Genomic DNA, 124,598 nt, shown 5'->3' with positions numbered 1-124,598 from the left:
GGGTAAAGGAAAAAAAAAAAGTCAGATAGTGAACTCTGCTGGATTCATAAGGACATATCTGAGGGTACCACAGACTCAGGGGGTCCAATTAATTATAGATTGTATATTTATTAGAGAAAGTCACTGCATTCCCTTCTATGTGTGTAAACTGTAAACAGTGACCATTCAGGCGTGTATTCCACAAAGCACCATTAGAAACATAGTGGGATAAGTTTAAAAACTGTTATATCCTGATGACTTGAATATGGTGCAGTCATGCATACTCATGGAAATAAATACAATTTCAGAGGACATTTCCTATTATTTTTGATGTTACTCCGCTAACTTTCTTAGGTGTCTTGTGGAATTCTGCCCATGTGATATTCTCTGTAAGATAATGCTTTAGACAACAAAAAAAGAGAAAAAAACGAGAAAATAATGCATGTGCAAAACTGCTGCAGGGTATTTCCACAATAGTAGACTATAGTGTACATAAATAAGAAGTGATATACATGTAAATGATTGTGCTACCTAAAGAATAACAAAGTAACAAAAGGTCATTTGTGGCTTAACACAAAAGTTCTAAATACAACTGCAACCCATGGTCCACCTATGTAAAATAAGTGATACTGAAAAACATTACTAAATTTAACTCTCATGTTTTTCTTTATCACTCCAATGATTCTACAATATACTCCTTTATACATTTAACTCCTGTCCATCTATCCATTATGTCATGTTCTTCGCTGACCAGCTCGTCACTGTACATCTCACACAGTTGAACCCTGAGCGATCTTTACTGCTCCTCCAGCCAGGATGGCTTGTCTGATCCAGGGGGCTTTAACTTTACATTGAACTGTATTAGAGTTTGTTCCAGCTGCTGCTGGTTGCCAGCAAAGTAAGCTGAGATAGCATTGTGGAAGAGAAGCAGCTGCTTGTGCATCACCTTCACCTTAAAAAAAAGAAGAGAAGGAAAAAATCTGCCATTACAAACACAGTTTTCAGTGTTTACAGGAAAGCACAGCCCATGGCCATCTGTTAAGATGACATTTACTGGCTGCTCAGATTACTGCCTGGGGAATCAACCTAAAAAACACCCGCACATTCCTCTAAAATGTGTCAAGCAGGCCCTTTAAGATATTTCAGGCGTGACAAGTCTTACACAGTGCAACTAATGTTGATGTTTTATCTCATTCATTTTTCATTTATTTGGCAAATAGTGCCAAAATAAAACAGAATTATGTTTTGTGTTACAGTGTAGGCACTGGGTCTGTGTTGAGAATTGAAGAATTCTCTCTCCTATTATCAACAGTATGAACATGCATAGGTTGTTTGCATAAACAGTCTGCTTGCTTACTTAACAGTGTAAACTAGGCAACAAATCAATGTGGCGAAGCAATGATGGATTGTAAAACATCCATCTTGTTGTTACAATTTGTTTGGATTTTTTCCACCGTCAGCCACTCAAAAACTATTTTTGAGTGATTGTTTTGTCACAAAGTTGTGTTACATTAGTAAACATGAGTCTATCTGTAAATGTGAGGTTTGAAATGTGTAAATTACCAACCTTGTTTTCCTCCAGGAATTTGAGCTTGATGGTCACATCACTGCGAAGTCTTTCATATTTGTCTCTGTGGATCTGGTAATCTCCCTGAGCCATCTCAATGCGAACCATTGTAGCTGCATCCCTAGGGCCCAAACTCAGCTCCTCCAGATCAGAGCGGTAGGCATCAAACTCAAGTCTGCCACACAGAAAATAGTACAGGCTGTCACTGACTCTCATCTTCCACCTGATCACATGGCTGGAATTCATATTTTTATCACTCAACTACAGAACAGTATGTTGGGGTTGGGGTTTGTTACCTTGCATTTTCATACTGCTTGATGGTCATCAAAGTATCCTCCATTGTTTTGTTGACCAGGGTGTTGATACTGGAGACAAAGAAGTTGATGGCACCCAGCAGAGCTTCGCCATTCTTACACAGCAGTTTCTGTGTTTCTGCATTATAACCAAATTCATCCTGCAGAGAAAAACAAATGTCTTACACACTACAGCTATTTTCATGTCAAATCGCTCTGGAATCTTCAACAGGATTGTACCTGTAACTCTGGGGACTTCTGGCTGAGGTCGGTGAAGGTGTCTCCCAAAGCCTGTTGCGTCTGCACCATGCTTTGAAAATGATTGATGAGTGCAGTGGCCAATCTTAGAATGTTTTCATACTTGTTCTTGGTGTCTCTTAACACGTCAATCTGAGCCTCCAGTTCCAGGTCTACTGTTCGTGAGCCCCGGCCAAACCGCTCTGAAAACATCTGTTTGGTGCACTGAATAGTGGAAACGGATAGAGGTTAGGTTTACTGAAAGTGCACGTGTAGTCATTTTTCTGTCAAAATACAAAGAACAACATGGCCATACATGGTACCACAGGATACCTGAAAATGCCTCGTAACTGTTCTTCATTAAATAATAATAATAACAATAATAATAATAATAATAATAATAATAATAACAACAACAACAATAATAAAAAATAAAAAAAATAACTGACATAGGGCCTACTACAAAAAAGTTTATAGTGGTAAAGTATAAAGAACAGAGCTAATATTTTCTCAGATTCTGGAAACTTTCTACAAGTATCTAATTCAAAGTTGCAACACACAGCACAAAATACCTTGTATGTGTTTATTCCCCATTTCTTGACACTGTCCAATTTCTCTACCGCCACACCACGAGTAACTTCTTCAGTTGAATTACTGGCATTATGGTTTGATGACCCTAAAAAAGAAAAAAGAAAAAAATGCACTCTGTGTTACTCTACCTAAGTTTACAAGACAACATAAATTTACAGAAAATGTATGGGTCATGACAATGAGTGAGGACAGTGTGGACATGACAATGAGCCTAGTGATACCTGGATGCTGGTCTGTGTGTTGGGAAAGGCGACTGGCAGCAGATTGGCTTTTAGGCAAGCTAACACCCCTGGATTTCATGCGTATGTCTGAAATAAGCATGGTGATGATAAACAGAGAGGATGAGAAGGAGGCATGGCAGTGCAAGATGTGTCAGAGGAGCTTGGCAGTGAGATATGCAGCTGGACAGCGAGTATGTAAACTGAAAGGGAAATGTTAGGCTCCATGGAGGCAGATACATAATAACCAGGAGTTAAAAAGAGCTTGAAATTAATCACCATGCAAGTTGCCCATGCAGAGTAAAAGAATGTATTAAAAAAAAACAATGAAAATGGGCTTTAAATGCAAGTATCAAGGAAAGACAAAACAATCATCCAAAATGCATTTTCCAGTACAAAAGATAACACCCTTCATAGACATCAACACATTTCAAGTGACAGTCCTGTATCAGGTTAGTGCATCCCTAATTTTGACAGCCGCCAAAATATTTCACGCTGCCGAAAGCTGTGAGTCAAAGAGATACAGTACAAGCAAGGTTACACACAATCCCCCTTGGTCAAGCAATATCAAAACCTTTTATAGAGGGCCACAACAGACCAACACAAAAAGGTCAACTTAGACAACAAAAAGGGGTTGTTAGAATACACAGCCACCTGGTCCTGGTGCAGGGGCTCTTCTCCTGTCCAGATAATGAGGGTTGAAGCGAATCGCAGGCCCTATGGGATATGGATGTTTGCAATATGAACCAGGAGCCTAGAGGTCAGAAGCACTCTGGTGACATAATTTAAAGCACAAGGAGGAAAAGCTCTCTGTAGGGGGTTTTAAAGCGGCATTAAGTACAGTATTGACCTCTCTCAGTGAGTGAAGGATTGCAACAACACTGTCAGATTCTTGGCACAGCTCATCAGAGTCAACTGACAATAGACAGACAAAACACAGAGTGAAACGGACAGTGAAGTGTCTGAAGCCAGACATGTCTGCCTCTGGCAAAATAATTGCAGGGATATGTACTAATCCAAAACCCTATTTTACTAGCACTATTAGCATCATTTTAAGCAACAGTACAGCAACTCATACTTCTTTGCTTCCTTTGATATATTTGCAGGACAAAATGTACCTCTAAGAATAAACAACAAAGCAACCTGGGTAGACGAGATCGTGAGCAGTACTGTACCTTTGATAGAACTGGTTGGAATGATGCCCCCTGCAGGCCCTCCATATCCTCCAGAGACGATGCTGGTTTCATTCAAATTGGGTCCAGACACCATCACCTGCTGCAAATCCTGATGAATATACAACAAAATATCACAAATGTTGTTTCAACAGAAGAGAAATAATCACATTGCTCCATCTACATTGACACAGAGTACACGTTATAATGCTATGAATGTTTTCATCAACTATTATACAGTAATGATGATGCTGCATAGGTATCCAGATGGCCAGTGTTTACAAGTATTTTTGTCCAAATATAAAGGAACCAAGCAATTTTACACAATGTCTGACTTAACATGGTGATCTAAGTCAATCGACAACAAGAAATTGTTTGTGCTGTTTTATTATTTTACATGGTAGCTCTCAATATTTATTCCTTCATTCCTGTTCCTCCTCACAGACAGAGATATTACTCAGGTAAGCCGACAGTATTCAAATAGGACATGTAAAAGCAAATATGACAAGAACACTGTATCACAACTAACACTGTCTCCTCCCCTAATGCTAAGACATCAGCACTATTTGCAGTATTAATGGTGATAGTAGTCCATTTCTACTGTATAGCTACAGGCCTGTGCATGGTAACAGGCCTGTGTGGATAACAGTTGGCCCAACCAACACTCCCTGACTGTGCACTCATATGGAAAATGACAGAGAAACACAAAATCAGCTTGAACAGAGAGGACACCGTCAGTGAGGTGGGAGACTGACCTGCTCCAGGCTGTCATCCTCCGTCAGTGCCCCTGTGTCTCCATTGCTGTTAATGGGGATCTCCATGGTAGCAGCCTTGCTCATGATACTGTCTGCCATAGTGAAATCTCTGCAAGACAGTACCAAACACTGACACTTAAAAATGGGATCATATAGGTGCAGTTATAAGAGATGATGATGATGATGAACAAAAAACGTCGCTCTAATCCATGCCGACGCAACACAACACAAACAGCCTGCTTACATTGATGCTATCGTGGCTCGCTAATATGAACGGTGCTGATGTGGCTACTATACTTGACAGCTAGCTCCCTCACCACTGTAGCGACCCTGGTGTTGGAGCCGCGTCCAGCCGTCCGAGGGAGAAGCACGGGCTGGGGTTGCTCAGTCTGCAGACTCTTCTGGAGGTCAGATGATGGCAACGGGAAGGGAAAAAAAGCACCGCTGTCTTCAATTGTCACTGAATGCTACATCCATGATTATTTGTCCAGCAACGCTCACGTTATCAACCTGCTTCCATTTAATTCAGCCAGAAAATCCCTGCATCTAGCCAGCTAGCAGCTTTACTAGTATCATTTCGAAATAAGAGTTTGTGCGATTTTTATTCCGTCGTTAGTGGTATGGTTGGACTTTGAGAGCAAGGTACTTGGAGTAAAAATGATTGTATAGGGTTGTTAAGTGAGTGGGGTTTGAGAAATGAAGGGCAAGGAGTTTATACTGTGAATGCATGCTCTTATTTTGAAGGATGTTACTTTTAACGGAGGACCGTCGCCAGCCCTCCTCCCCCGCTCCATCTTCCACGTAGTGCAGTGCTGACGTTGCGTTATACCAAAGCTGCTGTACCGCCCTGCTCCTTAAGATGTCACTAACAGCCTATAATACATCCATGCTATAACAGCTCACTAACTCAGAAAACCAACCCTAGATGCCCCTCACTCAGCAACTCTTCTGGCTCCTCAAATATTGTGAGTATTAATCATTAGGAGGGAGGTTATTGCGTCCTGCCTGTTACATTGATTACAATATCTCTTGAAATCAAACCGTATAAATACAGTCGTTTGTTTTCTGATGTGAAAGGCCTCAAGTTAGACCTCACCCAAGTTAACTGACCACACTTCCAATTATTTGCCTCATTTGTTTCAATCAGGGATGCTAGGGAAGTGCACATGGCCTCCAAATGTAGAAGCCTTCTGTAATTACTCAAGCTCTGAGCAGAGAACCCTTCACACCCACCTCCAAGGGAAGGTAAAACATTAATTTTTTCTTGATGTGTGGATTTCCAAACATCTAAAATGTCATGTTGAGGAAATATTTCCCCTCCTTGCTTCATCTTCATGATCTTCTGTCACCATGAGTTAATTTGAATACTGCATCCCAAGATCAAAGACAACAAAATGGCAAATGATGATGAAGCTGGGTTATTAATGTTTCCCCCTAATCAGCAAATCAACATGTCAAAGGCTTTTTGACTGGCATGATATTTGTTTTGCGTTTGATCCATATGTCAAAGTTTACAGATTTTGAGCATTTGACTGATGCAGTTCAGTATGCAACCACGTGTTTAGATATGAGATACTAGCGTAGCCTACTGTAGAAGCACTGAAGTGTAGGCTACAACATTTTTTAACATGCTCTTTGGATTACTCAACAGTGTTAGTGACATAGACTTTCACTGAGAACACAACAGTCCAGATGGTAAATTTATTCTAACGTGGCAAAATGTGATTCTAAATGAGGCTGGTATGAGAACATGTCCAACCCCTTTACCTAGGAGGAAAAATAAACAAGGCTAAAGTTGACAGTCAGACCCAATACATTGGCTCAATGTGAGTTATCAGTCTGTATGTATTTACAGAGGGTATAGGAGCTGAAGTCTCAGAAATGGTAAAGTAATGAGACTGTTGCTGTTACCATCATCTCAAAGCTAAGTATTTCAGCTACCTTAGTTCCAGTTTGGTGAGTGAATAATTGAAAGGGTATGTTGTGACTTACCATTTGAAGAGAGTGACTGACTCAACATGCTTTACCTCCGGTACCTTTTGACCTCCACATTATTCATGGGCCACAAGCAGCCTGTTGTTGCTGAGGCTTGAATTCTAAAACCAGTTGTTTTATTTTGTTGTTTTTACATTGGAGGTTAAGGAAATTATATACAACAGTTAGTAACTAACATTGCACAAGATTGCAAGCTTTAATCCCGTAGCCTACTAAAAGTTTATTAAAGCAGAGTTTAATCACAAATTCTCTCACGTTTCGTCACAGATGTAGCTTCATAACAGTGTTATACTTCAAGCAGGGTAGTGGTAGTGGTGGTCGTGGTGGGGTTGTCAAGTTGTCAAGCTTTCTCTACTTCACCCTTGGAAAAAAAAATCTTGCGCAGGAGAATGTAAATTTAGTGTCGCTCATAAATTTAGAACAAGTCCAAATTAAATTTTAAAGGTCTCAGTGAGGGTCTCCTCTGAGACTAAACTGAATGTCACAAAGCTAGCATGTTTAGTATGAGGGGAGTGTGAGACCTACACAATGTACCCTTCCCCCTGTCAATTTAGAGAAAAGTTCATCTTGCTTTTTTAATGATCACTAAGCATGGTTCCAGATGTTGGGAGGCGAATTCATCCTCACACAATCCCCTGTGCTCTGCTACAGCAAACAAGAGCAGTAGAGTGAAACAGGGGAATCCAAAACATGGCAAGGCAGTGCTGTCTGCATTGGTACTCCGTGTGAATTACAAACAGGGCTCAGTTTTTTACATTGTAGGGCATATGGAAGCAATTTTTATAGTGTCTTTTATGTGTCATTTCAAACAGTCTGTCAACTTTTTCCCAGTTGGTGGTTCAATCAATGCCCTTTCAGAGAAACAGCAATTCATCATCATAATGGATCCTTGGATTCTGTGAATGTCAATGGTTGAATGTGTCTTAGAAGACTGATCAAAAACAATACCAATATGCTCTCCCTTTACTGTTTGTTGCTCTAAGAAACACTATAAAATCTGCTCTGAAAAGGTTTCAGTTACAAAGTATAGATATGGATTTGTGTGAGTAATGCATGATTGAGAGGGGTTACATCAAATTTCTAATGACAAGAAACATTATTTTGACAGACAGATGAGTTTTCAAATGAATCACTACTGACATAAAGACTCTTTGATCTGTTTTTTCTTCTGTCTCCTTACTTTTGAAGTCTTTCATTTAAGAATAAACAAAGAGCTGTCAAGAGTATTTCCATTATTTAAATTAAGTCCAAAGCAACTACTATCTTAACACATGAAAAGAAAAACAAAAACAAACTTCAGTGTATTCCTGAGCATGACATCTGAAACATTTTACCAGCGTTAGGCCTTTTTATGTGTAAGACAGATTCACTCTTCTATACAAGCTGCCTCTGTGTCAGTGAGCACAATGACCTCACATATGTGGCGTGAGAGCAGTGCCCCCCATAAAATACAGGCTTTGCTATTGCTCTGATGTTTTCAATTAAATTCACCTGCATAATCAGAGGGACAGCCATTCAGAGGCCGCAAATAAACTAAAGGGGCAATTTAAGAACCATAAATCCCACAAGGGCTTGTTGGCATTTTCACTGAAGTGTTAAAGTTGTTAATTTTGTTTTAATGAAGACTACCTTAGATTTGCGCACAGAGGCTGTGGTCAGGATATGCACGAGAGGGCATGTTTAGCTTATTTACTGTTTACTTACTTTGTCATGCAATGTTCTGCTTTGCAGGACTTCAATTTTGCAAACTCATTCATTTTAGTTTCCTGCTTTTTCTGCAACCATAAATTAGGAATGCTACAGTATATGAACTCTCTCTATCTCTTGCTTTTACACATGTGTTTGAATGTGTACATCTTAGCGAACTGTACACTGCTAATTACTGTACCCATTGAAACTGCAATGCCCATGAAAACTACTACCTTTCAGTTGGGGCCCCCTAGTTTTATCTATGTCAAATAATTATTACATCTGTGACGATTTTCCCGACACAGAGTAAACATTTGAACATTTCAGTTACATAACAGTTAAATAACCAGAACACCAATTTATCTGATTCTTTCTCTTCAGTTTAAATATGCTCAGGCGGCTGCATTCAGTGTGCTCCAGTTCACCAAGTAATCACGCTGCTTTACCAAGCGTAGTATAGATAATAGTAAGTATTGAGAGAAAATAATATTGCATAAAAGTAAAGTGTGGGTGTGTTAAAGTCATAAAACTACTGTGCAAAATAGGAAAAAATAGAGTGCTGGAAACAAAGGAGGATAATTTGTGGACATGCAGCCACATTTTATTGGCGTAAGGGTAGTTAGGAAACTTAATATTTTGACAGATGCCATTACCATAATTTGAATATGGTGTTTCTTGGAAATACTACAGTATCTTAAACCTAGATTACATGTCATTAATGCAAATTGAATGAACATCATGAGCAAACAATAAAACGTGACCAATGCCCCTGTGAGGCACCCAAACAATATTTCTTCAACTGCTGTATCCAGGTCAAGGTTCCAAGGGCAGCAGGATAGAAAAAGCAGTCCTACCCTTCAGGAAGTTCCCATTTCTTCCTGCTGGGAAGATCCCAAGGTGCTCACCGACCAGCTGGAAGAAGTATTCTTTCCAGCATTTCCTAGAACTTCCGTACGTCTGCTTCAAATTGGCCATGCCTGCTAGATCCTCAGTATGGAGGCCACCTCAGACAACTGCTTTATCTAAAAGCTTTGTGATGTAGCTTCCCTTCAACCAGCATGCCATGTCAAGTTCATCTGTACAGCCGTTTGCAGAGAAGCTCCATCATGCTCGCAGGGAAGAAACAACAACCTCTAATTTGACACTGTAAAAAGATTCCTTCATCTATCATCCAATTGCAAAGCACTGATGAAAATGTTCAGTGGCTGTTCTTTACATCATTCCGACATGTGGCAGAGAGCCAGTGGACTGGCCAGCTTGGAGCTTGTGTGTGGGTACTGTACTGTGTGTGTGCAGACAGATTTGTGGAGACCTCTTGATCTTTTATACCTTCACTAATGAGAACATCTCCAGACAGTTTCTGATGTGTAATTGAATAAGTCTTCAGCAAACAGAAAGATAAAGGCCATTTAGACCTCAGTTGGGTGTCACTGAATATATTACAGGCAGAAGAGTAAAAGCTTAATGATCATGTTTAGCGAGCTCATAAAAATGTTCCAAAACCATCACAGCTCTGTCCCTAAATGTAAAGGAACAAAATGGCTCATGCTGCTGCAGTTCTTCACTCAAGATACTTTAGGGAACTTTGTTACAAACTTTTTCTGAATTCACAAAACACATGTAGGCAGGATTAGCAGACCCCTGTGGAGCCACAGTTAGCTGAGAGGATAAAAATCAAACAACTCTGTAACCAAGAGGGAATCCAAATAGTTCTTTTGAATTGGCTGGTCTCTCATTTCCAGCACCTTGGTAGGGGCTTTCCAAAGATGCTGTAAACACATCAACCCATCCACTCCAACTGAAAATATGAGCACCACACTTCATGTTTACTAATTCAAGTGTAGTATTCTCAGAAGCTGTGTCACAGTACTTTCAAGGGATTTACAACTTCCAACAGTATCCAGAGCATCCAGCATTAAACAGCATTCAGCTGTCATCTGCCAGTGTGAAGCTTTTTAACCACACCAGGGACATGTGCATTCAGACCTTCCTCCCACCGTTTATAGCAGCTAAAACGTGAAATATAGCTAATTTATATTCGTCTTTCTTGACATGGCTACAATGTTCATGTTATAAACAGACATTTTATTGCATTTATTCCAAAAATGTGCACAGCAATTATTGCACAAAAAAGTAGAGGTTGCAGAAATAGCCCTGCACAGTAGTATATCTGACCTCTGTTATTCTTTCTTTTCTCTATCGCATGGGACATGATTCCTCTGGCATGCAGTAAGTGGAACAACACCTGTAGGTGTCCTGCCCTCTAAATCACAGCAACAGGCGAGGTGTGATAAAGCAGATGTGGAGCTGAGCGGCATGCGTTGATCGGGATCTGCTTTCACCCTCTATCACCATCAGCTCAGACCTTTCGGGTCCCTTCCACCTGGTACCCTTTCCAAAAGCCATGCACACCAAATATTAATGCTGCCACTCATTAAGGTGAAAGCTGCTTCACAGATGTGCCTTTGTTGGTTAATGGATCAACTACATGCCCTATCTGCACTGCACGCACTCCTCAAACCCAACTTTTGCCAAGCTCCTACACTTTTTATGAGCTACAGTATATCCTGACTGGTGTCTTGCAGTGTTCAAAGCGATATGTAAATCTGTTTGAAATGAGGGATCTGAGCTTTGTGAAGAACCTACTGTGGAAGAGACATTTCAAAAACGTCACTGGTACAATATGTGCAGTAAGCTAGTATTTAACACACTTGCTTTGTGCATTAAGGGACAATGAAAAGACAAATACTATAGTTTATGGTCTCTCTAATTATACTCCTCTTAGTCTGTGTATGTGAAAGTTCCCTACAGCTGTTCTTTGTAGTCCTACAATCAATTTTGAAATACATGTGTGCAGGAAGGCTTAATGAATATTAACTAATAATAACTATCAGTTTATTATACACACACACACACACCATGAGAAAAAATGACAATACAAGATTGCATGTATTATGGTTTCCCACACCATCCCATCTAAATTTGTTCTTCTTGGGTTTTCCTGGAGGTCATCCATTAATCACAAGATCATCTGTTTGATCCCATCTTACTCCTTATCCTTGAGCAATGTTTTCTACACCAAAGTACTCCGGCTCAGCAGGACGCCACCGACATGGCAGCTTTAACAACACTGGTGTAACGAGGTGTTGAGTTCATGAGATTGAGATGCTGCCATAGCATACTGTAAAATGTGTGTATAGACTTCATGGATTAAAAACAGTCCAATAAAAAATGACAAATTATGCCTCTAAAAATTACATGTGAATTACATTTGGGTAGAGAGAACGTTGTCAGGTTGTCTCATCGTGGTATCCTGCAGTGATGCATCATTCAACAGTTGGGCCAAATTTGTGGAAATGTTTTTCCAAACAGCTGTTTAATGTGACAGACGATGTGGGTTGGACAACTGTGGTCAATCTAAACACAAGATGTTTTTATGGTGTGTTTGGATGCTCTTTGGAAGCATTAAGCCATGTGGTTTATTCAATTTCAATTAAATATTTTTGACAAAGTAAATGGAATTGGTGTCAAAAAGAGGTTGCTAAGCTTCAAAAACGGTCAAAACCTTGGTAAAGGAAGAATGAGCCAATTAAGTTTTTTTTTTCTTTTTCCACAAGAGTCATGATTCACCTCCCTCTCCGTGAATACTAAAGTATACCCTTTGAAGTTATAAACCAGAGTTGCAAATCAGAGCACCGCTTTCTCATCAACACAATCCAAGAGAGGATCACTGAGCCTTTAACAACTTCAGGAAGTTAATCTCAAACTCTAGGCACGCCAAATCCCTGATCAGACCAAGTCCATACACTCATATCACACCAAGATTTATTTGCCTTTTCTCTTTATGTTATGTTTCAGTCTGGGCCTTCTTTCAATAGGGGTCACATGCGAGTTTTAAAAAATTCAATTCCACATAAATTACTGTATTTCAAACCAAAAGCCTAAAGTTGTCAAATAGAATTCCATATTACAGTCATAAATTATACATATTCAAATCCTACTAAACCTTTTGCAGTGGCTGGCTGTTAGTGAATTTTCATCTTAATCACCCTCCATATGAAATGTGGGTGGACTGATCAAGACCTAAAGAATAAAAGAAGACAGATAAAGAATAAAAGCACAGGCAGAAGGGTGTCCTTCAGCACTGTGATGGTGGTTTCCATGCAGCCACTGCCCTCCTGCAACAACAGAGAAGGAAAACTTTACTGTTACAAAAGATAGAGAGTCAGCAGAACCAGTTTATGATTATATAGAAAATAATAATACAAATAAATAATAAGTGGGCTATTAAAGATAACCCAGAAAAACCCAGCGATACATGACCAGTATCAATAGTGATTGATAGCTGTGTAGAGACTTGTCAAAGTGGATGTGAACCATCGACAACCTGTGCAGCAATTAGCACTATATACATATACACAATATACAGTTTGATGGACTTCTTATTTAGTTTTTCCAAAAATACAGCAATACCAATACTGTATGTACTGTTTGATATAAAAAGTCATCTATGAGTCAAATGAGGTTTGCAATGAGTCATAAAAGCTTTTTCAGGTATGTTGCCTTGTTATTTACCCAGACTAAGGGTTTAGAGTGCTGGTTGCTCCACACTTCTTTCATCCTTATGAAATATGAAGGTCACTGCTCTCTGTAACATTCATTGCAGCAGGACTTTTTTGTAGCTTTCCCCAGAGATTTTTTGCCTTGATACAGTCCTGTCTCTCAGCTCTGCAGGCAGTTTCTCTCACCTCATGTCTTGGTTTGTCAGCTCGACCTTACATAAGCATGAGTGTGCCTCTCCATATCATGCCCAATCAATTAAATTGCCCAGAGGTAGAGTCCAATCAAGGTGTAGCAACGTCTTTGACAAGAGAAGTGTCACTGCTTTCAATTGCAAATGTGATGCCTGATGCTCAGGCCAGGTTCCTTTGAATGTGTATGTGATTTACAGGTACCCATAACACTTTTACCAGCATAAGTCAAAACACACTTTTATAGTGTGTATCATCTCAGCAGCATAATTTGTCCTCATGGTAATAATACTAAAACATGCTGTTAAAGTTGTGGAACCATCATGATTTGATTATTTTTAGGTGCACACACTGCTTGGTTAGGTCTACACACAAAGACCTATGTCTATTATACATCTATTATGTCTTTAATGTTTGATAATATCCATGTGTACAGGCATTATGTGTGAGATTAAACTCCTCATGTGGGTTACTTTTCTGGCAACATTAAAGCCTGTTTTTATGTAGGGGACTCAAAGGAACAAGCAGGCAGTTTCTGAGCATATCAATGACATTCTTGTCTGAGTCTAAAGTTTCAAACTTAATAGTTTCCTATGAGCAGTAAAAAAAAGTTTTGCAATTATGAGTTATAACTTTTATGAGATGCTGAGTATGTTACTGCAAGCTCCAAGTAGACTCTGTGTAGTGAACAGCTTTGAGAGAATATCTCCAAAACGTCAATATTTTTGAAGTGAATTGCAGTAGTGTTAAAATACGTAATTGTCCATATGCTGTAGACACTATCTATTTAGATTGAGGATCAAAATGAAAGCAGATGGGTTTGTAGGCTAAAATACTTTCCACTTGAAGTAGGCCGCTCATGTTCAGAGCGTTCTCAATAGCTGGGCTTGTTCCAGGCAGCTGGCTAAAGAAGTGAAGTTCAAACTTCTTGGCTCCCACCGCTCTTACAATGCAGAGCAGAATCTCTGATTTACGACAGAGGTCCTCCTACTGGACTGGACGAACTCAGGACAGAGGAGAGTGACACCCAAGAATTCAGACATGACAGTGTATTTTTGTGGGTATTCAAGAATTCTTCCCATATTGTACACGTGCAATAGTACCAAAGCTCAAAAGGAGAGAAACATGGGTAAAAGCTGAGACAATTTGAAAACAGTATACTTCATTTCCTATTGTGATGATTATCTTGATGCAAATTATTATTTAAAGTTCAGTTTGATCAAACAAGTACAGCTGTAGTTGTTGGTAGCTACTTTTAAGACCTTTCACACCAACACAGATGTTTTCACTTATTGTGTCTGATTAGAACAGTTTGGGCAGAGCAGTTCTGTGAATTAAATAACTTACAGCTCATTGTATAAATTTTACTTATTCACCCTTGGTCAGCCAGCCTATATTCACATTAAGATAACAATAATTATAAAACTAAGATGAGAGTGAGGGGCTAATTAAGCACAGTCTCCAAACACCCATTCAAATGTCTGATATAACTAAATACACTCTCATCAGAACACTGAAAGAACCTTTAATAAGAACAACCATCCTCATACAGCTGTTTCAGTTCAGCACCTTTCTTCCTTAACACTTAGTCATTTGCACGCGCACAGACACACAAACACATATTTGTTAATGTTTATATCTGGCTCCATCTGATTTTTCACCTCAAAACAAAAGATCAGATCTGCATGTGTTTTTCCAGTAAATGCACAACACTCAAGTGTCATACATTTTCACCTTTAAAGTCAGCAGGCCACACACAAACTACTGAAGTGCACAAAGCATGTGGTAGGGCAGTGTGTAATGGAAAGTGGAGAGCCTCTTTCACGCCTGTCTATGACACCCACATGTAAACAGCCAGCAGAAAAAAGGTCACAGCTCATGACCCGATCACAGAGTGAGTGTGGGAGGGAAGTCCATGTTGGGTAAAGTTACACAACAATTGTTTGCATGAGGAAATAAACAATTATTTATTCTTAAGTTACTTTTTGGGGGCATTTTTCTTGTGATAAGGCAGTGGAGAGAGACACTTAGTGGGTGATCTATACCAGTTGAGCCACTGGTGCTCCCCTGGAAATAAAAGACATTTGGCCTGACTTGATTCTGATAAATATGAATAAATATGGCCTTCTCTGTTATGTGGCTAGAGCAAAACTTGTCTTCTGATAGGTCATCATTGTTGTCAATGCACTGATATGCAGATGATTTCATTTAAAATCATTAAAATAAATTGTGGAAACACTATATACTGTATCATTACCAGTCTCTCACCTTCAATGTCTGATTCATATTTTTTTAGTGATATTTCATTATTCAGCTACTTATTTTATAAGACGTGTGGCTTCCAAAGCCATTCTTTAGACCACTGACAAATAACCAGCAGCACAGTGGTCATAAAAACTTCCATGTTCCCATGTGGTGATTAAACTAACACTAAGCTTTTTCCACAGTTTTTCACAAATTGAAAAATCAGGCAAAATGTTGCAGGAGTCTCAGTCCATTTTCCATTTAAATTATCATGAAAGACAAATCTGTATTTTCCAGTGTCAAAAGCAATTCACCCAGCAGCCATACTGCCTCAATTTATTTTATAAGGACAGTGATTGATCACTTCACATGGCTTAGATAGATGTGTAGTTCAAGAGGGTCATAAAGTGAAAAATCCGACCTCAGAAAATGAGGGCAGTATTCGTAGTGGATCAGAAGGTTAAGGATTACAACATCAAGGCTGGGTGCCTTTTGTCACTTTACTTCTCAATTTGTGAAATGGCCTGTAGAAACCGATAATGTAATAAATCCCCGATAATGTAATAACCCCAATAATGTAATAAACAATTTCACTTGAGTGGATTGAAAATGTAATAAAACCTGATAATGTAATAACGTCCCAATAATGTAATAAAGTGCATTTCCCAATAATGTAATACACTCTTAACCAATAATGTAATAAAGTATTACATTAACAGGAGGTTATTACATTATCAGGTTAGCCTTCCATTTCAAGGGACCTGATAATATAATAATACTCCAATAATGTAATAATTTAACAGGAGATCACCCATTACTTGGTTTCAAGTGGTGTGTTAAAGGTTACATTTCTGTGTAAGCAACATAAGCTCCAGAGCGCCACCAACAGGTCAAAGTTGGACATGCATGAATGGTTAACTGTGACCCGTTTTTCACAAACGATGTATCCAGGGTTCTTATGGATCCTTAAAAAGTCTTAAAAGGCATTGAATTCATTAATCTAAAAACAAGGCCATAATTGGCAATTAAAATGTCTTAAATCAATAATTCAAAGGTCTTAAAAATGAATCTCAAAATAATTGACAACATTCCGACATAGAGAAGTTCATGGCGGCCGTCACCGCTAAATTTTTCACCGCCACCAGCTCCCAAGTCAGTGGGGGGTTTTTTTCCTGACTTTTTATGCATTTATTTTTAAAGGACAGCTGGAAAGAGACACAATCCAACCCAGGGTCGCTGTAGCGGGCGTGCTCTACCAAGTGAGATACACAGCGCTCATGGCTCAGCGTATTTTATCGGAGCTTCTTCGATCGATGCGTCTAAAAAATATGCTCGCTAGAGCCAGGTTTTGGTAGATTTGAAAGGGATGGAAACAGTTATGTTCAAATTAAGTGTGACGTAGCGTACTTTCACTCCAACTGCTCCCGTGTTTGCAGTTCACTCACAAAGCAACAACATCAGGGTTTCCACTACATGTAATTGATTGTGATGCCAGAGGTTGCAAGTAACGAAATACAATACTTCGTTACTGTACTTAAGTAGATTTTTCAGGTATCTGTACTTTACTTGAGTATTTATTTTTCTGACGACTTTTTACTTTTACTCCCTACATTTATACGCAAAAATATGTACTTTCTACTCCTTACATTGTAAAAACAGGCTTGTTACTTTTTTTTTTTGACACGACATAAAAGCATACCGGTAAAAGACATGACGAGGGCGGGGGGCGGTAGAGAGAGAACCAAGTTGTATACTGTAGCAGAGACATGGAGGCAGCTTGCATGGAGGAAGGAAGCGATGGTGGTCGGACTATCCGACAGGGGGGGGGTTGTATTTGTGTTTATTGTGAAGCCGGTCTTAAATTTAATTTCAAGTGGCATTAAAAAACATCTTAAAAAGTCTTAAATTTAACTTGACTTAAGCTGTAGGAACCCTGGTATCACTGGAGCCCTCAGGCCAAGCCGAGGTAAACGCATCCTCAATGTCTTTTTCCGCCATATTGGATTTCCACCATCTTTGATTTGATCAAAAACCTTTAAAAGGCCTCTCTTGTCACAAATTTTGTCTAATCTTCTTGAAACGTCGCCCAGATGATATTCAGACCATGACACACAAATGCATTCAGCATCTTCTTCAAATTCAAAGGCGCTTAGCCGTGACAGCCAATCAAACTTGACATGGTCGCCAAACAGGAAGTAGTAAGCCCATTTCTCAGCAACCCTTTAACATATCTCAACAAAACTTGATAGACTCATGACATCATCCTGGGGACACCCAAAACATCTGGTGACCTTTGACCTCTAGGGGGACACATATTTTGTCCAATCTTAATGAAACTTAGCATGTGATCTTCAGACCAAGCTGAACAAATGTGTCAAACAAATTCTTCTCAAATTTGGTCCATAGAGTCATGACATCATCCTGGGGATACCACAAAAAAGTGTGACCTTTGACCTTGGGGGGCGCTGTGTTTAAACTGCTTTCTCTTCACATGTGTGGATTTTAAACATATTTACTTTTTATACTTATTATACTTTAAATGTCTGCTTATACTGTCAGACCTCCACATACAGTTTCTAAACAAAAACAGCAGAATTTTGCTACCATTTTGAAAGTTGTTAAAATCACATTATCCATTTTCACATGTGAAACTTGTTTAAAGTTCTGACGTAGTTCTATCTTGTTGCCATGGCTAATCTGGCCTATTGTTGCTTGACCCCTTAATTGCTGCTTGCAGCTATATTACTATTATTGTCATAATAATGTAAAATTTCACTTGAGTGGATTGAAAATGTAATAAAACCTGATAATATAATAACTTGCCAATAATGTAATAAAGTGCATTTCCCAATAATGTATGCATGTCCAACTTTGACCTGTTGGTGGCGCTCTGGAGCTTGTGTAGCTTACACAGAAATATAACCTTGAACACACCACTTGAAACCAAGTAATGGGTGATCTCCTGTTAAATTATTACATTATTGGAGTATTATTACATTATCAGGTCCCTTGAAATGGAAGGCTAACCTGATAATGTAATAACCTCCTGTTAATGTAATACTTTATTACATTATTGGTTAAGAGTGTATTACATTATTGGGAAATGCACTTTATTACATTATTGGGAAGTTATTACATTATCAGGTTTTATTACATTTTCAATCCACTCAAGTGAAATTTCTTATTACATTATTGGGGTTATTACATTATCGGGGATTTATTACATTATCGGGTTCTACATGGCCATTTGACGGGCTCAAAATGGACAGTTAACGACCCTTAATCTTTAATGATTTCTGCCATTTATGTTTTGTAATTATGAGAATAATTTGAAACATGTAGCCAAAGGACACATGAAAACCCCAGGGGACAAAGGAGATCAAATGCAGGCCAAACTGATAGTCAGTTTGTTCATATGTTGACAGGAAGGATTCTGCACCAATATACACATACTGTAGACAATGGTATCGTGTTTTATAGTGGACCCTCATGTTATAAACAAGTTTAAGTTGAGTGAGTTGTTCATATGGTTTTCAAAGATTTTCCTTTGAAAGACTTTTGTAGTCCTAGTCCAGATCCTGCACTCCTGTGTGGCCTACTGCTCATCTTGTATAACAAAATTTATTGTTAATTGCAGTAATTTGCAGTCACCTGGCAAACCAAATGTAGTTTGGGTAAGAATGAAAATTTAGAAAGCTCTTGTTTCGCAGGAGCAGGGGGTAAAGAAACCACAGCCAAAGAATTGCATCTATTTCTCAGCTGAAAGTGTTCCAGGAATCATTGTGCAGTTTTAAGTGAAAGTTTGAATGTGGAAAGTTACATGGGTTGCAGTTTTGTGTGTGTACTGAATATAAATGATAATGACAATAAGGGAAATTCAAGAGCTTTAGCCAAGGAAGGCACACTAATCAGTAATTCCTCTGTGACTGTGCACCTTTGTGCTAACATCCCCATTCAGTGTTAGCAATCTCACCACTTCTCATTGAACTGCGAGGATAGTAAGCCTGGGGGTGGGGGGTTGGGGAACTTGGCAGCTAAGCACTGCCATATGTTCTCAATTCATTGTGTGTGCCATAATAATCCTCAAAGCAGTAGAGAGTGTGTGTATTTGATATAAACATCATTGGGGATCATCATAAATTATTGTTGCCCCTTTGGCTGCAACTTTATTATTGTACCACACCTTTCTCCCACTGCCAAGTGCAAAATACAAATGAGAGAAAGTGCTCACTGACTGATGAGGTTAAGTATGTCAGTCCATTGTTCGAACCTTAAAACTGGCAGCCATGCTTATGTCTACTGGGACCATGCTGGTTTCCCTCAGGCAGGAGAAAACACAAACACAACACAGCCATGTATTATTGTGCTCAATGCCACCGACATAGAGCCGAAACAAAATGATCAAGAGCCAGAGCCTATAAGGCAACAGGTCTATACAGTACAACCATCCACAAATCTGTTCATCAGTCTGCTGGTTTTAAATCCTAATTGCCAGGAAGTCACGTTCAGGCCTTCGTGTATTTTGATGTCAGGAGGTTAATTAGCATCAGGGATTGGATGGGCCGTGTTCTTAATCTAGTGGTCGACCTCAAAATGCTCAGTAACTAAGTATTTTCCGAAGTACTGTATGTAAGCTTATGCTTGTAAGTGTTACTAAGTAAGTCTATCGTCTGCCATAAGCCCATTCATATATGTTTTTATTTTCTATATTTTTCAGTTGTTGACCCTCAATCACATAGATGACTCTGCCGACAACAAAGATTTATCATTTATTAATTTGGGAGACCTCAGTACTACAGGAGTTAAAGGCTGATTATAAACCAGAGTGATTTAAAGAATTCAGACAGTTTGTACTCAGAGGTTCATTTTTACTATTGGAAGTCTGTGAAGGATGTAATTTATAGTTGCTGAGGATTTCAAATGTCTTTGAGTGTGTTCAGCTTTAACTATACCCAAATTCAAGTTGTTTTCACATTTTGCACTCCAACACATATGCCACTCACACATTTTTCAATATCCATAGCGCCCCACATGCGCGGGATGAGATTTCAATACTCTCTATAATTAGTAAGCTTGTTTGCAGGATTCACAGGATTTCTGTAAAGATTCTCAGGTATAGTTATTCAGAGAATGTTGAATCATGGGCAAAGGATTTGGTTGTAGCCTACACCTAAATGTGCTTCCCTCCTCAAGGAGCGTCTTCAGTTCTGACTGATATGGGGCAGTAGGTATTTAACCTTTGTTGGGTCACTAATGGCACTTGGTTGCTGGCTACACAGACAGTGCACCCAAATACAAAAACACAGTCCAGTCCAATACTGATACTGGTGAAACCTCCACACAGTAGGGTCAACCGTCATCCCGTCCCAGGAGTTTTTATAACATGTTTGGCCTCTGATGACTCCAAAAGTTCCAACGACAGTCATTTACAATGGGTCTCATGTGACCCCCAATAATTAATGGCTATTGTTCCACAGCCAGGAGCACTAACGGACTAAGGGACATTAGTGGCCTTCATAATGACCCCACAGAGGTTAAATACCTTGGTCTCCCCATCAGTCAGTTAGAACTGAAGACGCCTCATGATTGAGAGTTGAAATGTCTTCTACAACAAGTGCATTCAAGCAAATCCATTTGTCCTTGATTCAACCCCTCTTGTACGATTTTCAAGATTCCAGCTCACATCTCTTTTTGTTTTCAGTAAAACATGAAGCTATATACACAGTGTATTGACACATTAATTATACTATTTTTCTGTAAAATATGTCTAGTTTAATATATGATAGTTTAATAAGAGGAAAGATGAAAATAACTCATGCCTTCTTCTGGTCTTCTTACTTATGTCTGTCAGCGCATGTTTTCATAGTCCTAGATTTATGTCCCTGAGATGGATAGTGCTGGAAGGTAGAGATATCTGTAAAAGCAGGTGTTGAGTGCTGAGTTCCTCAGTTACAGCAGTTGGACTTTAATGTTGGTTTATCAGACTAAATCTGTCTAGAAAGTATGTTTACGTGCCACTATGAGGCCACTTTCCCCCTGGATACTTTATAATCGTTTTCCCTCAGCACCTGTATACTCTACAGGAGATGCAGATTGGCTGGTCATTATGTGGGGAAACTTTTGAGGTTCCAATATAATGTTTTTTCTCTGAAACTGCCTGTGGCTTTTCTTATAGCACAGGCACCACTGTTTTGTTGATTATCTAAGAGAAGGGAGCTAAGATCTGTTTTCATTGAGTCAATCAATCTAATTCTTCCAAGATTCTACCCAACATTGAGCCAGATTCCCATAGAGATAATGAACTAAAGAAAATAATCCCAGGTCTCACTATTAAGGTTAGATAAACATGGTAAATTCTCAAGTAAAAAATAGGACAATGAAACAAATTCTCTAAGTAAAGATTTTAAATCTTCTGATATGGTGATTACTTATTTAATTCATTATTGCATCAAACTTGTTTCACCCTGCGCTAGGCAGATATAAAGGAGGCAGTGGTAATAATAGTCTTCTCAAATCTTTAAAAAAAAAAAAAAAAAAAAAACTTGAGCTGCCTTTTTAAAAATGTCACAAAAACTGTCATTATGAACTTCAATCAGAGGTTTCAACTTTGATAATAACAACTATCCACCTTTGGTAACACTTTACAATGAGGGTCCCTTAATTAACATTAGTTAGTACATTATTAAGCATTAATATATAAACTAATGTGTTAATTACTGCTGAGTAATGGGTACATAATGATAACTAATTACATTATTCAACTTTTAAATTCATTAACTAACTTTGAGTAGTAAACATTAATTAACTGCTTACTAATAGGCTACATTAATTAATGTGTTTCCTAATCCTAAGTAATACATAATAATGATTGTTAATATATCTGTTAACAGTTAATTAATGCTTAATAATGTACTAACTAATGTTAATTAAAGGGACAACGAGGAGTTTTGGAAAAGCAAAGCGTTTTCACACTACATTTATGAGCCTCTGCGCGCACCGTAAAATTCTTTTACCGGCGCAAGACGGACTCATGTTTTCATTCATCAAGAATTAAAGTCAGAGGTTCAAAGAGGTTCAGTTACCATCGTAGTTCCGACCATAAACGGCAATATGGCGGCGGTATTCTCATGAGCGTCCACAAAACCGAAAGTAAGGAAACGCTGGTCGGCTCGCCCAGCATTTCCACCATTAATTAAAATAACAAAATAATGATAAAGAGAAAACGATATATTTATCGAAAATGGAGCCATTAACAAGTGTGGGTAGCGTAGATTCATCCACATTAACGTGAGACTTTTTTATAACCAAATAGAAACTCCTCGTTGTCTCTTTAAGGGACCCTTATTGTAAAGTGTTACCCCACCTTTTTTCAAAATTGTGCAAATGATTTATCATGGGTAGATTATCTAACTCTGTCTCTCATCCACATAAATTAATTTGACTTACTTGTACATTTTCTTAGGGATGATAACTTATCCAGATGGTATTCAGATAAGATGCCACATCTGCCAGACAAGGTTGCAGGAGGGGAAGCTCATCTTATTACCATACATACATGCTGTAAGCACTTAACTGACTGTAGACCTCAAATACATGTTATTTAATGTTTAGCCTGAAAGTGGTCCCTCAGGAAATATCAAGGAGCAAAATCAATACCAATATCAATAAGTTTATTCCTCCTGTAGAGCATTGCTCATGCATAACAAATGTCACATGTTCAGGACTTAAAGGTGCAATATGTAAGAATGTGGCCAAAAACGGTTACTGCAGTCAAATTCAAAACACAGCGATCTCATTGTTTCTCCCAGCCGTAGCGGCAGCTCAGTGGAAGCAGACCGGAGGCTGAAATGCCACTGACGCCGCCGTGACTGGGAGAGAGGGCTAGGTGGCGCAACATGTAAACACGTAAATTCAAAACATAAACATGATTTGCAGTCTGCAAAAAAAGATTTTTAATGCGAATACTCTGGCTGTACTATTGTTGTTGGTGAGTTCATCATGTTATATGAACATTATTCCTGAGTCTCTGTGACATATTAGGAGGATTTTACGCCCAGTTGTTTTAGATTTCTTACATACTGTACCTTTAAAGGTCACGGGTTACAGTCTTTTGAAAATTGATGATAGGGTCTAATGATGCGGGATGGCAGCAGAGTACTTTGATTTGGGATTGTTTACATACATTGTATACACATTAAATTTATTCTAGATGAGTGTATGCATCAGCAATGACCTTTTTGCAATTGAGACCTTTTCAAATGGGCTTGGATAGTCCAAACCAATAATTTACATTCACATAGAGATGTAAGCTTGTAAGCTTGTACTCTTCTGTTGTTGTACAGTATATTTGAAAAGGAAAAAAGGCTTTTGTTTTGACTGAATCAGATGAGGGCACAACGGTTTTCCCAAGTCTGTACATGAAAATTCCCATCACAGAATCAGTGATGGGAAACACTTCGTCATCAGAGCAGCAGCGTACTGCTGTGAGTCATTATACACTACAACCACAAAGCTCTCCATTTTCATTCATGCCATAATGCTTTGGCCCGTCAGACTGACGGACTGCAGCATCTTTTGCCCAAATTGGCATAATTACAGCTGTTGTCATTATAAACTCAGATTTGTTGTCAGCCTTAATAGCTCTACATAAAAGTCTTAAAAACAGTTACATCATCACTGTTTAATTTATTACAGTGTTTTTCATGACATTTTGTTGCCTTTTCTTAACAGAACAAAGGAAATCTTAACTTGGCATAAACAAACATCCTCATCAACAATCAAAAAGGATAACATATGTCAGTTGTAAAATTATGGTAGAATTATGTTAATTGTATTGCTGTCAAGTAAATCAGGGGATGGAATGTTTGTTTCACTGAATCATCTGAATTCACTGTGCAGCTGGTGATTTTGTTGCTATCCAACATTATAATTGTTTTGCAGTCATAACAGTTGCTTCGAAGAAATCAGTCTGAAATTTGTTAATTCAAAGCAATGCCTCCAATTAAATGCACAAAACTCAGAGTTGTTGTAACCCTACACTGTTAATACGTATATTTCTTCACACCCAAAGCAAAACAGAGAGGAATATATTCAGATTTCTCAAACAATAAACACCTCATACATAATTTATCGAATTCCTATCTCATCGCCTGTCTCCTCCACAAACCACTGTACACAATAACTGCTACAAATCACCAAGGCAGAATGAAATTAAGCCATGGCATGCATTGCAGTAAATGCTTCTGCAGCAGGCCTACCAAACAATGCATGATGAAAATGAATTAACAATGAAGGACGAATTTAAATGCAATAATTTAATCATGGAGAATTTCTGACAAAAGTTAGAAAGGGGCGAAACAAATCAAAACAAAGTAAAGCCTGAAACACAAGCAGATGGCCTAGTAATGGGAAGCAGGTTGGATTGGTTGCTAAGTGACAAGGGCTAAGATGAGGGTCCATAGTTTTGGCCGTGGTTTTGCAGGAAAAACACTTCTCCTCCCTAGTCTGAGCCACCCTCGTTCCCTACAGTGCTGTGGTTCTGACGCTGGCGGGGCAGGACAGGAGGCAGGCCTGGCCAAATGAGAAACAGACCCCCTTCACCCCGGTATTGCCTATTTCTCCCTGTGGCTTTTTTGTTTTCAAAGAAAAAAAGAACACTCTCCAAAAATAGATTTGGGGCTCGCGTGCCAATGGGTTTTGAAACCTTTTTTTCCACTCCCTCTAGTCACGCAAGTAGCCTGGCAAGACCTTGAAGAGAGAGCAGGGGGAAAAAAACAGAACTCGTAAGAGACAAGAGGATCGGAGAGGGGGAAAAAAGTCTCTCTAGAGTGTTTGGAGAAAGGATTGTGGTAAGCTGAGGATGGAGCATCCCTGGAGCCTGGCTCTCTGCTGAGGGAACAAGGAGCAGAGACTTCCGTGCAAGCTGCAGGTATGAGGGGTTTATGGGTAATCCAAGCATGAACAGAGAGACCTCTCTCTGGTCTGGCCTCATTTTAACTGGACGGTAGCCTGGGCTTCTCCAGAGAAGAGTCTGATCCTTACCAAAGGGCCTGCAGACGAAGCAGCTCACAGTCGTATGCAAGATTCTCATTCCTTATATCCATAAGCCACATCCTTCACCTCACTATTCACTGATCTCTGCAGTTGTTATTCATCTTTTTATCTGTCACATCATACTGTGTCATCAGGATGAGATCATTAGCTATAGGCCTAATATAAAAAAGAGAAACATTGTCAAGCTACCTTTGAGGTCTGCCTATTTTGGTACCTTCATTATATAAAGTGCATTTGAACATAGGACAGTGAGAAGGGCCCATGGCACATGCTCTACTGCAGAAGCCATGTTAAAACCATTATATCCTCCAGTTGTCATAGTCATTACGCCTTCAAGGCTACATAAGCCGCCTGCTGCATAAGTGCATGAAAGTTTTCTGGAACATCTTAGAAGTGGTTCATTTTTTTTTGGCTTCCTTTAATGACAGGTAGGCAGGCTGCACGGAACTCTCCATTCCCTGACAACATGTGACACTGGGGGTCCCCACCTGGAGTTTCTCCTCTAAATGAGCAGCTCAAAAGAAGGGTTTGAAATTCATTTCCACATTATCTGTTCTATGTTTCTTCATTTTACATCTTTCAAAGTCCCCACCACCACCACCAAACAACTCTAACACCACCTCCTCTCTCCAACTCTCTATATGCTTTACATAGACATTTGATGCTGTCCATTAGCTGACTGTTCCAAACCAACCAAACCACATTTGACTGCAGGTTTCTGAAAAGAGACCTTTAACATTATTGTGCAGACCAAAAGACTGCCATCTATCTGAACTAATGCACTCTTGCTAACTAATTAGTGATTTATAGGCCAGTCGATAGGGTAAATAATTTACTTTCTAAGAATAATTTTCACTGAATCCGTATCTACCATTTTGTATCATTTCGACCATTTTCACATATTCTTATAGTAATCAATTATGAAATCAGCATAGCTTGACTTATATCAAGTCAATTAAAAAAGATTAAATATTTAACTAGAGAAAGGCTGAGACAAAAGGTGTCCCAATTCTTCATTAAACATTAATGTAAATGTATGTAAGTGTGTAGTAGCATAGCACAACACATCATGGGATTGCAATGGACATCAATCAAACTAATGAAATTTAAAATGAGAAAGCAATTGATTTTTCCAACTTTCAAGACCTTTTTTTCCGAGGTGTTACTTGACTATTGATTGAGTCCTGACAGTTAGAAAGAATAAAAAAAACAACAACTAAACACTACTGTAATCTTCCACAGGCATTCATATGCCTCTTTTTGTGTCACAAACACATCTTTGAGACTTATATGAAGACAAAACAACATAAGGCTACAAGGGGTTTGTGTCACCATCAGAAAAAAATATAATGTAATTATGCAACTTGCACAGCCTTGTTTTTACACAATGTAACTGAAAAGAGCAGCCCGTGAATCTTGAAACAATGCAAAATCCTTCACAGACACACAGACTGTCAGTAGAGAACATGATGCTACCAGAGCATCTTGTTTTGTTGCTAGAAAAAAGAGAATATTATGTCTATTCAGAAGGGGCTATAGCAGTAACAAAGGGAAATCATTCGACAATGCATGAAATTAGTTGATTAGCATATTCTTTGATCAAAGTGTGAAACTGATCAATGTGACAAACATTTTTGTTCTCCCCAGGTTTAAAGATTTCAAAAGCTTGGTACTCGTTCTGTGGAGAGGCAGCAATAAGCATTAACAGCATGTGGACAAGTAGCTTAATGAACACACTGTAACTGAATACGGATGAGTGTGCTTTCAACATTTTGAGGGAAAATTGTGACACATTATTTTCTTTCATCATGGCTATTAGTCACAATATGCTTTTACAGTGTGATCAACCTCCTGTGTAGAGATTTGGAAAATGAATGGCAGTATTGATTTGGGCAAGAGATGTGAGCCTTTTACAGCTTTAAAAGTAAATGAATAACTTTGTCTCCTGACTTTCTAGAGGTGATCATGGAGAAGAGAGAAGGAAGGAAACTCCAAACCATCCTGCACAATAAGGACCATCCACTGAATGGTGTCTTTAGCGAACTGAAGAGCTCCTCTAGTGCCAGACAAGTGATGCCAAGGTGCTCTTCGGAAATATTTAGAAGGTCCTTTACACCTGATGCAGTGAGGTTTTTAATGAACATTGTTTTTGACTGCTTAGTGCTGTGGATTGTTTGTGTGATGTTGATGTGATGCTTTGCACTTATATATTGTACTGCCTGAGTCTGTATGTTTCCTTGCTGTATGTTGGCTGTCTTTGTATGAAGGTGACGTTTAATTTCCCCTCTAAGGGATTGATAAAGTACTCTTACTTAATTACCCTTTACTCTTACATTTGGATGTGGGCCGAGGTAGTTAAACATAGTCAGTGTTTTATCTGCAGTATAGACCCGGATCATTGCGTTGCCAGTTCGGTGAGGCCGCCAGAGGGTGAGCGATGTTCTGCTGTGGATGGGACCAGGTGCAAAGACATATTTTAGCCACTTACTGAATATTCCCTTTCCCCTATTTTGCCATCAAACAGTAGCCTAACTTCTTATGGCACTACATTTTCTGCTTCAGGTAATACTGTACACTGATGAGCAAGTACCTTACACAACCTAACATCAAATAACCTGAACTGGCCATTTTAACATCCATCTGGGTAAATACAGGAATTTACGTGAAAATTAAGCTAACCGATAAAGATCAAGGACCAGAAAAGCACAACAGCACTGACAGATCTAAAGGAGAAGCAGTAGTAGATTCAGTGTAGGGAAGAGGGTAGCCTGGTACAGAAGATTGCATGTTAACAGAGCAGCCTCGTGTGTATCCACTTTGTGTTGAAGAGAAAATGATAGATTTCATTTGGTTTACTCCAAGCCTTTAATTTAATCCTTGAGTAATGACTTTTGCCCTCTAACTCATATTATCTGAGTTCTGTTGTGTATATACTGGCCTCTGATCCAAGGTGCTCGGTTTGGGTCACAGCGTTCATCTCATAACCTGAGTCTGCTATGACACTCTGTGTGTATCATCAACGGCCTGTCCAATTCAACCGACTCCGCCCATATTTCCAGTCCAGGAAAAAAAAACACAAAAAAAAAACATCACATGAATTCACCTCAGTGTGTGTGTGTGTGTAATTGCTCAGAGTACCACAGGGTTTAGGTTTCAGCTCCATAACCAGTTGGAAGCAGGCCGTGGAGCGGACACAGTGCTAGTCCAGTTTCAGCTCTGTTTCATCAGGCAGCAGTAGTGTTGTCCAGCCTTGGGCAATATGAGAGTGATGCAATAAGTTCCCATGACAGGTGGGGGTGGATACAAAAAACAACACAATTTAGTAACATTATCGACATGCATTAATTCTAAAATGTGAACAAGTTCAAAATAATTCTGACAAGTACACTTTCTTGGTGGAAAAACTTGAACTTTCTTTTGTTGAAAAGTTCATTGTGGTAGGACAAGTACAAAATGAAAACATTATATTAATACTTGTAGACAGAGACGTCATAACTCTACTTTCTTCACCCTGCTGTTCTTACATGCTGAATGACCTGGGGAATAGAAATTGAGGACAATTAGCAGAACTGCAAGATAGACTGAGATTTCGGAGGTAGCATAACAAAGATAAGAGTGGGGACAATAACAGAGAAGTTATAAGAACTGAAGAATTGTTGTGAGAACGTCAGTTGCATATGCTCAAAGATAAAAATCTGAGATTTGACCTGGAGTTTGGTGTGGTCAGTTACATGATGAATGATTTCTGAGCTGCAAAACATAATGTGAATGGGATTTACTTTTTCCCTTTTTGGCAAAGTAGATGAATTGGCATCAGAACACAAAAGCAGAGTGGACAAGGCTGGCTCCATGTTAATGTGGAGATAATTTGAACAAACAAATATCATACAAAACTGAACTGAGAATTTCATGTGAAGCAACCAGTGGTTTCTTGGTTTCCAGTGTCTTTCCAGTGTTTTGCCCTTAATCTGTGCTGGAGGAGGTTCAGCAAGAGCCAGAGCAAAAACATACTTTTTTGTGGCTGCTTTCAATACAAATGAGGGCATCTGTAAAGTCATTAACTAAGGTAATGGTATTGTGACTGTGTTACATCACATATACCTATCAAGATCTAAATAACACTTAATGGCTATCATTAAATAAAATATTGTTCATTTGAGATGTTTTCTTAAGATTGGGACAGTACTGGGACTGAACTTTGACAATGTGTGCATGTACCCTGTGGCTCCTGAGGCAATAGGGAATTTTCAGTTTCAATGTTTATAAGGTATAATAAGGCTGGGGTTACTATGAGGAGTTGAGAGTGTAGTGGTTGATCCTTCTGACAGCATGTGATCAACAAAACATCAATGTTCAGACAAGCCAACTTTACAGAATGCCCTAGAAAATTGGCCTTACCTTTTATTTGGACTTTGGGATCTTTCACTCGTAGTCCAAAATCATACAGCCTTGACCCCATGCATTGATTAAATGTACATAATTTAATAACTGTTCATCATTGTCATTCCTCGCCATTATTGTGAGCTGAGAATGATGCAACATAGGCGACTGTGTGTGTTCACATAAGTACTTTAATCAGGCACTTTGCTCAAAACATTTCTCTGGACAAGTCTAGGATGATATGTGAGAACATTTGGAGGAACTTCTCTTCTTCATGGCACCATTATACAGACAGCTTGGACAAACATGAGATGTAAGGGGCAGGTAACACTGTTCAATACAAAACAACACAAGACAACAAGGTACCTTCACGTTATCAAATACAGTAGGTAGTGTTTATGTATATTTGGCCATGGTCAGAATAGCATCATCGTAAATAATTTACCAAATCTCTCAGCGATTGCGGTCTACCTATATAATAAATAGAAATAGTACTGTAAAATGTTAGTTTTGCTTAATATAATGTTAACAACAGTTTTAAAGAATAAAAATAAAAAACAAATAAAAAACTGGGGAAACAAAAGCAAACAAAATAATTTCATAATCATTGGAGGGAAGGATGAATCTGCCTTTAGGCAGAGCTCTAGGTAGTTATTAATGCAAATTAACACATTATTTCAATTTGTAAAGGCTACCAACAACACAGTTATAATCATGAATATATTTATTAATGGCGTAGGCATCTGTGTAATTGTTAATGTGAATTATGGCTGAACATGTACATGACATGAATTTCTTCTCATTAACTAGGAAACATTCTCTGGTGGTGTTTGAACATTCATAAATATACAATTTTTCATACTTCATCATACTGTATGTAACATTTGTTAATCCATATAGTATTCTTTATAGTGCTATTGAAAAGAGGGAACAAATGCGGTCCAAAATAACATTCATTACAGTTTAGTAATAAATCTATACAACAAAACAGTTCTGGACAGCAATTTAAAAATTCTGCTGCCAACCTCAGTGTGCAGATAACACTGATAAAGAGCTTAAGTAATGTTTCTTTAATGTTTTACTGAAGAACACTGTATGAGTGGACAGATGACCAAGACCTGCTTACATTATCTGTAATGATTAGGCTGCTGATAGAGCACACGGTTTTACATACATAGCTGCTCAATGTTCTGCCTCACATGGATTATTTTCACAATGCAAAATGAAAAGCAGTAAGGCTTGTAGTGAGGAATTAAAGCCAGGGCACCTGAAGGACAGGATCATTTTGTGTCAAGTTTCATTATGCTTTGCAGAAAATGAAGGGACGTGTATTGAGGACTAATACAACTTTTCAACAATTCACATTCATGATTACCTTTTGATGTGAGTTCAAACACTGGATCCATAGAAAATCTGATCACACAATACACTATTCTGACTGATGTTTCATTTGTTCAAGCAAGGACGTCTCTTCTTCTATGAATATTTACAATAATCTGTTACAAAAATTCCAATTCATAAAGCATTAATGAAGAGCTTCATTTAAAACCACAAGGTTAAGAATAACAAGCAATAAAACCAACGTACAGTACAAACAAGTATACAGTACAAGCTACAAATATACAAATATAGAAATATATTCTGAGGTTTTAGCAACCTTTTTTGACACCTTAATTCCATTTGTTGTCAGAAACCACATATACGTATAAAAATATAGACAATGCTTTTGTACAAAATATTGACATCATGTATGAATCCCTATTCAAATGTGCAAAATAACAATGATCAACAGAAGAATAAGGAGTTTCTTTCACACATACACACACTCACAAAAAAAAAAAGCATGGTCCATTTTGGCCTGTTAGTCATGTAGTTCAGTTTTTCCAGTAAGCACCACAACTTCAGCTATTTGGACTTCTTAGTGTAACCTTGTGTACTTGTTCTCTTAAAAAGGAGAACAGAAAAGAGACGAGCCATGACTCATTTCAGGTTGCAGCCCCTGTGGTCATACAGTAGAATAAGTCTGGGGCAGCAATGACTCAGTTTTAATCCACCTTCAAGATTTGTCTCAAGAATTTAAATCCTCAGCTCTGCCTCCTCGCTGTGTTCCAAATTGTGTTCAGTTGTGCTGATCATGGATGCAGAGGGGCCCTGTGAGACGTTGAACGGTGTAATTGCAGGGGAGCGTGCTGCCAGCGGGGAGAGAGAGGGGGAGAAACTTGGAGACATGGCAACTGAGGAGATGGATCCCTCGCCGCTGATTGGAGATCTTCGTAAAGAAGCCAAGTGGGGGAACGTCCTGCCTACAGCAGGCTTTGGAGGTACAGTTTTAGCCCCAGGGTGGGCCACAGAAGTTATGAGAGGCGGTGGGTCAATTCTTGACTCAGCCTTTGCTTTGTGATGAAATGACCTGCGTGGATTAGGAGGAGCTGTTTCATCTTTTAAACGTGCTATTTCAGTAAAAACATTGGCTAAGGGTTGGAACTGGGGGCACCAGTTTAGCAGGTAGTCCCAGTTATAGCTGCCCCTCAGCTCCTCATCACTGGCCACGATGGCTGTCAGCGAGCCATCCACAGCAGGCTTTCCATCCTCTGGGAAAGTATAGTCTTTAGGGTGGGAGATGCTGAGTCCCCGTCCCACACCCACATACCCACCCCCCTCATCCCTGTAGACTGGCACCTGGCCAGCTAATAAAGTACTATTCAGACTACCCAGTTTCTTCCCTTTGAACCAGTCTATGGAAGGTTCACAGGACACATCTGACAGCTGATCTGCATCCTGTTGGATGCCAGAGTCTGGACCTCGGGCAGAGATGCGCTCCTGCATTGAAGAGGAGATGCTTGACACACGTGGGTATTCATTAATCATTCTGATCTCATCGTCCTCTGCTGCCTCCGCCTCTGCAGAGCCACGCCCACTGGAGTGGGATGGATCCAGAGATCCTCCACGAGTGTATGGACCCCCACCGCTGCCACTTTGACTGGTTGTGTATCCAGGTAGGGTCTGATGGTAAATCATTTCACTTGCTGATATTTTAGTTTCCTCAAGCTTATGCAGCATAGTGCCCGATGTCTGAGTTCGTCCGTGCGATTTTTGCTCCTTCCTCTGACGTCTTAATTTAATGAAAAACAGTGCCACTGCAATGATTATCAATATGACTATTGTCCCAAGTGAAACTGCAATGACACTGACAAGCAGCATATTCATGTCTGTGGTGAGACCAAAAGAAGTGTGGGTCACATCTACGGTAACTTTAGCCACTGCTATGCGGGAGGTCTCCAGAGGGCTGTGAGCAGTCATGTCCAACGTCATGAGACGTAGCTCTCTTTTAGAGCGACCTACATGCCTGCTGTAACTGTCCATTTTTAAAGAAATAGCCCCTGTCGATTTATTGACCTCAAAATAAGGCGAACTGTCTGCTAGAGAGTACAGGACAATCCCATCCACACCTCCATCTTCATCTCTGGCTTGTACTTTGCCAATGACCTGACCTTTCTTAGCTCCCTCAGGCACTTCGAATGAGAACTCAGAGGATGTGAAAACAGGATCATATTCATCCTCCCCCGTAACATAAACCTCCACAGTTACAGTGGCAGAATAGTTACCAGTATCCATGGCAACAGCCACAAAATGGAAGGAGGCTACCTTCTCAAAGTCAAAGGTGGAGCGAGTCCGTATTTCACCTGATGTTTGGTTGATGAAGAACGCCTCTCTTCCCTCTTTAGAGTTGTCCAACATGTAGTACCTCAGCTGTCCAAAAACGCCCCTGTCGTGGTCAATTGCATGTAGCATGGTGACTAAGGCATTCTGGGGTTGGTTTTCCCTGATGCTCGCAGTTACTGTATTGAGAGGAAAGAAGGGCCGGTTATCGTTGATGTCCTTCACCTCGATGCTGACTGGGGCCAAAGCATAGTGTCCTTGACCATCAGTAGCTTGAACAACAATCATATGGTACGACTGTCTCTCACTGTCCAGAGGTCTCTGCAGCCTCAGGGCTCCGGTCCACTTGTCAACCTGGAAAAGGTTCGACTCGTCCCCTGAACTTATAGAGTACTGGACCTCTCCGTTAGGAGCAGAGTCTGGATCTGTGGCAGATAGGTGCAAGATCTCAGTCCCTGCTGCCGCACTTTCACTCAGTACCACGCTGTACTCTGCCCGGCTGAAAGCTGGAGGGTTGTCATTGGCATCTGAAACACTGATAAGGATAGGCACGCTGGAGCTACGTTGAGGGATTCCACGATCTGATACCACGACAGTCAGGTTATAACTTGGAACTGCTTCAAAGTCCAGCTCCTCCACCAGGATCAGGCTGCCAACTGTCTGGAAGCCCTGCCCCTCCAAGAAACGCACACTGCTCTCAATCTGGAAGGCATTACCTGAGTTGCCACTGGCAATGGCAAAATCAAAACCACAGTTGTCCCGAGACAGGTCTCCGTCTACAGCTTCTAGGATCAGAACAGTTGATCCAGGAAGCCCATCTTCAGACACAGTGGCTCTGTACTCTGACTGGTGGAAGATAGGGGCATTGTCGTTGACATCAGACACTTGCACTTGGACAGTGGCAATGGATGAAAGTGGTGGAGTACCCTGGTCCCGTGCCTCAATTACAACCAGGATGGAGGGATTTTCAAAATCAAACTCTGTTTTTTGTTTGATGAACAGAGTCCCTGTGAGGAAACAGAACATGGTCATTACAACAGCAACTTTTAATGATTTTGACCTTCTGTCTGGGGATCATCATATTCATCATCCAAACTGATCATTACACAGGGTAGTTATTGGATATCATGGATTATTCAAATAAATGATCAAATTCCGGTTACTCTTCGTAAATGTTGCAGCAAGTTTGAGCACATAATATTTAAGGAAACGTTATTCAAGGCAAAGGAATTACACTTGAGAACAGGAGACAGAATAGCCTGAGGGGAAAAAGAGTCCTCTTTTATAACACACTTATTTTTAGATGCTATCTAAAGAAAAACATCTGAGGCAAATAACATTAAATCTGGCTTTCAATGACTTTTAATGAACAAAATGATTAAATATTTTTGCAATGCCTGTTGAAAATATGTCCAAACCTCAAATTTACATCCAAGTGGAGCCTTAGGGGATAACATTTTTTATGAAGGGTAATTAAAGGGAGCTTTGGTTAGAAAATGGTTATAAGCCACTATAAATATGCACACAGCAATCTTACCATTGCCTGGGTCAATGTAGAAGATGCCCCGAGTTGATGACATCACTCTGTACGTGATCCTCCCATTTTCCCCAGAGTCACGGTCTGTGGCTGTCACCGTGATTACCGCACTGCCTGCTGGGAGGTGCTCTGACACAGTCACCTAATGAGCACAACACTGTGTAAATACATCTGTATCCTTTACAGATACTACAGCAATTTCACAAATATGACAGTGCTTAAAAATATGCAGTATGCAGGCAAGTGACGGTAGCTGTACCTGATAGAAATCTTGAGTAAAGGTTGGGACATTATCGTTGACATCATCCACCAGCACAGTAAGGTTAGCCTCACTTTGATGTTTTGAGTCGGATGAGCGGACGGTCAATGTGTACCATGTCCTTTCCTCATAGTCCAAAGGGCCGGTCAGAGACACTCCTCCTCCGTAACGATGAATCCCAAACATTCCTTGGCTGCTTGGATCCAGGTGTAGTGTGTAGGACAGGGCTGGCCCCGAGTCCACATCGTTCCCTGTTACCTGCGTGATGACTGTGCCAATCAGAGTATCTGTATTTGGGAGGGTGGGAGGGAGGGCCGGAGAGGAAGAGCAAATATTTAGGTTGTAGCTGAAATGAAGCACAGTTTTTTTTTCTCTTTATTAAGAAATATCCTGTTCTGGAAAGCCTATATCTAATAGACAGGAAATGAACAGAGGAACTTGGCAATAGCTTGTTCATAATAGGGTCAGACTTTTCTCACTGATCCCTGCTGTGTGAGCTGCCAGGAAGGGTGATGTGAGGCTTTATGATAGGATCACTGGACTAAGTTCCCCTGTGAAGCGAACTTACCCTCAGGCACATGGATCTCCCGAGGCAAAGGAATCATGGGACTGTTGTCGTTGAGGTCGATGATGATCACAGTGAGGGTGGCAGAGCCAGCCAGCCGCGGGGTTCCTCGGTCTGTTGCCGTAACGACAAGCCTGGTGCCAGAAAATGAATGTCACTGTCTGAACTTTAATGAACAAGGTTGCGTAGTGTTTCACCCCCCACCTAAACCAGCCACTTTTTGTTTCAGAGTGTGCAATACAAGACTGTTTTTAAAACAATGAATTAGGCTCACTGTTTCCATTTAACAATAATAAAAGAAAATGCAATCGGATCTTAGAAATCGATACAACTAAATGTGTTTGAAATCTAATTTTAAAACAGAATTTAACTTTAACTGGCTCTGAATATGATCATCATCTCATTAGTACTTCCTCCCAATTTTTTCTCTTCACTCACTGTAATTGAAACATTTTTCTGAGGAGTCCTTGTTAACAGCACTTCACTTAATGTCTTGCAGTAGAAAACATGAAACCATAGACTTGAAGTTAGTTTAAACTGATGTGGTGCTTTTCATGACTTACATTGAAAATATGCATAAACTAATAGCTGAAATAGGGTAAACAGTTTAAGTCAAATGTCATCACAATAAACATGAAATCGATCAATTTACTGTGTGTGGCAAACATGCAAGTATTAGAACGCTTTGTTTGTCACAGAGTTTATTTTCTACAATAATCCAGAAATCAATGTTAAAATCCATGTTGTTTTTAATGGAAGGATTCAATTTGATGTGAACCTCTGTGTTGAACTTAAAAATCAGTGCAACACTACACAGATCACAAGGTAAAAACATGGTTATGATCAACATGTCGATGGTCATTGTGTGATTTCGGGACAGGGTGGTCTAAAGCTTTAGATAATGTCTTGGAGTGGACAATGAATGGCTGAAACTGGGATCCATGGCTTAAAACAAAGGTGGACTGGGGTGTAAAGTGAGGGGGAAATGGTCCATTCCCCACTTTCTACCGAACTACCTCAAATTTGCACCACACCGACCTTATTTTGAAGTTGGCCTTCACTTTTATCTCGACTACACACTGTGAAGTAGTTCCACTGCTTTTTTTGTGATGGCGTCACACTGAAAAAATCTGTTTACATATACAGAGACATATAAACACCTGCCAAAGTCCTCAAAACTACCTCTCTGAAACGTGGACCACATTCTGCCACGAGGACAAACACACACACACAGGCAAGGGGAAAACAATACCAGCCATGCAACCATGGCTGAAACATTTAAACATACATAAGGCAGAGATAAGATGGGGGGAACCACATAACTGGATGAGCAGATAAAGAATAACAAGAGCAAAACTCACTTTGTTTGTGTCCAGATCTCTCTGTCCATTATGGCTGCAGTGGTGATACTGCCAGTTAGTGGGTCTATCTTAAACAAGCCACTCATGGATGATGACCTTATAGAGTAGGTCACCTGACCATTTTGACCCTGATCCAGGTCATCTGCTGCAACCTGTGGAAATGACCATTTTGGTGAGGAAGATATAGAAATATTTGCAACAGCTGTCACGGTGTAACATGAACTAGTGAGCAATATTGGACTTAGAAGTCAAGAGTTCATAAAAATGGGCTATACGAAACTGGCAACATGACAAAAATGATTCTACATATTCAGCCGGGACACTAAGAACACAGGCAAATGAACAGTCATTTCTCTACAGTGCTGAAACTATCCAGATTTCTGAAGCTTGAGTGCTTTTCTATTCTACAACTTCACACTTAAACAACAGCCAACCATAATAAATATGTGGGGGACAGGCTACTGCACCTGGATAATGGGAAAATCATAGCCTTGTGCCTCTCTAATGTACGCTACATAGTTCTGGAGTTGGAAGCGTGGCAAGTTGTCATTGACGTCCTGCAGAATTAAGTTGACAGCCATGTAGGAGCTGGAGGATGCCGTCTCAGCTTTCACCACAAGGCGGAGTTTGGGGGTCTCCTCAAAGTCTAATCCTTCAGATTTCTGGACCCATATTTCGCCTAATTCACAAAAACAACAATGAGTCACTGGAGATTTGAAAAACATCGTTTTGTAGTGTGTGCTGCTATCTGTGCACTCACCAGTGATGGTGTTAATTCCAAAAGACTGCATTCGGTTTCCACTGAAAATACTGTAGCTGATACCCGTTTGAGAGCCATCAGGGTACTGGGCCTGAGTCTGTGTCACTACTGTGCCTGGATTTGTAGAAAAGAGACTTGGTTGAAATGTTTTATTTTGACATTTTAGTATTACAGTCATTCTGAGGGAAATCTTATAACATACAAACCTTGTGCAGCATTTTCCTGCAGACTGACATCTCTGGCTGTGCGAGAGAAGCGAATCCCCCTGTAATTCTGTTCTCTAATATAAATGATGACCACCCCGAGAGAAGACTGAGCGGGGTTGCCTTGGTCCATGGCCTGAACTATTAAGGTCCGCTGGCTTTGGGTGAGAGTCTGCAGCTTCTCTGTGGCCTGGATGTCTCCTGTCAGCGAGTTAATGGTGAAGCCCCTCACAGGATTGGCAAAACGATAAAAAACAGAGCCATTAGCCCCAAAGTCCTTATCCTCTGCCCTCATAGTGGCCAGCACTCTACGGCTAGACACACTGCTGGCAGAGATGTTCACAATAAGTGGATCCAGAATGAAGAAGGGTGCATTGTCGTTCACATCCTGAATGTAGACGGTCACTTGAGCAGTGGAGTTACGCGGGTTTGCTGGGGAGGAGTCGGTGGCACACACCTCAAAGGTATAAGAGGCGGTTCTCTCTCTGTCGAGAGGAGCTGCTGTGATTATGCGGCCAGTGTTCTGATCTATGATGAACATGCTCTGGGAGCCGCGGCTCAGAAAGTACAGCACCTGGCTGTTGGGGCCCTGGTCCAGATCAATAGCCTTCACCTCCAAAACCAGGGAGCCAATGGGAACATCTTCTGACACATCTGCAGTGTAGCTGCTGCTCTGAAACTGGGGGCTGTGGTCATTGATGTCGAGAACAGTAACTTCCACAGTTGTGGTGCTGCTGAGGGGAGGATGGCCCTCGTCCTTAACTGTGACTGTTAGTGTGTAACCAGCCCTCTTCTCCCTATCCAGAGGCCTTGAAGTGGACAGCACACCTGATCGTCTATCCAAGCGAAAGTCCCCCGATGGATCTCCAGCTGCATGCAAAGCAATATGTAAATGAGTTAGCAGTTTCAACACAATGAGCTACAGAAATACAAACAGCAGTAGAGAATAGAGAGTTGAGCCGGTTGTCTTGATACTGAATGGTGCATCAAAACAAACTCTCACCTGTAATTCTGTAGTTCATTTCCCCACCGTCTCCTGTATCTGGGTCAGTGGCTCTGAGGGTGAACAGAGGCAAAGAATCTAGGTTCTCAGGCACTTCTATGCTATAGAAGAGACGTCCAAAGATAGGGACGTTGTCATTCTCATCAAGTACTTTGATCCTCACTGTTGCTTTGGCATAGTTGGGTAGAAGGCCACCGTCTTTTGCATAAACTGCCAAAACAGAAGACAAAACACTTAACAGTAGGAAGAATGATTTTGGATAATGAATGACATATACTGTAAGTAACCTGGATATTATAAAATAACCGTTCATACTGTAGTATGAATCTCGAGGAAAGTCAGGGGACAGTACCTGTCAAAGTGTAGTATTCCTCAAGCTCCCGGTCCAGGGTTTTAGTGGTTGTTATGACACCTGTCACTGGGTTAATGTAGAAACCCTTCTCTGAGATACCACCATACGTCACCTGCCCATTGGTTCCTGTAGTGAAACACATGATGACAGTTAAAAAAAATTGTTGAAATCAAACCACTAGTTCATTCATATAACCTGCAAACACTTCACATCGATCAGCATGTTCAAGTATTTGGGCTTCTCCTGCTAATAGCTTGTATACTTATTTGTTTGCTTGTCATTAGTTTTGCTGTCTAAGCATTTGGCAGTGACAGCCCTCCCTCAGGTGTCTGGATGCCAGATTGCGTGCTAGCAGAGAGCAGTCTGGCAACCTCACCTGTTTACTTCACTAATTGCTTTTGGAGAGAAAGTTTATAATCCTTCTGTTTTATGTGCTTCTGACTAAGACCAGGGGAATGCATCCTTTCTGTACCCCCTCCCCCTTTCTCCTGTGTAGTCTTCAATTAAAAACAACTGTTAATGTCTGTAACTTGAACACATAGTCAGCACATGAAGCACAGGGATAATTACGAGAATTTTGAAGCAGCACAGTGTGATATCAGTTAAGACATAATCCTCACATGTGCATAGAGCATGATTAAGGTAATTTTACAGCAGTGCGATCAAGTCTTTTTTACATGTTTAAGTATGGTGTATGATCAGTTTTTCTAGGATTATATTTAAACATGTAATTAGGACAACAAAACATCAAAAATGTTGTTGTTGAATAAACAATGGCAAAACACAAACTTTCCAAATCAACTACTGCATTCCAATCTTACTTTGAAATGAAAACTGCTCACATCAGTGCTCACTAGGAGAGTGTTGTTGATTATGTGAGCCAAAGCTACGATGACTAAGTGAGTGCACAATGCATGCCTCACCTTGATCCAGATCAGAGGCGGACACTGTCAACACACTGGTTCCTGGAGGCTGGTTCTCTGAAATTTGGGCTTCGTACTGGCTCTCCTCAAACCAGGGCACCTCATCATTAACATCAATCACATGGACACACAGCAGCTGGCTGGACGAGTGCTGGGGTATCCCATGATCCTCAGCGATTATTGTGAGGTTAAAGATGTCCTGCTCCTCACGGTCCAGAGGTTTGAAAATAGACAGAGAGCCTGCAGAGAGATGAATCAGAGGGGAAATGTGAGGAGAGGTTTCCTGTATGTGTGTGCGTGTGAGTGTGTGTATGTGGGTGTGCCTTATTACTGCCTGTTTCCCAGAGGCAGTTACACACGACAACTACAGTATGAAAGCATGCTATCAAAGGCAATAAAACACGCCACTTTCCACGATTGTGTGTAGTCAAGTGATTTAAAACGCTGGTGTGAAAAGTTGCCGTGTGAGGGCCAAATCAGGGCTAATCTCCTCCACACACACAGCTCTGCCTACCTGAATGCTACCACCACCACTGCTGTAACAGCCCAATGGTCTGGCCACAGTTTACGAGATTTTCCATTGGAGAATGCCGCAGCCATCGAGAACGAAGCAGTAAACACACGCTCTAGACACGCAACAGCCAGGCCTGCCGTGCTCTGAAGAAATTAGGGGCACCCTTGCCTTTTCATTATCCTGCCCTAAGAGGGTAGAGCTTGCATTGATTCAATTTCAATTTCATGCTCTAAAATGAGCTGCAACTGTTAAAGAAAGAGGGGGCAGGGGCTGTTTTGGTTTTAACTTTCTTGTGTGTTTTTTTGCTTTGTATCTTGCTCGAACTGAGATAACTTGCCCCTGAGCTTTTAATCTGGTAGGAGTTAGAGGATGGAATATTTTCACCAAATTTGACTTCTCTGTGATCCTGTCATCTCCCTGGTCACCGATAACACATGGATAGAAAAAAGAAATAACAGTGGAAACAGAGCAAAGTTTTTATTTTGGATGTTTTCAATTCCAACATCTTAAGCCTATGCAGGGTTTGTGGCGCCAACATGTTGGACTGCAGTATAAAGGGTTAGCTGAGGTTGCTCAGACAACAAACACATCTCTTTTGTCTTGAATGCAAAGGCCATTTATCAAAATTTGATGTGTTAATCCTTGAATGGTGTTGTCTTTTTCAGAGAGGCATTTCACCATATCACCAGTTCCAAAAGTGAAATTAATGGCCTCGCTTCTGACAATGAGCGATGAGGATATGTCTCACTCTCTGACTTTATAGACCCCTAATAATAGACTGATAGTTCTCTCTATTGTGGTAACTGTAATGCCAAAGTAATGAAAACAGAGTGTGTAGAGATGGTCCCAGGTCTCGGTCACTGACCCCAAAACAGGAGCAAACCAGGTGTTCAGAAGATTAACTCTGTCATGATTTTAACAAATAACCAGCGTGCATGAAAACACTTCAAGATGAGAGCACATACTGGGCCGAAGCAGAAGTGACATGCATGACAGACTCTGAATGTTTCCATCCCCAAGCTGCTCCAGGGGGCATCCTGGTTGGCGACTTGAAGGGAAGGGTGGAGCCAACGTCGACACGTGTCTCAAACACCACAACAAAGCCCACAGGACCAAATAGCCCAAGGTCAGTGTTGACTAAGTGACAGAGTCTCATGCAAGCACACAGACACATATGTGCATGCCTACACACACAGACACACGTGCGTACACATAAACACGCGTAACTGATCCCTCCTCTAATGGTTCCCAGAAGCCCAAGCAGGAGGCTCTTTGGTCTTTCATGGGAATAGATCCACAATAACAGATGATGGGGTGTGCGTGTGTGCATGTGTGTGCTCATGCATGCGTGTGTGTGTGTGTGTCCGTGTGTGTTTAATATTTGGCAGACTGCCTCGTCTGTCTGCCCTCCAACTGAGAGAAATAAGTCATGAAAGGTGAAGCAAGAGTTGTGCTGAACTTAGAAGTAAGCAGAGTCTTATAAGACCTTGTGTGTGTTTATGGAGGAGAACTTTTGGCAGTTGTGGTGTGGGGGTGGGGCTGCGTGGAAGCATGTGAACAGATGAAAACAAATGCAATGAAAAGCAAACTTTAGAGGTCCATGAAAAGACCAAGACAGAGATAAACGGATATGGAGATCTTTTTGTTCAATTGAATTCAATCTGCACATTCTTGATGACATAACCTCCTGTACTAGCACTGGGCCTTACTCACCAGTGTTCGGGTTGAGGTTGAATGTTCCTCCAGTGTTGCCTGACTGGATGCTGTAGGTCACTCTTCCATTCTCCGCTTGGTCTGCGTCTCTGGCCATGACATACAACGCCACAAAGCCCACCGGCTGGTCTTCCATCACACTGACAGCTGTTGGCGAGCTGAACACTGGTGGATTGTCGTTCTCATCAGTTACATACACCCTCGCCGTGACGGACCCCCAGCGCCTCTGGCTGGCGTCGAGGGCAGAGTCTGTTGTCTTTACAACCAGGATCAGGTTGGAGGTGACCTCATGGTCAAGCTCCTGGGCCAGGGACAGAACCCCAGTGGAAGGGTCAAGGTTTAGTAGGCCGGGGGTGTTCGGCCATTGATGGAGAATCGAGTACCTCAGCTCACTGTTGGGCCCGCTGCCATCCTTATCAACGGCCTGGAAAGTATAGATAGATGAGCCGGTCTCCATGCTCTCTGAGATGACAATGGTGATGGGGTCTTCGGGGAACTGAGGGGCGTGGTCATTGCTGTCCTCCACATCAATTCCCAGGTGGACCAGGGTGCTGCTGGGAGGGGCCTGAGAGAAGTCATCCACCTCAATCTGCAGGGAGTAACGGGCGTTTCGTTCATAGTCAAGCGGGCGAGCCAAATACACATCTCCAGTCAGACGGTCCACAACAAAGGTTCCATCTTGGTCCGTACCCCCAACCACTGTGTAGGTCACCTCCCCTTCCTCTGGGCTTTCTCTGTCATGGAGGCGAACTGAGCCGACAACAGACCCAGGCTTAGCCTCCTCCACAGAGTTGAAAGATATGGAGAGCGAATTGGTTTTTGAAGTAGGTCTGTTAATGCTGAGAACCTGCAGGGAAGAAAAACACTCGGTAAGTATTTTGAGGACAAAGCAACATGACAGTGCATCTAATGCTTCATTTACATGCCCAGTGGCAACTTAAGTTGACAACATTCAATACAAAGAATGAAAATATTTCATGGATTTGTGGGAAAGCAAAACCAGATTTTATCCACTTCACTTGCTTGTATAGTATGTGTTCACTGGGAATAAATGAAAGCAGTTACAAGAGGTTTTTATAGGCTTGAATAACATGACTGCTAACATTAATCACACTTAATCTGATACTTATGTCACTGCCAGGAAAAATAATAAATTATAAAAGTAACACAATCAGAGACAGATATGATGAGGGGGGTTGCATTTAGCACTGGAACATATTCCTGCACTATAGCTTTACACTTCTTTTGATGAGCAGTTCAAGTGTCTTCAAAAGACTACAACATTACAACTTCTCTTCCTTTGCATGAAAAGACACACTGTATATATATAAAAATGGATTGAGAAAATTTGAGTGGGGGAAGGGAGAAGAGGGAGATGAAGAGGATTTGCTGGTCAAATTTTCAGCAGCATGTGTCTTGTAAGCTGAAGTGGTGATCTACTCTAGCATGGCATCCTACAGAACAGTTCCCACAATATGTCGGAACTTCATAAATAAGCTGTGTTTGTTGTGAAATCTTATATGACACGCTGTAAATTGGTTCCATATTAGATGGAAAACAAGTATTCCAGAAATAAATTGCTATAGTCCCGTCCTATCATAGATGGATTTAGTAAATCAGTCTGAAAAGATGACTGAAGTAAATTACAGAAATGCGTCAGCGGGCAAGGAAAACACTTGCACTGTTTAATCTAATTAACTAATAATTATGACTGTCATTTTTTTGGGGGGGGAGAGGAGGAAAAGTGAACAGCCACTTACAAGAGCTGTTTATATGGTAACTCTATTTTCCTGGAGCCCATAAATCTACGTTCCTTCCAGGGTTCTTCCATTGTGTCCATTTTCTGTTCTATATTAAATATTAACTGAATTACCTTCAATGCTGTGTTTTACGTGAGTGCATAGCCCCGCCGCTCTATGCAAAAAAGGGCTACTGTATTAAAAAAGTGTTGAAGTCATTGAGAATGACCTTGATCAGAGCAGGCTACAGCTGGCCCTCATCACAAGCCAGCTGGGAGTATTTGATTCAGACCCACTTTTCCATTTCAGATAGAAATTTCCCTTTTGAAAATTCACAGGGGAAGAAAAGGGAGGGAATGGGAGGGAAGCTTGTCAGAAGTGAGGCTGATATGTCTGCAGCTAGTCTGAGGGGCCCAGAGACATGGATCCTCTCAACCCCGAGTCTACTCTTTGATATTAAATAGGTGAGTATTGAGGGTGTTTGTGCTGGCTGGGCTCCAGAGAAAGTCTGACCTGAATGGTGAGCGAGCAGGAGGTGCTCCGAGGGGGCAGTCCTCTGTCAGTGGCTGTCACCGTCAGAGTGTACTCAGCTCGTTCAGAGTGGCTGAGAGGAGACGATGATCGCAGTTCCCCGGTGTTTGGGTTTAAAGAGAAACGCTCAGCCCTGGGACCTGGGAGAGACACAGTGTCCAAACGTTCAGGGGAGATGATGTGTGTGGGAGGCCTGAATACACAAACTCAGCAAGTCAGTGGTAACATTTTTGTCAGCTTTAAATCAAAGCCATTTTTAGAACTCAGTTTCTAATCAGCTCAGACTCATGATGTGATGTTTACAGTATTTGCACGAATGGACAGACCAGTAAATGATCTCTTTTATTTACCCACAGTGCATTTCTAAACACAGTTAAAAAGCATTTAAAAACACACCAAAATAGCACGAGTACTAGACTGAAATAAACAAGAGGATCTAAAAATAAAATCACTTCAGCAATAAACAGAAGACTTGTCTTTACTTCCTGCAGCTACTGTACCTGACAAAGAGTAGACCAAGGTGCCATTCTCCCCTTCATCAGGGTCTTTGGCCTGCAACGTGCCCAGTAAAACTCCAGAGGACTGACCTTCTGTCACCTGTGGATTTAAAAAAAACAAACACAACTGATAAAGACATGAAGGACTTTTTATCTCTTGCTGGTCCATTTGTTTTACTGCTGTTGTGACATCACCTGTATTACGAGGTTTTTGCCAGGCTGGCTGTGGATAAAAGTTGGGTCATTGTCGTTGTCATCCAGGACAGTGACGAAGGCCGTGCCTGTGGCGCTACGAGGAGGCGAACCTCCGTCCTGTACCACCACCACCACCTGGTAACTAGACTGCTGCTCCCTGTCCAGAGTGGTCCTCGTACTGATCTCACCTGGAGAGAGGAGGAGATGAGAGGGTTTTTTTTTTTTTTCCCCAATATTTTATTCATTTTTAAACAAACACAGAACAGAGAACAAGTAAACAAGTAAAATCACATAGACTGAATGACATATAGAAAAAGAGGCAAAAATAAAACAACGTAAATAAATAAAATAAAATAAAATAAAATATACAGGTAGGAAAAGATGAGAGGGTTTTTATGCTGAGGCCATGTTTCCTGAGCACTTGAATAATGATGAGAGACTAAAGAACCAGCGGGCTTTGCTTTATGACACATAAGTAACCGACATTCATCTGTGTAGTCTGCAGATGTTCGTGTACATGTGTACATACACACAAACAGAGGAATTCTGGATGGTTGGCAGACACTGCAGAGACTCACAACGCAGCCAGAAACCGATCACAAACCAGAGTCTGAGTCTCCACCCACAGACTAACAGGCTCAGCAGGCCAATTAGAGCCCAGCAAGATGCTTAGTGCTGCTGTCACCATCATCTGACTAATTTATGACAGTGGGGAAGAGGCAGCAGTACTTTAGCCTCTCATCTTTTTCAGATGACGCAGTGAGTTGACTAAACAATGAATTTTTTCCCACATATAATTTCAATGTTGAATGGTACAGAATAAAAAATGTTTTGAACCAACTCCTGATAGCTTGTCTCTCAGATTGAAGAGGAATCTTCAAGCATACGTAAAAAGGAATAACATGCTCAGTTATTTCACTTTAGTTTTGGTTTGGTTTTTTCGCTCAGTCTGCAGAAAAATGTAATGGATGTACTGCAACTGCTCATTTTGATTTTTTGGATCGGGCATGCTCTACTGTTTTTTGAAGGCAGATATTTCACATCATCTAGAAAATACCCACATTTCAACAAACGGCATTAGTTCTACTGCCTTTCATTTCTCGGGCAGGCTCCTCTGTCGACGGCAGCTTTATTGCAACGTGATATTACAGTCAGCAAAAATAGTTGCCTGTTTTCTTGTTGTAATCAAATATCTCTCTGTTCAGTATCTTTACATATGCGGCTTTTACACAACTTTTCTCCAAATGAAAGAAACTTAAGCAATCCACAATACATGCATGCATACATGTTTAACTAACCTGTTTGGGAGTTTATCTGGAAGTGGCGGTCAGGGTGCAGGAATCGGAAGCTGAGGCGTCCGTTGGGGCCGCTGTCTCGGTCTGTGGCCGACACGTGACCAAAGCCCGTTCCTGCAGCCAGGTTTTCTCTCACAGCCATGAAGACCCTCTCCTGTGAGAGTCGAGGAGTGTTGTCGTTCTCATCAGTCACCGATATCCGCACCGTGGCACTGCCCGTCTTCTTTAACTGTCCATGACCCGCGCTGGCCAGCACTGTTAGAAGATACATGTCCTTAACTTCTCTGTCTAGAGCACTTTTCACAAACAGCCAGCCACTGTCTGAAGCAATGCCAAACCCTGCAGCATCTCCATCTGGACGCAGGTGATACGCCAAGGGGCTAAAGTGACCCGAGCCGGGGGTCTCCCTGCTCAGAGCTCTGACCTGCAGGAAGCGCGTGTTTATCGGTGTACCTTCCTTTAATTCCACGCGATAGGTAAGTGTATCAAAAACAGGTCCCTGGTCATTCTCTGCCTGGACATGAACCACAAGCATGAAGGTGGCGCTAAGTTGTGGTACCCCACTGTCCTTGGCAACCACCTGGAGGTCATAACGGGGGCTGGTTTCATAGTTGAGGCTTCCCACCAATCTGATCTCTCCACTGCTGCGCTCTATGCTGAAGCTCCTCTGGATTCCACTTGGAGCTGAAAGGTCAAAGCTCAGTTGTCCATTAGCTCCAGAGTCTCTGTCCTCAGCTTGGACCCGATACACTACTGTACCCATGTCTGTATGCTCTGGCAGCAACAGGGACTCTGAAGATGAGGGCAGAAAAACAGGCGGGTTATCGTTGATGTCTGTGATGGTGATATGGACACGGGTCTGACCGAAGGCTGGAGGGTTGCCACTGCGGGCCTGCACTTCCAAATCAAGAGATGTCAGGGCTTCGTGATCCAGGGGTAGACTGGTCCTGAGGGCTCCAGTTTCAGGATCGACTGTAAAGTATCCTGCAGGGTCTCCAGAGCTGATGGTATAGGAGATCTCTTTAGAAGTGCCTGAAACACAACAAAGACATACAGTATCAACAACAGCCCAGGATGGTGCACTATAGAACCACTGAAGTACACACTCCAACTATGTCATTTTTCAATTTTCACGACTGTAATAGCTCTGAAAATTCAGAGAGTTACAATATCAACAAAGGTCTGACATGGAATTCTTGACTGATGTTATTTCAGAGTTATATGTGTATAGTGGCTCAACACCTGTTTGTACAAGTGGTGCAGGGAGCAGAGAAGAAACTCTTTTCAGCACAATCCAGTGTGACTGATAAATGTATATTGAGCTGTTCAGTATGGGCAGTGAGTGAGTGAGTGAGTGAGAAGAAGTGTGTGTGTGTATGTCTGAGCGTGTTTGTGTGTATGTATGTGTGTGTGTGTGTGTGTGTGTGTGTGTGTGTGTGTGTGTGCCCCAACCTGTCTTGGTGCTGGCCTGGACAATGCCTACAACTGTTCCCCGCAGCGCGTCCTCTGCTACAGTGAAGTAGTACTGAGTCTGTTCAAACACAGGTGGAGCCACCAGCCCCGCCACCACGCTGATGTTGACTCTGGCATTGACGAGAGCAACCAGCCCACCACCATCCTGAGCAGAGATTACCATGGGAATGACGGAGTTGGCCTTTCCGTAGACGGACCGAGACAGGGAGATCACACCTACAAAAACATCCCGACAGGCTCTTTTTAGAATTGTGGACTAAATCAATAATTTATATCTTGTGTATGCAGGAACTGGAAAAGTGCTTGTGCCAACCTGTGTCTTTGTTGAGTGTAAAGAACGGCGAGGCTCCTCCAGGAACTGTTTTGTATGTGATCCTGCCATTCTCGCCTGAGTCTGGGTCATAGGCCATCACTCTGACAACTGATGTCCCAGGGGCGCTCTGCGTGCTCAAACTAACGGCATAGCTGACTGGGTAGAACGCAGGTCTGTTATCATTAATGTCAACCAGATCTACCTTCACATAGGCTACTGAGCTCAGTCCGCCCTGCAGAGGAAACAAAAAGCTCTTTTGTTATACCTTCACATACACTAAATCAGGAACAGAAAAAACACACACCTAAAAGCAGGATTTAGGCCACATTAACGGTGCTAGTAAAAACCAGCAGTAAACCCTGTTAAATTTTCGATGTATAGCATAGCCTCTAAAATATACTCCCAGCAGGTTCGTGCGGGGATACAGATTGATAGTTTCCCTCGGGAAAGAGCAATATGTCATGACCCGTAGAGGGCGAGAGGCCTGGCCTCAACCAAACAATCTGTTTCATAGGCTTTTCATTTGCAGAAAATACAGTGCAGGCTTTTCATTTGGACCAGGTGGCAAAAACCAGAGGCGGCAGTCCAACTTGTTAAAATATTACTGCCTGACAGTTGAGGCATTTCTCCATCTGATGGCTTTAACATGACCACAGTAATTTTGTTTCATTTTTAACCTTTTATTTTCGAAGTATTATCTGGCATGAAGTCAACATGATGCTATACTAACTTTGGAGTAAGCCCACCATGGAGAGCCATTCAAGCTTTTCTCTATTTTTTTTTTTTTTACTTGGCTGCTCCAATCAAAGTTTTTCTGCACAGTTGGCCATATCTTTGCTCTCCTGTCAGTATGAAAAGTAGGGCTGCTGTGTTTATAGGATTACTCTGTGGCTCAATAGATTCATATTAAGCATGATTTCAAAATGTGGTGGCTCACCCCATCCACTGCAGTAACAGTAAAGTCGAAGCTGGCTGGCCCTTGATCTCTGTCTAGTAAAGCACTAGTGCAGATCTGGCCGGTCTCCTTGCCAATGGTGAACTGAGAGGGAACAGCGCTGTTAATGCCAGAGCCAAGGGAGTAGGTAATGGAGCCAAAGGAGCCGCTGTCTGCATCCGACGCAGTTACCTAGAGAGAAGAAAACACGCTATTGGTCAAACATTCCAACATTGTGCACTAAAATTTAAATCTATCAAGTTGGAAGAGAAATATCTTACTGGAGAAACTCAGCAGTTTCCACAGTCATTAATATCACTCTTAAAGCCACAGCAGATCAAATCAAAATTCTGTTAGAAGGATGTAAGACTCAATGCAATACACAAACTGAAACAAGAGCACAGTACCAGGTGCCTTGTGAAGGCATCTTTGGACCTATTCTTTGTTGTTTATCTGAGGCAGAGCATGAGCCAAACAGGCCCTTTGGCAGAGAGGGGCTCTGAGGGAATGAAAGGGGTTGGCGGGAAGGAGGATGACTTCTACAGGCTACTGGGAGGGCTGCCAGCAGGGAAAACTGCCTGCTTCAGGAGTGGCGTCTGTCTGCAAAGGACAGTGACAGGGACAGCTAGGGAACAGTGGGATACCACACAGTATGCTTCAGTGCAACACATTATACCCTAATGTCATGTCCCGCTTGTGGTCTGGTTTTAATAACACCACACATCTACAGAGGGCTGGAAATGCTGGAGCTATAAAAGCAGCTCACAAGCCATCAGCCAGGGAGCTGACTCAATTACTACAGGATCTCCCAAGACAGCGCAAGGCAAACAGACCAATCAGATCGGGCCCCTAGGTACCAGCAGCATAATTGTTTGCAAGTGTTGGCTCGGGATTGCAGTTTGCAAGAGATTACAGTAGGATTAAACCTCACAAGTTGATTAGAATGCTCCTTCCTCCCATCTCTTATAAATGGATCTTTTTAGGGAAACGCTAATTGGAAGAAAATAGAGGCTCGCATCATGCTCTGGTGCTCCAGCACTCGGCGGCAGGGAGCCTCCTCGGTGTAAAATGGACTAGTCATCAGGAACACTGCCAAGAAAAATAAGGCAAGCCATGCTTATCATCTAAAAGCCGACTTTTTGAAGGCATTGCTTTGAGTGTGAGAATATGGAAATCATTCATTCAAGGTGCTGAAGGTTTGGCTGCGGCAACTCAGGCTCCAACTCCTTCCTGAGCAGATGGCAGACAAGGACTCTGCAGAGAGCATGCCCCACACTGGACTGTAACTCCTAACAGAGAGTGAGTGGTGTGTGGGAGTGAGGGAGTTGTAAAGCTGGCAGAGATGCAAGCCATAGAGAAGAATAATAAACCACATGAGGAAAGGGGAAACCAAGAGCAATACAAGAAAGCTACTCCATCTTTTAATACCAGGGGGGTGAAGGGGTAGTTTACTGTAATATTTTATCATTTTACAGGGGGACAAGTTATTTATAACAAGCCTGCTGGTTTATGTGCTTGTTTTCTCCACAGTTGTCAGCTGGCGGTACAGCTGAAGGTGCATTTTAGCATGAGTACCTCGGTTTGTAAAAAACAAAAACCAGATATGCTACAACAATATCTGTATGGAAATATTTCCTCTCTTGACTGACCCAATGGGGTTAGGGTAAGGCACTGAATGCACAGGCTATTTGAGGAGACTCCTTGTTGTTTTCCATTATAGCCACAACCATCCATAAAAACTTTTTTTTCACAAAGTAAAACCACACACAGAACATTAAAAAAAAAAAAATTGCATGTATAAAGCCAGCCATTTATATTTATGGTATGAAAACTTGAAAAAATGGAAGAAAAAAAATATGAAAATGAAAGTCACTCTTGGCTTTTGGTGTGTGTGTGTGGGGGGGTATGTCACGGTTGGGGAAAAACCCAGGACAGGAGCCAATAGCAGACACCATACACTGGGTAACAAAAAGAAACTAGATAGAAAAGTTAAAACACAAGGACAAGAGGGCATAGGATGAACACAAAGGACACCAAGACAGTGAAGAACAGAAATAGCAGCAAGACAAACAAAACGGCTGAGAGACCACAAAACAAAAGGTTAAAAAGTTCAAAGACCGAGGGGCAAAAAAGGCTTGGAGACCAGGCATGGAGACTTTGCAGAGGGCAGAGGGTTCTGGAGGCCGCCTGGAGGCTGGCTTGGCAAACGGGAATGGAGGCTCTGGAGGGTGGCCGGGCAGACTGGCACAGAGGCGATGGACATGGAAGCTGCAGCCCACCTGGAGAGGGACATGGAGGCTGGGACCCACCCGGAGAGGCTCGAGGCTGCAGCCCAGCTGGAGAAAGATGTGGAGGCTGCAGCCCAGTCAGAGATGGCCCTGAAGATGGCAGTGGGTTTTCCTGCTGAGTTTCGCCTGACTGAATCCTGGCAAGCTGGGAACCTACATTTCGGACCAAGTCCTTATACTCAGCAGGCAAGGTGCCTCCATAATCCCAGCATACGCTAGGCAGCAGGCTGCTTCCCTGTGGTCCCAGTCATACTCCTCCTGACACTATGTCACCAGGCACTTCATAGGAGAGCTCATACAATCTTGCCCAAAAAGTAGGTCTGCTGGCTCCATTTTCTGCCACATTTGGGGGAAAACACAGGAGGACCTGGGTCCAATTGCTGACACCAATGACCGGGAAAGGGTAAAAAAAATAGAAAACGTAAAAAACACAAGGGGTCCTAGCAGTCCAACAAAAAAAAAAAAAAGTATCAACAAAAATGTCAATGGGCCAAAGTCCCAGACAAACACCACAAAGGAACACAATGGCTTCAACACAAAGTACATCCAAAAATCTGAACAAAGCAAACACCACGGGAAAATCACAAGGATGCAGGAAGCGGGGGAGAACCACACAGGACAGAAGACAAGGAAGACAAGATGAACTGGTAACAGAAACAGTAAAACATCGGAGTACAAATACACAGACAACTGAAGACAACAGGAGTCTAACCCATTTTCATCTGAATATATAATGATACATAGCAAAAGTTATTATTGTGTTCATTACATCCAATCCATTTACATTGCACGGAGGGTTTCTTTTAAGTTAACAAAAATTTCAACTTGAGCAAAGTGGAGCAGTACAGCACTACTGCTGCCAAGATATTGAGCTTTTCTGTGAAGAACAAGTTCAGCAGAGACAGGAGACTGGAGTGATGTGTGCGAAATTAATTTACATAAGGAGGATCCACTTCTTTAATAATTACACTTCTCCCTGTGCTCCAAGTACTGTGTTAAGTAGTGGAGATATTTGCAGGAATATGTGGTTTAAAAAATCTGAGAACAATATGTTCCATGAGTTAAGTGTATGATTTTTGTGAAGGGAATAAACTGTAAGATAATAAACCACACAATCACATTTGCATAAATCCTGACCACTGTAAGTAGGTTGCCTGAAGCAATCAGTCTACTTTGGAATCTGCAGAGACTGCGATTCCACTTGCACTCTCATTTGTAGGTTAATAGCAGCATATCAGTGTCATCTTTTTGGAACAGAGAGGCTTGCCTGTCCAGGAGATTATAATGTGCCAGCCTCCCATATGAAATGACACACGAGCGGGACAATTAGCCAGACCACAAACCATGAACCCTGAGAGATGAGAATAACCTAACAAATTGTGGCCTCTGGCATCAACATTTCTGCCATAAATGTCTGATAGAAAAAGATTTGAATAAATCAATAACACAGCAAGGGTAAAGCTTAACAGATGAAACAAGATTCTCACAAAGTCTTGAATAAAGATTGAAGTCTGCTCAGGCTGTTGCGTAATGCAGTTCAGCCACAATGTCACAGCGAGGAGTCATCCATCTTTCATCCTGGTATTTTTACTACTTATAAACTTCTTTATTTCCATTTCAAATGTTCTTTGGAAAATCCTTACCCACATACAGTGTGTAGATAAATGTTACAACATTCTCTACATCAGCATAAATTGAATGAAAAAGGGAAGTATTTGTAACTAGAAAAGTAATGTAAGATGTGCCAGTCATAATTCTCCACCCTGCAGGAGGGAGAACACTACACTTCACCACTTTGTTGTAGTCATCTAGACATGGATACGAGGGGCCTCTCTTCCCACTGACGTTTTACTTTTTCCACGGCTACGTATACTGTAGGTATTACGCAAGATGATTTTTTTTATTGGATTAAAAGTTCAAAAGCAGGAGTAATCTTAGATCATCAGCAGCAGCCAGCAGTATTCTCCCTACACTCCGTGTTTTGAGTGAGGCATGATGGGAGCTGTCTTATCAGCGGGGGAAAGGCAACGTTTGGCCGAGCCCTTAGTAAAACAAGCTGGGGGAATCCAAAGATAACTCGGGCACTTTGTGGTTCTCCCATCAGATTCCAGGAGCCTTCCAGAGGAGACTTTCTGACTGACTGACTGTCCAATCAAGAGCACAGGATTCACAGCAGAGAACATGCCTTTGTATGTTTATGTATAATATGTTCAAATGGAATAATGATCCTGAGGCTTTTGGATGCTCCAGACTGTTCTGGGCCATCTAATGTCCTCACTGTGGTCTGAGCGAGAAAGCCAGGCCTGGAAAAGAACAAGCCCAAGATTTGGGTGGTTTCTATTTTTAGAGCTGAATTTTACAATCACAGTTCTTGGATGTGACTTACCACTGTAGCTTTCCACTTCTTGTTCATAAGATTTTGTGGATAAGGCACACACATGTGGACATGTCATGTATGTCAGCATGACCTTATTTGCCAAAGCTACTGCTCCTCTCTCCGTCTTTTGCAGCCATGCAAAAAACAACTCCACCATGGAAAGAACTAGTTCAAAAAGCACGGAGTAAATGAATGATGTAGAGCCGAAACCATTGAGGCCAACAAGGGGTGAAATGAAGGCGATGTAGTTTTTAATCACGCTCCCCGTATTTTAGAGTGCCCAGTCAAACAAATCTGTCTCACGTAGTCCTCGGTGAAACCAGCCAATCAGGACTGCACCTCTGCCAATCTAAATAGGCCACAAATGACGGAGTGCGCATGTAAATGTTTGCCAACAGGGAAATTATCACACACATCAATCAAACTCTGCGTGCACTCATCCTTCGAGTGTACCTTAGATGCGTAAGCAAAGACACAAATGTACAAACACTGGGGAAAAGGCATTGCTCATCACGGCCTCAGGACGCCTGCGGAGCAAAAGAGCGAGACTAAGTTAATTCTGCACTCCCTACAATTGAACCAAAATCTTCACCGGGAACTCCTTTCAAACAAACCAAGCACAGATGGCTATGGCAGCAGCGGCTACTGTGACTCTGGCCCAGATTTAACTTTGTGACATGAAGAAATGTTTAAAAAATAGCGGATGACATTTCTAAATCTTAAGCGCATATTTATGACTGAGCCTGCTTTTATCTCACTTGGAGAGTATTCGAACTTAAAGCACCATATGTGACACACTGGCCAGTTGGCTTGGCAGCTGAAATGGGTTTAGAGAAGTACTTGAGTTACAGAGATCAGTGCAGATGTTGAATGGGAACAAATTTCCATCCCTTGGGATCTGAATACAGAGAACCTTGTTTATTAAATTGTGAAGACTTATTAAAGGTGAGAAGGCAGAGTACTCCACCTACAAGAGATATTAGCTGCCATATTTATGATGAGTAGCTTACACTGCAATGATACAGTTTATGTAAATTGGTTTAGACATTTACAGACATATCAAGCTTCAGTCATGAGATGTTTTTTTGGCAAAAACTGAAAGTTTATAGATATTTATGCAACTGTAAATCATAAAATCAAACATAACTTTGATGACAGCCTCAGAAACCAATTAAGCCTCCAACAACACCATTCCACAGGAGCAATTAGAGGCAGCGTGTGATAGACAGTTGGGGTGACATGGAGATCATTAAAAGACAGTAAAGGGAAAGAGGAAAGCCTATGGCTCGAAGAAATCAACTGAGTGGGCGAGTTGCAGAAATCTGGACAGAGTATTGCTCTGAGCTTTCACAGCTGGTGTGAGGCCGTGCACACTCCTCTCCCTCTATTGTCCTGGCATCACTTCTGAGGAAAGCAGAGATGAGGAGAGCGAGGTGGAGACCTCCTAAAGGCCTCCTTCACTTCTCGCTGAAGTAGCAGATAGGCAGGTCAGAGACTTCGTGACATGTCTACTACCACAGTAAAGACCTAGACTGAGACCACACCGGCCCAGTGGAAGGAAGAAGCCCACACATTGTTGATGAATATATTAAAACTCCAAACAACTGCAGCACAGACAGTATTGTCTGGATTCTGACCAACCATATGTGAAAGATTTTGGTGGTTACTCAGGAGACAAAAAAGCTGAAATCTTCACTGCATAGTTTAAGTCATGTGTAAGGTCTACAAAACAGTGACATTAAATACAGCCAAACTGTGGCCTGTAATGTCTGGCTGCTTTGTATAAGTGTGATAAAAGTCATGAAATTTCAAAAGACATCCCACATAAAACAGCATGAAAAATGCTGAAGTCTCATCTCAGCTGCCTTGTTGTGTTTCTCAGTAAGTCTACATATTTATACAGACCTCGTCCTTATACTGTATAAGAAAGCTAAAGCAGATACAGTGGTCTCCCTGGGGCACTACTACCTGGCTGAAAGATAGTTTGTTATACTACACTGTGTTGTCAGGAAAACACCATTTGAACAAGGTCTTGAGATCTTTTTCAGTTTTTGAGAGTGGTGTGGTTTGTTATCCCTCTGGTAATCTCTGATAATTTTTGTACTTTTAAGTGTAAAGTTGCAAACCACAGGTCATTAAAAATGTACAGACATAGCTTTGCCCTTGAAAGGGAGAAATGGCTGCAGTTACAGCCGCCTTTTAGTTTAACTTTGAAAATGAAAGCAAGTTTAAAGTTTGAGCATAAGTTGAATAAAATCTTAATGGCAATGATTTTGATGGATTTTGATATTTCTTGTCTACAAATTGAAATAATAGCTTGGTGGTCATACTGCAGGGTCACTGGGTCAAGAACAATTGGGTAGATAATTCACACTGGGACACATAATATTCTGAGGGAATTTATTGGGAATCAAACACCAACAGCCTCTTAAATATGCAAAATGTTGACCTAAAGGAATCACAAGACAAAAAGGCCAAGGGGTCATGTGAACTCAAAGATTTAGGAGGGTGGCTGGGCTAATACTCCGACACTACCATGCTCTAACCCTACTGCTTTGGGGGGAAATCCATTTGGTTAGGAGCAAAAACTTTGTGTGTGGCCAGCCAAATAAATTCTATTCACAGGAAACACTCAAATACAGCAATTCGAGCATGACTCCTCTGAATGAAAATTTTACATCAGCTCTCAATTATCCTTTGCATAATTTCTGTTGTAAAAACCTCTGCAGCATTACACTGGCATTACCACAGCCACACATACTTTATGTTTACAGAACAAATGGTAATATAGAACTGCATTCATCATTAGCAATTCAAATTTACAAAACCTCCCTTAGTATCCCTGTATGACATCATATGGACAATTTATCCCAGATTTGTCAAGAACTTGTCCAGATGTCCATTAAAACACATCTGCAGTATTGGGGTATCCCTGTGAAACACAATATAAATGTCAAGGTCACTAACCATCTTAATCACACAGATTTCTCCAAAAATATACAGTTGTGTGCCAGCCGCCAAATCATATCATCAAGAACTGTCCTTCCACTATGGAAATGGGGTCCAACTGTCCTTGCACAACTAATGGTTTAACCAGAATACAACTGTCCAATAACACTAATAAAAATCTATTACACATGTGCTAGTGGGTAAACAAAATTACAGACAATATTTTATAGTGATGTTTCCACAATTACATGGTCTAGATATAATTCACTTGCTCAGTCTGTGCATTTTTTGGCTGCTTTTGAAAAAAAAAAATCACCATGTTGTCAAACATATACTGTACAGTACGACCCCAGCAAGTCCCACAATCTCAGCCTCTAGGAAAGACATGGCCATAAAATAAACTGCTTTCTGACACAGGGAGACAAAGAAGTATTGATTTCTAAATCAACAATGGTTCTGTAAACTGCAGCTTTTCATCTGTCTCTGGGTGTGTGTAGTGGACTGACATAAATGTGGAGGATAGGTTAAGGGCAGCAGGTTAGTACTGTATATGGTGTAAAGTTCAAATATCTGGCAGAAGAACAGAGGGGAGGTAATATAGCAGACAGGGGTATAATGACAATTGGTGCTGGAGTACAGACACAGGACAGGATAAGGTTTCTGTCTTTTCCCTCTCCTCTCACACACCACTCACTGTACAGTAACTACGACACTAATGCAAAAAAAAAAAAAAGAGTCAAAACATGGAGACAGAGTTTCTGTGTTTGAACGGGTAGAGGGCCAGTGTGTTGATTAATTAATGAGATACAACATGCAGTTTAAGATATTAAGCCAAATCAAAAAACTGACAACTGACCATTTGGAAGGCTTTTCCAACTTTGATTTATTTGCTCATTTGGGAAAATTCTAACTCTTCTTTTAAAGGGACGACGAGGAGTTTTGGAAAGCAAAGTGTTTCCTACTACCAAGAGCCTCCGCGCGCACTGTGAAATTCTTGGACCAGCGCAAGACGGACATCTTGCCAAGAATGTTTTCATTCATCAAGAATTAAAGTCAGAGGTTCAAAGAGGTTCAGATACCGTCGTAGTCCCAACCAAAAAACGGCGATTCGGCAGCGTTATTCTCATGACAAACCGGGCAGTGTCCGTGAAACCGAAAGTAAGGAAACGCTGGTCGGTTCACCCAGCATTTCCGCCACCACTAATAATAACAAAATAACGATAGAGACAAAACGATATATTTATCGAAAATGGACCCATTAACAAGTGGGGGTAACGTAGATTTATCCACGTTAATATGAGACTTTTTTATTGTCGCGGAATTTTTCGTTCTGCCGCTGGAGAAACTCCTCGTTGTCCCTTTAAGATGATAAGCAGAGTTTGTTTTATTCTGCTGATCAGAATTGGAGACTGTCTTTAAGGACTGTGGATACATCTCTCCGTTATGACCTAAAAACACTTTCAACAATCAATTAATGATACATCTCTGGAACAAATACACTGGAGTTGATTAATAACTCCAAGAATCCCATCCATGGTTAAAGTTTCCAGCACAAGATTGACAGGTGATTTAAACACAGTCTCTATCAAGTCAGAGCTTGGCATTCATTATCATACATTTTCACTAATGAACATCTAGTGAGCAAACACATGATGTAAATAAAGACAGAAGCAAACAACAGAAATAATGGCAGAATAAAATATCTCATCATTTTTAAGTAGAGGTCAGACTGTCACTTAATCTGTTGCCTCTCCAAAACATAACTTTTTTTTCATAGTCCCCAAATATGAATGTAGTATGCAGGGACACTTTGCACTTTGCAATTAAATAGTTGTGACAAACTTATTAGAAGCTAGGTGGTCTGCATTAAAAAAAAAAAAAAAAACTTTCATTAAACTTTCTTCTAAAAGCGGAGCATCTGTCTTTCATCTGGACCTTGCATCTGGAAATGATTAAGCATCAAACCATTTAAGGAAAAAAGGGTTCCAGAAAAGGCTAAATGAGCAGTGAGGAGAGATATTGTGTGAATAATAAAGTTAGAGTTAACAGACTTTCTCTGAAATGAAAGCCGTAAGATCAGACATGCAATGCTATTTTTTTTCAACTTTTAAATTATCTGTGTAGGTTAATGAAGGGCATCAAGCAGATACACACATGGAGCTGCTTTATAAAAATAATCTGAGTAGCACAGGAGTGTCTCTACAAGCAGATCCTACATCATCATAAAGGAATGTCAACACCTTGAAAATAACTTTTTAAAGGCCCTCTGGTGTGTGTACTAATCCAGGCAGTGTTTGATCCCTACAGGTAAACTGAAAGAGTTCTGAGGGGTCTTGGATATTGCCCTGCATACAGTATGAGACATGAAGCTGGTGGAGGGTAAAGCCATCACTGACAAAATCTTATTTTCACACATGATCAGGTATAATTCTCAAGGAAAGTCTTACTTTGGCTAGAAAAATAAACATGACAAACACTCTGCTGGGGGGTGGATGAGTACTAGTGTGTGTGGCATTAACCCCTGGCCACCTGGAATGACAGAGCCAGCTCAGTAACCCATCTGAGAGGGTCCTGCTCAAGACATTAGCTTGTTTGTTTTCCAAAGGTCAAATGGGAGAAACAAACCTGCCACTATTTTCTTATGCATGCTGACCATTGGTTATCCAATGGGAAGAAAAACAAATTTTCTAGTTGGAAAGGCAAAGAAAAGAAAAGAGAAAAAAAAAGAAAAAAGTAAAGAAAGGCATGGTGATCTTTTTTGAATGTCAATCTCATAACAAGAGGTTAGGTTTCAGGTAAACAAGTGAATCTGGGGAGTCTTCTTTTTACTCCACTTCAATACCTCTAATTGATGCAAAACTGCTCTGCAATTAGCTAATTTGCAGAGGTTGTGTATTTGTTGAGCAATCTAATACTAAGACTAAATATCTAGGTGAACTGGAACATAAACACCCCTGACATTTAGTTTCACGTGATAAAGTGCTGGTAAAATGCTCATTAAAATAATGCAAATTCCAAGAAGCATAGATGTAGCATTTTCAAATCTGACCTGACATTACACAATGACCAACCCTCATATTATTCAACTTCAGCACGCACTGCTGAGATAACCTCCAATAAACCCAAACCATCACAAAAAAAACCAGAGCAGCCTGCTAAAAGCCTCTCAAACTCTGCCCAAGGTCCAGTGTGGGCGGTGAACTGATGCTAGAAGCTTGCTGAGATGATTCACTCTCACAAGACATCTACAAGACGAGGTGACCTTGTATCAGATTCCCGTGGAGCTGGCCCTGTCAGGCTCTCTGCTTGGCTCTGTTTCAGCTAGTCATCCCTTCACAGCCATCCAATAGCTGTCCTGAGGTCTGGTCTGCTGAGGCAGGCCAGGCGGTGGATCTCAGGGTCTGGCTAGGTGGGAGGGGAGCTAATATGAAACATGCACAGCATGTGGGGGTGCAGGAGTACTGATGTGGGCTAGGCTAGTGCTACAGCTGCCTGCAGTGGGTGGGAGAATGCCCACTGAGCATGGCATGCACAAGCAGAGCACAGATGCGGTTGCAGAGCCAGATTGAACCCTGGTTCCCAGAGATCCATGAGCCCATTTGATGAGTTAGAGACTGTTCAAAAGTGAAGTTCGCCCTTTCTTCTCACTGTGTCTGCAGGACAGGCTGCTTCACTCCTGTGATCAAGTGGTGTATTTCTGATCACAACAGGCAGAAGAAACACTGTATTCATGAATACACGACCAGGAGTCCTGACCATTTATCCAAATTCTCTTATCCAAAGCCAAAGTGCTCTCTATTGAGACTTTCAAAACAGTACCATGCAACTATGATGTAAATTTTTCATTCAGAGTTCAACTCAAAGCAGCATAAAATCACTAATAATGGATGAAAAACTAGAGATCTCGTCGCCGTCTTGTCTGTGTTGGTGGTTTGTCTCATCACGAAGTAGATCGTTCTGCTCTGCTTTCATATTTTTCAATAATATTTAAATGTGTATAAGGAGCTCTCCTATACACACAGAATCAGATGTAGGCAATGCAACGCATATGGACACAGATACGCAGACATGAAGACACAAATATACAAGCAGTATTCACTTTGTGTGCATCTACAGCACTGTGCCTGAGGCCCTGCTGAGGTCAGCAGTCAGAGTAAGACTGGGATTGGTCGGGTTTCCTAGCGCAGCAGAGGGAGCCAGATCTGTGGTGTGACAGGGAGTCCTCCAAAGCTCTGCAGCTGTTACTGTACAGCACCAGTGCAGCTCTAATGACATACCATAACTTCATCCCTCAACCGCCTTCATCACTTAGAGAGTAATGGGAAATGGGAAAAGCATTGCACAAGAGGTATCATCCAGAAAACAGACATTTTTACTGTAGGTGGTTGAATTTTTTTTTTTTTGAGGAGGGATTTAGAAGTCACCCAGTGTGAAGGGCATGTTTATTGATGGCCATACTGTCACTGTAATTTCATTTCAGCTTTCTGGAAAACAGTAATTAAAACAGACTGTTTGGAAATCAGAGACAGAAGATTGTCTCACTGTGCGTAGCTGCTTATACCGAATGTTTAGACCTGTCCAGTCTCATCGGACGAACAAACAAATAAACTCTGAAAGGGAAGATGTTCTATATTTGCAGCAAAACAAGCATGAGGAATTTTTAACACACAATACAGTTTCCTAAATTTAATATTTGTATTTGTTTACAACATGTCATTGTTTGAAATTGAATATCAGATTCAACACACTGTATGCCTCACATTGTCTCAGTGACAGTATTACACTGGGGAACTGGTGTTGTTCAGGCTGATACTTGAAACAGTGTGACAGAGCCCCTTACCTCAGTGATCTGAATGCTTACATTTGCTCTGAATGCATTAAGCAGTGGCTCCATGATTCAGGTCATTACTCAGTTTTCCCACCCCAGGCAGCGGGCGCTCCATGTAATGACCGAGTTGACAGACTTCCCTGCTGTGATGCTGATTGGAGACAGTTTAAATTGACTATCATTCTGTAGCCATGTGGCACCAGCAGTAAAGTCATCAGTCTATATTCTTGTTAAAAGCATAATAAAGACACTAATGTTACTACATTGAAAGAGACAACATCCATTATGGCTGACTGTCCTAATGTATAAATAAAGTGATACTGTAATATGTGTTTAAGAGATATAAATATTGTTTCTGTTGCTTCTTGAGCAGGTGGTTTATTTACGTGCTTTTTACTTTGTATTGCACTTACAGTAAAGTTGAGCCCTGCCTCTTGCTGAAAGCAGAGGACAGAGAAGCAATGTGAACATGAACGATAATAAATAGAAAATATATGGATTTTGTTAGTGACAAGTCACATTTTATTATAATGTGACTATAAAATCAGAAGTAGCCCTTAACAACCTATTATCAGGCAAATGTTCCATTTTGCCGGGAAAATCAATTGATCTGCCTGGAAGTTGAGGGCTTCTGCTTTACAGGACATACAAGTTGCATCTTAGTTCTCTGACACATCAGATACTATCTCTGATCATACTGGTGCTTCATTTGTCCTGAAGGGTTGTCCACAGTAATGGACTCTGAATTTCATCATGCATGAAACCATTCAAGTATGCAATTGCTATTGTGAGCCTACTGTTCAATAATAACTAACCTCTGACTAAAACCTTGCAGCTTTATTGCGCTGCACTTGAAGCAATCAGTCCTGAGGGAAGAGAACTGAAGCACTCTCTAAGCGCTGCTCTCTGCAAGGCAAGGGAGAGAGGGGATGGTGGGGAGGGTAGGAGGGCCGGGGCATTGGGGTCACGAAGGCCTACTGGAACCGTACACATAAACACACTCTGTCACTGACTGATGAACATTGCAAACAAATGAAGACTGCTCGGGCCGGGTGCTGGCGTGCACGTGATTTCTCCAGCAAAGTCTGCTTTACTGCAAGCACAGTCCTGAAGGAAGTCATCTCCGGTTCAGACACATAAAGACAACACAATCTGGCAACGGAGACGGTCCGAAAAGCTGAGTGTCTGTTTAGATCTCTTTCTTTTGTTTCATCAAGTCACATAATAACAAGTCACCACAGATTCATCCCGAGCGGACAGAGAGTCATGTACAGATAAGATAGATGAGTGCACATGGACACACACACGATATGTACTATGACTTTCCAAACAGTTCCCTGCCAACAACAAACAACAGCTGTTCTTTGCATAAAACTCTGGCTCTGTCACATGGAAATGGATGGAGATACTCTCGCTCTGTCCTCCATACACCTTTTATCTTGTTTTCAAAACTTGTTGGAAAATGTGATAATGGGATTTTCCATATTTCCACATGCAGTTTTTCCACATGCGTGTAAAACTACGTCACCTCCTAAAATACAACAGTTTTTGTTATTGTAGAGCCTGTTTCCTATTTGACATGCTCAATATGGTTACTATGCAATTTTTGGATGTTTATCGTCTGAGATGTTTGCTCTGATTCACAATCACGTTTTTTTCTCCACACAAATTCTTTTGAGTCTCCAAACGCATACGCAGGTTTCATTTCCTTGCTAGCATATTTATTTAGTTCTCAGCAAAATATTTAGGTGATAGGGTAATTATATTTTATCTTGTATACATGTCCAGTCCCCTCCTTCATGTGATTCATTTCAAACAATCCCTTCTGAGTATACATAAGGTAGTCAGTGAGCACTTCGGTTGTTTCTCACAGCAAAAGGGACTTCCACAGTAAACATGTCCTCCACAAGATTACACTCACGCAAGCTCTTAAAAGGAACACACACAGGTCTGAAACATGTTTCATCTTTTTCATCTATTTGAAGGATTTTAATAAAAAAAACTGTTTGGGTTTCACAAACGCTGAGCTTTAGTCAGGACTTCCCCTTGATGCTCCCCAAGCTGCACTCATACACACCTCAAATTCACCACACATACTACCCAAGAACACTTATCCTCAAGCCTCAGTCAGTCTAGTGATTACATTTCCTGCTTTCTGCTAAGCAATGAGGGTTGTTATTATCAAGACTCTGTACATATGCTTCAGTATTAATTGCTTGTCCAGCTGTGAGGGAGAATGCGCTCTGCATGCAGAGTGTGGGCTTGTTGATGAGGTTATACATTATACACTTTTTGCACTTGCTAAAAAGCTCATTTGTATGTTTTGCTAGTTTTTAAAATGGCAGACAGAATGCACTGACAAACCAAACTCAGAGAAACACATTTGCCACTACTGGTATAAATATTTATTTGTCAAAAGCGTCTTTCCAGCATAAAAAAAACATTGAGTTTGTCAAATATAATCTTCTAACTGCCACAACATGTCAGGAAAGTTAGAAGTCAATGCAAGATACTGTTAAAATGAATAAAATGACAATTTTTGCCTCAGCTTCCTGCTGAATAAAACAAATAAATGTAATGAGATCACTAAATTTGAGTAAACGTGGACTGCTGCTTGAGCTTGATAGGAAGCTCCACTAAATGTATTCAGATTATGCACTCCATTTTTTATGGCTTGAATATATAAATAAAAAAATACATTTACATAATGGATATTCTACATTTTTCATATTTTAATAAATCTCTCCATAAACAACAGTTTTGTTTGGGGACATTAAGTCCCAAAGCAAACTGGTCTACAGTTAGGGACCAAATTGAGAACAACTTAAAGACCATGTGGGTGAAGTGGTTTGAATGTGAGAGAGTCCCATCAGCCACACAGATAAAGCTTGGTCCATGTGCAAGGCCTAGAGTAGTTGTAGGACTGTAGTAGATCTGTACCCATGGGGATCAGTTGGGTTCACAGGGGCAGGTAAAATTGCACAGCAGGTGAGGGGCCAGGGCCGTAGCAGGCAAAGCTGTGGCCTAAATCTGGCTGCCACAATTGTTCGATTTCACCTGTGAGACTGACATTTATCTTCCAAGGGTGGTACCAGAAAAGTAGTACCAAGTACCAGATTCCAGGTACTTGTATCTAATGGAAACGCAAAAAGGGTGAGTTGAGTCAAGCGGCATTACAAGTTTTGTTTTGCCTTTACTACATCCCAGTAGCCAACACACACACACACACTGGTAACGGATTTCATCTGGTTATCAGTGAAAATAAGGGAAGGGATTCCTTCCATAATAAGATATGCACCACCAAGCAACTGAAAATATCAATATATGCTATGAGAATTAGATTCCTTTGTTGGCAAGCTCTAAAACACACAAAGAATGTATTTTTTCTCTTTAAAGCAGTTATCTCTCTGCTTATCATAGGCCAATATCTTACTGTATGTAAGCTTAGTCTACTGTGAAATTAATTTCATATACCCTCAATCTAAGACCACTGGCTCTGTGCCACTTGAGAGGACAACAAATTAATAAAACATTATGATATTACACTACAAACCACCTATAGTGAATTTAGTTTTGGATTTTCCAAATGATGTCGAAAAGGTGGAAAACTTCAGAAAAATCGAATTCTTATACTCATTTTCCACTCTTGTGAGGTCCCCAATGTTAAATGTAACCCACCTATTAGTTTATGAGAGTTCATGCATCTATGAGTCTGTGATTTACACAGAAAGGGGTACGAGGCATACCTAATCTAATCCAATCAAGCAGAAAGTTCTGACTAACATGTGAGGTCCTTGGTCACAGGTCAGCCAAACGTCCAGCTGCCCTGTGTGACCTTCGGCCCTGGGACCATCTATTCCTTCTTTCATCTGGTAGCCAGCCACCCGCCACTTGTGTGTCAGGGAAGCAGATGAGCTTCTTCTGCCTCCATCAATAACAGCAGCATTGAGGCAGACAAGTGAATTATGGCACAGGAAAAAGGAAGGGTAATATATATCACAGATAAATTGGCACCTAACATCTCCCTGGAGTCTTTTGTGTTTTTCCATGATCCAAGTAAATGTTGTTCTGACTTTGTAATTAAAGACTGCCCCAGCGTTCTGAGGTATGATATTTAAGGCCATCTTAGACTGAGAAATGATCTTCAAATAAGCCACAAGCAGTAACCCACTCATTAAACAAGAAAGCCAAGCCAAAAGACAACATTTTGTCTAATGCTTTAATACGTTGCGCTACAATTCTGTAGCACTCACACTCTGTCATTTAGATGTTGGAGTCAATGCTTCATTGGCAGCGCTGAAACCCCATTTCCAGTCATCCTCTGTGTTTCATTTCATCTGAATTTGTGGTTAGTTTTTCTATGAGTGATGAACGTGATAAAACAAACCCAAGAAACTACACTGAGCTGAGGTGACCTGAGGAACACAGCAGAGAAACATCATCATTATAACTGAATGTATACACCATGCACATAAAATAGGTGAATGGGTCACCATGCATCATGTCCTTATCTGCAGACGCACTCGACAAGCTCAATGTGAACTTTCTGCTGTTAGTTTGGTTATGGTCGGACGTGATTCCAGTAAAACATATGTCACAGTGCTATGGTTAATCTCAAATCCTCTCGTGTGTGAGAACAGATAATCAGTTGCCAGCATAGATTTATCTTCATCAGTTTCCTGTGAATAACATACTCATCATCAGAAGTAAATTCGGCTGGAAGCCAAAAGATTTCTCTCTGCTGATGTTAGTGTCTCTTTTACTCCTCTGTTGTTTGATCTACATACCAGATACTTTTCTAGCTCCAGCTATGCTGAGTCCCCCAATTCTTCAGTCAGTTTTTTTTTTTAAAACTGGTACTTTTATATTGACTGAATGCATTACATTGTTTAAAGTGCAGGAAAATTGCTGCGGTTCTCACAGAGCTATTACGCTAAATGGGTTAACTGCTCAATTAAGCTTTTGATTGAAAAAACTCTCACACTTTGAAGGAAAGACATTTATTTCGGAAAAATCTAAGCTAATTAATATGTATAATATTGACACAAGGGTTCATTTTCAATTAATCTTACATCTAATGTAATTTATCAAAAATCTGTTTTGAAGATTTATTTTTGTTTGCTCAAGTATTAATCCCAATGGGTGTGGATGTGGGTGCCGAGTATTATTAACATATTTTTAAAAAAGCATACTGTTCCCTTGTTTCTCTTTGCTGGTGCTAACAGAAAAAAATTGCAGCATGTTTATTCTAGCTTTATAATAAATAAATGTATTTTTGATTGATTCAGAAAGCATATTTCGCACTTCACTTTTGGGAATCTTTTTTGAACCATTTGAAGAATAGTGTCACAAGGCCAACGCCGTGACACTTTTTGTTGTGTTTGTCTGTACTGTTTGTTTCTGTTCTGTTCCCTTTGCACTCTGTCACCTCTGCTGGATCTGCCTGCCTCCCACTCCACACCTGCCCTGCTGCTGCAATCAAGCCATCCGGTTTCCATCAGCTCATCACTCAGTCTCCATTTAGTTCCTGCGGCTACCTTCAGTCTCTGCCGGATTGTCACTCTGAGTCTGAACACACGGTTTATATAGAGCCTAACTCAACCTGCGAACCAGCACTACCTTTGTTTGCCAGTGAATTTGACGCCTAACCCGTTTTTCTTTTGTTCAGTCCCTGTCCTGCCTGCCTGCCCACCCGCCTGCCAGCCAAACCGTCTCCCAGAGTCCACCTGTAGCTGCCTTCCCCCCTGGACCCATTCACCCGGCCTTAATTCCCCTGGACTAGCTCCCCCTTTCCCCACACCTCCCTTTCCACACATAAACTCTTATTTTGACAATCAATTCCTCTTACTGAGTTCCTTGCACAGACACGACAAATAGCTTAATTACAAGACTGTTAGAACTAACTGGCAGTGAGCTGTGTGGCTGAAGAATTCATTATTCTACATTAGTTCTACATTGGTTCTTGTTTTGAAAGTGGTATTGTTCAGTTGACCAAATTATTTATAGTCATGCATATTAGTCTTTCAAACATGCCCATAATAGTTAAACAAATGAGCCCATTAAAGTAGCATTAGAGGACATTACACAGGAGTTGAATGGGTTAATGTATCATATCCTGCTGGGTGACCCTGAGCACTAACCCCCACGACTCTGTTGGTGCTTTGACTCCAGACCCCTGTGACAATGGCAGGGATAAATCAAACGTTGATTCCTGAGGAAGATTTATTGGAAGGAGTGGAATGTGTCACACGGTGTAAGGACTGGCTGACCTGAACAACAACGGTCAGAGGTCACTGTCTATCTTGCTATGCGACTGGGGAACAAGGATGTTATAGTGCGACCAATGTTTCTGTAGAGAGCACCCAAGTTAACTGTAAACCACATGAGGTAAATGTTTACTTCAATGGACAGAAATCATTTAAAGCAGTTATCTTGTTTACCAATCTGGCTGCACAGTGATTTCTTCATGTGGAGGGATAGCAAAGGGACTGACAGGCGGAACAGTCCAACTTTCTATGGATGTTGAAGTCTAGTTTGCTGCTATTTAATTAGACAGTTGTTAAAATTTTAAATGTCACTCCTTTTAGGCAACAGACGTACTTATGCAAATCAGACTTTGATTTGGGTAAATGGGGATTTGTGAGTAAAGGGTACATGACTTCACTGTAGCTTTAGTGATAAATTGTATTTTTACAGCTTGAACACGTTGAACAGTCATTCTCAGTCCTTTCTGTCTTCTTAACTGTAACACAGCGTTGAGCTATACCTTACAGGTATGTGCCTGTGCTGTTGCTTCTACACTAGCATATTAATCTTCATATGTTAGAGGTAAACATTTCTACCTGTTACATGAAAAATGAGGCTGCTTTGTACTTCTGAAGAGCCCATTCCTGATATAAAACTGTCAGTGTATTTCAAGCTTGATGTTATTGTAGAAACCGAGCCGTATCCTCATTTGCAGATAACGGCAGTCACGGTGATACTTCAGCACAGACATACGCGAGAGGTCGTGAAAGCAGCAGAGCAGATACTGGAGAGAGGAAAGGAAGGACACAGACCTTGACCAGATCAAAGAGAGGTGGAGGCTATTTAATGACAGGGGCTACTAAGCAATTCAAGTCCTGTAGTAGGGAGGATAAGCTGTCTAAAAGACACATGCATCAGTGCCTTACATTTCTGGTGCCTCTCCTAGTCCAAGTGAGCACAGTAAGGCTGCCCTGGGGCCACTGGTTTCATTGGGTATAGTGAATGAGCTGGTGTAAGTGGTAGAGCAGCTCTGAGCCAGTCCGACTGCGGAAGAAGGGCTGAAAGATTAATTAAGTAAACAACCAAATCAAAATAAACAGGACCCAGAGATTCTGATTGTGATGAAAAGTTAATAAGAACGGATTTCCATTTGCTTAAAGAAGACAAAAGAAGCGGGGCATTCAACTCTTTCACAAGATTTTAAAAAAGGGAGCATTATTTTTCACTTGGTATGTCTCTGTTTCAAGTAATAAATGATGCATCTCATATTGAAATTGAGCAGGGCAGACTGCTCTGGAGGAGCAGAGTTGGTTTAGGGAAAAAGATAAACGTGACCCAGTTGAGCATTAACAGTAGGAGAGAAATTGTGCTGGTGAAACAGACGGAGCACATGGCACACCCCTACAGTGCTGATTAACCCCTGCCTTATGACACAACTGTCATGAAAACATTACAGCTAATCCCGCTGATAGATCACATGATGAAGAGTATTGTCTGAGTTGGAAAAGCCTCTGTGTTGGTCCCATCCATTATAGTACTGTACCTCTTGGTTTTAGTTTTCAGTAGGAGATCATCAAATCTGGGATGTGGCACGGAAAACCTCTAGGATCTCTTGAACTGTGGTCCTCAAGACTCATATAAGCATCTTGCTCACATGGTAGGGTAGCAAAATTATGGTTTGAACTCTATTATGGTTTAAGAAACTGCTGATGTCTTCTCTTTATAGGAAGAACTGGGATTTGGAAAATAAAGCCACATTAAAGAGAACCAACAACACTCAAGATAATGCATAGCCATTATGTGACCACATGCTTATAGCATCTGAGCTTCATTTCTAAAAGCTGAAGCGGCTCTTTGTGTTGATACCCTCCATTCTACTAAGAACTAAGACTGCAAACTGATCTGAGATCTGCCATTGTAGTTCATTTTAAAACACAGAACATGAAATTTACATCTGCCAGTCATACCCATCTTAAAACGTAAAAGGATTCATTGTACAGCGAGGCCAGGAGCAGATTTAGTACCCTCTACAAAGAGAGGAAAAGTGTGAGGAAAAAGTGGGAAAAGTAAAGCCAAAGACTAAGAAAAAACACTCTAATCCTCCAACCCCCTGTTCCTAGTTTCCTCTGAGGCTAGGCCTTCCAGGGCTCATTCAGCAAGAACTATACAATGTTTTCCTTCCCTTTAACAGATTACATCAGCACACTAGAGTCTATTCCCTTCAACTACAAACAGTTGCTGCATCTCACAAAAGTGTCTTTAACGGTGGCTGCTGTGAGGGGCCCTGGCCTTGATAGATCAGCTTGATGGCAGAGACATATGGGAGAGGACAAGAAAATAACCTGACACTGTCTTGGCATAGGTCATTGCAAAGAGCTACTAAAAGGGGCATTATGCATGCATGCATGTATTGCAGATGCATTGGAAATTCTTAACTGTGAAACGCTGAATCCGCTAATCTAGCAGGACCGCACAAGGCTTGAAAACATTTCAATAAAGGCCTGTGGGGTAATGAGGGATTAGCTGTGGATTTCATAAAGAAACTCAAGGATATGTGGGCTGTTTTACTGTTAATAGCAGAAAAGAAAAATGTCACAAAGAAAACATATTGTAATCCAAAAAGCCAATGGGAAATTGGGACTATGGATTATTGGCAAGTCATGGGATCAAACTTTGGCTCACCAGTATAACTTAAGCTCATTTGATGGGTTAAAGATTCAGATGTCACATGATAGATTCTTTTGGGGGGGGGGGGCTCTATGTGGAGCAGTACGATAAGCAGATCAACCACTCCTCAAAGGGATTACGTCTAATTTCAGAGGGCAAATGCTCGGAGAGGAAAACTAGTAAAACTGAGAATACTGGGTGCATACTTCCATGACTGAATTATTTCAGGTTGTACATCATGAAAATCTGTTGCTTCTCTTCCTTGAAACATCACATGGAAAACTAAAGACATCACTATTTCGACACTAAAGGACTGAATTTAAACTCCTGTGGTGTTTCAGGAAACGTCTACCCAGCAGAGGTATGGATTTCCCTCTTTTACTGTAAAATCAAATTCACAGTTATGAAATATTCCCAAAATACTCCTCAATCTCTGATTTGTCTATCCACAGATTAAAAAAAACAACCTTCAAACCAGCAGCCTTTCATTTTTTCTAATGCTGGTTCTGAAGTGAGAAAGTGCAAATGATGACCTAAAAATATCAACGCCAAGCAAAAGCTTCAATCGCTGATCAATTATTAATGAGGAATGATATCAGCATCCGTTCGCACCATGTGCACATAATAATCCACCGTGCCAACAAGCTGTTTAACTGCCTGTGGATGATTACTACCTTTTCTTTTAGCCCCATTAAGCAGTTTTGTGGGGAAACAGTTGTTTCTTTGCCAAACGTTCACATTTGAGATCAAAGTGGCAGTTTTAGAGATATTTCACTTTTTGTTCTACACACTGTGTGGCCTTTGCTTAAAGGTTTCAAAATGACAGTACTGTTGGATAACACACTTCACACATTTGAAGCCTTTGGCCGTATTATTGAGAACTGACTTAAGACCTTTTGGCTGACCAGTGGCTGACTTTTTTTTGTAAGCTTTTCTTTGTTTGATATTTTCTCCACGGCTTGAGGTTGAGATTTTTTCTTTTTTTAGATAAAGGAAGGATTATTTGTAGACATTCCAGGAAATCTTTAATGGCAGAATAAATCAAATTTCTCCACAAAGTACAGCCTGGTACCCAGAGTGCTCAGTGAGAACACCTGTGACCTGATAAGTAATTGATGCTTAAGTTAACAAAAAACTGATACTACAAAACAATTTAAACATAGTTCTGAAAAAATATCTTGTAATTTCCTCAACTTTAGACTTTTTTCAGCTGCTTTAATCATTCATGGTCTCTTAGATCACTGTCACTCCAGAGACAATGGCTACGCGGGTGAAGGGGTGGCTATAAGCTTTCCCAGACCCGACCTCAGCAGAGGACTATGTGTTTATGAGGTGCTTTTGAAATGTGATGATGTCACACACCGGCTGTGAAAACATGTTAGGCAGCCGTTCTATTGGCCCTAATGAGAATATTAGCAATGAACACGGAGAAGTGAGAAAATGTGCCGAAGGAGTGGGCGGCATGGATCTGAGTGTGTGGCCTGTTAACACTCCACCCTCACCCACAGATGTAGTATCAGTTATCGGTGGTATCTGTGATGCCTTTAAAGACAGACTCACGGTTAAAACTCGATGACACAAAGATATACTCAAAATATCACTTGAAAGAAGATACTGCACTTGCTTATGTGTCATTTAATAAGCAAGTAAGAAATATGTTTGCCTGATTGTAGCTCAGGTGGCGGGGGACAGTGTGATTTAATACTGATTTGATGTTGTATTTGCAAAGACGATGACTGTTTTATCATCCTGTTTTATATATTTTTATATTTTTCCACTGGCTGATGTTAAATCAACTGGTGGGACTGACCCCAAGTCAGCATTGGAAAATGACTTCAGCATGGAGCGCAGGGTATCTTTCTCATCTTATAAACAGCACAGCATGTTTTATGTTGGATATATATCAGACCCACAGTAGGTACATGTATTTATTTAAGGGTCTTGTAAATCAGACAGCCTGAAGAGGATTATGTCAGTGATCACAGATAGATAGAGTTTACACTTAACAGCAATATTTGGGTTTGCTCTATTTAGAATTCAGTGAGCGAGGCACATTAGCTGTGACAATTGTTTATGTTCGAGTGACTGTGACACATCAATGAGAAGAAATGGTTGCACGTCCACTTTGATCTTGTAAATTCATAGTGTGGAGTCTAAAAACCCTGTTCAAATGTGATTATTTTTATAAAAGGAAGCAAGAGGATAACATCATCACTGAAGAACATGGCTGCTATTTCATCCCATCCAACATTTTAGTTACGTTCATGCAGCAAGAACAAATCTGGTCTTTGTGTCCAATATTTCTATACAATATTCAAATATGTGCCATACACACAGAGGCACATGTGGCTGCTGTATACTTTACTTCTAATGACATACTGAACATAGGCCTACTTATGAGCCTTTTCAAGCTTTCAACCACATCTCAGCTGGCTCAGGTGTCATGTGTGTTGTTTTATGTATTTAAATTACATGTTACGCGAGACTACTACACAGAACCGCACAAGTGACCCAATTCTCACTTTCTTGACATAAATCACACTTTGGGTGGGAAAGCCTGTCCCACATGTCCATACAACACATAAGGACTTTGTAGATAGACCTGATGGTGTGAACATGTGTGCCACTAAAAACACATCTCAAACTATTGTTATCATTCACTCTCTCCACCAGACTTACAATGCACTTTGTGTGCTCCTGCTGCGTGTTTAACGGTCCAAATGTTTTCAGCTCATTGAAATATTTTCAACAAGACACAGAGTCGCCCTCATCAGTTTCACACCTGGTTTAGAGCTGTTTTCAAAGCAAACACTTCAGTGTGTCTTGGCGTGATTGCACAACTGTTACAGCTGTTTGGATTAGACAAGGACACTAGCTGCATTACAGGGTGGCTATAGGTGGCTAGGACCTGGCAGGTTAAGTGCTAGTGGTTACACTGTGGGCAACAGGTAAAACTGAGAGTCAATACCCCCTCTCCCCCACCCCCCAACCCATTTGTTTCTAATGTGGTTTCCAGTGGAAATGTGAAATGATAAATGCTTTTCCTCCAACTGACATATTTATGATGTACATTTTAAACAGTGGGTCATCATCACTGCGCTTTACGCGCTCTTCCCACCCAAAGTGTGGTGTGAGTTAAAAATTACCACTAGGGGAATAAAACCTATTCACCATCCCCATCTTGAGAGTGTTGGACACAGTGACTGTAGAGTTCCTGTAGTAAAAGCTTCTTTTCACACCTTGTCCGGACAACAGATTCTACACAGAAGGGTTGAGGGCCACTATAAGTCCTGTCTCACAAAGCCAGTGAACTGTGAAGCCAACCAAAGCAAGTTAGCAATAGGCAGCCACCACATCATTTCACAACAGAACAAACACTTATTACACCAAATGTGTCACAAATGTATGCTTTTTGGTAATTACATATAGTGCAGGCTTAGACATGTAAAATTTGCACAACACAATGAGAATAATGCAGATGATGATGTTCAAGAAAGGACTGCTGTGCTCTGGTGATCCTATTACAAACTGCCATGCATGACGCAGGAGCCACACACTTTGTGACCATATGTTCTCATAAGAGTTTCCCCCACAACAGACCCCATTATTCTGGGGGATTAGGACCTTTCCTATCACACAAGCCTACTGGAGGGAGACCAAAGAGGGAATAGAGTACCCCGCCAATCTAATCAAAGGGGAAATTAAAGGCTATTCCTGTTTTTATGCTGACTTATTTTAAAGTCAGATAAAGAGGACAAAACAATGGAAGCAAGATGTTGATTTCCCCACATAATGATAGAATTTTCACTCTTTCAGTTTCCTCTTATATAAAAGGTAAAAGCCACTTTTCCTGTGTTTGTGCTCACCAGCACAGCTTAGATATTTACTTCACACACACAAACATCTTATGAAACACCCCTGCACTAGGAAAAACAGATTTTCACTTGTATGGGCAAGCTGCCCAGGAACCCTGGTCGTAGTACTATGCAGCAAGCAGATCATTTGTCTTTGAGCTGTTGTTCACCTCTCTAAAGAGAGAGGCCCAGCTATAAGTAGCTTGGGACTGAACACCAGTTCAGGACGAAGACTGTCAAAAGCTCACAAAATAGCCAAAATGAATTCATGAGGGGGAGCTAATTCATTCATTACATTTCCCCTTGCCATTGTCTAAACTGTGCTGTGACTACAAAGCAGCTAAGTCTTTTCCTCATCCTTTTCTGTAACTTGCTGATTTTTTTAAAGAACAAATAATACAATAAAAGATTAAATTAAAAAGAATGAAAACAAAAAGCAAGCTATGAAGATATGTTCAGTGAAACAGGGCATGTGAAGTTAATGTCTCAGATGCAGTCCAAAGCTCCGAGATTTCCAGATCTTTGTGAGACATGGAGAAATCTGAAACCATGAACACTTGTGGGGGGAGAAAAATAACAAAAGGCCTTGGTGGAAAAGCACTGAGAAGAAAGAGCTAGTTTTCATGCTTTACCAAATTTCAGATTTAAAAACATCAATGAGGAACCTTCATTGTGCAACACTTAGGCTACATACAGTACTGGGAAGCCCATTTAAAGTCAGTGAGTTTTTCCTTTAACCTACTGTACACCAATAAAAGCCAATGTTATACACTTTAAATTTGTAAAACACACAGGTTCACTTTATATGAGGATTTCTTTGCTCTTTGTTTATAGTTTTAATATTTTCTTTTGAAAAGTAAACTCTGAGAACAGCAGAGTAAGGTAACTGAAAAATGAACCACGGTATTTACCATAAACAGTGTGAATCAGATACCTATTTCATATTGCAGGGTGCTGCAATCCTGCAGTAATAATGATTATAATAGTAATAACAATGCACTTTATAAAAAGGAAACTCTCCAAACATGTCACTATTCAGATTCACAACCACTGCTTGCTCCTAGGCTAGTGACTTGCTGTGGAATAAGCTTCCCTTTCATATGGTGGTCAGAGCGTTTGTTCTGTGCACAAGAGTCAGTCTGTCTCCCACAGGCTTCAGAGACAAAGCACACCACTGTGTCTGACACATCTTCATGGACATGATGAGAGGGTGAGCTATTGGCAATATTTAGCCACTGTCAGTAGGTGTTAGCAGTGATTGAAACATGAGGCTGCAGAAAAAGACTGACAGGTGTGGACCTTAGCAGCCTGCATGTGTGTGGGGGTACTGTTAAAAAGTTATCTTGGTACGACTATTTAAGACACACTAGATAACTACTGTAGATAAGCCTGTTGTATTAGTTTGTTTCACAAGCGATGTGTAAATTTAATAAGATTAAATACTGTACTGTTGACTTAGAAAAATATGTTCTTTGATAAATCACTGCTGCAATAGTTAAAGCTTTCAGGATTTGCAAAACTTATTTGGTTGGCTGATTAAACAAAAACATAGTTTGGTTGTCAAGGGAACAAATATGCCATGTTGTTATTTTAAAATCTTAGTTGGCAGTCACAGAGTGGTCTGCTTTGACTGATCCTGCTGAGATAATAGGAAGAAGTCTTTGATTTGAGGTAATTCCAGGTAATAGTTTCCAGAGAGAGCCATTCAGCACTGAGGAATGCAAAGTAATCTGGTCACATTGGTTCTGCTGAACCTCTCAGAAGACCCCGCGAGGTCGTCACCCTCGTAATACCAACCCACATTTACATCCCTCCTCAACAGAAAGTTCAAGGAGGAAGATTGAAAGGACGATAGGAAAGAGGGAGGGACTCACACATAATCAAGTGAACCATAGCTACTGTTCACATGTGCAATGAATGCATTGAACTGTGCCATAATATGCAGGTGTGAGTTGCTGGCTGGCTGGCTGGTTGAATGGAAATGAAGGTTAAATCACTAGACAGCACGTGAAAAGACTCTGCTACCGCTTGGCTAGGTCTAAATTTGCCACTTTTATAAAAGAAATCCATTCAAAATTCAACATCTGTTTTTTTTATACTTTTGAATTGAACTGCATGCTGCGTGTGTTTGAAATTTGGTCACTGAAAAAAAAGACAACATTTCAGCTGCTAGGGGCGATAGTGGTCTAAGCCAACAAATTAAGAACGCCTGGCGTACTTTGTGAAATCCTGTTAAAGATACTGTTGATGGGCAGGGACTTTGTCACTGGGCAGACAATGGCTTCACTCTCTGTTCCGGGTCATTTTCATTAATTAAGCAACGTGGCGCTCAAAAGCTAATCCAATCGCATAGCAGTCTTTTCTCACGGTTCCACAGGCCTGGCTTCTGGATGACTTTGGTGGACCTGCTGCTTGACACCACAAGAGACACAACAATGTGCACTGCCAAACAGAGCCGGGACAGAGGATGGAGATCTGGAGAGAGCGGAGTAGGAGGCGACGGAAATAACAAACCACCCATACATAAACCAACAAAGCCAAGGCTCAACAGTTGCCTAAATTCACTGCAGTATGTCAGGATTTTATTTAATGCTTCATGCAACCGACTCTGGACAAAGGATGAAAGAAAGAAATACTCCCATTCATGTATTCCTGTTTTCTCTGAAATAACCGCTGTATGTTGACAGCAGGTGTTGTGAGTCACTGCATCTACAGATACTGTGTATTATGTTGAAAAGAACATATTTAAGAGGTCAAATCAGTTTTATAGGAGCATCTTGACCTCTCTCTCCTCCTCTGTCTCTGGTAGAGTCATTTGGACATCCAGGCATCCCTTTGGGTCAGTCAATTCATTTGCCATCTTCTCTTTCAGCACAGTGACTTCCTCTGCACACTACAAATACTCTGCGTATGGCATTGCTTAAAGCTACCACAGACTGTTTAAGGGTTACCCAAATGGTCATCCAGTTGAGAATTCAGAATTACTTTATGTCCTATTTTAAAAAGAACCTCATAAAAATGTTTTCCTACATTCTGAGCACGAAGCCATCGAATTCAGGTTACTTATTTTCTCTTTAGCTCTTTGGTATTTCTTCTAAATATTTCAGATAAAAATTGCACTGGACTTAATCTGCCAATTACAAAAGAACACAGTTTGCTGTGTTTTTGGATGTCAAAGCTGGGACAAACAGTCTCCATGGTTATTGGCTTAGAGACTCCATTCACTATGTCTGTCAGCCTTTTAGCGGTTTGTCTTTTGAAGCCCATGCTTCAATTCTCTGTGTGATATTATGTGCCAATAGACCATCCACCACAAACAGTTTGACATATCCCCTCAGACAAAGAGCCATAGGCCTCCTCAGACTAATGGATATAACAGATCACTCCAGACCCAGATGAAAAGGGAAAAGTCGAACAGGAGAGAGCAGCAGAGGTGGAAGGCAAGTGGAGAAACTCTCCAAGTGTTTTATTTTTTCTTGTTGGAGAAACCTGATTTGATAGAGAATGGTGGAGCACAGCTTTGAGTAGAGAGTATGTCTTTGATTTATTAATGTCTTGGGCCCTGCTGAGTTGCTAAGCCGACTCCTGGCCACTCTGTGAACCCTGACCCTTGGCCTTACCCACCCTGAGGCTCTGTGGCTATAGGTTATTGTGGATAGACAAGAACACAATATGTGTGTCTGACTTGCATATATTCCTTCAACTCAAAAGATTCTCATGGCTTTTACTTTTTTATTTTGACGACTTTGTGGGGTTTTTTGTTGTTGTTGTCACTGTTTCTGTACTGTCTGTTCAACTGTTGTGTTTCTCACGTCCCAGAACTTGTTTTAAAAAATCATTAAAAAACAACTGTCAGTAACATGATGCTACACTCCGCTCACATCCTATCACGGTGTTATTTTTTTCATAACCGGTTGACCACAATAAACAGCAATTCTGCTCAACAGTAGGCGAAGAATACCAAACAGTTTTGCAAATACAACAATTTTTCTGATAGACCAATCACGTCATAAGGAATTTTGGTTTCAATGACAGCAGTGATGAAGGATGCATTTGTTTTCAATCAGGGAAACAACTGTGGGATTAAGCAAGGAGACTCCCATGGACCGCCTCAGTGAATATGTATCTGCCAGCTAACAGCCCTATTTTTACAACTGTCAGCTTCAGATTAGTGCAGCTGACATACAACATGTGGGTGTTGATGGAATTTGTGCTAAAGCTGGCAATCCAAGTGTGCTGCTCCTGCCACAGCCTGGTCACGGATACTCCCACCTGGGCATTGGGCAATACTGGGCCAGAACAGCTGCCCAGAGAAAACCACCTAGCCAACCCAACTCAGTCAACCAGTGGAGGTGTGCATGACAGCCCGCAAAACTTTCTCACTCCCAGCTTGAAACTAGAATTATAATATTAGCAGCAAAGTAATTTTACGACACAAATATTTTTTGAATCATGATATAGGGCTATGTCAACAAAACTGATTTGACCTGACTTTGTTAGGCTTTGTTGTTCTTCAGCTGTTCTTCTTCTGCATCATGTCTACTGTTTTAGCAAGTTAATCAAGGAAAACAAAAAACAGAGTCAAATTCCTTGACTCTGTGTTGATGTGCTAGGCCAATAAAGCCAACGCTGATACAACACAAACTACAACAAAAATCTATGTAGCAGTGAGGGCGACCTTGGATGTTTTGGATCTAAATGTCATCACATTCGTGACAAAGCTTTTCATTATGAGCAAATTAATTAATTATGTCCAAAAAACAACTTTGACCTTTGTTCACCAAATCTAGAGTAGAGGAAATTCTTATCAGTTCATCTTTGAGTCATACGCGAACGCTTGTGCCAAATCTTAATAGATTCTCTTGCGGTTTCTGAGATATCACGTTCATGAGAACAGGAGGATAGATGGATGACGTCCAGGCGGATGGACAGACAACTTGAAAACATAATGCCTATGCCCACGGCTGCCACCAGCTTGGAGGCACAAAAACAAACAGAAAAACAATCATGGGAAGTACTTTAAGTATTTTATCTTGGTATGACTGATATGTATGATATATGAGTGGACATTCACTTCAGAACCAAACAAGTCCTCATTCACACCAGCTACGTTCTTTACTTTCATATGCTATATAGATTCAATGCCTCGGTGAGAAATGTGGGACGTCCCCAATCTTTTGTTGAGAACAAATTAGGCAGGCTAATTTCCCTCTAGTGAAGCATTGCCTCATGTCTCGTCCAAAAAAATGTTTAGTTTATTATTATAAATGGATTCTTAATTTTTTCCAGAAAAGAAAATCTGCCTTTACATCTGATGTGCTCAAACGAGCCTGAAAGGTAATGGAGTTTGGAGATGGAGACAGCGAGGAAAACTAGCAGAGTGAAATATAAGAAACTGCACACGGCAACAAATGAATTACAAATGATACCACTGAAATATATGTGCTGGAGATATAATGTATCTTATACCACAGAAAATGCACAACCCTTCAGTCAGAATGTATTCCTGCAGTCTGCCTGGTGCATCCTGCAGATAAGGATAACAAAGTACAAACCTCATTGCAGCTTACTGTGTTATAGGGATAAAGTAAGACTGATAGGCTGGTATAGAAAATGTGTAATTATTGTCAAAACTATAAAATATGCACCTGGTGAGTTGCGGCAAGGATATAGTAAAAAGACTGGGCAAGAAATAATCATGCAGAGCAACAACAGGAGTGGGCAGAAGTTTAGACGGCAGCATCCCCTCATTTTGGCTACTGGCACTCCAGGGCAATCTTAGAAAAATATTGTTCTCCAGTCTAGCCAGACCTCAGCAGAATGCTGGTCTAACTCAACGTGACATCTACATCCAATTCAAAAAAGCAGAGAAGCCCACCCTCCTAACACAAACGTAAAGACTCTCTCTTTTTGTCAGACAAATACACACAAGAAGTCTAAAAACTACGAGAGCAAGCCCACTGTTGACTGAGCCACTTGGGACTCTGCAGGAACACAGAGGTGAGGGGGCTGCAGACCTTCCCTTCTCCGTTACATCCCAGAGGAGTCCTGCGCTACTTCCATTTCACAAACAACCTGAGGACCGTCGCGCAGGACGCGGGAAGTGGAGGAGCCATGGAGAGGGCCAGCTTACAAAAACAGAGAAACAGATATAAGTCTGAGTCTGGAGGGAGACCAGGTTTATATCTGAGCGAGTGACCCCTGACAAGAAAAGAGAGAGGCAGAAAAGCTCTCGGTGAGCCGGGATCACCCAAAATTGAGATGTCGTGTTGAATGGCGGTTGAGCAGTTGCTGATTCCCCTGGGCTACAGTTGAACTCTCAAATTAAATTTGAATTTCACAAACAGTGTGCTTGATGAGCGGGACTGGAAAATACACTGTTATTGCAATAACACATCAGTCAAAGTCAACACATACAGTGTTACTTGTACTTGGAAAAACACCATGCATTCATTCGCTTCCAATTGTATTTCTAATCTTGTCATTTATGCCGTGTTTAGTCTTTTTAACATAACAATAAATGTCAGACAGATGTGCATTTAAAATCTGTTCTGCTACCAGTGCAGAGATCTCTGTGGTGCAGTAATGAAACGGCGAGTGCCAACAGCACTGTCTCAACAGGCTCAGGAGATACAAGGTTATGTGATACCCAATCAGAGCACAGCCATAACACACATGCTTGTAGAGAAAGATGAGAAGCAGCTGCTTACTGCTGCTACTTGCTAGGCCTCACTTCACCCTGGTAAACCCTCTCACAGCAACGTAATTGAGAAAACAAAGAGGACACAAACGGTCAATCTGTCTCAAAGGCAGCAAATGCTGAGCGGGAACTTCGTATTCTCACAAGTTTTACAGGTACGCAAGGCCATTTCTGGTGGAACTGAAAAAGAGAAAATGATGCAGTCAGCATTTCTGACTTATAGCTATAGCTTTCACCTTTGCCCAAATGGTGAAAGGGTGATATATGGTGGTCGACCTTCAAGACACCACAGCAACCTGAGGAAGATGACTTTCTGTCACCTCCAATTTGATGTATCTTTGATTTTTCTGTGACATGGCATTGAAAGCATAAATTAGATTTGATGCAGCCTCCCAGGGATTACCGTTAAAATGAAGAAAAGACTTAGCTGCTTTTTTATTGTGTGTGTGTGTGTGTGTGTGTGTGTGTTTCCTCTGTGAAAAGATAATTATATGAAAACAACAGATTAGGGGTGAACCTCATGTATATGTCCAGATTTGTTTGCATTAGGACAAAGCAACAGATAAAAATGCAGCATGCAGTATTTAATCCATAGTTCTCCCTGACAATTAATGTTATTCCAGTAAATTTAGGGTTTGAGATGCCTTGTTAATGTGAAAGATCCGTCCATCCTTTTCCTGGTGTGGGTTGCCTGCAGCTGGAAGTCAATATCCAGACTAAGCCTGATATATGCATGTACTCTAGAGGAAATCTGTAGTGTTTTATTGCTTCAGTGCAGTCTCACTTTGTGTCTGTCTTGTCTCTGTCAAGGGGTCACTATAGTAGCCGTTGTTCCTCTACAGGAGACATCCAATAATGTTGGAAAAAACAGTCATCTTGTGTTTCCAGCAGCTGTGATTTGCAAGATTGTCACTCTCTCCCCGTTACTCCCATCCCTCCCTCCCTCTCTCTGTATCCCTATATTATCCCATTCAGCATGTAACTTATCTATTTTATCTCAAGGCCACAAGTGAGTGGAAAAACGGGCTTGTTCACTTTTTGTCTGACTCATTTTAACTGGCTTTATTTAGACACCTCTCATTTCCTTCTCTCAGCCTAGTAAGGGCAGACATCCCATAATCCCATGACACAGCCCTCTATTGACCTTCCTAAGGGGATGCACTGCAACACTGACCGTGATGCTCGGGGCAGGAGTGAGGAGGCTGCATGCTCTTAGACTGCTTTTCATCTGTTTAGACAGACAGTTAATATTACCTTTTATCCCAGGTCTTACTCCTTAAGGTTGAGCGGATATGATTTGTTTTATGTGTGGGAGATAGCTGAAGGCTGTCCTGTCCTTCTATGACCTGCTGTGCAGCGATCATCCACCACAGGCTAAAGACAATTTTAATTGAAATGCATGGAACCAGTTAGCCGGGGTAGGTAAATATGACTTTGCGATGTGATGAAAGGAAATACGGTCTACCCTCTTGAAGGAATACATATGGTGCATATAATCTGGCAACAATCACTTACATCGCATGCACACAGCACCTCTTCTCCCCGTTTGCATTGCAAGTGTATGCAATCTGCTGCTCATTTTCCACATCAGACCCAAACACACTGTGGTGACAGTCTCATAAAACATGAAAGAGCGACCAATTAAAACCAATCTGTTGTGTATGAATGAAATCAGCACATGTCACTGTAATCCCATTGTTATCTTAAGACCAATGAACAGAAAGCAAAATAGAGAGAGAGAGAACATGTGTCATCTAAAATCTAAAAATAAATGAGGGGGGATTTTGAATCGATTTCCTTATTTTCCTGTTCGTCTAAAAAGTAGTTAGGCTCAAATGAAGTTTAAACTGGAATTTTCCATTTTAAAAGACAATTATGCGTCTGAGTTTACACTCCCTTTCACATTTCATTGCGGCACATGACAGTGGCTGATGGATTGGGCTTTTGGTGGCTGAAAGTGCTCACGGGGAGATTGCTACCAGATGAAAAGGTCTTAGAGTGCAAACTGGGCGGTTTTAAATAAAGCTATAACTCCACATTCTCCCAGGAGTGTTATCAGGGACCACTTTAAATAAAGGACACTGGTGTGACATACTGTAGGCAGAAATGAAACTTAATTTGCTCCAAATGGTCCAATTATGAGAATTTTTTATTAAAAAACACCAACTAATTGATCTGCCTCAGTGAGGCAAAATATTTTGTGGTATTAAAGGTATTTTAAGGTCGACTACCGTCAAACACATTGAAAAATTTAGCTTGACAAGAAATGGAAAACATACAAGTTTGTAGCTGGACGAAAACACATTGTGCTGAAATTCACTTGTGGTTTTTTGTTGGGTTTTTTTGTCTCCCAGTGGGATACTTGTAAGCTATTTTGGATAAAAAATCATGTACTAAATTGCAATATCTCTCTAACCATAAAAAAAAAGAGAGAGAGAGAGAGAGAGAGAGAGAGACAAGGAGCTGGAGAAGTAACCTCAAGTGTGATCTGCTTGTTATATCTGGAATGTGAATATTCATCCTAATGTGGTTTATTTGGTGGAGGATATTTTTCCATCTTCATGAGGTGACTTGCACACCTCATTTTTTACAACTTCTTCATGAACAAAACATTGTCCCATTGTTATATTATATAACATTTCATATAATGTACATTAGCCACAACCACTTTTTCATTATTTCAACCACGTTCAAAATGGGTAGAGAAAAAAATGACCCATGCACTTCCAAAAAGTTTCAGAATCGAAAACTTTAGGTATATAAAGCATGTTCCTTTCCCTCCAAAGACAGAACAACAGACTGAACAGAATAACAGCTATTTTACCTTAGTACTTTCCTTCTTTGTTGGGTAGAGAAAGGAAGAGAGCTGTCTGTAATCTTGCAGGTCTCTGGTAACAAAAGGAAGACTCCACTTACAAATTCCTAATATAGAATAACTAAGCAATGTAACCATTCAGCAAAATGTAAACATCTGTGGCTGTGGAAAAATATACTAGGTTTCATTTCTCGGCCAGTTAATTACAGCATACTGTATGTACTTGCCTTACGAGGGGAAGATGCAAAAAAGAAAAACAAACAAACAACAACAATAAAATACCCCATCGTTTTATTCAAATTGGTGTGGAATGCTTTGTGTGGCTGTAAAGTGACAAAACTGAAAGAAGCACAATACTCTTCATAAGACGCATCTAATGCAGTCCAGATGTTCTTTTTCAATTGGGGGAAAAATATGTGTGTACAGTCCCTGTAATCTGCTTAATATGTAAGATTTCTAACAGTAATGAAAATATTTTTCTTCTGAATATCCTCCAGATGAGGAAGCATGTTGAGCTGTCTACTTCTCTTCCCTTCTTTGTCTGTCAATATTTCCCAGATGACAGTGTAGACTTCCTGAGAGATCAGACTCGGTTGTTTTCATATGCAGCATAAAGTCTGTTTTACTTATAGTGACTCTCTCTGTAACAGAAACCTGGTCTGAGATCAGGCACTAGATAATCTGCTTGGTATCTATTGGAAATTATACATATTTTGGATTCGGGAGTTCAATTTAATCGTCCAACTTGAAATTCAAAGTTATACACCTTGTGATTAAAGCAGAAGTAAGCAGAATATTTGTGTTAATATAAGTCTTATATCTTCCGACAGCAATCACTCATATACTGTAGAGTGTTTGGTCTGAAACACGGGTCTGTCAGTCACTCTGCTCTGCTGTAAGCCGAGGGGAAAACTTTCCTTGTATCCTACAACCTTTATCCAATGAGGAGAGAGAACGGCATAAAGGGGCAGTCCTCTCTGTGTGTGCAGCCAATGGATGCGCGTGAATGTGGTGACGTACAGTAGGGACCAGGACCAATAGATCCATGACGAGGGCGGGGACTGCTAACTCCATCGACTGACAAGAAGTTAGCCAAAACCACCGGATCGCTTACTTCTGCTTTAAGTTGACCAAAGTGGTTTGCGGGGATGGAAAGCACAGGAAGACAGGAAATGGACAGGAAGTGGCAAACCTGTGGAACTTTACTTCCAGGTCAATCACCTCCCGCCAGGTCTGTGTCTGTTTCATCAACCCCCCGACTTACTTTGATTGATGTGACCCACACTGCAGCATGCAGTCATAATGCCTGGGCTGCGTGACAGGCTCCCAACTCAGTAGCAACCAGCTCCCACGCCGAGTCAGTAACCTGACTAAACCAACAGTACCATCCCGGCAGTCACGCGCAGAGAAGTGACACCTTGCTGTGCACTTCTCCCTGCTTCTGCTTTGAGGCATGAGAGGTTGCCGTGTCATCCAGACAGAGGAGCGGCACTTTGCTGCCTTTCAAAGAATTAGCCTGGCCCCCCCACGACCAGACAGAAGGAGAGAGAGAGTCGGCTTGGCGCTGGAGCCTTGGCAGTCAGAAAGATCTGTGGTGTGGCCCCTCCTTTTTTCGCTGGGCTGGGATAAGCCAGGGAGTGTGGCGCCTCTGAGGTTAGTGGGCTGCCTCATCGAGACACCAGCTCCATCATGAGCCTATTTTTATTCCATTTTCTCGCTTTCTCTTTTTTTTTTTCTCCCCTACTCAGTTCTCTCTTGCTCTTTTTTTATCCCTCCACTTTTGCCTTCCCTGTCTGTCTATCTCTTTAGCGCTGTCTTCTTCCTCCATGGTGTTGAGATGCGTTTCGGCCTGTATGCATGAGAGACGAAAACGAAAAACCTACACGACTTGGTTTCTGGTTTGGATCCCAATATTCACTTTTTTTCCCCTCTTTCTGTCTTGCTGTATTTATTTTATGCAGACACTTGCCAAGATGGCTGAAGCTGCCTGTCATTGGTTTGGCAGTAACCATGCAGTGTATATATTCAAAGTGCTTTAGCCTTGATGCACAAAAACTATTTATCCATATCTACTGAGCTGCAAACTGGAAAAAAAACAACCCTGTCCAGCTTCTCGTGTTTGTCTCTGTCAAACTTTGATTTCATCTTCACATGTAACCTCTTACATAGAGTTGCACTGGGAAAACATAATTAACATGCAGGTTGCCATCTTCCTCACACTGGGCCAAGAATAAACAAGAAAAGCCAAGCAAGCCCTGAGAAAGATTGAACAGTCTTTGTTGGTCTACTAATGCCCTAAATGTCAGGATTGTACTCTTGAGGGAAAGGATCACTGTATTTAACCAGCTAATCCAACATGTTGAGTCAATTCACGTACAATGTGGTTATGCTGGCAAGTTAGCAGGGGGTCCTCAGCTCTCAGGAAGGGAGTTTACCATCATAAAGCAGCTGTCCCACATCAACAGTACCAACAGACAGAGACAGTGCCGTGTTTGTGCCATAAGCCATTCTATACAGGCACATTGTGGCAACTCCTCCAGCATTTTTTAACAGCCTGGCAACAACAAGTTCACACAGTGAAAGGGGTCTAGACTGGTCCTCTAAAGAGAGTCTTGCTTCACATTAGCACTCCGGGTTAAAAGAAACATTGCTACAAGGATACTGATGTACTTGTAAATAAAACCTTAATTAGGACTGGTAGCCACAAGTCTAGATTGGAACAAACAGTCACTACAGTAAGTTTCCAAAAAGCAGTGCGAGAGTTAAAAAATTAAGGCATAACCGCAATTATTCCAAACACTAGGTCTGGAGCTATTAAGATTTACTCAGCTCTTAAGGCGAAGCTTTTTTAATAAAAGGTGAAAGCAGAGTCAGAAGGTCCTTGGCAAGAGATAAAGGAATTATTTGATTTATTTGCTTTTCTCTTAGCATCACCCATCACTCTGCTAACAGCCATAGCTAAATGAGCTCTGTACCAAAAAAAAAAAAGTTTTACAAAAAGTATTCTATGAGCCGTCCTGGCTAAGTAGAATTCATTTGAATAATTTACTTTGCAGAATAGCATGAATATGGGGAAATGGTTGATCCATCAATCTAGTCTGACACTGAGCTTTAGAAAAACAGTTTCGCCTCTGTTCTTTGTTTTTGTATATTCAATGAGCTGAGAAGCAGAAAACAAAAAAGGTAGAGAGTTGTATAATAAAGTCTGCTTTGGTGAGCCTGGAAAAGATTTGAAAACCCTGAATTAGTTTGGTGCGTATGAGCACGCAATTTCCTCTCTGTCATCCACAGAGCACACCACTGCCACGGTGTTCATTTCCACTGGCTTCCTCCAGTGCCCACATCTGAAGACTCGCTGGATTAAGCAGGGATTGGAAACTAACCTACTGTCCAGTGTGAACACAGCTATGTGAGCATATCATGCCCCTCTTTCCAGTCAGGGCTCTCTGACGTCACACCGTTAATTGCTTTCACCATACCACCCAAGCCTCGGGGAGACCACACCAAATCCTGCACTCGCCCCTTTGAGCAGAGGAGCGAGTACCACTGGGATCGCTTTAATGAGGCTTATTACACACTGTAAACCGGTAATGAACTTCACAGAAGGCAAAGCACCAAAAGCTGCACTAGTAGAGAAGAGGTCGTACCGAAACTAACACAGTTGCTTGCCAGTAAAGAGAAAAACTCTCCTCTCACAAAATCACAAAAGTTATGACTCATAAGCAACAGATCTCCAGGAGAAAAGGAGGACTACGTGGACTTCTTCACATGAAGCCTCGACTCAAAACACCCTTTATAAGATCAGGGTTAACTATTAGTCACAAGTATATCACAGAAATACAGTCACTGCAGAATGTGACTACAAAGTTTGGCAAAAATGTGCTGCTGTCACATAAGTTTTAATGTGTTTTTTTGCGCTCTTGTTCCTGGCCTCCATTGTTTTCCATTATTACATTCCATGCCTGGAAGTTGTAATCCATCAAGTCTGCATGAATTCTAGTTATTCTGTTGTAATGATCTGCACTCACAGCAGTGTGACTTTGTCAAAATGATTCAGACTTGGTGTTTGCTCGGGTGGATTAACTCAAACAAGTTTCACAAGTGTCCGCTTGATTGATTTTGATGCCATACATAAATGAAAGGGAAACAAATGCTGACTGAGAAACATCCAAAGTCGGTAAAGCATGTGCTAGAAAACTGTCAGTGCAAATTTGAACTATACATGACTTGTTGGCAATGATCTAAAAGTGAAGTCGTTATTCAGCAAAATGCAGAACTGTTACTGAAATATTAACTTTCTTTAAGAAGACGCCTGAACCACTTCAACACTGTTTGTAATAAATCAGCTTAGTTTTTGAAAAAGTGCAGATTTTCAACTAAGCACGAGTGTGCTCAAAGTGGTAGAGCTGCTGCCACAGCTGAGAGGACGCTCTCTGGAAAATAGAAAATGACCCAAGTGGCCAACAAAGGCCTGCGAGTTGCAAAGCCAACTATATAGCAGTTGCCACAGCTACACATCCACTGGAGAAGCTTTCGTAATTTCCCTCATCTGTGACCTAAAGAAGATCTTTCCTCCCTTCAGGCAGACAGTCCTGCAGGAATGCCGTCATCAGCCCAAGTCTGCCAGATCTTAGGAATCAGACACTACAGCTGAGCCTTGTTGTTGTTGTTGTTGTTGTTGTGCTGGGTGAGTGGAAAATTCAAAATAGCCATGAAGCCATATTGGATGGTAAGTTATTATTTATGGATCTAAAATGTAATGTCACTTATTCATTCTTTTAAGCTCAGTTCCATCCGGTACAACCTTGCTGCCAACCGCTCTGCTTTTATTTGTGCATTTGTGCAGAAGGCTCACCACTGTAAGGGCTGTGCCATAGCCTACCAATTAGTGTGGCTTGTAAATGTCAGTAACACCCTCTACACAGGTGCAGCCTAACACTGCCTGGTCCCAGACTGGAGCGAAGACATAAATGTAGCTCCCAACTTTGAAATAGAGACCATTGCTTTCCTCGCACTGTCTTTTCATGGCAGTTTTAAAATCACTGTATGTGCTGCAAAGATAAAATCAAAGGAATCATCACTTTGTCCCTGGTTATATCTCATCTTACAGTATACAAGCAACACATCAATTAAAGAAGAGTACCGTCTACTGATGCATTATGCATTTACAGAGAAAACAACAAATGGCATAGCTTAATAGCTGAATGACACATATGTCTTGTCAGTTGCTATGGTTGCAACTGTCTCAAAGTTTACCTGTTCTTATATTCCCCCTTTACGAATTTCCTTCCACAGCTTTCTTCATACAAAAGTGATGTGAAGGGAATGAGCACCTACTGTATTCATTCATTAAATCATTCATTCATTCATCCATTTATTCATTCATTCATTCATTCATCCTCTTACTCACTGACACTTAGTAAGCCACTCTGTCCCTACTGGACACTGGAAGTCATGGCAACATCTACAGCCGTCACACTGAATTAAGACTGTTTAGTTGCGTTCTTTCTACAATGCTGCTGAGGTGTGTTCAGTGCCTTGTGTCAACATAACCTAATTTGCTTCAGTAAGCTCCCATCTTTAAGTACTTGTCGTGTCATATAATATCAATAGCGGGCCAATTTATGACTTCAACTCAATCACAAGTACACGCACACACACACAGAAGGAATTAGGTCAGTTATGTCATGGATTGCTTTCAGATCCCATTGGTCCATGGGTATGGATCTGCTGTGATTGTAGCATTGTCTCTTGTACGTCCAAGCCAAAAAAATCTTTTCAGCTTGTGTGCTTTGGCCTCATCTTGATGCGCCCCTCTCCTGCACAAACACTCGCCAAATCCTGCAGCTTTGTCCCACCTTCCTGGACTGGGAAAAGAACACACTGGCACGCAAACTGCTACATAGTTTATCTCTCTCATCCTCTTACAAAACAGAGTTGTTCTTATATTTTTAAAAGCATTTCTCATATTAGTTTTTTCAGTCCAACTGATTGTCTGAAGACGGATAAAGACAGTTTACTATCATTTTGAAATATATCTAGCAGATACGGAGTGGGGAAAAATCTTACACCTGCCAAGAAACTTTGCACAATGTTCAGAAAATATCCAAACAACATAAATTATTATCTTTATGATATCCTGTCAGTAACCAGACTCTACATAATAATTCAGTTTTGACAAATAGGGTGAAACTAGTGTCTCCACCAGTCAGACAGGCACGCTCTTCTGTTGTATTATCGCACACTGTGAAAACAAGACAAGAGTATTAGAACTTTGGCTATTTCACAGAAATTTAGATTTCAGACAAACACTCTCCTTTTTTTCAAACTCCCATCAGTCCAATGGAAGCTCTCCTGCCCACGTTGGCGTTCTCTGGTGAGAGATAGCAGATTTGTGTTTGTTTCTTCACATGGCTACGTTGTGAGAGATAAAGGCCGAATGTGAGCAACAGTCTGGCTGCTCCAGGCAGCAGGGGGATGGAGGTGTGGGATAAGTCTGTTTCTAGACGGAAGAGTTTTTTGGACTGATAGCTCTTCTCTCCCAAGTGGAAAAAAGAGAGGGCAAATTGAATCTAATCATGCTGGCACTTCATTAGGATGCCCCTGATCTGTTATCAGAACCCAGGAGAGCTGGGGGTGACAGGGCGAATGGAAGTCCAGGCAGCGAGACAAAACGCAGGGACAAAGATGTCTTGGCAGAGCTGGAGTTTGGGAGAGAGGAGGCCTTGTGAACTCTTCCCCATGTCTGTCCTTCGTGACAGATGCCCAGAGGCCCCAGCCACTGACAACACGCAAGGGGTGGGTGGGTTTGGTATAGAGGGTGAGTGGGGGAGGTGGGCAACATGTTGAATAAACATAGTCAGTCCCTGGCTACTCCTGGATTCCTCCCTCTAAATGAAAACCTTGGTTGATATACAATATAGATTCATCTGATAGTTGAGTTTATACTCTGAGTTTACACACCAGGATAAATGTACCTTCTCCAGCCAAGAGATCATGATGTTTCTATCTTCAAACAAACATCCTCAGACCCTGCTACATGTTCCCCAGACCTCTGGGTTGTGTGGATAATGTTGTGTGATAGCTGAGACTATGAGGCAGCCCAAAAAGAAACAGTGATGAACTCTGGGAACAAAAGGACAGTTAATTCTTGGCAATCACATACATTAAAAAAAAAGAAAAGAAAACGAGCTGTTTAGTCACTGAGGTTTCAAAGCTTCACAAGTTTGTCTGTCTTTGATTCATTTAAGGATCATCCTAGCGTGTAAATACTCACACCACAATTATAAACAGATAAACAGGCATTTAGCAGCGACGATTTTCCCCTGATGGATGGGGTTTGTTGTTTATGCCACCCTCCTCCCTCCCTAGTTTCCCCAACATTGCCATGGTAACAAACCACCACTTGAGCTACGTCGACAGGCCACTTTTGCACACACACTGCATGAGGTAAATCGCCTCCTTTTCCCTCTCAGCATCTGCTTTCTTTCTCACTCTTCCTCCTCCCCTCTTCCCCCATGTTTCAATCATTTTCCACTTTTTTTTAGCTAGCCTCCTCAAAAAAGTACAGGTCATATTACTTTTCCTGTCCCTTTTTCCATCTCCAATTTCCATTCAGCATCTTTCCATTTCTTTTGCACACAGGTCTTTTGGTCAATTTCGGAATCTCAAGAATCTAACTTCATGCGTAATGAATAGCTGCAGGACAGGCTAAAAAGTGTCTCTCTCTGTTCCTCCTTTCTGCAGAAATAACTTTCTGCAGAGCGTGTCTACAAGTCCCACAACAGCGATGGTGCCCTTCCCCCAGCTATTCAGCAAAAACATTTGCCATACTTCTATGTGTATGCGAGTTAGCATGATGAATAAAGAGCGGAAGCAGCAGGGCATAGGGTGACTTCACACTTAAACAGCCTGTTTACAAGTCATTTACAGAACTGCGGGAGGGAGAGGGGCTCAGAGGAGCCTCCAAAAGAAAGCCCTTCTTTCAGAAATATGCAAGCAGAATCAATTGAACCTGCAGAAATCTTCAACTCGCTCTACTGTCTGCAATGTGCTCTCTTAAGGGGCGTAAGTTTGCTCTTGTTAGGGAAAGGTTGTGAGCAGAAGACTTCCGTGCAGTTCATTTTATAAGGATCACTCTGTGGCAATAAGAGAATAGAAACTGCATGGATACCACTATGCCTATTAGATTGTAGAATTAGTATGCTTGAGGTAAAAATAAAAAAAAAGCCTGCAAAGGAAGGCCCATGAATAAAAAATGGCGCTGTAGCTGCGATGACAGGAATGGTGACAGGGGAAGAGCACTGAGTGAAAGTGGCTGAGATTTAAAGCCAGAAAAAAAAGGCTGATTAGTTTCTCATCATTCCAGTACAGTCATGTCATACTCAGTACATGACTGCTCTCTAAAACAGGTAGCTGCCAAACCACTGGCATTGTGACACTGCATTAAACCTCCAGAACTGAATCCTAAACACTCAAATTACACATAGTGGAAGAAATGAAATGCTCTGTGCTTGCATGTCAGTAGAGTTTGGATGTTTAAAGTCATATTTTGATTCCATTCGGCCTCACAGATGAGTGACATTTCTAATGCAGCGGAGATAACCCCTCTGAACATTACAGGATGCTCACAGCACTAAGGATTACATTTTGGGGATGCGCTGGAATCATAATGTACAATTTGAAAATCCTGCACGTGCCGCGGCAACTTTTACATCTAATCGTGACCATGAAATGAGCCTCTCTACATGAGGGTATTATTTATCATGCAGAACAACAAGCAAGAGACTCAACATCCAAACTGTCTTATCAATCATTCTGTTTGCTTTGGAGACCACACATCTACTGTATATAACTCAGGAGACCTCTCAGATGTTGTCAAAATCATCTTTAAAACCAGTGAATGGCTTCCCCTGGGTTCAAAACAGGATTTATATTTCATCAAAGCTTTTGTTTTACTAGTGATGATGAAATTGCCTGCGTCCTGTATTCTATTCACTGGCTGACTCAATGATGATCCTCAAGACATTAAGACTTGTTGGCTTGTGATCGACATTGACAGTTCATGTGGGGAAAATGTCACAGTGCTTCACTTTAACTTCCTCTATTGACTAAATGCCCTGAGTAAAACTTGCTCTGCAGCAATGGAAGATGGTGGTTGTGCAAGAAAGCTGTGAATGGGACACAAGAAGGAAACATAACAATCAAGCAGCTGCGTTTTAACTTCTTCTGAATTACTAGGAGTTAAAAGACAAACTGTCCAGTCCAAGGCAGATCTTTGAATGGGCCAGTGTTATTCCAGTATGCCGTGACTTCACATACAAAAGGTAAATTGCTACATTAATCACCGTATCCGCTATCGGAGCTAATCAGGTCCTGTAAGCAATAAGTTGTTGATAGTAAAAATTGGCAGCAGGTGACTCTTTAGTTCTCTCCAGGCACCAAACCAAAGATCTGCACAGGTCTGCAAAGCAAGATCAGTCACATCTGTAGACTCCCACAGTCCTGCTCACCAAGATTAACCGCCCACACCATATGAGAGTAAGGTTGTACTCAAGCCACTCCACAGCTATGACGTGAAAGGTAAACCTCTAAAAGCGTTGTGTAACCAGAGCAGCACTGAGAGAACAGGTGATTCAAAAGGTCACTTGGTTGTAAAGAAGGACAGATGGATCCAGTGCAGCGGATGTTCAAAGAGGAGATGATACAGTATTCTGTAGCACATGACAGAAACTCAACTGGGATTTGAGGCTTTTGTAGTTCAGGGATCTGATGAAATATATTATGCATCATTTCCAGAGATCCTCTATAAAGACACAGCCAGGTTTGACTGGAGACGGCTTCTGAAACCAGATGTCTGGATGCTTACAGCCCTGGCAATGATGCATTGGCTTGTTGAAAGCATCAACAACTTGTTTCTCCATTATGTCGGCTACTGCGCTGACCGGCTCCTTGTCTGCATTGATTTGAGTGGTGAGACGACTTTACATAGGACAATGCAAAGACTGCGCACTTTTTCTGGGCACTTGACCACAAAGTACTTTTTCATACACCCTCTGAGTGTGATCAGCTTCTCCTGACAGCCTGAAAGAGGGCCTCTGTACATTGAGCACAGGCCATTCAAAGTTAAAAAAAAAACAACTAAAAAACGCAGAAATGTAAGGTCAGTATTTTCGTTTTTTTTTTAAGTTCACATTCCAAGGTGCTGCAACTCAATATGGTTCTGCCCGATTGGATCAGACTGGCTGCGTGTAAAGCTTAAAACCTACGCTCTAATGGAAAGGTGGTGTAGAGCGCTGATGTGCATCATTTTAGTTTGTCCATGAGCCGCCAAAATAATATCTGCCCCATAAATTTCTCTGCTCCCGAGAATCCTTTGTTGATACTTTGGATCCCACAAGATGCATTTGTGAGGCAATCAGGGAGGAACCCAGGGCACTGATTAGAGAATTTCTTCCACCCTAAAACCCCGTCTACACCAAGACACGCACACCCCAGCCCCTGGCTTTTTGTTCGCCTGCTCTGATACCACATCACACATCTCGAGTCCTGCACTCCTGCATACCAGCGCTGCCTAATTACAGCAGAGAGTCCCACTGCTTCTTATACTGCCTCCCGGCTCCTCACAGCACCACTACACACAACAATCTAAACAAAGATTTGGCCTTTCAACACGCTGGTTAAAAGAAGCAGCACACCACTCTCAACATAAACTCTGCAGTACCAGACCAAATTAGCCTTATTGATGAGGTACATAGCCCTGTGGTAATTAGTTCCCCCGCTAAATCTTTAAATCACCTCCCAGCACTCAGAGGACGTCTGTGTTAAGCCAAGACGATGCCTCCTCATTATAAGTAATCTGCAGTGTAGATGCATTACCTTAGAATAGATAAGCCATAACAGATGTCCTCCTTTATGACACAAGGGGCGTTTCTTGCAGATGTGGCAAAGGCTTCAAGATACGCAACCAACAGTGTGAGGGTGGACCACCGTGGAGCATCAGTACACACAGACTGGGAGTCTGGTCGGAGCAGGCCTGGGTGCCTCTCTGTCTGAAGCCAAGACAGACAACGTTGGCTAACCACTATGTAAAAGTGGATCGTCTCTCCCCACAAACCTCATTCTGCATATGGTTTGTTACTCTTTCACTCTTACTATTGGTTTCTCTGTGTACAGGAGTTGAAAAAGTTACTGGCTCACTAGAATTGAACTAGGAACGAGTACCAGAACATGTTTGGCATCTTTTTCCTTGATAAATGGCCCTCATTAATCAATGATTAAAATTGCTTTTACGAAATTTTCTGTTTATTAGCTAATTCATTAATCTCCCACTCTAACTTATTATAATGCAATTAAGACTGGGTATCTTTTGAATAGGTATTATATACAAACATCAGTACCAATGACAAAATAACATTTTTTTCCCTGACATCTTCAAGGAATTAAACAGTTTTTTCAGGACTGCCCCATTTTTGTATAAGAAAATAACTTCTTAGAGGAATGAAATAATATTGTGTTAAAACAAGCAGACATACTTTGGCTAAATAAAACACATGCTAAAATTGCCAAAATAATTATTTAAATGTAAAAGCCAGCTGATCAAAGAACAACAACGTGGGGTAAAACAAATCTCAGAAGGCATTATTCATACGAGGTGCCTGGTTACATTTTAGTCATCACCAAAAATGAGTTTCAATACCCAGTACTCAGTACAGGAGCTGAGAGTGTTCATAGCATCATTACGGTTAACAAGCATCTGCAAAACATCCTGCTCTCACAGCCACAGCGTAGGTCTCACATTTTCCTGACCACACAGAGAGATAGCCTTGGCTTTAAAAGTCTTTACCCCTGGCCTTGTTTGTATTGTGCATATCTGTTTTACCACCTCTTTCCTGAAACACAGCCTCCTATCACCTCTTTCTCACATGAAGATGAGGTGCTGACTAATCCCCGTGCTCAGCTACCTTCACAGCCCTAATCAGAGCGGCTAGTAAACCGACATTGATTGTGTTGAGAGCAGAAATAGGTTTATCTGACCACATGCCCGGCAACTGAATGCACCACTGTTTCCATGTGCTTGTTGGGTTCAGTAACATTCTTCTCGATCGTTATTTCAACTGGCAGCCAACGCAGCAGCAGCAGGACCGAAGCAGAAAAAAGGGGGCTGAGGTTGCTGGCGGACGAAAGCCATGCATTCCTTGTAACAGTGAAGTTCTGGATATGGAGACGATTTGCTCAGTGGTTAAGATATTCTAGGGTTGTGTATATATAGCACAGGTTTTTCTAGGAAGAGGCACGTTTTGTCATGAATGTAAAATAAAACATGGTGGCAACTGACTATCTACCATTACAATACCTGTGCCTGATCATCTGAGCAAAACAAAAAAAAGATCTGTTACTGTTACTGTTTGGGATCTACTTTTCCTGATTAGCGATCTTTGCTACCTGGCAAGCTGTCACTCAGCGTCTGCTTTCCAGTCTGGTGGCTTCTGATGGACAGCAGGGGACTGGATGGATGATTAAGCACAGATTTGCTTTGGAACAGAGTGAATATCACGAGCAGATGATGCTTCCTGATGCCCAGCTTGTTTAGCAGCGCCAACTGCCTTGCACATGTGCAGGGGGACCACGAGCTGTGAGAACAGAAGGCCTGGCAGCCCTCGGCACAGCGAGCCTCTCCGTCTATCCCCCCATCTCATATTCAGTCGTCTCAAAGGAGCAGATAGGCAAAGTGGATATTTGTCTCTATTTATGAAGGTCAAGCAAAAGTGCTCCTCTTGAGCCGGAAGACCGACACCTGCAGTCTGACTTCACTCTGTTCGTAATTTAAACCCATGTATTTCTTGCATCATCAAATTGGATAAGCCGAGGCCTGGTCTGACTGGGACCCACAAGGAAGTGTGTTCGCGCCGCTCCAGGGAGGCCAGAGCATCCCCAGGCAGGCAGATGTGCTGCTCTCACCTGCTCCGATGCACATGTCACCACTCCAGAGGGAAACGGGGAAGTGAGGAGGTGTAATTGGATCACATAGGGGACACAGCAGTGTGGGAAAGGGAACTGGGAAGAGATAAGGAGTCTGGGAGGACAAGGAGTAAGGGTAAAGAGAGACAAACAGAGATAAAGACACAGGAAGAGCGAGAGAGAGAACCCATCCCCACAGAGTCAGAGGAGGGATCAACAGCTGGATCCAGCTGCTGAGTCGGAGCCGTGACACAGCTGCCACAGGCAAACGCTCCCACTGGAGACCCAACTGTTTTCTTTCTCTCTCTCTCTCTCTCTCTCTCTCTCTCCCTCCACTACACTCACACTCTTTCACTAAAACTTGGAAGCAGTGATGAGACGCCTGCCTCACCTGCAGCAGACAGCCAGGCAGACAGACTGTATTCATGAAATTTCTTGTCCCGCGAGAGAGCAATATAAGCCCATCTTCCCTCTTTGCCAGATGTGGGCAGGAAACCCCTCCAGCAGGCTTTTATCTCTCACAACTTTTGCTTCACAGCCAACAATCCGCGTGACTGCATCCCAGCCTGCACTGACCTCTCTGAAGTCTCCCTGAAGTCCTGTAAACGCTGCTTGCTTTACCACTCAGCACTCACGCAAAAGACAGCAATCAACAAAGAAGTCTTCTTGCATGTTTTGCTAAATTGTTTTGAGCACATGTTAAAAGATACATACTGTACTGTGTTAGCTGTGTGTTGGCTAAACCAAAATGAATTACCAACATTCATTCAGCTATTGAATATGACATGATGCTTCTGAAATTATAACCCACACATTCAATTCACTGCAAATCTAAGTCATCTATCAGACAAAAATACCAAAGGTTCATACAGTATGTTTCAGCTTTCCAGATCCTTTTCTCATTTCTACTATTTAGAATTAAACACGTTTTGAATTTGTTGGACACAGTAATATGGAGATGTAACTTTGGATAGGATGATCTGAAAGTTCAACTCAACAATTAAAGCAGAAGTAAGCGATCGGGTCGTTTTGGCTAACTTCTTGTCAGCCGATAGAGTTAGCAGTCCCCGCCCTCGTCATGGATTTATTGGCCCTGATCCCTACGTCACCACATGCACACGCATCCCTTGGCTGCACACACAGAGAGGACCGCCCCTTTATGCCGTTCTCTCTCCTCATTGGATAAAGGTTGTAGGATACAAGGAAAGTTTTCTCCTCGGCTTACAGCAGAGCAGAGTGACTGACAGACCCGTGGTTCAGACCAAACACTCTATTGCCGTCAGAAGATATAACTATTTAAGACTTATATTAACACAAATATTCTGCTTACTTCTGCTTTAACCGAAATGGGGCGTCGTTTAGCTCAGTGGGTACAGCAGGCTGCAGAGGCTATAGTCCTCGCTGCAGCCGCCCCCCGTATCGAATCCCGACTCGGACAGCCCTTAGCTGCATGTCATTCCCCCTCTCTCTGCCTACCCATTTCCTGTCTCTCTCTACTACTGTACAGTATCAATTAAAGGCAGAAAGCCCAAAATATACTTAAAAAAAACTTACCAAAATAATTATCACAACATGACTCAACAATGGAGTAGACTTTTGGTTGCAGGACAATAACAAAATACAGCTCGAAATCCGTGAATGTAGTTTTGTTTCACAGTTTGGTGTTCAAATGCTCACAGCTTGGGTTTCCCCTAATGAGCACCATTTCCTCCAAGCTTCTGTTTTCAACCATATAACATTAAAATTGTCACCACAACTTTCTCCTCCTCTCCCTGTGCTGCAGGAAGGAGGGAGGCAGTGGATTTACTGATGGACGTCTGCGCACAATAAAATGCGCTCAGCTGTCTCAAGCCCAGTAACTTTGACCTGAACACCCACACTCTATCCAGATGTACATCAGTGTTTATCTTCGCTTCAATGCCCCTGCTAGGCGCAGGAGTAAGTGTTCAAGGAAGTATTACATTTGCGAACACATTAAGTAGCACATCCAGTTTCCTGCAATTTTACCATTCCCTGAAAATACTGTTATACCGCAGAGCCACAGCGAAGCTTGGTAGTTAGCAGGAGGAAAAAGAAACAGACCAAGAGCAGAGTCAGCTTGCCTCAAGCTAAACCAATCTCACGGGGAGACAGGCCGGTCTGGTATTAAAACAGACAAGTGAGCATTCCGTTTGACACAAACCATCCCCAGAAAAATGTCTGGTAAGAATTGATTACACGGCTTTTGTACAGAAATACCAATCTGAAACTGCCAATTTCATTCAGTTCCATAGTTAGTCTCACTTATTTGCAAAAAAAGAAAAAAAATCCTTGATCCCCTGGAACGGCTGCTTGAGAAGTTAGCAAAGTCCATTACTGAGAGACAAAGTGGCAAGGCGAGTGTGATTGAGCAGTCAGGTGTCCCTCTCAGTCTCTAAATCACTGCATTTTACCTGGCTGTTGTGCAGACGGTCAGATTGGGAAAGTCAAATTGAGCAATTTCTAAGCACTAATGTAGAAATTGCTGAGAAAATAAGGTAGACATTTAAGAGAAACTAAAGCATTGAGAGAAGACCCTTTCTGTGGAGGAGCAGAGAGATACAAAACATTATGCAAACTAACTTCAACAACAAACACAAAACATGGTTATAATTTCAAAATAAGATATAGTTTCATAATGCAGATTTCCACATCTTGCCTCTGAATGTACTAGACCAAGTTTCTGGCTCATGAAAGTTATTATATCACACTACTGTGGTAGCCATATATTTTAATCAGCATAGGCTGAAGGACAAAATGTGACCGGGTAATGCATCAGTGCCTGCTTGGCGGTAAACAGTGGGTGGTCACTTTGGTAGAAGAAAAGCGTGGAATCTGTGAGGCACCAGTGTGAAAGAAACATATTCTTTCAATCATTCATACTCTCCAGGGCAATTATGAGTATTCTTTCTTCCCTACAGAGCGGCTGCTTTTATGTTGACAGGAATAGAGAAGTGCCACTTTACTGAGGTACCTCTTTCAACTAGGCTGCCTTTAAAGATTTCACTGAAATAATGAATGTATTTGGTGGTGCTGTATGTTAGGCCGCTTGCAAAGACTGCATGTGCGGTTGTCTGCAGTTATCTAAACTATAAGTAGCAGACTCCATTGTTGCACACATCAGCCAAAGCATGACAATTTTACACACTGTTGGTCGTGTTTTTTTAATTAGTCAAAATGTTGCAGACACGTCACTGAAACAGGAAGCACTTGTGTGTGGTAAAGTAGACAGAGTTACAGCTTCAAGAAAGACAACATGTTTGCTCCTTCACTCGCAGCAATCTGTGTTCTTCTCATGTTGCTAAAGGTGCTGCAGCGATGACAAGCAGTCCATTCTGTTATGAACAGTGGGGAGGTGGGGGGTTGAAAATTAGGTCTGGCCTATCCTCACACCCAGCTAATGAGAAATGAAGTGAAATCAGATAAGAATTTGGAGCGGGACAGACCAACAGACAGACAAGGAAGCCCCCCTGCTCATGTCACCTCCGCCACTCATGCCAGTGCTTGTCAGGGCTCATTTCCCCCTCAGCTGCCTGGAGACCCCCTCTCGCCTTTCTACTGGAGCCAGAACGACCCCCCCCCCCACACCAAACACAGACAGAGGGACAATTCTTACCAGAGACACAGTCCAAACCAACCAAAAACCACAAGCATATGAGGTGTAAATTATTCCCCAATGCAAAATTCTGACACAACTAACTGAAAAGCTTCATAATTTCGTAAGTGAAATAACACATAAGTCTCAAAGCCGAGACAGCCGGGCTTTGCTTTACTGAATTTGGATATGTTAAGGCTGTATGATGTGCCTCATTATGCCTAATGACATATTATATTACTCCTCTTCCTCTATGTCAGGAATCAGAAACCGCTATGCTTAATGGCCAAATTAAATGACCTTCAAGTAATGATTTTTTTCTTGTTCTTTTTCCTATGAGAAACATTGTACATTTATAATAAAACCTACACTGGCAGAATACAATGTAACATTACCTTTCCTCAGTCGATGTGAGGGTCTAAGGGCAGAGGATGTAAAGCCCTTTGAGACAAACTGTTTGTAAAAACGGGCTATACAAATAAAATTGCCTTGCCTTGCCTTGCCTTGCCTTGAGAGTGAATGCATGCTTGCCACTGTAAAATTAAATAGTATGAGAGATATGTGACCTCTTTATAATCCCGAGCACTTGTAAAATTGGACACACTTTAAAAAAATTAATAATGAAAAATGGAATTAGTGATGGCTCATGAAACACATACCACAATGCAGCTCATGGTTCTTAAAATGTTGTGTTTCATGTTGTATTTGATTTCCCCTCTCAAGGATGACCTATTTTCTTTGCAGTAGATCTTAAATATTGAATTACAAGACTGATTGGTGTTAATATGCTTAAGTCCTCATTTTTAGTGATATTTTTCTCCCTCCCGCATCCAATTATAACATCACGCATAAACCAGATGATGTTTAGCGGAAAGTGACAAAATTTCATAGGGACAGCACTATGGAGCCAGACTGCATTAGAATAATCATGAACTGCTGTGCTGGTGACCTGCGGAGTAGGGGAAAAAAAATAAAAAGCGCCACTTCAAATGTTTGAATTAATGAACACAATACTCATATTGTAATGGTTTTTGGACAGTATTGTGTATGGAAAAGGGGACATTGGGAATTTCATCTACAGAGAGAAAAAAAGGTAGTCATCAGATGTCTTGCTGAGATGTTTGGATGTAGAGCTGGCACCCTGAGTAAGAGCAGTCTGTTCTCACATGGTCCGCCAAACACACGTCTGCAGCATCCAGACAGGCCCAAGAGAGAGAGCAGTGGCTTTGAAGAACTACTTCATACTTGGACCTTGTGAGACCACTGATCAAGCATGTCATACTCCGAGAGTTGTTTGAAAGCAGGTAGTAATGTTTTTTGGAGGCGGTGCAGAGGGAAGACTAAAGTCTGACCATCTCCAGCTTGAAAGAAAACAAAATAAGAATCTTCAGATATTTTCACAGAACACAAACTTCAACCCCCACTGGAAAGAGTGATTGTAGAGTTCTACAGTTTTTCCAAAACATACATTTTTTAAAATTATTCTATGGTTTACTTTCCAAATTCCATAATCAATTTCAGTACATTCCCATTTCTCCTTATCCTTGTGGTCCCTAAGATTTATAATTAGGAGACCTCCCACAAGAAGCCCTCGTAGCTTCTATTTCTGCATTCAAGCCAGGAGTCGCGGTAAGGCTTTCGTCTCCCTCCACTCCTCCCTCTCCCGAGGCCAAACCCTGGGCCAAGATCCCGTCTGCTGGGCCCTCTGTTTTCACTGCACTTTGTATCCAGCTCCTTGATCCATGCAACACTAATGCAGGCACTTGAGGAATAGATTTGTATGGACCTCTATACTTGTAAAAAGAGCTAGCCTTTGAAAGTGTTGTCTTTTTAATAAGATTGCTAAAACGACTTGAGAAAACAATATGTTTTAATGAGAAAAGACTGCGGTCACCGGGGGTGCTGTAATTTGTCTGAACTTTAATTCATCATGTCATCTATAGCCATTTTTTCTCACGCTCAACTAGCCTAATTAAGGTGCCTTTTCAGAGTGAAGTGACATCTATTTCTTGGGATAAAGCCTTGAATTTGTCTCTGCCTCTGAATATGTGAAAAACCCCTTTGTGCCTTGGCTGACAGAGGACTTACACTGCCTCTGTTACCCTGGAAACCTTTTGAGAGGTGAAGGGGAGGACAGCCAAAGAGGAGATCATCTTGGCCTACAACCACAGGTAAATCCTCTCTGAGGCAGTCCAATTCAAATAACTTTACCATTAAAAAAGAACTCTTCATAGACAAAAGAAATCAGCAAAGTCGACAAATTCCTTTTCTATTTGTCTAATAAATTTCCATTTGTTATGTTTTTTGTAATTGCACCCAACTTGAGTTCAGACTTTTACATGATCTCAGCACTGGAGTGTGGGAGTGTGTTTACAAAAATCAATCAATTCACAAACTGTTAATTAAATAAATGTACAAAAGAAGTGTCCTACCTCAAGAATGCAGGTTCCTGGAGCTGTGTTCTCTTTAATGGAGACATTATAGATTTTTTTCTCGAAAACAGGTTCATTGTCATTTATATCCTGAAGTATGATGTTTACCACAGCAGTGGAGGACAGGGGGGGTTTCCCTCCATCTCTGGCTACCACAGTTATACTGGGATTGGGGTTCTTTTCATAATCCAGCTGGGACAGAGTGGTGATAATCCCTGTAATGGAGTCTATATTGAACCAGTTGGACTGGGGGCCTTGGCCTTGCAGGATGCTGTAGTTTATGTCCCCATTGGGCCCTTGGTCTTTGTCTCTAGCCGTCACCTGTAACACAAAACTCCCTGGAAACACCACCTCAGGGATGACCTGTCTGTACACTGGCTGGTCAAACAGAGGAGGGTTGTCATTGACATCAGTCACCTGGATGATGAAGGAGGACTCAGCCCTGAGAGGGGGAGTGCCTGAGTCTGTTGCCATCACCCTCAGCTCGTAGGTGTCTCTCTCCTCCCGGTCCAGAATCTGGTCCACACAGATCAGATAGATGATACTATCCTTAGTGGTCAGGGCAAACTTTCCATCTCCTCCCTCTAGTGACACATTGACATTAGCATACTCTCCATAGTCTGGGTCAGTGACCGAGATTCTGGCTACATACTGGCCCGGTTGTGCACCCTCTGAGATCCTGGGAGATCCATCCTCACTAAGGAAGATGATGGTCATAGTGGGCTGGTTGTCATTGTAGTCTCTGACGTGGATGGTGACAAATGCATTAGTAACCTCTGGCTGAGTTGCGTTGTCTTGAGCCTGGACCACCAGCTCGTGGACTCTTCTCATTTCAAAATCAAGTGGCTTGTTGAGTGTGATGACGCCGTTTCGGGAGTCAATGACAAAATAGCGGTCTGGGTCACTTTGTCTCCTGTTGATTTCATATAGCACCATCCCGTTGTCCCCTTCATCAACATCTGTGGCAAACACCTGCAGGATGTTGGTTCCCGGTTGGAGGTTCTCAGAAATGATGGCATGGTAGCGGCTCTGGTTGAAAACAGGAGCGTTGTCATTAATGTCTTGCACAATAATATCTAATGTCATCTGATCAGTCCTTTTAGGAGAACCACCATCAAAGGCCTCCAAAGATAAAGTGAAGGTGGATCTTTTCTCTCGATCTAGAATGGCATTGACCACCAAGTCCAGATAGAGAACATCACTGCTTCCCTTCCTGGTCTCCAAGGTGAAGGCCTGGCCTACGTTTCCGTCTTTGATAAGGTAGCCCTGCGTCGCAAACTGGCCTTGATCAGCGTCCACAGCTGGTTCGAGAGAAAACCTGGTCCCAATGGCAGTCTGCTCAGGGATTTTAAAAGTTACCCGTTTTCGTGGGAACGTTGGGGCATGGTCATTTATGTCATTCACCTTGATGGTGACCTCCACGGTTACACCGGTCATGGTGACTGCAATGAAGTTGTATCTATCCCGCAGTTCCCTGTCAAGAATCTTGGCAGTTTTAATAATGCCCGTGCTCTCATCAATGTCCAAATCACTGCCGACGCCTGTTCCTTCATGGTCTGAGATGAAGTACAGGGATGCCGTGATGCCAGGAGGAAGTCCGGCACTGATGTCACCAACAATGGTTCCTGCTGGTTGTTCCTCATCCAGCTGTAGCTCAAGCGTCCCCAGGACCATGGGTGAGTGGACTGTCAGAAGCTCCAAGGCCACGTACACCATTAGCACTATTCTTCTACTCCACCAACCCTCACGATGCGAAGGGTCCATTATAGATTTCCCCAAACCCTTGCCAGCTGTCTTCATTTTGGCTGTTTCTTTTTAAACCTGGAGACACACAAAGGGGAAAAGCTGAGCAATGTCAAAACCTGACAACAGCAGAAACTAAGAGAAGGTGTATTATTTCTGTGTCGAAATACAAAGTTAGTTTAAGAAAAACAAATATATGCCTTAAACACTTTCCCATATGTTTTATGGGCTCTGTTTCCAACCACAGCACATACAATAGGCTCTGCATATAACATTTTCCTACACTTCTTAGTTCACATAATAAGTCAACACCTTGTTCCTCCTACATACCAGAAAGCTCTCCTTTGCTAAAGAAACATCAAAACCACAGGCTGGAGCATACTAGCTCAGACAGGGAGTCTTTGGCTCTCGCTATTCAACTCCAATTAAAAAGGTGCAGGAATCATTTTTGCCAGGCTGCTCACCCTCTCGTGTAAGTCTAGGAGGTGAGGTCCTGGATTTAATATTTACGTGTGCCACCACATTTAGCTGTCAGGGACTGAGCAGTTGTCAGAAACCGCCCCAAGAACCATTTTAAACATTTAACTCCCCCCAAGAAAACATATCTGTCTTTCAATACTTGTGAGAATTAAGACTATGGGTGTTAAATCAAGAAGAAAGAATATCCAAATATTGATATTAAAAAGCAGTGAGGGTGTTAGAATTCCTTGAATAAACAATGGGCACACTCTGGCAATAGACCCATACCACTGCAGAGGATGTGTAATTGAAAGTGAGAGACACTGTGGAGCAATATGGAACTTGTTCAACAAGACTGTCACCATCTGCAGAATAATCCAAAACCACCAAGTGCCTGGCACACATAAAATTATTGTGTCGTTTTCATTAAATAAAAAGAACAGCTTTCAATTGTCTGTGGTTCTGTCGGAATTAATGTTATTCATAACCTCTCCGACTTGTTTGCAGAGTAAATTTAGCTCTAATTTGGAGGAAATATATTCAGAAGCACACATTATACTGTATTAAATTTAGGGGACTTGGGTTTCTAGTGAAAGCTCTCTAATGCTCCCCCCAGTGGTTTAACTGATACATGGACGGAAACACTCACAGAACATCTGTGTATTTGTGTGCGAGTATGTGTGCGTGTGTGCTAAATACCTCCTATGTGCCCCTGAATGCAGTGTGGCGATGTGTCTCAGCCACGGTGGTGACAGTGTGTTTGAGTGACAGAATTGTACAGCAGAGTTGAAGGGCTCCATGCAGTCTACCTCTCTCCCTTTTTCTGGCTCTGCAGCATTGTAATTGAGGTCTGCTGGAACTTGGCCATATGCACACAAGATTCCAAGGCTAATTTCAGTCTGCCATGATTCAGAGTCCACAACACCAAACGTATTAACTTTAACTTCAAACTGGTTTGAATTCAACTTAGTGAGGGTAGTGAGAAACCTTGGAACATTACTCGTGTTGAATTATGACATAAAAACCTGTGCTTTTACCACATTTTCTGCACTACTAGTTCAGTCCTAGTTCATTATTTAACTGTTAGGAATAAAAATGAACGCTGGATCAATTTTCTGCTTTCATTCCTAAGTCATATTACTTCCACAGAGACCATAATAATTGCAAATGACAGAACCATAAAAACAAGCACTACAAATTTACTCTTGCACACCATATGTTGGTTTGCTTTGTGCGTGCTGCACTTTACTAAAATATAAGCATATCCACGAGACCATGAAAATTTTGACAGCACTTTAACTTTAAAGTCGCAGTATTGATTTACTTCACTGCAACACTGGGGATGCTCTTTTACAAAGCTTACTCCAAAGCACAAAGAATAACTTTCAAGGCCAGAATCTTTGTCCAAATGCCACAACTGAAATAATGCATTCTCTGGTTGAGCTACAGCGGAGGACCTCTGCAGAGCTGTGCAGCTTAATGGATAAAGCAGACACACGCGGGTAGGCTAATTGCACAATACCAGGTTGCAAAGGACATACGGGTTAAAAAAGATTCAGCATGAAGTTTAAAATACATTTCTGCATATAAAAAGCAAGATGCTCACCAAACTGACAGAAAACACTGCCATCTACCCCGACACCTATCATTGAGAGTGTCTGGAAGTTAAAAGCCAGTTAGCAGCTGAGATAAAAAAGGCAACAACCTATTCGTGAGTAGGACTTCAGGGAAAGCAATCCGGAAAAAACAGTTCAGAATAGCTGCTGATGGTTGAAAGCTGTTGTATTTAGTAAGCCAATCCCATTGTGGCTTGGATTCAGATGTTTTCCTTGCATCATTGTCCTAGATCATGGTGAGTCCCTCCCACTGGTAGTTAAACACTGGTGAAGAGTTTTGTTAAGATGATGTAACTGCTGGAGGATTAACCCTCATGTACCTTCGGCCACAACACTAAAATATTTAGTTTATGCGTCATAAAAGCATGATTGTTGTTACTCTACACACAAAAACCTACACATGTGCGTAGAACACATCACGTGCACCCCTTTGTAAGCAGTAACTATGGCATTGACCCAGTTTCTTTTGAATCCTCTAAACCAAGTCGACCGACCAAATCCAAGGTTTCTAGGATTTATATGCAGAATAGGAACCTCTGTTTGAATGCATTGCATATAACTCTGGCTACTTTTCTAGCATGACTGGAATCTGCATAAAAGTCCATCGCAACAGTGCATGCTGGGATCATCAGTGGCACATTTCCCACCTCTCCACTGTGGTCTAGATCGTGTTTGGCAAAAATGTGTCATATCCACTTTTCATGACAGCTGAAAATACATTTGCTTATTTATTTTTCACTTTTCATTTTTCTGTGAAGTAATATTTGTCTTTTTTGTGCAACTATCATGCCAGGCAGGCCTTTGGTTTGGAAAGACCTACAATAGACAATGCATCTGAACAAACAGTGCTGCCTCCCTCTATGAGCCAATACCCACATCACATAGACTAATGCCAAGCTTCTTATAAAATAGGAGTAAAAGAAACTGTTAAACATCATAACTAATACAGTGGACATGCCAACTCATATAATTTCATCTGAGAACACTTATCTTGGGATATTGAATAACTATCACTTATCTTGAGCTAATATCAACCATGCATGATATTTGATATCGTCTCTAACAAATTTAATGTGGTGCTTTCCTCATCTAACCAGAGTATCTGATCTCCAGAGATACAGTACATATCCACAAACCTGACCCCAGACACTCTACTTCAGCTGCATATTTTAATTAACACAACCAAACCATTTTCACCACCAACAGGCCAAGAGGGACAGCTACAGTGACAGACTACGTAAAATGAGCTTCTAATTCCAAGTCATGATTTCAGTTAACTCAAAGAAAACTTCTGTGGTTTCAGGAACATGCCAGGCTGCCTTGAGCTCAATGGAGCCATAATGGAAACCACAGACAGAACTGCAGATTGACTGGACGTGAGGATGACAGGCTTAGCACAAAGAAAAACTAAAAAGCTCGGAATGTTTGCCAGACTATTGCCTCTTAATAGTGCCACGTTTCTGTGCTCTGCATTAGTCTTTGAAACTTGGGTCCCGAGGCATGTTAAAAAGGCCAGGAAAAACCATCACAGGCCTCAGATACACATGCACTCCTTGGCCATAACAAACACGATATTGGGAAAACACACAGACTACTTTTTTCACGGTGAGCTGAAGGTTTCTGGGGGTTTGTCACAAGAGGGATCATCTCTTTCCCACAGCATGAACAGCATGGGTTAGTCCAGCTGTTTGTGTAAGATGTTCCAGATAAAAAAACACACACCTCATGTCTTTGAAGATGACACCATCTGATATTGCGTTTGCAGCACAAGTGGTTGCATCATTAAAAACATATGTGCATCGAGTTACAGTAGCAGGACTGCGAGGAGGGTTTGGACAACATTACTACATTTAAGGTCAAAGTTCATAGCATATGTAAACCCTCACATAGTTCACAGGACAGGGGTTGTTTTTCTAAACAATGGTGTCCTCAAAACTTTCCTGCTCTTACTGATTCAGATGATTTATTTTAGTTGACACCGTCTGTCACGAAAGTGAAAATGAATACTAAATTTGACAGCCTTCTTTTTGCATGACACACTCAAAGCCTATGGTTGATGTAGACTCGACTTATTTTACTGATGATGACACTACAAGAAGATGAGTCAAACCACAGCAATACAGCCAAGCAAATTTCCCCAAATGTAAAGAGAGACGTACTGGGTGGTGTTGGGGTGGCCACCCTGGGAGAGGCATATCTTGTGTTTTTCATTCCCTTTTAGGCGTCTGGAGCACTAGCTTCATCAACAGCATATGCAGGCTACAAAGACAAGACTAGTGAAATGATTACTTCATGCACTGCACCAAGGGTTTATGACATAATCTTTGGATTCTTATAAAAGCTAGGGAGGTTCGAATTTTGGTTTTTATCCCTCAATATGCTGCCTTTTGTGTTTGTTTTCTCATCATTTTCACTCAACCCAAAGTCTTAAGTGTCACGCATTAGAATAATAACAGAGAAGCTGATAATTATCAAGAACATTTTAATCAGGTATAGAAATTGGTGCATAGATGTTGATCATACATGGATGGATATATAAAAGAAAAACTAATTATAGACTACAACTTTTAAAAAGCCTCTGCTATAGATAGGCTACTATTATGGCCAATTTGCCCCTCATGTCTTTAATAGCCAAAGTATTGAGTATACACAAAGTGGCAGCAACAGTTCAATTTAACAACTGTGGAAGTGGCACAGAGCCTATTACACCAGAGGCAGGACTCTGCACTTCTCGAGCTGATGATGGGTGGTGAGAGAAAAAAAGAGAAAGAAAAAGAAAAGGAGGAGCCTGCAGCCCTTGTTGTGTCTAAAGTCAAAAAAAAAAAAGAAAGGAAAAAAAAGGCAGCACAATTACGCAGCTGCACCATGGCAACCATCACATTCACAACTAAAGTGCGCGCTGATGGGACCCAGCGGGGACTTAATTAATTTATTAATTGAGGGAAAGGAACACCTATTCACGGTCAATGAGCACAAGTCTGCCAACACAATAACTGTGGTGACATGCGGTTAATCATTTGGTATGTGTTCAAGTGGGGAGTATGAGGGAGACAGTCAGGCGCAGCAGCAGCAGCGGCGGCGGCGGCGGCAGCGGTGGTGGTGGCAGCAGCAGCAGCTCTCGGAGGACAATACAATAACTCCATAGGTTGACCAATTTGAGAGGAATGTCTCAGAGGGGGCTCAGAAAAAAAGTGCGACATGACATGCACTTCAAATATTTGGCTGATCCTCAAAGTCCGCGCGCAAGCAGGCTGGGGTGCTCACACTGCAGAGTTATGTTTAATACACAAAGGCGAGAGCTCCTCATCCTTTAACTTGGTGATAGCCCATTGGACAGTGTTTGGCTTGGAAACTAACTAATGTGTCTGTGTGAATTAAGTATGCAGGCAGTTTTCTGTCGGAACTGTATCTTCAAATCAACTTTGTAACGGGGTTTGCAAATGAATGGGCTGGACATAATGAAACCTTTATGTGCATTACCGGTATACTGAAGTATGGGCATGAATCAAAAAGAAACCGGAGGGGGAGAATAAAAAAAAAAAAAAAGCAAACGTCCTACTAAGTCATGGGCTACATGTGTCCTCCCACTTGAAGTGAGTTGTAAAGTGTGTTCAACGTTAGAGGAATGAAAGGGAAGAGTGTGGATATGGATAAACTGCAGTGATGGACAACTTCATGGCATCAGGTTTCTGGTGGAGTGAGATGTGTGTCATGCAGTGTGATATACTCACATTCATCTGTTCCTTTGCTCTGTGTTAGAGAAGACAAGCCCAGTTTGAAGAAAAAAAAATCTCTCTCCTCAGTGTTTCCTTATGAAGACAAAGCCCAAAGTGAAAGTTACATCCATCTCAGCACTTCAGAAACCATGGGCTCCCCTGACCAAGAGATCCCTCCCGCTGCACACACTTAACTTTCTTTTACTAAACGGTCCTGCGGTAGTTCTTGCCGATTTCCCTCATGCGATTTAAAGTGGGTACAAACTGCAAAGTTGCGCCGTGACAAACTTTTCAGTCGTCCTCCTCCTCCAGTGGATGTTATCAACTTATCGGCATCCACTGTCTGCCTGTCTGGTCGGAGACACACTGCTGCAGCACGCTGAGTGAAACCAAACAGTGGGGCCGCGCTGAGGACGCCCCCCCTCCTCCTCCTCCTCCCTCCCTCCTTTCTCCAAATCTAATTTATTCAACACGTGACAGAGAGCAACCTCCTGCTCCTCTCCTCTCTTCTCCGGTGCTGCTGCTGCTGCTGCTGCTGCTACAAACAGCCACGCCGACTGCAGAGAGAGAGAGACAGGCCAGGTTATTGCTGAACTTTGGTGCCACCATCCTATACGAGAGGGAAGTGTAAATCAGCAGCATTACTCGCTGCCGGTCCGCCTGATTTATCACGGAGCTGTGAACAGGTTCAAATGCTCTGGCAATGAGGGAAAGTTTGACAAGTCTTGATATGGCTATAAAGTTGGGCTGAACGTGTGCCAACTCATTTTCTGAGCTTTTAAACCATGAGAGGTGGAGCTCAAATGGTTCAAATATAGGGAAACAGTCACAGTATATAGGCCACACAACATGCATACGAAGTTCTTTTTGTATTAACATTACACTACAGTACCAAATAATACAGTGATATGATATGAAATTGAATGTGAATTCCAATGCACCTCGCCATTATCTATTGATAGACCCTTTCAGGATATTAGAAACAAGTAGTGTGACTCTTCTCTCATGGCAGTACAAGGTTCAATAGAGAAATCTTCCCTGAATAGATATCATCATTATTATGTTCAAGGATGATATATTATTCTGAGACAAACAGGCGTTTGAATAGGTGAAGCAGCCACAGAAAGACATCAATGAAAAGTTATCTTAGACAGAGGTGTATCTGTGCTATCAGTGAGCTTTTAAAATGTGTGTACTCTAGCCTGTGTTAGTTTCTCTAAATATATATTTCACAGCATCACTTTGTACTTTCTGATTCTCAGGTGCTGCAGCGAGGCTATACCTTGACCAAACAAGCTCAACAAAAAGAGGCCTATCATACATCAAGAGTGTTTTCCTTCAGATGCTGGAAGTCAAGAATTCTCCTAGGGCTGTTTTCCTAGAAGTCTAGAAAAGAGCCAATGCCCGTTTTCTCACAACTCGTGACTCTTTAAAGAAGCGTAGCCTTCATCTCCAGTCAGCTCCCAAGAGACCTTTGCTTTTATCTCTAATAGTGCTGGAGCCATAACCCTGCTTTCACTCTCTTGTCAATCACAGTAAGCTCTGAAAGTTATTAAACCCTTGTCACTTTGCATTTAGAGTATAAACAAGAGCACAACAAAGGGCCCCCGCCGTCTCAACAGTCTTATTTGTTGTCCAGAATCGGTTGACATGAGTGGAGTGAATGTGTGCAACTAATCATCTTGCTTTCATTTCTTTTTCTTTTTAGATGTATTGATTTTTGCTGTTATCATCATTTAAGAAACATAATTTGAAAAAACTGACTCAGCATCAGTGTAACTAAATAAAGACATGTGATTTGTGCTGAATAAGAAAAATAAAACTTTTTGGGGAAAACAGTTTGGTCAGTCAGATCTCTACTACATTTCAACATTTCTGCTGGCTAAACCTTTTTCAAGCAACCTAGTTATGTCTCCCACTCTGACTGTGAACTTCTATATCACCAGTTCCAGTGCTGCCAGCTACTCATTATCACTGTGACAGCAGAGAAGAGGAGGTAAAGTCACGCTGACAGGCACACAAAATACCCACCAGTCCACATCTAAGCCTACTGTATATTCACATGGACGCACAAACACAAAAACACAAAATCCAATGATGTTTTACTTCTACTTTTTTCTTAGTGAGAATGGCCTACAGCTTTATTACTACATTCATAATCACCATTTCAAATGCATGGGCCCTCGTGTGCCACTTGTTCTGGTAAAACTGAGACATAACCCACAATGACACTGTGTTTTGTCTCGGTCTTTCTGAATGAAGATAGTTGTGATTTATGGTGCAATGGACAAGAGAAATAAAGCAGACTTGAATAATTTGTTGTCCACAGACTTATGTTTGCAGATTGCCTGGAATGAAGTGAGAAGATAAAACCATGCAGTCATCAAAGGTATCTGGTAAATGTCAGTGTAAGATGTATGGCAGTTGTAAAGAAAACAAAGCATTTTGTTTATTTTCATTTCTTTCTTTTGATAAAATGTTGGACTGTTTCCTATTATCATCTCTAGTTATGATGCAGACATGCTATCTGTGTAGCCTGTCACTGTGTGTTTTATTAAGCCAAACAATAATATGTTTACTGTCTTATCGAGATGCATTCTCCTTCATTTCAAATATCCTTTATTTTTCTTTTTAATTTAGTTTAAACTCTGCCCATTGACACAACAACAGATGGCCAAATATCCTGTTGACAGCATACTAATCAGACAAAAGGTTCACTTGACAGAATTGTCTACTCCGGCTTTGATTAATGATGAAAGATGAGATGATGTACTGAAGCTAAATATAAAAAATGTCAGGCTGATGCATTTGTTTACGGTTTTGAAGAGACAACACAAACAGATTAGGTATTGCACTGTGGATAAATTGTATCAAAACATCAGACAAGCATTTGTTGCTCATTTTGCATCAGTTCTTTAGTTGCATACAAAAGTACAACTTGGGCTCAAGCTCAGATTTTTTTTTCTCTCTCTCTACATTTTAAAACCTAATTCACATTCATTTTACCCAAGTTGATTTCACACTTTTTGACATGTTCATGTCCTTTTACCATGCATGAGACTGTCCACTGCTTATATATCCAGCTCAGAGCATCTTGACTCCTCCAATGAGTCATGGGAGACCCTGAATAAAGAAAACAAGGTGCAGCAATGGTGGATAAATCTGCAATTCTACTTTGAGGTTAGATGCTGTCCACATCACAAGGTTGTGGTCTTAGTAATTTTTCTGTGATGGCTATTTTAGTGACATTTGACATGGATTAGAGAGAAAACCACAGAGCTTGGCTCCTGTAGCCTCGCTGAAAGTTCATGGAAGAAATAATAAACGGATCGAGTTTAATCAAGATTAAAGTTAAGTGTGTGGCAGGCTGTTTTAGCAGAGGGCTTTATATCAACCAGAACAAATGTGTATCCGACGTGATACACACAAATGTGATAAAAGGATATACATGTATGTGATGCATGCTCCCTGAAAAAACACTATGAATTTAGCCTTGCACCACAGTCATTGAAGTCCATAATTATTGACCTGCCATATGCACTATTAATACTGTGGGAAGCAGAATAGCATTCAGATGTTCCAACATCCTCCTACCTTGTAATTCTTTGTGTTGTGAGGTTGTAAGTTCTACTCTTTCCATTTTGCTTCATACAGCAGTTGACTTAGAGATCCCCATGTCTGCATTGTGTTTGTTACACTCACAAGGATTGTATTGTGTGCATTTGCACGTGTGCCTTAGGTAACAGAATGAGACGTCAGAGGGTTTGCTTTGTACAGCTTGTATGCACATGCTGTACAAAATTAATTTTATCAAGACTTCATCAAATCACATGGCCTCGCCACATTGTATTGTATCACAATAGGCTACAGTAAAAAGAATATTTGTTTAAGATATTTATTCAGCATCTTAAAATATATCACAAAAGTGAATAAACTCATTTCAAGTTGAAAATTAAACTATTTTTTGTGATACACTACAGACTACAGACCAAACTCTTTAAAATTACATCAGATAGGGCAAAAAAACAAGTATAATTTCTCAACATACTCATAATGTTTCATTCTGTCAAAGTGCTGCATCAATTTAATGTGTTTCTGAATTGATACTGATTACACATTGCTGCTCTACAGCCCCATCTCCATCATAACACAATGGACGGTATTTATGTACTTCAGGATAACTGTGTAGAATATTTAATGGAGAAACCACCACAGTGCTTCACGGGGTCGGCCATGTGCTTTAGCAGAGGTCTAATGTAGACAAAACACTAACCAGAAGCACTAGTGGACCATTTCCTCCAGATCCGGTGCATTTGAGGAAATATGAGCTTTGGTTTGTTGAATATTACTTTAAAAAAAAAATATGAATGGGATAAGGTCAGAAGGTATTTTACTCACTTTACTTTACACATAATCAAATCTAAAAAGTTGGGTTACACTGCATGAAAGCACACTTGTTCATATCTCTGTGTTGGACTGTGTGCATGTATTATCTACATATTTCACATAGACTAGCACTGCATACTCCTTTCCAGAGGATATTAGATATTGAGTGCACAGGTGGTTTTCATTTGGTTTAGAAAAATTCTGGGAGTACCAGCTCTTTGTCATCTTCTGCTTAATCATGATGTAAAAGATCTTTTATAGATTTCTGTTTAGTGTTACTACTGCTTCCTGACTCCAGAAATTGCAACAATAAATCTTTATAGAAAAGGGAAAAAAACACTAAATTCTTCATAGTACCCAGGCTTGGCCCTCAAATCAAGGCCTGCAGACATAGAGTCATATTTCAAACAATATGATATTTATGACCTAAATTTACTGTAGACAGAATAATAGTCAGTCTACTATGGTGGTATAGAGTGAGAAGAATGACGACAACAACAATTGTGAGTATTATGACGATTATGATGATGATGACAATGATTACGATGGTGGTGGTGTTAGTGGTGGTGGCGGTCACTGTTGCACTGAGGGACACAGAAGAGTTCAGTCCAAGCATATTAACAGTCTCTAAAATTGAATGTTTGGTTTGCTTTACCCCATGTTCCATGTATCCGTTATTTTGACCTCAGATGTGTTTAAAACATGAAAGGGCCAGATATATCTGTATTTGAAAGTGCTGCCTGCAGAGGTGATCCTGCCATCGCTCTGCGGTTGCTGGGTCAAACCTCCCTGTGAACCCAGCATGAAAACTTTATTATTCTCCATCTGCACTTCCAGAAAAAGGACATATCTGTTTCCTTTGCTCTCACAAGAGTTTACTCAAAAGCAACTCCTACAAACCACCATGGATCATTTTTAGTGTTTAAATTTGTTATCCCTATGAATTATAAACTACATGCTCATGATCCACACTGTAACAAAAGACATTGGGAGGAGATGGTCCTTTCACTGCAAATCTGAATTAAAGGTATACAACATACACTGTTCATTTTGCAGAATGCCACCCTGGAGGCAGAGCATCATTATGGCAGGATCAGACTTTTCCATGACATTTTGGTGTTCGGGGACCCATGAGGAAACTGTGGTTGTGCTCAGCAAGTCCCAGGTGTGAATGTGTGTGACTACATAAATACAAAGCAGGTCTGCTGACGGAAAAACCTTGCCTGCACGATCTGTAAATGCTTGTGTGGATTAAACAAGCAAAAAAGAAAAAAGCCTGAAGTCTGACTAACCACAACAGTATTGTGTTTCTCATCCCTTCTCTCATGACAAAGCCAGTGAGTTGGCTGGGTCGCCTTTGTTTTTCTCTTACATATTGTATGCTGATTGCCCAAATCTGTTCATCTACTAAGTTATAAAGGAAAATCCACCTTTAAATAATTTAATACTGCTGCAAAACAGCTACAGGCTGTCTACACCGTGTTTCTGGACCCATGTTTGTTGGTGTATCTTTTCAATTCCTACAGTCAACTGAGAGCTTCACATTGTGGTGAAACTGTGGCTGTCATAAGATTTAGAAAGTGACAAGTTAAAGTACAAGTGCACAAAGCTTCTGGGAGCTTAGTGGGGGGAACAGTGGTGCGTCTTATGTTTCTTTGACCCCTTCTCACGAGGACCTATACAGCTGTAATATGTAAGACTAATACAGGATTTAATCTGTTTGTCTTCAAGACTGGAAAATCAAGTTTTGGTTAAACTCTGGGAGTCTGACGCTGAGTAACCAACCTACAAAGATAATTTTAAACCTTTGAGCTTAACTGTCATTAAAAGTCAGTGTCTTTATTGTCCTGCCTCTAAAAAAAGGGCAAACTGGTTGGACCTGAACATGATTGTACAAACAGCTGTGGTTAATGAAAATTCATGGACATCATGTTTCTGAAAATAATCTCAGAGGAAGTAAAATACATATACATGTATAGAATTGAGAAGGAAAATCAATAAAAGTGGCATTTTACCTTAAGCCATGCAGCAAAGAGAGGAGTGGATCTGAACTGCTAAAGACCTACCAAGCATGATAATAATTCAGGATGTCAGCAAAAGAATTTCTCCTGCTGGAAGACGCAGCCCTATTGTGATTTGGAAATTCAACCTTGGGTGCTTCTGAAATTTAAAGTAAAAACATACTGATTTTATTACTTTAAAGTATTTGTGTTAACCGTAAACATCCAAATATATTAATGTTATATTCTCCTTCAAATCTCATTGCTTTTTAATAGTATACAGGATCAGATGTGCTTGCCAGTTAACAGCAGTCTGGCTTTTATCAATGACACCCACTTCAGAAAAATCACAACCTCTCGGGCGGTCCACTGTGAATGCTTTCTGATTAATACACTATCAATCACGCAGTCCAACATGTCGTTCTCCTGCAGGACGAAATTCCTCAGACATTGTGGGGAGTCTAACTTATTCTGATGGAGATCACTTTTATTCTCCAGGAATGCATTATATTCTTGAGGAGAGGAATGCTCAGCATTGAGAGCGTTGCCCTGGAATTCCCAAAACAATTAAATTGTTCAAGCAAACGTTTCTTTGAGGAAAGGGGAAAAAAACCCTCTAATCCCATTACTCCACACTTCACAATGCTGTCACTTGAGAGAGTTTAGAAACTGTTGACTCTACTTGGTCTGTCATTTTGAAGCATACCATGGCAATAAGCCCTGGCACTGAAGTGAACAATCACTATCAGGGTCAGCACAGAGCAACATAGGTGAATTCCTGCATCTCTTCACTGAGACCAAACTCTTACTCAGCTGCAAGTCTTGACCACACCAGCAGATCACAGCCAGTGTTACTAAAAAGGGTGCTCCTTCACAGCAGCATACAGATGGAGCGACAGGGTAAACTGAAATAATATATAACAGTGGAAACTATTTTTCTCTGCCATGAGCCTGTTGCTGTGATCATTTTCTTTGGCAGATGTGATGCTTTCAGTTGGTTCCACAGGAAACACAAATGACCCACACCCTCCTATCACCAATAAATTATACCCCTGTATTAAGGCAGTGGGAGAAAAAAAATTAACCATGGACGTGTCAGTCAACGTCAGCACGTCGTAGACAAAAGGTAATCAATACTGAAGAGTAAACAATGATTTGTAGCCAGTAGTCCATAACCCCGCTTGAGTTCACAGGGAAAAACAAAATTACAAATGTCCATGTATAGTTAACCTCCTTAAATCAGCTCCATATGGGGAAGCAGACCTAAACGGTGGCCAAAAGAAGTGTCAGTTTCATGATGCGCCACATGAACTAGAAGTTGCCAATGTTCCTCTGAGCGATGCTGCTGCAGTGATGATCCAAACACAGCTTTCTTGTTAAAGATAACAGTAGGATTTATTTGTTTTATACTGTGGTTATGGCTTCAAAAAGGGACTTATGTGCACAGAAAGCTATTGTGCCAGTCATGGATTTGGGGGGTAAGGGTATAAGGAATCAGGCCTGAAGGCTGCCAACTTTACCAACACTTTGTCCAAGGGTCACATGATACATATGGTCATGCTCGTGAGTAAACATTTACATAACAAGAAACAGGGGTGAATAGTTAGAAAAGTTAAATGGTTCCTTATGCAGATGCAAATACAAAACAGCATCTTGAATTCAGTGCATAAACCAATTCAATACATAACTACACAACTTTGGGATTTACACTTTTTCTCATCTTTTATTCATGCCATTCAAAATTAGAAAGAAATTGCATCAAAAGTAACATGGGGGCTGTTGACAGGCTTATTGTTTTACAGGGTTGTCATGCAGAAAACAAGCTTGCCTTAGAATTTGTTGTTTTCTTTTTATATACAGTATAAGGGATTAATTATCTCGGCTGTATTCCTTTGATGGTTTCTCTATTTTCTTCATACATTTTTGTTGTGAAGTTTAATATTCATAGTGAGTTTATTTGATTTTCCAGTTGAGCTGAAACTGTCTTGTTTTCCGTAAAACACAAGGATCCTGGCATCCACAGCCTTACCACCAGGTGCAGCTACAGAGGAAGTGCTATTGTCATCATCACTCAGCTATGAGCAGAAACCCCAACAGGAATCAGGGATAAGAGGTCAAGTGTAGCTGGCCATTTGTCTGAGGAAGTGAACACTGGAGACATGCATCTTTTTGGACAATAAAGTAAAAGCCATCCTTCATCGGCTCCCAGTGGTGATGATGGAGAGCAGCGGAAGCTGTTTGAAACCTATCGGTCTAGAAAACTATCCTTTATCCTCAGGGTTTTCAAAACTCTCTGTGCTGGTAGGGTCAACATCCAGCTCTATGGTCCAATAAACTCAGTGTATGTCTGCTCATCCTTTGGCCACCATAAATTTTCAGTAATGTAACTTCCACACATCTCAAATGCACATGTGTTCACAGGTTTTCATTCGAATTAAATACAAAAATCATAAATCAAAGACTAAGACAATAACAATGTGTAAATCACAAGATAAACCAATCTTTACACTTCTTTAATCTATACTTCTACATTTTACATTAGTGTGGAGAGGGACATTTGTCCTACACACAATAAACATATACTTTACTTGATAAAAATTGGCAGATGAAATCCTTGATACTGATGATGCAATAAATTCATGATACAGGCAGCTCATACATATCACAACAGCCTGTGTCAGCCTGTTGGTAATATCATATAGTAATTCTGAAGATAAGAGCAAATATAGATACACTATATACTGAGCAATAAATAAAATATACCTCAGCCTGACATCTTGAGTAGTTGGTAAATACCATTAAATATATACATTCTGTATGTGCTTAATGTTGTGTTTGTCCTCAGAGCAAAGCCTTTAAATTGTAAAGACTCATATTCGTCATCGGCCAGGCTCAGCTGTAAAATGTAGGAGTCTTACCACATATTCATACTGTGAGAATCTTAACATTATAGTGAAATCAAAGGGCAACTACACACAGCTGTGACCATGTACAACCATCTTCTGAGCAGAGGACAGCTGGTCAGTTGTCGTCTATGACTTTAAATCATCCAAGTGAAAACCACGTTTGCATGCAACACAGCCCATCGTGTAAAATACGCCCATCTTGGGAAACATAATAAATTTGTGTCAAGAGTTTAGGTAAAAAGCTAAACAGTAAAACCATAGAAATCCAGAGTAGGCTCAAGAAGACTCTAATGTATAAATCTAATATATAAATGGCCCATGGGAAGAGCCGACTTCAGAATGTCATGTTTCAGTGTTAGTCATGCACAGATGTTCATGAAAAGAGCTGCTATGATATTGTCAGAGCCATATGTGCTTTGGTTTGTACAAACACTATAATCAGTAGCACTCTATAAACCAGCTGCTGAGCCCACAACTAAAAATACACAGGCAAGGATTTGCATCAGAAATTATAGATAAATACACCGGTGTAATCATTTGAATGGTGAAAGAAATGATTTCATAACCTCAGATATCGTAAATAACCACATCCCGCCTTTTAACCCTTTGATGAGTCCCTGAGGTTTTGAAGCACATCCTCTTCTTGAAGCACAGGGACGACCCCCCCCCCCACACACACACACACACACACACACACACACACACACATACACACACTCATCAGTTCAGGAACCTAGAGCCAATGCCTTTAGCCAAATAATTAACAAATGGCAAGGCTGTCGTAAGAGATAAAGTAATTGTATGATCAAAGACGGGTGGGAGAGGTTCAGGATGCACAGGAGACAGCCTGTGGCTTCTGCATGTAAGTGGACCAGTTAGCAGTGCAGAATCAGTGTTTCCAAGGCTGAAACCATTTTAGTATTTTTATTTCAAAGCATGGAGAAAACTAGATACTCAACTAATGTGAAATTTTTAAGATCAATTTTGAACTCATTCATATACTGTTCCTGAAAACCACTTCCCCCAAGGTCAAACAACATGCAAGTCAAATTAGAGGCTCTCAGTGATTCACTGTGGCAAAAGGTAGAGGTAATCCAAAAACTAAAATGTGAAATGCAAGAGGTCTGACTAATTCCTTTATACCATTGTAAAGTCAGAACTAAATTGGCAGCTTTGTGTTTGATAGATACCGTAGTTGTAGATTTTATCATAGGCCATGTCATGACATTTGACCTAACACTCCCAGACAAATTATAATCAATATGGACAGAGGAAACAAATCTAGTAATTTAGAAAGCATGGCTCAGATTCAAATGTAATAATAAATAATTTCCCCATGGCCTCCAATAAATAAAGAGACTGATAATTAAAACATTGTGCCCAAAAGCTTCAGAGAGATTTATCACTGTCAAGAAAAACTGCTGCTTCACATCTGCTGACTGGTGGTACAAGAAAACCACTGTTAACTCCAGTCATCGACCCGCTCACACTCTATTTTGCTGTCTAATATCTGGAGTAAGGATCTGACAAGAAATGAGAGCAGGATTCAACCAGTATTCAGAGTGTGACACTTGTGTGACAGGTAACAGTCCTGTGAGATTTAAAGACCTTAGGGTACAGGCATGGTTCCACATTAGGCCTCTTTGAAGACCACCAGGCAGCTGGAGGACAGGCTGGTGATGGAGAGACAGCTAAAGTAGTGCAGACATGAGGCTTCAGCAATGGATGACTATCTAGTTCCAGACTAAAAACAATTGCATAGCAGGGGCACTGATGTTGTCAGGGCCTGCAAGTCTTATGAGGAAGCTCTAACTCATCATGCTCACACTGCAGGGACAGACTTGAGGAAGAGATATACAAAAAGCAAAAGCCAGTGTAAACAGTAGACCTTCCCTTTGATGTACAGAACAAAACCATTTCATTCATGAGAATGGAGGAGGAGGGGGTCACAGTGAGGGTACTTCACTAAACTGTGTCGTGCTTGGTGAGTCTGGGCCAAAGATGTTGTTTTAATGGTGTGCAGAGAGAGGGAACAGGCAGAGACAGCAGAGGGAAAGAATAACAGGGTGTAATATCCACCAAAGTGTTTTTCTAATCACCACAGGGAGACTGCAGGAGCGGAAGACTATCTCCAGACCATCCCAGGTCTGGTATTAGCATCATATCCAGTGCATTAATATGTCAGCTCTGCCATCACTCTATAGGTATCTTCATGTCCACGAGTCATTAACTTTACATGTCCACAGTCGATTCTAATGCATCATCTCCAAGACTGGACACTGACACAAAGCTGCTTTGGACGCTGTATGAAAAGCTTTTTTCAAACAATATAATAGTAGCAGCGATGAATTGAGCAGTGGTGATGGGATTGACTCAGAACAAACATCAGATTGCTAAAATGTCTAAAAATATCCAGCTTTTCATGAAACTGCCCAATATTGTCCTGTGGTGGTTTTGTCACTTTTACTTTTCTGAATATTTCTTCCACATACACAAGCGTGACAGCAAAAAAACCCTAGTGGGGTTCCCAGCTGTTGGGATGTGACACTGTGGGGTTATGGTATGTTGTGGAGTCTCCTGTGGTAAACATAAATTTACTTCAACAGGACCCAATTTCTGGCAACATATTTCTAGAATTGAAATATAAATGCTTATTATGTCAAATGGATGAAAAGGTTCTGCAACATTCAATATCATCGGTGGGGTCAGACTAGGTGATATTTAGTGGTTCACACTCACCCATTTGGAAAAAACAACATCTTTTTGGCACTGTTTTCCATAAGCATTTTGAAAGCAGCACTGTTTTCAATTAACTTGCCGAATAGTGACAACCCACAAGCCGGTGGCATGTCCCAAGGCACCGAACCCAATATGGGTGCAGCACAAACAGTCTAAATTTAATAGGACTTCAGAAAGCATCCTACTTCTCCTTGTGGTGAGTGACTCCAAGGAACAGAAACATCTGTACCTTACGTGAGATGATCTCCACATCTGGCCTGAGTCCTGATTGTTTCAGGGGTGTGGGCATGCACCGACAGCTGCAACCAACCACTCCCAGATGTTTCTGATAGGCCAAGTGTCTAGCTGTTTGTTAGGCGTGGGGTGATCTTTGATCCTTCAACAGCACTGGCTGTAGTGTTATCGTGAGGACGGCCTGAGAGGCTGCGAGAGGCACACAACAGAAGCACAGTAACCTCACAGAAGAGCCTGTGGTGCACTGCGGTGAAAACAGGCATGGTAAAGTGGCTTCAGCTGTGGAAAAGAACTCCTTGGAAACCACCCAGCACCTCTATCCAGATCCACTGGCATCGTAATAGAGGAAGTAAACACATAAGTATAGTATATAACCTTATGATTTTCTGTTGCACCAAAAGAAAAGAGAAAAGTGTGTTTTATGTGAAAAAAAAGCGTTGTAATAATACTCAAAAAATAATAACTCGTATCTGCTGAGATATCTAGCAAAATTATTCTTTACTCAATATCTAATGCTTTTTCCTTCATGTTATCAGTGCTGAGTGGTGTAGCACATTGTGGCATGAAAGAGACCAATGTCATAAATAACTTTTTTTTCTTTTCCACTTCAAAAAAGGAGGGAGTTTACCTTTCTGCTGACATGATCACTCTGCCTGAGCTTCACATGGCTAAAACCCTTTTGAGCTGACAAACATCCCACTCAAAACATCTATGGACTATAGAGGTCTGACCATCCCTGACAGAGTTGTGACAGGCTTTGTACACCCAACATTTTATTTCACAGAGTTGGTATTTTAGGAAGTAGTGCACATAAGACCAGAATTTCAAAAATAAACATGGCATTTATGGACCGGAAAAGGCTTTGCATAGCTGTGCCACTCCTGCTTCCTCTATCATCCGACACAGCAGCTTGGTCCCACTATACAGGAGCACTTCAGCAACAGGTCTTATGAGGCAACACAGCGGATTCTTCTCTCATGTTTTAATGGCTTGTCGTTTAAATACACAGCACATGTAAAAGGGACTGATATCTTTTAATGGACAGTCAACAGCTTACAGTCACCACGGTGCTGTGTTTTCTCTGCATCAGTCACGAGTCCTTTAAATGTTGCCTTCCTCCAAGGTCTCTGCAGCAGTGGTGCATTGACAAATCAGACAATTCAGACAATTCAGACAAAGATTAGAAATCAACTGTGAATTTGGTAAAGTAAATAACTCACAGAGCAATCCCCTCACGAAGCAAGGACAAAATCTCAGGTGGTAGCTTGAATGGAACAGAAAGTCAATTTCCTGTTTGGCCATCTGTGCTTCTATTGCCA

At 41.2% G+C, this 124,598-nt stretch overlaps 2 protein-coding genes across 9 annotated transcripts in view; both read right to left on the bottom strand.

Moving 5' to 3' along the window:
- Positions 1–5,353, bottom strand: part of LOC146976290 (arfaptin-2-like) — a 5,795-nt gene extending 442 nt beyond the window's left edge. The window contains exons 1-10 of one of the 6 annotated variants that reach the window (XM_085795971.1): positions 5,130–5,240; positions 4,813–4,921; positions 4,061–4,169; positions 3,540–3,602; positions 2,889–2,975; positions 2,649–2,752; positions 2,080–2,301; positions 1,843–2,000; positions 1,547–1,721; positions 1–931 (exon numbers count right to left, since the gene is read on the bottom strand). The exon at positions 1–931 is cut by the window's left edge and continues 442 nt beyond it. In XM_085795971.1, coding sequence (XP_085652097.1) covers positions 776–931; positions 1,547–1,721; positions 1,843–2,000; positions 2,080–2,301; positions 2,649–2,752; positions 2,889–2,975; positions 3,540–3,602; positions 4,061–4,169; positions 4,813–4,911 — 1,173 coding nt within the window. In that variant the 5' untranslated portion in view covers positions 4,912–4,921; positions 5,130–5,240 and the 3' untranslated portion in view covers positions 1–775. Of the gene's footprint in view, positions 932–1,546; positions 1,722–1,842; positions 2,001–2,079; positions 2,302–2,648; positions 2,753–2,888; positions 2,976–3,539; positions 3,603–4,060; positions 4,170–4,812; positions 4,922–5,056 lie in introns of all 6 variants that reach the window. The other 5 variants (XM_085795970.1, XM_085795973.1, XM_085795972.1 and 2 more) reach the window with 5 other exon arrangements.
- A 24,746-nt stretch (positions 5,354–30,099) lies between these two features.
- On the bottom strand, positions 30,100–111,429 carry LOC146976289 (protocadherin-16-like). 3 transcript variants are annotated; one of them, XM_085795967.1, is made up of 21 exons: positions 111,030–111,429; positions 103,481–105,301; positions 49,755–49,943; positions 48,818–49,049; positions 48,484–48,720; positions 47,035–48,063; positions 45,737–45,924; positions 45,545–45,641; positions 45,027–45,184; positions 42,775–43,621; positions 40,548–40,787; positions 39,625–39,750; positions 39,273–39,482; positions 38,273–39,139; positions 38,067–38,180; positions 37,774–37,985; positions 37,307–37,458; positions 35,949–36,079; positions 35,381–35,667; positions 35,122–35,263; positions 30,100–34,591 (listed from the first exon to the last, which is right to left on the bottom strand). In XM_085795967.1, exons 2-21 carry the CDS (start codon positions 105,278–105,280, stop codon positions 32,001–32,003), a joined length of 9,849 nt encoding a protein of 3,282 aa, XP_085652093.1. In that variant the 5' UTR covers positions 105,281–105,301; positions 111,030–111,429; the 3' UTR covers positions 30,100–32,000. The 3 variants fall into 3 exon arrangements, with proteins under 3 accessions (XP_085652093.1, XP_085652094.1, XP_085652095.1); XM_085795968.1 differs by lacking the exon at positions 111,030–111,429 and adding an exon at positions 107,289–107,478; XM_085795969.1 differs by lacking the exon at positions 111,030–111,429 and adding an exon at positions 106,382–106,515.
- Between the last annotated feature and the right edge of the window lie 13,169 nt (positions 111,430–124,598).

Source organism: Trachurus japonicus, chromosome 13 (genome assembly GCF_045865225.1).
Source record: "Trachurus japonicus isolate A0001 chromosome 13, Traja_1.0".
Classification (NCBI taxonomy): domain Eukaryota; kingdom Metazoa; phylum Chordata; class Actinopteri; order Carangiformes; family Carangidae; genus Trachurus; species Trachurus japonicus.
The sequence above is the reverse complement of the archived record's forward strand: the minus strand, read 5'-3'. Positions and strand labels throughout refer to the sequence as shown.

What these genes read in the sequence shown, in the direction of transcription:
- LOC146976289 (XM_085795967.1), bottom strand. Translation starts at nt 105,280, where the DNA reads ATGAAGACAGCTGGCAAGGGTTTGGGGAAATCTATAATGGACCCTTCG. An exon ending in CAGGAACCTGCATTCTTGAG is followed by an intron (nt 49,944 to 103,480) that starts GTAGGACACTTC and finishes TCTTCTCTCTAG; the next exon opens with GTAACTGCGTCGGATGCAGA. An exon ending in CCAGATAAACTCCCAAACAG is followed by an intron (nt 45,925 to 47,034) that starts GTTAGTTAAACA and finishes TCCTCTCTCCAG; the next exon opens with GTGAGATCAGTACGAGGACC.